The sequence below is a fragment of the Rhinopithecus roxellana genome, chromosome 12 (genome assembly GCF_007565055.1).
Source record: "Rhinopithecus roxellana isolate Shanxi Qingling chromosome 12, ASM756505v1, whole genome shotgun sequence".
NCBI classification, from domain to species: domain Eukaryota; kingdom Metazoa; phylum Chordata; class Mammalia; order Primates; family Cercopithecidae; genus Rhinopithecus; species Rhinopithecus roxellana.
Genome location: NC_044560.1, coordinates 54,808,323 through 54,936,423, shown reverse-complemented (window position 1 = coordinate 54,936,423; position 128,101 = coordinate 54,808,323). Strand labels below are relative to the sequence as shown.

The 128,101-nt window shown below is 44.4% G+C and overlaps 3 protein-coding genes and 2 pseudogenes across 10 annotated transcripts; 3 read left to right on the top strand and 2 right to left on the bottom strand.

Annotated features, from left to right (window-relative positions):
* Positions 1-6,482: 6,482 nt before the first annotated feature.
* On the bottom strand, positions 6,483-17,364 carry LDLRAD1 (low density lipoprotein receptor class A domain containing 1). 4 transcript variants are annotated; one of them, XM_010372406.2, is made up of 6 exons: positions 17,278-17,364; positions 16,559-16,610; positions 13,410-13,538; positions 11,314-11,451; positions 9,470-9,598; positions 8,020-8,317 (listed from the first exon to the last, which is right to left on the bottom strand). In XM_010372406.2, exons 1-6 carry the CDS (start codon positions 17,347-17,349, stop codon positions 8,169-8,171), a joined length of 669 nt encoding a protein of 222 aa, XP_010370708.1. In that variant the 5' UTR covers positions 17,350-17,364; the 3' UTR covers positions 8,020-8,168. The 4 variants fall into 4 exon arrangements, with proteins under 4 accessions (XP_010370713.1, XP_010370720.1, XP_010370708.1 ...); XM_010372411.2 differs by lacking the exon at positions 13,410-13,538 and having other exon boundaries at positions 6,483-8,317; XM_010372427.2 differs by lacking the exon at positions 13,410-13,538 and having other exon boundaries at positions 11,314-11,420.
* A 13,728-nt stretch (positions 17,365-31,092) lies between these two features.
* Positions 31,093-56,100, bottom strand: TMEM59 (transmembrane protein 59). 2 transcript variants are annotated; one of them, XM_010372440.2, is made up of 8 exons: positions 55,639-56,100; positions 49,210-49,315; positions 47,311-47,405; positions 44,982-45,134; positions 43,359-43,440; positions 42,063-42,147; positions 36,553-36,661; positions 31,093-31,726 (listed from the first exon to the last, which is right to left on the bottom strand). In XM_010372440.2, the coding sequence occupies exons 1-8, from the start codon at positions 55,825-55,827 to the stop codon at positions 31,571-31,573; spliced, it is 975 nt and encodes a 324-aa protein (XP_010370742.1). In that variant the 5' UTR covers positions 55,828-56,100; the 3' UTR covers positions 31,093-31,570. The 2 variants fall into 2 exon arrangements, with proteins under 2 accessions (XP_010370742.1, XP_010370751.1); XM_010372449.2 differs by having other exon boundaries at positions 42,063-42,144; positions 55,639-56,074.
* Positions 56,101-56,210: 110 nt separating this feature from the next.
* Positions 56,211-117,232, top strand: TCEANC2 (transcription elongation factor A N-terminal and central domain containing 2). Of its 3 annotated transcripts, none has more exons than XR_004052267.1 (6): positions 56,211-56,391; positions 56,991-57,134; positions 71,687-71,828; positions 92,890-93,083; positions 101,230-101,711; positions 116,080-117,232. XR_004052267.1 is itself a non-coding variant. In XM_010372472.2 (5 exons), the coding sequence occupies exons 2-5, from the start codon at positions 57,033-57,035 to the stop codon at positions 101,416-101,418; spliced, it is 627 nt and encodes a 208-aa protein (XP_010370774.1). In that variant the 5' UTR covers positions 56,211-56,391; positions 56,991-57,032; the 3' UTR covers positions 101,419-102,236. The 3 variants fall into 3 exon arrangements, 1 of the variants encoding a protein (XP_010370774.1); XR_004052268.1 differs by lacking the exon at positions 116,080-117,232 and adding an exon at positions 104,373-104,636; XM_010372472.2 differs by lacking the exon at positions 116,080-117,232 and having other exon boundaries at positions 101,230-102,236.
* On the top strand, positions 90,692-91,388 carry LOC104669475 (annotated as a pseudogene). Its single transcript, XR_748992.2, has one exon. The product of XR_748992.2 is annotated as a mitochondrial pyruvate carrier 2 pseudogene (transcript).
* Positions 94,143-94,377, top strand: LOC115892383 (annotated as a pseudogene).
* Positions 117,233-128,101: the final 10,869 nt, after the last annotated feature.

Genomic DNA, 128,101 nt, shown 5'->3' with positions numbered 1-128,101 from the left:
TTTGGGAGGCCAAGACAAGAGGATCACTTGAGGCCAGGAGTTTGAGACCAGCCTGGCCTAACTATGAGGCCCTGTCTCCACACATACAAAAAAATTATCCAGGTGTGGTGGCACGCTCCTGTAGTCCCAGTTACTCAGAAGGCTGAGGAGAGAGGATTGCTTGAGCCCGGGAGTTTGAGACTACAGTGAGCTAAGTAGGTGCCACTGCGCTCCAGCCTGGGCAACAGAGACCCTGTCTCTTAAAAAATAAATAGGCTGGTTGTGGTGACTCACTCCTGCAATCCCAGCACTTTGGGAGGACAAGGCAGGCAGATCACTTGAGGTCAGGAGTTCGAGACCAGCCTGGGTGAAACCCCATCTCTACTAAAAGTACAAAAATTAGCTAGGTGGGGTGGCACACGCCTGTAATCCCAGCTACTTGAGAGACTGAGGCAGGAGAATTGCTTGAACCTGGAAGGCGGGGTTTGCAGTGAGCCAAGATTGCTCCACTGCACTGCGGCCTGGGCGATAGAGCGAGACTCAGTCTCTAAATAAATAAATAAATAAATAAATAAATAAATAAATAAAATTTAATGTAAAGGCAGGGCGTGGTGGCTCATGCCTGTAATCTCAGCACTTTGGGAGGTAAAGGTGGGTGGATCACCTGAGGTCAGGACTTCAAGACCAGCCTGGTCAACATGGTGAAACCCCACCTCTACTAAAAATACAAAAATTAGCTGGGCACAGTGGCAGGTGCCTGTAATCCCAGGTGCTTGGGAGGCTGAGACAGGAGAATCGCTTGACTCCAGGAGGCAAAGGTTGCAGTGAGCTGAGATTGCACCACTACACTCCAGCCTGGGCAATAAGAGTGAAACTCAGTCTCAAAAAAAAAAAAAAAGAAAGAAAGAAAAGAAAATATTAAAAAATGTTTAAAGAGTTGTACATAAATGTTCATAGTAGTCTTATTTGTAATAGCCAAAACTGGGAATAAACCAAAATTCATCAATAAGTGAGTCAATAGGTGAAGCATAAGTGAAGAATGCACCTCTTCAGCCTGGAATGCATAAACACATAGTGGGTTATACGATGGACTTTTATTCGACAATAAAAAAAATACTGGACATGCTACAACATGGATGAGTTTCAATAGTTATTTTCAGTGAAAGGTGCCAGACAAAAACTGGTATATGCTGTATGATCCCATTTATATGACATTATAGAAAGATGCAAATGAGTCTATACTGACAGAAAGTAAATCAGTGGTTGCCTGAGTATGGGGGTGAGGATCAAGGATAGGTAAGAGGGAGGGGTTACAAAGGGACACGAGGAAACTTTTAAGGGTGATGAGTTTGTTCTCTTGTATTAACTGTGACAGTTCATGGGTGTGTATATATGTCAACACTTTCATAAATATTGTTTCATAAATGTTTATTTTTTTGAGACAGGGTCTTGCTCCATCACCCAGGCTGGAGTATAATGGTGCGGTCACAGCTCACTACAGCCTCGACTTTGAGGGCTCACACAATCCTCCCATCTCAGCCTCCCTGGTAGCTGGGACTATAGGCACGCAACACCACACCTGGCTAATATTTTGTATTTTTTGTAGAGATGGGGTTTCGCCATGTTGCCCAGTCTTGTCTTGAACTCCTGAGCTCAAATGATCCTCCTGCTTTGACCTCCTAAAGTGCTGGGGTTACAGGCGTGAGCCACCATGCTCAGTGAAAATGTACACTTTAAATAGGTGCAGCGTGCCGGGCGCGGTGGCTCACACCTGTAATCCCAGCACTTTGAGAGGCTGAGGCGGATGGATCACCTGAGATCAGGAGTTCAAGACAAGCCTGGGTAACACAGTGAGACCTTGTCTCTAATTCAAAAATAAGACTGGGCGCAGTGGCTCATGCCTGTAATCCCAGTACTTTGGGAGGCCAAGGTGGGTGGATCCCTTGAGGTCAGGAGTTCGAGACTAGCCTGGCCAATATAGTGAAATCCTGTCTCTACTAAAAATACAAAAATTAGTTGGGCATGGTGGCGGGTGCCTGTAATCCCAGCTACTATGGAGGCCGAGGCAGGAGAATCACTTGAACCTGGGAAGTAGAGGTTGTAGTGAGCCAAAATCGAGCCACTGCACTCTAGCCTGGGTGACAGAGTGAGACTCCGTCCAAAAAAAAAAAATTAAAAAAAAATACGCATAACTTACTATATTTCAATGCATAACTTACTATATTGTATATATACATATATTATAGATATACATATATTGTATATATGTATATATACAATATACATATGTACAAATATATATACATACTATATATGTGTATGTATACATACACACATACTTTTATATATATATTCTTTCAAGGATTCAGAGAAATCACTTCTACTTTGACCTCAAGTGGCCCTCAGAATCCCAGTGATAACCACCTGGCAGTGCATCTTTGGGCTGGTCCCTTTCTTCTCTGGGAAGTAGTGTCCTCTTTTGTCAAAAGCCTGGCTGTGCTTGAGGTCCTCGCCAGCTCTAACGTCTGTGGTTCTGTGAACCTAAGCATGAAAAAGAGTCCCCTGCAAACAGTGACAGCAGATAGTTAAACCAGACCAGATTTCCAGTCCAAACCCTGGGGCCCAGCCTGAGCCAGTTCAAATTCCATTAATCTATCCCTGCATGTTTGCACAGCAAAAAATCTGTTGTTCTTAAAGTACTGACCTTGGAGCTGGAGCCAGGGAGGCTGGGAGATGGCAAATATTGACGCTGGCTACCTGGGTTCTCACTCCAGGTTGCTCTGCTGACGTGAGCCAAAGGAGGGGCCTGCCTGGCTTCCATGGGTCCTGTGTCTTTCTGGAACCACCTTATTGAGTGCTGTTTGAGTGGTTGCTGAGGCACCGGCTCCTTTCTGAAAGGAAGACCCAATTAACAGGAAAAAAACAAACGCTAGTTCTTCTGCCCAAGCCAGCCACGTCCTGTTTACAGGCTGTGGCCCTTTGGCCAGAGCCCCAGCTCTGCCCTCTAGGGAGAGCTGGCTGAAAACGAGTGAGACATGACCAGGGATATGGCGGCCTATCAAAGTATGGATCCTGGGCCTGCATCTTAAAAACTGTGATCTTAGGCAAGCAGTTTCATCTCTCCATGCCTCTGAGGAGTGTGAATAACCAAACCAGGTACGTAGAGTGGTTGTGAGGATTACAGAAAATGAGATGCCAGAGATACAACATACAGAGCTTCTCAGTGGCGCCTGGCATGGACTGAGCACTCCCTAAACCTTGACTATCAATATTCATTAAAGTCCCTGGCATGGCGCCTGGCACCCTTTTCTTCTGCATGAAGCTTTACTGCTTCCAACTGACATTTGCATTCCGGAGCTCACTTTTCCTCTCAGTAAACATTTGAGAGGGTTTGGCACTGTGTCCTTATTCCTGATGTTCAGAGGACAGCTTTCTTTGCAGCCCCTCCTCAGAAGGAGAAATCAAATATATGTGTTCCTCCTGCTGAAAACCTCTGCTGGCAGCCTGCAGCCTTCATAGTCAAGTTCCCTCTCTGCTGCCAGGGTCCAAGACTCTCCTGACATCCAGGCACTCCCTCAGCTGTCACGTGCCCTCCCCACATTGCACCCAACTTGCCTTCCTGCCTGGTGGCTGAACATCTCTTCAACCTCGACTACTCTTTCCACGCCCCCTGCCTGGCTCGTTCCTAATCACCCTTCAAGGTCCTGCTTAGGTGTCACCTCTGCTAGGAAGCTTTCCCAGACATCCTGAGACAGCACAAAACTGAACTACCATGGTGTATTAGTCTGTTCTCACACTGCTAATAAAGACATACCGAGATTGGGTAATTTACACAGGGAAAGAGGCTTAATGGACTCACAGTTCCACATGGCTGCAGAAGCCTCACAATCATGGTGGAAGGCAAAGGAGGAGCAAAGGCATGTCTTACAGGGCACCAGGCAAAAGGGCTTGTGCAGGGGAACTGCCCTTGATAAAACCATCAACTCTCCTTGGACATATTCACTACCATGAAAACAGTATGTGGGAAACCACGCCCATGATTCAATTATCCCCACCTGGCCCTGCCCTTGACACGTGGAGATGATTACAATTCAAGGTGAGATCTGGGTGGGGACACAGCCAAACCATATCACATGGCAAGGGCCCGGACTTCAGAGTTGGCAATCCTGGCTCTGTCGCCTGCCAGTCACACACTCTCAATAAGCTGCCTTGCCTCTCTAAGTGAAAGGTTTTAGGTCCTCTAAGAATAATACCTACCTCATAGTGTTGTTGTGTGGATGAAAGGTAAAGCCCTTACTTACCATAGTGCCGGTTCATTGTAAGTGCTTATCAGACGCTAGCTGTGTGCACCTAAGTACCTGGCTTTTAGTCCTTGCCCAGCTATTGACATGCTGAGTGGACGCAGACAAGTCTGTCTTAGACTTGGTTTCCCTATTCTGTTAATGAAGCATCTTAAGCCTCAGAGGCCTGTGGATGGTTTGATAGGGAGTAAATTAATATGCTGCCCACAGTGCTGGGGCCTCTGGTTGTTTTTTCAGAGAAGTGCTCCAGGCTGCCCACTAAAGAAGCCCAACTGCCACACCAACAGACCCTGCGGGGAGCTGGACGCTTTCCAGCCGCCTGAACCGCCACTGCTGACTTGGTATGAGCAAACATAGGCTCAGGCTCTGATCTTGCCTGGCTTCCTGTGGCCAGTGCTCAGGACATGTTGTCATTTGGGTGCTGAGATGAACCTCTGGACCTTTCTTGTTCTTCAAGGACAAATTCAACCCCCTCTTTCCCTTGAGACTGGCATCCTGTTGGAGAAGGCATGGCCCAAGGCAGGAGGCCAAGAACACACTCCTTCTGAGGCATCCTGGACTCGTTATCTTTCTCATCCCCCCACCTTACTGTCCCCCGTCCCCCACCCATAGGAAGGCTGAAGACCCGTGAGTTCTACCAGTAAATAGCCCTTGACCACCCCTTTTCTCTGCCCACTTGGTCCCAGCCCTTGGCATCCTTTTATTGGGCTGTTGTAGTGAAAGGTCATGCTAGGTGAGATACTGTGGCTCATGCCTATAATTCCAGAGCTTTGGGAAGCCAAGGCAGGAGCATCTCTTGAGGCCAAGAGTTCAAGACCAGCCTGGGCAACACAGTGAGACCCTCATCTCTAAAACAAACAAACAAACAAAAAAAAACCTCAGCGTGGTGGGGCACACCTGTAATCCCAACTTCTTGGGAGGCTGAGGGAGGAGGATCATTTGATCCCAGGAGTTTGAGGTTGCAGTGAGCTATGATCATGCCAGTGCACTCAGTCTGAGTGACAGAATAAGACTCTGTCTCTAAAAATATACATACGTAGATACAGATTGTGGTAGATCCAGTTTCCAGGCTAAATTGCCCTTGATGATAGCCCACTGCCATGCTAAGCTCTCCATAATCCATCCCCTGCTCATCCCTCTTACCTCTTCTCCTAGCTCTTCACCCACCCTCTACTGTGGCCTCTCTGGCCTGTTGGACATTTCCTGGCTGAGCTCTACAGTTCACTTCCATGACTTTGTTCACATGACCCCTCATCCTGGAATGTCCATTTTGTCCCCTCCTACCTCTGGAAATTCTTCTAGCTTCCAGAGCCGGCCCAAAGTCCTCCTCCTCTGGGAAGGAAGGCTCCTCTGGTTCAGGGTCAGAATTAAGGATGCCTGAGGGCTCTCTCAGCTCCTGCTTGCGCTGCAGTTGGAGAGAAAATCAGCGGAACGTGCCAGAGCTAACAGTTCCTTGGGCAAGATCCCTGAGGAACACTGTTCCAGGAGCTCCTCAGTTGGTCCAGGTCAGAAATGTGATTGTCTTTGCTCTGGGAGGCCCTCCTCGGAGCCCTCGGCCCAGCATTTCCTGCAGTCCCAGCCCTCCCTCCATGGTGTGAGGTGCCTCCTCCAGGTGACCCTGAGCTCCTCGTGTACTAGGATCCAGGTCTCTTCTCTGGGGGCTTAGCATCTGGCTCACAGCTTGGTCCAAAGCAGGTTTGCAGAGGCTGATGAGTGAACGATTATATGAGGCAATAAATAAATGAGAGCTCACCAGTCCCTTCGATGCCCATTTTCAGTTTTCTTTTTTTCTTTAAATTTTTTTTTTTTTTTACTTTAAGTCTTACTTTTTTTTTACTTACTAAAAAAATTTTTTTACTTTAAGTACCGGGATACATGTGCAGGTTTCTTACATAGGTATACATATGCCACGGTGGTTTGCTGCATCCATCAACCTGTCATCTAGGTTTTAAGCCCCTATTTGTCCTGATGCTCTCCCTCCCCATACCCCCACCACCAACAGGCCCCAGTGTGTGATGTTCCCCTCCATGTGTTCTCACTGTTCAGCTCGCACTGATGAGTGAGAACGTGCAGTGTTTGGTTTTCTGTTCCTGTGTTAGTTTGCTGAGGATGATGGCTTCTAGCTTCATCCACGTCTCTGCAAAGGACATGATCTCATTCCTTCTTATGGCTGCAATTTTCAGTTTTCAAAACTCAGAAAACTGATATGTAAAACCAATTTTATTAATTTTCAGTGGGGACATGTCTGTCTCCCTCGACAAGAGCCCTCCCATCAGGCAGATCCCAAGTCTCTCTTTCAGAATATGGGTTGCACACTTTCTGATTCTCAACCTCATGTTTTATTTTTATTAAAAAGAAATTTTTCGAGACAGGATCTTTGTTGCCCAGGCTGGACTGCAGTGGCATGATCATGCCTCATTGCAGCCTCAACCTCCCAGGCGCAAACGATCCTCCCACCTTAGCCTTCTGAGTAGCTGGGACTACAAGCATGCGCCACCATGCCCGGCTATTTTTTTTCCCCTATTTTTTGTAGAGACAGGTTCTTCCTATGTTGCCCAGGCTGGTCTCAAACTCCTGGGCTCAAGTGGGACACTTCCACCTCAGTGTCCCAAAGTGCTGGGATTGTAGGCGTCAGCCACTGCACCTGACAAGCTCACTTTTAAAATACCCCACAGAGACTCTGCCCTGGCCAAGATATAATTACACCAGTAGCTGGAAAGGCTTCCGGGCTCGGGTACCATAGACTGTGTTTGGGTCCCAGTTCCAGCACTGACTTTGCTGTATGATTCTGGACAAGTCATTGCCCTCTCTGGGCCTCAGTTTTCTCAACCATCTAATGGAAATATTCATCCTTGCCTGCCTGGGCAGTGTGAAGCTGGAAAGATAAGCAGAGAAGCAGCTCATTCAGGCTCCAGGACCAAAATATAGTCCCTACTTCCAGAAAACTGAGCTGTTTAGGTGGGCAGCTGGGCATAGAGTGGAGGGTGGGGAGTGGTGGGGTGGAGAGCAGGGTGGACAGACAGAAGATTGGTGAGGAGCCCTTCAAGCTGCTCTTTCTCCAGATCTTCTATTCTACAGCTTGGAGTTTCCTGTGGTGGCTTCCCACCGGTAGGATGCCAGATATCCTGTTTCATGTGTTGTGTCACGTGGTTAAACCAGTAGAGCCTGCGGGGTTAACTGAACTGGAGGAGATGCTAAGGTTGCATCCAAGCCCAGTATATCTGCCTTAGGTACCAGAGGGGTAGGAAGTGGCATATGTTTCATGTATGTGCCATCCATGAAGGCTAAACTCAGCTTGTCATTTAGTTCCCAGACATATCATCACTCCAAGGGGTGACGAGATTAGGATCCACAAGTATGCCTTGGAGCAGTTAGCAGATTTCCTATGAGTCGCCCCAGAGACAGGCATGAAATCATGGAAGTAGATTCCTTTTCTCTTTGTTTATGTTTTTGTTTTGTTTTATTTTTTTGAGACAAGGTCTTACTCTGTCACTCAGGCTGGATGGAGTGCAGTGGTATGGTCACAGCTCACTGCAGCCTTGACCTCCTGGGTTCACACAGTCCTCCCACCTCAGCCTCCCTAGTAGCTGGGACTATAGGTGTGCGCCACCATGCCTGGCTAATTTTTGTATTTTTGGTAGAGACAGGGTTTCATCACCTCATCTGTGTTAGAAGCCACCTAACATGGTAATGAGCTCCTGGTCATTGGAGTCATTCAAGCAGAGACTGAACAACTTGAAAGCAGGAGAGAAAATTCCTGTTCAGAAATGATGTGTAGATCCCATTTCAAAGGCTCCTTCCTGCCCTTGTGAACTAGGATTCAATTTTCATGTGCAGGGTTATCAGTGCCATTCCAGCTAGCCTTCCATGCTGGCCTGAGTAGCCCACTCAGGGTCCGGGACAGGCATACTCATCGGACCAGTCGGAGCAGTGCTGTACGTGGTCGCGGCAGAGACGCCTCGGAATACAGTCGCAGTACTTGAAGAAGGTTGAAGGACAATGCCACCACCCAGGGCCACAGGGTGGGCACACAGTCACTGGGGAGACAAGAGCCAGCAGGAGAGCAGTAGCTGTGTCCTGGAATGCTCTGTGCACCAGGGCACTCCCTAGTTCTGAAACCTGCTGTAGCTCCCCATGGCCCCAACCCATCTAACATGGGTTGAGTGTGTTCCTAGTTTTCCTGCAGCAGAGAGAATCTAGACTCCACAGCTCACAGGCTATGTGACCTTGCTCACCCTGTCTGAACCTGTTTCCTAGTGTGCTCAAGCTTGTGATTAAGCAAAGGATGTCAGGCAAAGTCCCAGGCACATGGTAAAGACTGCAATATGAATGGGTGCCCTTCCTTACCCTAAGTCTAGCCACATTTATCTGCCATGACTCCCTGAGAGTGCTCCTAGCCTTCTCTCCTCTGCTCAGGCCTCCGGCATTCCTCCCCACACACCCAGCCTCTGCCTACTGAAACCTGTCTATTCTTGGTCTTCTTGAATGCTACGTCTTCTGAGAAGTCTCCCTTGATTCCTCCAGGTCCCCAGAATCTCCTTTTGGCATCAGCATGATGTAAGTCCTGGGGGTAGGACACATGCTTGATTCCTGATGTCCCCCACCTGAATCTGATACCAGGTGTGTTCTGAGCACCCCACCAGTGCTCAGAAAATGTTTGTTGATTGGCCACTGGGGAAGAGATTGAGAGGAAACTCTAGGGCAGCTATAGGACTTGGGACTTGGATCAGGAGGCCTGGGTTCACACCTGAGCTCCCGTCCTGTCATGCACTGTACTAATTTTCTCTGCTCAAAGCCTCAGTTTACTTACAAACAAATTGAGGCCAGTGATTCCTGCCCTGCTTTCCTCACAGGGTTATTGGGAGGTGCAGAGATGAGGGAACCCCAGGTTCAAATCCCAGCAGGGTCACGTATGTACTCTTTGCATGACCACCTTCTGGGACCCAGTTTTCTCATCTGTGCCCTGGAAGGCGACTTCCCCACTGCAGAAGAATGAGCCTCCAGAAAAAGTCACTTGGAGTGGTAGTGAGTACCCCACCACCGGATGTATTCAAGCAGGGGTAGAAAACTCCTTCCTAGGATGCAGAGAAGGCATGCAAAGGGGAGCTCTAGAGATTCCCTGGTCACCCTTTGCCCTCTGGCTGCTGCCCAGCCACCAGCTCCAGCCCAGCCTGTGCCCAGACCCCTACCTGGGCTCAGTTCATCCGAGCAGTCCCCACAGTTGTTAGTGCCGTCACATTTTTGGTCTGAGTAGATCCAGGAGGCCGGGTCTCCACAGTGGGCCACGAGGAAGCGGGGGAGGCTCTGGGGCACATCTCCTGGGACAGAGGAGGCAGGAAGAAGTTCACATCTGGTCACAGCTGTCTGAGGGTTATCTGGAGAAGGATTGGCCGCCCTGGCAGTTGCCAAACTCAGGATCAGTGCCCATCCAGCCCATAAGGGTACAAGCAGAAGGTTTCCTGGGGAGGCGGCGGAGTCAGAGGGAGAGGAGAGCTCCGTTGCTGGACAGAGGCCCAGAGAGCTGCCCCTCCCTTCCTCAGTTCCTCTCCAGCCATGGTGTGTTCCTGCCCCACACCACTGCTGATACTATGCCCCTCCACAAAGAGCCTCCTTAATACTATCCAAAACCATTCCACTTTCAAGTTCTTCAAGTTCCATCACCTCCAGGAAGCCTCCTCCAACTGGAACATCACAGGAATAAATGTGGAAGTCTTATAGTTGGGCCCTGGAGCTCAGGGGATGTAGGGTTCACACACCTTGTAAGGCAGAGTCTGAGGACCCTTCTTGAAAGTACATTCTGTTAGGCAGCAGTATGATAGGGCTACCAAAAATTCACACAAACTCAGGCCACACCACTAGAGGTAGAAAACCTCGGGCAGGGAGGAAGCAAGATTCTGTTCCTTAGACTGCCCAGACCCAGCCAGAAGGGCCGAGGATGTTTCTGAGGCCTGTCCAGGGAGGGGCACATGGGCAGCTGGTATTTATTCTGTGGAGCATTGATGGAGTGGGGAGGGCCAGGAACTCGGTCACAAGGGGGCTGACTGTGATCTAGAGAAGGGGATGTGGCCTAGACAAGAGAACCCTCATGGGGGGCAAGGGAGTAATCTTCAAATCCATGCAGCACCACCATGATGGGAGGGATTAAAGCATGGTCTATTGGGGCAGGGTTGACAGAAGGACAGAGTTGGAACCAATCAGGGAGGAACCACTCTGGGAGGCAGCTCTAAGTTTGGGACAAGGAAGACCTTCCCATGGAAAAACCTTCCAATCCTTGCATCTCAGGGGGTGCAAACGGAAGCTGGGTGGCCTCGGTTGGGCTTGCTAGAGAGGGGACTGGGGATGAACTGGGGCAAGGACTAGATGTTTTTGAAATTGCTTCTCGTCTTGAGGGTCTTTGATGCAATGACTCTCCCTCCATGAGCTCCCCTGCCCCATCCACTGCACCTCTCCAGGCTCTCTCTCCCCTGTGGGGTCAGGCTTCTCTCTCCTGAGAACGTTCCGGTGTCTGAGGTCTGGGGTCAGGTCTTCCCATTCATTCATTTGCTCATTCATTCAGCAAGCCATTCTGAATACCCTTCTGTGCTAGGCACTGGGGCCCCGATATCAAGCGGACTGGGCCTGCAGTCTGATGGGGGCAGCAGATGTGCCAATCGAGTGACAACCAGTGTGATGAGGGCTGTGACACAGGGAACCACAGGGACTGTGGAAGCCCAAGGAGACAATTTAACCTCGTGTGGGAGTCAGGGAAAGCTTCCTGGAGGAAGCTTTGAACTCTGCCTTGAGGGATGTATACGGGTTCCCTGGGAGTGGAGATGCACAGGGTGAAGGCATTCCTTCGTGGGGGCATGTATGTGTGTCCCTGACTGGGACCAGGTCGGGGCAGGCGTTCCTGGCTGAAGGCACTGGAGCATCAAAACCATGGGGACGTGAAGGTGCCTGGTGTGTTCAGGGATGACTGAGCTTCAGTATGGCTGCAGAGAGAATTAGGGTGTGGGGGAACCCCTGGGAGGGGCAGCACCGAGCGGGTACTCACGGCACAAGCTCTCATCCTCATCCTCGCCTTGGGTACAGGTGCGAATGCCATCACAGACCCCTCTGGCTGGAATGCAGCTCCTCTGGTCATGGCACAAGAAGCCTGTCCTGTTTGTCAGTGTTATACAAGCTTGGACTCCTGAATGGGTAGGGGAAGGCCCTGGAGGGTCAAGGGTGGTGCTCACAAGGACAAACCTTCCTCACCTGAACTCCACCTAGAGCTGGCCTGAGGGGCTGGGGGCAGTGGGGAGGATGAACCCAGCGCCATCAATGGGGTTCAAGCCCGAGCTCTACCCACTGCCGGCTGCCTGATCTTGGGCAGATGACCTGACCACCTTGGGTCTCAGGTTGTCTGCAACATGGGGATCATAGCACACACCCTGTGGGACTGTTGTGGGGATTAAATAAAAGCATCTCTGTGAAGAAACATAGAACAGAAAATGTGAAGAACAAGTAATGGTTCTCTCCTATATTGAAAACTTATTTACAGTGTCACGGGAAGCTTCTGAGGACAGTGTTCAATTCAGTGAAGTGGTTGTAACGGTGGAGCTCCTGGTATGAGGTTAGAGTGTCAGAAGCAATATACCTGGGCTGGTTGGAGGGCCATGTGTCATAATTCCTTCTATCTGGGCACAACTGCAAAGCACTTTCATATCTTTAATTCTATAGTTCCCCAAACACCCCTGAGACACGTCATCATTGGCCCCCCATATGGGAGGAGAAAAGGAATACCCACTCCTAGGACTGCCGCAAAGAATTAAAAGACGGAAACCTGCGGACAAGGTAGGGGGAACCCCTTGGCCCCACGTGTGTATACGTGTGCATAATTGGGGATGGGAGCCGGTTTGTGCATTTGTGTTTGTACATGCATGAACCACCTCTCAGTCCCTGGGCAGCCTCAGCTAGTGTGGGTGGGGGGACGGGGGAGCAACTCTCAGAGACACTCATGTTGACACAGACACACACACAGATGCACACACACATGAACACATGTTCACACACAGACAGCTGCACCTACATGCACACTCACAGATACACAGACAACAGATGTGCACACATGCACTGACACACACATGCTCTCACACAGACATGAACATGCATACCCAGCTGCATACACTCATAGACACGCAAAACACACAGGTGCGTACACGGACTGACTACTCATGACTGCAGCTGCTCATGTATTCGCATCCACCTCAGGGCCTGTGTTCCCGCACAGGCAGCGGGAGCACTGCGAATCTCAGCCCCTGACCTTGCCTCAGCCCTCTACACACACCCTGCCTGGCTGCAGAGCCATCCTTCAGAAACATCCACCTGGTGACACCTGCCCCCAACTTAATCTCCTTTCTGTGGCTCCTGGACTATGACCTCCCTTCTCGGTGCAGCCTGTGAGGCCCTTGGCCCCACTTGTCACTCTAGCCCTTCCTGCACACTGGCCTCTTGCAGTGTCTTCTTCTCTTCCTGCTTCCTCCCACCCCTCAGGACTCCACACACGCTGTTCCCTGTTCCTGGGATGCTTTTCCTGGCATCCCCCCACTACTAATACCCATTGTGCCTACCCTGACTCCTCAACGGGGCTAGACTCTCAGGGATCCCAGGGACCCTGCTGTAATATGTACTCATGTCCAGACTGCTCTCAGAACAATTATTAGCTCCACGAGGGCAGGCATTGTCTTGGGGTTGTTCACCCCTGAAGCTGGGGCTGCAGGCATGTACGGGATGCGACCCTGTCCCGCGTGGTGGAGACGGACACACAGATGGATAGCACCACCCCAGGGTGGCCAGGCCAGGGGAAGAGGAAGTGTAGGGACTGTGGGGCTGAGAAGAGGCTTGTAACCCAGCCTGGGGGTCTAGGAAGGCATCTTGGAGGAGGTGACATCAGAGCTGGGTCCTCTCAGTAACCATGTCACAGATGTGCAAATGGAGGCTCAGAGACTGGTACGGTCAGTGTGCACAGGTGTCTGTGCGTGCACCTTAAGGAATTTGTCCAAAGTCACCTGGTAGAGAAGCCAGGCAGGTCGGGGCTCCTTCATTTCTCTGTGCCCCCCCCATGCCCTTCCCACCGGGTCTGACCCACCCTTTCTTGGCCGCCCTGACCTGGGGTGCGTGATGGGAGTCCAAGGATGGTGACCAAGGCAATGAGGGTGGCCAGAGTTGCCAGGAGGAACAGCAGAGAGGCAGAGAGGCAGGCCCTGCGACACGAGCAGCAGAGGGGGCCGCAGCCTGCTGTGTGTGGGGGAAACAAGCCCGGGGGTGGTGGTGATGGGGGGCCAGCACTGGGAACAGGGAACCCCCTTCCCGCCATGCCCGCTGCAAGCAGCCCCTTCCCCTACCAGGGTGAGCAGAGCAGGGATGGCTTCCCTGGAGGGGCAGCTCCCAAGCCCTCCGTGATGCTCTTTCTTTTGCCTGTGGGCCCACCCCACTAGATGCCACCCTGGCCGGGGGCCCACAGATGACTGAATGGCAGAGGCGGACAGCCTCCTCTCCCACCCGCCATCAGGTGACCTCTTCAGGACACAGGGAGAGATGGATGCCTGGCCTGTGTGTCCAGCCCCCACCTTGGGGCAGAAGCTCCATTAGGCCCTTCATAACTATGGTCTTTATTTTTCAAAACAAACTTTTATTTTATCAATGAGGAAACTAGGGCTCAAGAAGAAAAGATTCAGGTCACCCTGGGTAGAGCTGGTGTGTGAATCTACACCTGTTCGATGCCAAAACCCATGCCCTTTTCACTATCCCAATTGACTGTCCATTCTGGAGTCCGCCGGGATGCAGGTTGGAATCCCAGCTCTACCACATCCTCTCTGGGCCACACTGAGTAAGCCACTTCACTTCCCTGTGCCTCAGATTCCTCATGTGGAAAATGGGGACCACAGTAGCTACCTTCGAGTTTGTTGAGAGGATTAGAATTTGTTGAGTTAATGTGTTAGAACAGTGCTCAGCACATAGTAAGTGGTGAGTATGAGCTATTATTATTGTTTTTTAAAAAATTATTATTTTTTATATTTTAGAGATAGGGTCTGGCTCTGTTGCCCACGCTGCAGTGCAGTGGTGTGATCGTAGTTCACTGCACCCTGTAAGTCCTAGGCTCAAGCAGTCCTCCTGCCTCAGCCTCCCAAAGTGCTGGGACAACAGGCGCATACCACCGTGTCTGGTCTGTTATTGCTTGTTGAGGACTTACCATGTGCCGCGCCTTATTCTAAGCGCTATGGAGATAGCAGTGACAGGGGACCTCCCTACTCTTGTAGAACTGTACTTTAATTCTCCTTTAATTCTCTCCCACTTACAAAATAATAAAAGAAGGCTTTACTGAGGACCTCCTGGGTGCCCTGCCGTGCAGCTTGCCCTGGTCCTTGTCCTCTGCAGCTTGTTATTGCACTTGGAAGGCAAGGCATGGACATGTCTGAAGGAGCGTGGGAGCTACTGACCTGCCCAGGCCACAGGTACCTCAGAGAAAGGGGCAGGAGCAGGTGTGATTCATCCCTGTGACCCCAGAACCCAGCCCAGAGCCAGGCATGTGGTGGGGGCTTTTGTTTTTTGCGTTTTTTTGAGACAGAGTCTCGCTCTATTGCCCAGGCTGAAGTGCAGTTGCATGATCTCGACTCACTGCAACCTCTGCCTCCCGGGTTCAAGCGATTCTCCTGCCTCAGCCTCCTGAGTAACTGGGATGACAGGTGCCCACCACCATGCCTACCTAATTTTTGTATTTTTAGTAGAGACGGGGTTTCACCATGTTGTCCAGGCTGGTCTTGAACTCCTGACCTCAGGTGATCCGCCTGCCTTGGCCTCCCAAAGTGCTGGGATTATAGGTGTGAGCCACCGCACCGGGCCTGGGGCTTTGTGAACACTGTGAATACGCTGACCCAGGGGCCCAGGAGACAAGGGAAGGCCCCCAGTATGGGTCAGTCCAGGTTATTTCCAATCCATTCACATTTCCAATGCAGCGTCCTCAGAAGCAGAGTGGGATTTCCACAGGCAGGTAAGGGGAGGGTGCAAAGAGAGGGCATTCCAGGCAGAGGGCGTGGCAGGAATAAAGGCCTGGTGGTTGCAGGTGGGGGAGCACAAGTGGCCTGGGGTGGTGGGACTCCAGGATGGATGTGCATTGGGAGGGGAGACAATAGCAGGAGAGGCAGCATAAATCTAAAACTTGTCATCCCTACAGCCCTAGCTGGTGGCTCTTTGGATATCAGCAAACTGGGTAAACTCAGGTAACCAGGGAGGCAGTGTGACTCCGGGCAGGGAGAGGTGTCCTGATCAGCCAAGCAGCTCCTCAAATATTTGTGCAGCACAGACCATGCGCAAGGTGGGGCAACAGGAGAACCCGCGGAACCAAGGCTCCTGCCCAGGTGAAGCTGTTGCACTTCAAAGCCAGAAAGCCCTTAGGTGCCAGTCCCCTTCCTGGACCGATGAGGAAAAGGAGGCGATTCTTTCCACAACCGCGCCCATCATGAGTCAGGACTTGGAAATAAACAAACACCAGCTTGGAGCAACAAAAGCCCTGTGGCTTTGTAACCAGAGACACCTCAGTTCACATTTGAACCCTGGCCTCTGACCTCCCGGTTGTGTGACCTTGTCCTGGTTACCCAACTTCTCTTCGTTTCAGCTGCCTCATCTGTTATTGCCCCATAACAGGGTCCCTGTCTCAGAGCTGTCCTGAGGATTAAAGGGATCATGCGGCACCAGGCACATAACTGGGGTTGGATTCTGTACAGCTGGCATTTTAATCCGCCTCTCTGAGTGTGTTTCCTCATTGATCAAATGTGGGCCAAGCCAAGGCATATACAAAGCTCAGTACGTGCGTGTTTCTTCCTGCTTCTGTTTTCAGAAGGGTAAAGAGAACTGTCCTGGTCACACCGTGGGCCAGTGACACATAGTAGGGCTAAATAAAATATGTCACTTTATCCCTCAGAGGTAAAGAGAATTGCCCAGGTCACCCACTGAGTCAGGAATTTGGTGCTGGTTCTTTTCCCTGTGTTAGAGGAGAGCACTGTATGCAGTTTGATGCCTGTGAGGTAGGCAGCACACAGTAGGTGCTTAATACATGCATGTGCGTGGAGAGAATGAATAACCCTATTTAGCAAGTGACTGTCAGCATGGCTGGCCAGGAAGCTGGGAGCAGACATTAACCTGGAGGCAGAGGTCTGAGGGAAAGCGGGAGCCTTGAACCCTCCTCATGCCTCTATAGCCAACTGCCAGCTTCAGAGGAGCCCCACAGGGCACTGGTCCCGGGCCCTCTAGTTCTTTACCTTCCCCTCCAGGGTGGGCTTTGGGTCCAGCAGCAGTGTAGTCATTCTCTCCCTGCCCAAGAGAACAGAGTGAGGGGTGGGCTTAGGTGAGGTGAGCTCCAGCCTCAGGGAGGCAGAAAACAGGGTTTTCAGAGGGCTCACTGAGAGAGTCTTAGGTGGAACCACGGGTCCCTCACACCCCAGCATGCTTACACCCCAGATGCTTCCTGCCCGCTTCCTAGCTCCACACCTTTGCCTGCACTGTGCCCTCTGCCTGGAATGCCTTTTTCTCTGCTGTCCCCCCGACAAATATTCATCCTTCAAACGAGCTTGGGCAGCAACTCCTGGGTGAGGCTTTTTCCCTGATACCCTCCTCCCCAGTAAAGCTGGCCACTCTCCCCTCCCATCCACCCAGCTCCTCTGTTTCCACACCAGCACTTGCCACCTGGACTGTATAGCTGTGTCACTGGTAGGGTCCCCTACACCCTGGGAGTGAGCCCCGGGGCAGGCCGGGGGCTGATTTTCCTCCGTGTCTCCCATGTATGCCCACTCTCTACTGCCCACTCCTCATCCCAAGCTTTGCTCTCCCAAGACCAGGAGCCTGGTCAGGGCAACTCTTACCTGGGGACAGCTCTCATCTGGGGACAGCTTTCACCTGGGGACAACTCTTACCTGGGGACAGCTCTCACCTGGGGATAGCTCTCACCTGGGGACAGCTCTCACCTGGGGACAGCTCTCACCTGGGGGAAGACCTTGTTCATGTCTTCAGCTTCCAGCTCCCTGGCCAGGGCTGTGTGCAGAGAGCTCAGCATGAGTTCCCTGCCTTGTCCCCAGGGCCAATCTGGAGGAGGGACAGGCGGGAGGCCTTGCCCAGGCCACACCCTCCCTGTGGGCAGTCCCCTGCCAGCTGCCTTCCAAGCAGAGGCAAGGAAAGGAGGGCCCCGCTCCGGCCAGGCTATTCCCTCATCTGCCATCTGACAGCAACATTGCGAGGCTGGAATCCTCATCCCCATTCCACAGATGAAGAGTCAGAGGTTCAGAAACTGCCCCAAGTCTCACAGTACATGGGAGGAGTGAAACCCAGCAACTTTTCAGGAAGTGCATTGTCCTCCACATCAGTGATGGAACCGGAGGAGCTCAGGTTCCAGGGGTATGAAGATGCAGGCAGAAACTCCCAGAATTAACGTTTCTGTGGCTAGAAAGTAGGGGTCATTTTCTCATTGATGTTCTTCTGTTCAACTACATGGGTAACCTAGATTGAAAGAATATGCATTTTCCACTAAAATTATAAAGCAAATGTAATTTTAAATTATTTCACTTAGAAACGTGGCAATGTGAATTTTTACTGTCCCTGAGGGGGTGCCCGAGGTAGGGAAGAGGTGGGAGGCTGGTTGCTTGCCTGAACAACCCCTTCTACACCCCCAGTGAGTGGGTTTCCCTAGCAGCCTGTCCCACTGCTGAGCAAACCAAGGCCCTGGAATCTTGAGGGACAGGTCCAAGGACCCAGTCCAAGGGAGGAAAGGTGTCTACCTCCAGAAATGAGCTCAGGAGTTCTTGCGCCTGCCTCTGATGCCCATAGATTTTCCAACCTGCAATCAGCCTTTTCTTTTGCATTGGAAAATAAAATGATGAATCCACGTGGGGCCAAGTGGGAGGCGCAGACACAGGGGCAGCCCTTGGGAGGCAGCAAGTAACACTCTGAAGAGCTGAGCCCTAGGCCAGGAGAACGGGGCTCTCATTAGGGCCCTACCACTGGCTCTGACGGGCTACTCACTCCCCTTCCCTGTGCCTCAGTTCCTTCATCCAGAAAATAAAGATGTAAACTAGATGAAGAGGGTGTTTTAGTTTAAGGTTACCCAGAATCAGACTCTAAGACAAGATGTGAGGGCAAGTAGATTTAATTGGGAGTGATCCCAGGAAACGCTGGTCGTGGGATGAGGGAAATGAGACAGGGAAGAGAAGGATCCAATAACAGACGTGTTATGAAGCAAGTTCCCGCTGTGGGCAAGTGGAATTTAGCCCTGTTGGGGCACTTGGGGAAGCCAGGGGAGAAGATGCACCTCAGAGTTATCCCACTCAAGGTCAGGGGAACTGGGGTATTAATCTGCCAGCTTCTGCCAGTCCTGGTTGAGAATGGCCAGAGGAGGCCAGGCATGATGGCTCATCCCAGCACTTTGGGAGGCAGAGGCCGGTGGATCACCTGAGGTCAGGAGTTCAAGACCAGCCTGGTCAACATGGTAAAACCCTGTCTCTACTAAAAATATAAAAAATTAGCTGGGCACGGTGATGGGCACCTGTCATCCCAGCTACTTGGGAGGCTGAGGGAGGAGAATCGCTTGAACTCGGGAGGCGGAGGTTGCAGTAAGCCAAGATTGAGCCATTGCACTCCAGCCTGGGCAACAAGAGCGAAACTTCATCTCAAAAAAAAAAAAAAAAAAAAGAGACTAGCCAGAGGGTGTTAATTCCTTGCACCTCTGGGCTGCCTTAGGCAAGGAGATGCCAGTGTTGGCAACTTGGCAACTGCATGCTAGGCTAATATGTCCTGAAATGGAAAGGGTTAATAGCATGGGCAGGGCATCCATGGTCCCTGCTAAAGACACTAACTAGATTTTATATGGCAGGCCAACTGCAACTGATGGGAAAAGGCTCTCTGGAACGTGGGTTCAGGACTGTGATTGACCAGTGATGCCTGCCGTGGGTGTAAGAGTGGAGAGGGGTATCAGACATGATGACCATTTGCCATTCCTGAACCTATTAATGCCCTTCAGCCTCTGGCCTTCCTTGACTCTGTGATTCTTAAGTGTTCCTCTTAAAAAAAGACTCCTCGGGGCTTTGAAATGCCCTTTTGTCTGCTGAGTCCGGATACAGCCACATATGATTTTGCTGAAAGCACTGTGTCTCTCCAGGGCTCAGGCTGTCACCAAGAACCCTTGGGGAAAAGGCAGCAAGGGGCCTGGTGACATGAAGGAGAGGCCCTGGAGCCTCAATTCTTGAACTTCCTGGAATCATATCCCCTCCAATTCACAGTCTCACTCTCAAGGGGAGGACACGGATGGAATGGAGGCAGATATTATTTACTGAGCAGCTACTATGCTCCAGGCACTACACCAGCCACCTTACACACGCCCTCTCCCTTGATCTTCACAACAACTCTGTAAGATAGGTAATATTATTACACCCATTTGACAGATGTGGAAACTGGGTTCAGAGAGGTTAAGTAACTTGCCAAAGCCACACAGTGAGTAAACAGCAGAGCAGAGATTTTAAGCCAGGTCAGTTTTGACTCTAAGCCTGTGGACCTGTGGAGTTGATTCGCACTCCCTCCCTTGTGGATGAGAATTTCTGATGATCACATGTCCGTCAACACTTAGTACCATCAGACTTTTTGACTTCCACCAGCCTGACAACTGTGAAATACCATCAGTGGCTCACCACTGTCAGGATTTGCAGTCCTCTTTTGCTTAACCTCAGACGTGTCTCATTCTAAAGCAGGGAGAGCCTGGGCGCTGTGGCTCGTACCTGTAATCCCAGCACTTTGGGAGGCCAAAGTGGGCAGATCACTTGAGATCAGGAGTTTGAGACCAGCCTGGCCAACATGGTGAAACCCCATCTCTACTAAAAATACAAAAATTAGCTGGGCATGGTGGCGCATGCCTGTAATCCCAGCTACTTGGGAGGCTGAGATGGGAGAATTGCTTGAATGAACGGAAGGCAGAGGTTGCAGTGAGCCGAGATCGTGCCACTGCACTCCAGCCTGGGTGACAGAGTGAGACTATGTCTCAAAATAAATAAATAAATAAATAAATAAATAAATAAATAAATAAATAAAGCAGGGAGAATGGTGAGCAGCAGCTTAAGGTGGTGCCCATATGGGGGTTAGAGGAGGAAATTGAAAAGAGTGGAAACAGGGCTGCCAAAGTCCCTCAGGGAAACTCAGAACTTTGATCAGCAGAGTCAAAGGGACCTCAGGCTCAAAAAGCACAACGGCCTCATTTTACAGAAGGGGGATCTAAAGTCTGGAAAGAAGAGGGAACTTGCGCAAGGCCATACCATGGTCAGTGCCCTAGCACAGCGAGCACTCCTTCCACAGCAGCAGATGGCCTCAGGAATGTTGGCATGTGCAGCCTCAATTTGAGACGGAGTCTCACTCTGTCGCCCAGGCTGGAGTGCAGTGGCGCGATCTTGGCTCACTGCAAACTCTTCCTCCCAGGTTCATGCCATTCTCCTGCCTCAGCTTCCGAGTAGCTGGGACTACAGGCGCCTGCCACCACGCCTGGCTAATTTTTTGTATTTTTAGTAAAGACAGGGTTTCACTGTGTTAGGATGGTCTTGATCTCCTGACCTCGTGATTTGCCCACCTCGGCCTCCCAAAGTTCTGGGATTACAGGTGTGAGCCACCATGCCCTGTCCAGCCTCAATTATTTTTAGCCTCACTGTCTCTCTTGCCTAGGGTAGAGGCCCCAGGCTGCCAACCTTGTGTGTCCCAGCAGTTGCTCCTGAAGGGCACGGTTCAGATGCTGGGCCCACGTTGTCCCCTCCTTCAGCTCTCTTTCTGGTTAGTTAGAACTGATGGCAGGGGCTTTCACTGCCTGTTCTTGTCCTAGTGGGAGGCAGTTGTTGAGATAGTTATATCATGAAGATTAATGGCTTGGGCTGTAGTAAACGACCTCCACTTCCATCCTGCTGGGCCCTTGGCCTTGACTGGGACCTCTGGGCCAGGGCTGGGTAAACTTCTAGCAAGAGCATATGTTTTGGAGCTGATAGTCCAAATGGTCTCACCACTAGCTGAGTGATCTTGGCTGGGTCACTTAACCTCTCTGAGCTTCAACTTTCCCATCTCCCACTCTAGACTTCTTTCCCCTTATTCCTGAAGAAAGAGGAGGACAGGAGATCCTACCCCACTGGGTGGACCTCTCTGTCCTCCCTCCTCACCCAACACCATGCTAAGCCCACTCTCTTCACCTGCTCCAAAATCCTTCTCCCTGCCAGGCCCCCAGAAAAATGTTTCAAAACCTTAAGAAAAATATGGAAAGGTGGCCGGGTGTGGTGGCTCACGCCTGTAATCCCAGCACTTTGGGAGGCCAAGGCGGGTGGATCACAAGGTCAGGAGATCGAGACCATCCTAGCTAACACAGTGAAACCCTGTCTGTACTAAAAAAAATACAAAAAATTAGGCAAGCATGATGGCGGGCGCCTGTAGTCCCAGCTACTCGGGAGGCTGAGGCAGGAGAATGGCGTAAACCCAGGAGGCGGAGCTTGCAGTGAGCCGACATTGCACCACTGCACTCCAGCCTGGGCGACAGAGGGAGACTCTGTCTCAAAAAAAAAAAAAAAAAGAAAAGAAAAAGAAAAAAAAAATATATATGGAAAGGTAGGAAGAACAATGTAAATAATGTAACAAATAATCATGAATCCAATGAGTTAACGAATGTTAACATGTAGTCAGTTTTGCTCCAGATTTTTTTCAGCACAATTCAGGGCCTCTGTTGTTTTCCCCAGTTGTATTTCTTCTCCTTCCTCTCCAGAGTTGATCAGTTTCCTGAGTATGGCATGTATTCTTCGCTAACTGGTTTGTATATTTTTAACATATGGGTATATATACATGAAAAATGTGTAGTGCTGCCTTTATGGCTTTTTAAAAACATTGACATAAATATCATCTTAGTGTACATATCTCTATTGCTCTTTACACACACACACACGCACAGACACATCTAGTTAGTGTGCATATCTCTCCTGCTCTTTACACACAAACACAAACACATGCACACACACACACACACACACCCCTAGAATCACAGTGTAGCAAACTGCTCCTCAAAGGGAGTGACCTTGCATTCCCATCAGTAGTATGTGAGAGCTCTTGTCTCCCCAGTCTCACCAGCTCTTGAAATTGCCAGACTTCCTGACACCTGCCAGTCTGGTAGGTGTGGAATGGGATAGTCCTACTGCTACCACCAATTGCTAACATTTATGGAGTTCTTTACTTTTGTCACATACTGTACTACATGCTTTATGTATATTCACTGATTTTGTCCTCCACAGGAGATGGAGACTATTATTATTTCCATTTTACACATGAGAAAACTGAGGCACAGAGACATGAAGTTACTTGCCCACGGTTTGCAGCCACAAAGTGGCAGAGCCAGAATTCAGACCTGGCTGGCTGAATTCACTCTTATCCTTACCTACGAATTCACTCTTATCCTCACCACTCGAAAGTGTGGCCAGTGGATCAGCAGCACCCACATCACCTGGGAGCCGGTTAGAGATGCAGATTCCCAGGGCTCCCCAGACCTACCACACCAGAATCTGCATATTGACAAAATGCCCAGGAGATTCAAAAGCACATTACTTTGGAAAAGCACCGCCCTACCCTGTGTCGTCATGCAGCTCCTTTTAAAATATACAAGTGGATTTCCTCGCTCACGAATTGCCTTTTCATATCTATTGCCCATTTTTCTATGGGTGGTTGGTCTTTTCCTTGTTGATGTATGAATTTCTTTATGATGGATTTGAATCATTTGTTACATGGGTTGTGAATCTCTCTCCCAGTCTGTGGTTTGTCACTTCGTAGGATGACTTCTGCTGGCTCCTTCTACCTTTCTAAATCCATCGTTCTCGCCAGGAGCCTTTTTTGCCTTTGCCAATACCTATATTCTTTATGCTCTGTGTCTGCCTTTTAGCCTGGCTGTGGCTAAGGGAGAGTCACTGGACACCAGGTCAGCAAACCTCAGCTTGAGTCAGACAGACCTGGGTTTTCATCCTGACTGCCAAATTGAGACCTATCTAATTTAAGGTGGGGAGCCGCAGACTCTCTCAGTCTGTTTCCTCATTTGAAAAATGGGGATAAGAGGCCGGGCCAGTTGGCTCACGCCTGTAATCCCAGCACTTTTGGGAGGCCGAGGCAGGCGGATCACGACGTCAGGAGATTGAGACCATTCTGGCTAATATGGTGAAACCCCATCTCTACTAAAAATACAAAAAATGAGCCGGGCGTGGTGGCGGCGCCTGGTGGCGGCGCCTGTAGTCCCAGCTACTCGGGAGGCTGAGGCAGGAGAATGGCGGGAACCCAGGAGGCGGAGCTTGCAATGAGCTGAGATTGCGCCACTGCACTCCAGCCTGGGCGATAGAGTGAGACTACGTCTCAAAAAAAAAAAGAAAAAGAAAAAGAAAAAGAAAAAAGAAAAATGGAGATAAGAATCCTTAATTCGGCCGGGCGCGGTGGCTCAAGCCTGTAATCCCAGCACTTTGGGAGGCCGAGACGGGCGGATCACGAGGTCAGGAGATCGAGACCATCCTGGCTAATACGGTGAAACCCCGTCTCTACTAAAAAATACAAAAAACTAGCCGGGCGACGAGGCGGGCGCCTGTAGTCCCAGCTACTCGGGAGGCTGAGACAGGAGAATGGCGTGAACCCGGGAGGCGGAGCTTGCAGTGAGCTGAGAGCCGGCCACTGCACTCCAGCCTGGGCGGCAGAGCAAGACTCCGTCTCAAAAAAAAAAAAAAAAAAAAAAAAAAAAAAAAAAAAAAAAAAAAGAATCCTTAATTCAAAGAGTGGTGGCTGGAATGAAGTGAGTGCACATATGTGACACTGTCCTGCACCCTCTAAGGGTGGAATATTGTTTCTGAATGCCTTGGTCTGTTTCCAGTTTCAGAGATTGACCCAGGGACCTCAGAGATCTGCTTCTAGACCTGCCTATTGGTGAGGCCCAGCCTCTGCTTCAGCCTAGATCATTCCTTCTCTATCCCTCCCACAACTCTGGGATACTGGCTGGCTGCCTCTCCTCTCTGTTTACTCAACTGTATAATATACAAGTTAAACCTCATCCTGCTTTCCTAGATGGATGTGCACGTTTGTTACACAGGTAAACGTGTGTCATGGGGGTTTGTTGTACCGATTATTAAGCCGAGTATCCATTAGTTATTTTTTCTGATCCTCTCCCTCCTCCCACCCTCTACCTACAATTGGCCCAGGTGTGTGTTGTTCCCCTCTATGTGTCCATGTGTTCATCATTCAGCTCCCACTTATAAGTGAGAACATGTGGTGTTTGGTTTTCTGTTTCTGTTAGTTTGCTAAGGATAATGGCCTCCAGCTCCATCCATGTCCCTGCAAAGGATATAATCTTGTTCTTTTTATGGCTGCATAGTATTCCATGGTGCATATGTACCACCTTTTCTTTATCCAGTCTATCACTGATGGGTATTTGGATTGATTCCATGTCTTTGCTATTCTGGATAGTGCTGCAATGAACATATGCATGCATGTGTCTTTATAATAGAACGATTTCTATTCCTTTGGGTATATACCCAGTAATGTGATTGCTGGATTGAATGGTATCTCTGACTTTAGCATTTTAGGTCTCCAAGGAAGACACTGTCTTCCACAATGGTTGAACTAATTTACACTCCCACCAACAGTGCTTAAGTGTTCCTTTTTCTCCACAACCTCACCAGCATCTGTTATTTTTTTGACCTTTTAATAATAGTCATTCTGACTGGTGTGAGATGGTAGCTCCGTGTGTGTGTGTGTGTGTGATGTTTTTGAGACAGAGTCTCGCTCTCTCACCAGGTTGGAGTGCAGTGGCACGATCTTGGCTCACTGCAACCTCTGCCTTCCTGGTTCAAGCGATTTCCCTGCCTTAGCATCCTGAGTAGCTGGGACTACAGGTGTGTACCACCACACCCAGCTAATTTTTCTTTTTCTTTCTTTTTTTTTTTTTTTTTGTATTTTAGTAGAGACAGGAGTACCATGTTGGCCAGGATGGTCTTGATCTCCCGACCTTGTGATCCGCCCACCTCGGTCTCCCAAAGTGCTGGGATTACAGGCGTGAGCCACTGTGCCTGGCCTGTGGTTTTGATTTGCATTTCTCTAATGATCAGCGATGTTGAGCTTTTTTTTTTTTTTTTTTTGGAGACGGAGTCTCGCTCTGTCGCCCAGGCTGGAGTAGTGCAGTGGCCAGATCTCAGCTCACTGCAAGCTCCGCCTCCCGGGTTCACGCCATTCTCCTGCCTCAGCCTCCGGAGTAGCTGGGACTACAGGCGCCCGCCACCTCGCCCGGCTAGTTTTTTGTATTTTTTAGTAGAGACGGGGGTTTCACCGTGTTAGCCAGGATGGTCTCGATCTCCTGACCTCGTGATCCGCCCGTCTCGGCCTCCCAAAGTGCTGGGATTACAGGCTTGAGCCACCGCGCCCGGCCGATGTTGAGCTTTTATTCATATGCTTGTTGGCGGCATGTATATATTCTTTTGAGAAGTGTCTGTTCAAGTCCATTGCCCACTTTTTAATGGGGTTTTTTCTTGTAAATTTGTTTAAGTTCCTTTAGATGCTAGATATTAGACCTTTGTCAGATGCATAGTTTGCAAATATTTTCTCCCATTCTGAATGTTGTCTGTTTACTCTGTTGACAGTTTCTTTTGCTGTGCAGAATCTCTGGTTTAATTAGATCCCATTGATCAATTTTTGCTTTTGTTGCAATTGCTTTTGGTGTTGTCATCATGAAATCTTTGCCTGTGCCTATGTCCTGAATGGCGTTGCTTAAGCTGTCTTCCGGGTTTTTGTAGTTTTGGGTTTTATATTTAAGTCTTTAATCCACTAGATGGATGTTATAAGAATCCATTTAAGGCGACAGGTGCGAGTGCTACAAAGGGCTTTGCAAATGTCACGGGGAATCAACAAACAAACCCCATCTTGTGAATTACCTATTTAGACACTTTTACAAGATAGCATTATTTTTTAATGCAGATGATCCAAGTTTTATTAAAGTTTACATACTGAAGCATAAATAAATGAACAGATTTGTAGCTCCAATAATGATGGCATGATATACACCTGGAGGTAACATTAGCAACAGCTTTTGTTGAAACCTTTCATTTTCAATCAGGTGCTGATTTTTCTTCCACCCAAGTCTTCAATTATTGCTGTTCTAACACTGCAAAAACAATTCAAGCATAAAAAAGCACACAAGAGGCAGTAAAATAAGCCGAAATAATTTAAAATTGAACAAGAAAACAAAATAATTTACTCTTAAAATGAAAAAAGTAAAATTAACCTCTAAACCAGGGGTCTGGTGAACTTGGATGGGAAAAATTTTAAATCTTCCTTTTCACCAACTGCTAACTGAAATATAACATCTCCTTCAATTACGAATATAGGAAACAGTCCACAGTAGGATCAGAGTACCTGTGACTTTGTCACCAGTAGAAATGAGACATTTATATATATTACAGTTGTTAGACATTTCAAAATATGAATTTGAATTTATAGTAATTTTAGAACCACCATGCAATCTTATTTTGTGTTAATAAAGTATGTATGTTGCTGGATCATAAAACTTTGAAAACATCTTAACATGATCAGTTTCCTTTATATTTAGTTTTATGCATTTGAAAACATTACTATGAGAGGGGGTCCACAGGCTTCACTGGATCACCAGAAAGCTCAATGGCACAAAAAAGTTTGAAACAAAGGTCATTAATATCACAGGAAGAGAGTACTTAATAGTGAAATAGGGTGGGCATGGTAGCTCACGTCTGCAATCCCAACACTTTGGGAGGCTGAGGCAAGTGGATCACCTGAAGACAGGAGTTCGAGACCAGCCTGGGCAACACGGCGAAACCCCATCTTTACTAAAAATACAAAAATTAGGCGAGCATTGTGGCGCACACCTGTAGTACCAGCTACTTGGGAGGCTGAGGCACAAGAATTGCTTGAACCTGGGAGCTGTGGAAGTTGCAGTGAGTCAAGATTGTACCAGTGTACTCCAGCCTGGGTAATAGTGTGAGACTCCATCTCAAAAAAAAAAAAAAAAAAAGTGAAATATATGAAGCTGACTTCAACAGTAACAGATTTCAGAAAAGGTCTGAGAACTGTGCTCCAGAATTTAATTACCACAAGGAGTTAGAAAATCCACACCACAATCCAGCTTCCCAAACAGAAGACTAAATTTCCCACTATCCCTGTCTTTACCACTGTACATACCCCCACCCTAGACTCCAGTGTAGAACAAGTAGTCAAGGAAAGAGAGATTAAAACGGTCATGCATGCAGATGATACTCAAATGCAAACAGGACAGGCTTCGCAACTAGAAACCTGGTGGGAGGGGTGCAAGAGCACGCTGGGTTCCTAGAGACTGGTTGGCAAATGTAGAATTAGAGGACGGTGATAAGAAACCAGGGATCCATGGGCAGCCTTCCCAGTTTGCTTGGCAACATTCTGTTGCCAGGCTGTGACCAGGACTCAGAGCCGAGTCCTAGGTTTACCATCCAGACAGCAATGTGGGGGAGCAGAGAGAGCGTTATAGAGAAAAGTTTAAAAATATAAGTAAAATGAAAGGAAATAGTATTCTTGGATGTTCAAAAAAGTACTCTGAGGCTAAGATGATTGTTGGCCTCTGGACTTGCCCTCTCTGGTCTATCTTCCACATTGCTATCCGAGTGAATCATTCCAACACTGTATGGAACCCTCTTGCTTAAAATCTTTCAGTGGCTCTCTACTGTGTTCAGGATCGAGTGCAGGTTTAAAGTGCAGGTTTATTATCTGGTCTGCCTAGCCCCATCTTTTGTCATGCTTTTGTATGCTTTATCTCGGCCTACTCAACAATCTGCAGTGCCCCACCCTCTGGCCTCTAGGTCTTTGAGCACAGTGTCCCCACTGTCTGGTACACTGCTCACTGTATTAATAGTGTTTGGCTTCCCCTTTCTCTTCAGGTTTAAGCTTGGCTATCACTTTCTCCCAGAAGTCGTCCTGTGTGCTCCCATAATGCACAGAGCCCCTCCTATGTGCTCTGTGCTTATCTGGTCATAGCACTTAACCACAATAATAGTCTCCTTTAGAGTCTGAGCGACCGGAGTCAGGCACTAGGTCTTATTGCGGTCCTAGCATTTAGCATAGGGCCCGCCATTCAGGATCTCAGGTGGTTGTTGAATGGTTAAATTGTGGACCTATAAAGGCAGAGCTGAGCAAAATTACTGCCTTGGTGTGGTGGTGACAGTAACTGGAAATCTCTGTCAGTGATTGCCTACATGTGCACTTGATATTTGAGTCCACAAAAATTATAATGGAACTACTTTATATCTTTAAAAAATTCATAACAATAACGGCTCATTTATCTAAGATAAATCCAGACAAATAACAAAGGGAAAATTGTTTGCTTCTGGCTGGAAGATAAGCTCAGACAGCGCAGGGTTTTGTGCTGAGCAGCAGCTCAGATTGCCTAATGATGCACCACAGGGATTTCTGAGATAAGACTGACCAGATCATCTAGTAATTTCTGATTTACTACAAAACATATCATAAATGAAAGGTGCCCGTGAAGTTTTGTGAAAAAACTAGGAATCTAGGCCTAGCTCATTCATTATGGTGATTAGTACTGCTTTAATGTAATTGCCTGAATTAACATGTCTCTTAGATGAGGGACCTGAGCCAAGAAGGACCTTAGAAGTCTGGGAGGTTTGAACCAGAGACCCAAGGGTCTGGAGAATTTGCCTAGGACCAAGACCAGATTCTCAAGATGCTTTCTGTGTGGAAGGAAATAAGACTATGACTGTTTTATGGAAACAAGGAGCTAAGTAAACTCAGGCACATCCAAGAAGGGCAAAACCGTTACTTTAGGAGAAGGGGCTTGGAAGCTCAGTTTTGTTGCTTTGGTTGGGATTTTCAAGATCGGAAACATTTTTATGCTGTACATATTTTGGGGATTTTTTTTCAAAAGTAAGATCTTTCTTCTCAAAAGCAGATTCTGTGCTTCAGAATTTAATTATCACAAGGAGTCAGAAAATCAACACTACAATCCAGCTTCCCAAACAGAAGACTAAATTTCCCATTATCTCAATCTTTATCACAGTACGTACCCCCACCCTAGACGCTAGTATACAACAAGTAGTTAAGGAAAGATTAAAATGGTTACTTGTGCTGATGGTACTCCAATACAAACATCAGTCTGGCTTAATTATGCTAAAAAAGAGGAGACAAATATTTGAGTGCCTACTAAATATCAAGAATGTCTTGGTATTTTCACATATAAGGAATTCTCTCAACAAGAGGGGCGATATTTGTCTAAACTTGGATCAATACTTTGAAGAGAAATGAAGGTATCTCAGGCACTTCTCAGTCAGGAAGCAAAGAGAAATGAAATCAAGGGAAGGTGGAAGAATATAGGACAACTGTACAATTGCTCCTTCTTTTTTTTTTTTTAAAAGAGATGGAAGTCTCATCATATTGCCCAGGATGGTCTTGAACTCCTGGCCCCAAGTGATCTAGATAATTCTTTGTTTTGTTTTTATAAGGGAGGGTCTTTTCTAACAGTGGGCTCTCTGATTCCTGCGAGACAGCAGCATTTTATATGTTTCTCCCTGTTTGCTTAACTGGATGCATTACAATTAAACCTGTGCCTGATCAATTAAACCTGTGCCTGATTAAGGAAACTATGCACTCATGATGGGAGACAAAACAACAGGGCTTTTTATTTTTTTAAAGGTAACTCCTATCCACTCCCCATGTTTTATACATAGTCCCTATATTTATTTGTATTTTTTTTGTACAGAGAGGGACTTGCTATGTTGCCCAGGTTGGTCTCGAACTCCTGACCTCAAGTGATCCTCCCACCTTGGCCTCCCAAAGTACTGGGATTACAGGCGTGAGCCACTGTGCCTGGCTGAGTCCCCATGTTTTCTAACAAAAATAAGAAAGAAACAATGACTGCTTGACAATGACCGCTAATTCCTCCTTTCTTCCCCATCTGGATGTGTTCACAACTTTCTATCATCCAAATCTAGACAAACCTAAAAATAAAACCCTACACTTTGTGACCAAAGTCTTCCTTGATTAGCTGTTAACTGCTTTTTATTTGGACTCAGGAAGGCTAAAGACTAGGCCATAGGAGGAGTGACTAACTTATTCTTTAGTCAAACAGCACTGATGTAGTTGTCAATAATGCCACTGTGAATGAGGAAAGTATTGGTTTACAAAGTTTTTAATATTTTATGGTATAATAACAGTGAATCATATCAAAATTCTGGTGTAGGCTGGGTGCGGTGGCTCATGCCTGTAATCCCAGCACTTTGGAAGGCCTAGGTGGGTGGATCACCTGAGGTCAGGAGTTCGAGACCAGCCTGGCCAACCTGGTGAAAACCACTCTCTACTAAAAATACAAAATTAGCTAGGTGTGTTGGCACATGCCTGTAATCCCCGCTACTCGGGAGGCTGAGGCAGGAGAATCACTTGAACCTCAGAGGTGGAGGTTGTGGTGAGCTGAGATCATGCCATTGCACTCCAGCCTCAGTAACAAGAGCAAAAAAATACGTTTACCTTATACTTGATACACTGTCTAACAGAGAAAAATAGTTCTTTAGAAAGACTCATCAAACAAAAACCTATAGCCTGTGCAAAATAACATCAAATGTACTGCTGAAAGATCACTTTTGCATCAAAATGGTCCCTGACCACCACATTATATAGCAATAGCAACAGACACAGAACATGTCATAATTCTTATCTAGGTTGGGCAGGGGTAGGAGGGAAGGTCTAGAAAATCAGATACTCAAATTTCAGCACATAATTATTCAAATAAAATTTTAATGATTTCAGTTCCTGAAAATGTAGTGTCATTAAAGGTCATTTCCTGCTAAATTTCAAATTACAGATTTGTGGGCCATACCTGAGCAGAAGCATCATATTCTACTAAATATTCAGCTTATTAACTAAGGTAACTGACAGTATCATGGCAGGAGGTGAGGAGGAACAATGATCAGCACATAGCTAAGAAAAGGGAAAAAAACAATAACCAAAGCAAAAAACAAAATAGCTACAGATATTAGTAAAATAATAATACAATCCCAAACATCCACCTCTTAAATTACTAGAAAAACAATACCAATAAAGTTATAGCAAATACAGTCTTCACAGATTTGAGTAACTTTATTTGCATTTTATAGTGATTTCTTAAGGCCTATATCCAATGAAACCATTTTAAAAGCTCTATGAGGAGTGGAATTTTAGATGTCTATTACACTTTTCTTTCAAAAGAAAAATGCTTAAATTTCAGAATGAGCAAGATTCACTTTTGTAGGTAGAGGCCCTGCTTCTTCATGATCTTCAGTTTTAGATCTAACAACCACAAGAGAAGAAGCTGGATATTTGTTCAGCTTTTGTTCATTCATAAACTCCAAGTCACCATAGATACTCAGCTTCTGAAAAAGAAAACCAATGTACATTAGTAGTCTGGATAATTAGGAACCTCTCCAAGTAAGTCTTCAAATAACAATTTAATTTATAAATGGTTGGTAAAAAAAAAATTCTATAAACAACTTTAAGAAAGAAGAATGCTTTTTCTCAAAGTGTTGTAGATACGTGATTCAGCTCCCAGTGGATGGCCAAAGAAAGCTGTTCCACGTCTCAAGTTAAAATCCTCAGGAGTATAACAACTGAGTATCAATAAAAATAGCTATGGATGCCTTAAGTGATCAAGTCCTTCAACATCTTAGCTCTCCTACCAAGTGGTAAAATAATTTGGTGCAAGTCTTTCTGCTCCTAAATGTTTTAGCTTAACATGTATGGAAAATGATAGATGCTATTTGAAAAGGCTGTGAGAAAAAAGAATATGCATGAAATGCTCTAACACTGATAGAAGGGTCTTCATAAATATATAAAGTTCCTTAATTGTTACTACCACATCCAAGAAGATACTAAAAGAATGAAAGCATAAAACAGAATCACTGCAAATGTCATAAAACTCATTAGAGAATAATGTTCATATCTAACATCTTTTGAGAGTAGGTAGACTTAGATATACGTATGAATGTCTCTGTGTTTTTTTTTTTTTTTTTTTAAGAGATGGGGTGTTGCTCTGTTACCCAGGCTGGAGTGCAGTGGTGTGATCATAGCTCACTACAAGGCCTTGAACTCCTGGGCTCAAGTGATTCTCCTGCCTCAGCCTCCTGAGCACCTAGGACTATAGGCATGCACCACTATGCCCAGCTAATTTTTCTTTCTTTTTTTTTTTTTAATGATGGGGTCTTGCTATGTTGCCTAGGCTGGTCTCAGACTCCTGGCCTCAAGTGATCCTCCTACCTTGGCCTCCCAAAGTGTTGGGATACATGTGTGAGCCACCACGCCTGGCCGTATGTATCTCTTAAAGGCAGAAAAGCAAAGTGAAAAGTCTTCACTAATAAGCATAGGCTGGGTGCAGTGGCTCACGCCGGTAATCCCAGCACTTTGGGAGGCTGAGGCGGGCAGATCACTCGAGGTCAGGAGCTCAAGACTAGCCTGGCCAACATGGTGAAACCCTGTCTCTACTAAAAACACAAAAAATTAGCCAGGCATGGTGGTAAGTGCCTGTAATTCCAGCTACTCAGGAGGTTGGGGCACAATAATCACTTGAGCCTGGGAGGCAGAGGTTGCAGTGGGCTGAGATCATGCCACTGCCCTCCAGCCTGGGGGACAAAGTGAGACTCTGTCTCAAAAAAAAAAAAGAAATGGTATAGATTCTATTGTTAATCTACTCATACAGCAACAAATCCCTGTATCCAAAAGTTAGAAACTGAAGTGCTGATATCACTGGCAGGGCAACTCACTAGATTATAAAGCAAGAACTACACAGAAGTACCTACTACTGGAAAGGTGTTTTTAAAAGATGCTGAATAAAGAGCACCTTCAAGAATTTATCAAAAGTGATACATGCTATCCTGGCTGGGCATGGTGGCTCAAGCCTGTAATCCCAGCACTTTGGGAGGCTGAGGAAGGCGGATCACCTGAGGTCAGGAGTTCCAGACCAGTCTGGCCAATATAGTGAAACTCCATCTCTACTAAAAATATAAAAATTAGCTGGTTGTGGTGGTGTGTGTCTGTAGTCCCAGCCACTAGGGAGGCTGAGGCAGGAGAATCGCTTGAACCCGAGAGGCGGAGGTTTGCAGTGAGCCGGGGTTGCACCACTGTACTCTAGCCTGGGCGATAGAGAGACTCCATCTCAAAAAAAAAAGATGATAAAGTGATACATGCTATAACATGATGAACCTTGAAAATATGCTTAGTGAAAGAGGCCACTCACAAGAGACTACATATTGGCTATCTAGGACTGGAGGGTGAGATGGGGGTGGGGGTGGTGGAGCTGCTGCTGCTTGGGAGAAAATGGTGAGCAATTACTAAGAGTACAGATTTTCTTTCTGGGCTGATGAAAATGTTCTAAAAGTGACTGTCACGATAGTTGCTTATTCATACATGTTTCAGATGTGTTCTACTGGACTGCTGCCTCAGGGGAACAACTATCCCGCAAGGAGTTGCCCCAGTACCTTAAGCTTTTCCAGTAAGAGTGTAGCTTTAAGACAAGTTCAGGCCAGGCGCAGTGGCTCACGCCCGTAATCCCAGCACTTTGAGAGGCCGAGGTAGGTGAATCACTTGAGGTCAGGAGTTCGAGACCAACCTGGCCAACATAGTGAAACTCAATCTCTACTAAAAATACAAAAATAAGCCAGGTGTGGTGGTGTGCACCTGTAGTAGTCCCAGCTCTTCAGCAGGCTGAGACACGAGAATCACTTGAACCCGGGAGGTGGAGATTGCAGTGAGCTGAGATCGTGCCATTGCACTCCAGCCTCAGTGACAGAGTGAGACCCTGTCTGGAAAAAAAAAAAAAAAAAAGTTCAGTGGTTGATAGGTTGGACATGGATCTGATATAGTAGGCCTCCTTAAAACTCAGAATTCACATGTGACCACTGGCTCTGGGGCACTGTGAAAGAAAAATGTTCACAACTCTACCTAACAGCATTTAAAGATCTTGAAGCAGCAACCAGGAACTGTTTGATTTTATACATCAACATGAAAGAAGCCACTGAAGGGAGGAAGGAGACTGAGGAGATGCTGGTTAAAGGACACAAAATTTTAGTTAGATGAGAAGAATATGAAGGTATATGAAAATACTTTGTAAATTTTAAAGACTATACAAGTGTTAGTTATCAACATTATCCTGTCCCAGTTTCTAGGTACCTACATCAATTATATCACCTTAATAAAAATATTAAGTATAATATCTTAATCATTTCTCATGTGCAAATCATATATTTAAACATCTTTATAGTCTATTAGGATAAAAGAGTTGTTCAAGCACCATATTAGGCACATGCCAGTGGCTTATTAGTACATTCTAATTTCTGTCTCTTCTTCTTTTCTCTCTTTTTTTTTTTTTTTTGAGACGGAGTCTCGCTCTGTCGCCCAGGCTGGAGTGCAGTGGCCGGATCTCAGCTCACTGCAAGCTCCACCTCCCGGGTTTACGCCATTCTCCTGCCTCAGCCTCCCGAGTAGCTGGGACTACAGGCGCCCGCCACCACGCCCGGCTAGTTTTTTTTTGTATTTTTTAGTAGAGACGGGGTTTCACCATGTTAGCCAGGATGGTCTCGATCTCTCTTTTTCTATGGCACTTTGGAGGTATAAGAAAACTAAAATTTATTTCAGCGGGATTAGATGTTGACAGCCATTATTATTCTATATTTAGTTATATAAATACTTTTCTGTTCTTGAAAGCTAAGCTGAATAATCAAATTATAGCCTTTCCCCCAAACAAAAATCCTTTACCTTAACAGTTATATTTTTGGGGCCAGTTAAATTTTAATTACCAAGGAAGTCACAATGTCTTCTATCTCTTATGGGGTTAGATACCAGAATATAACAACTCAAAATCAAACACTCCAGCATTTCTCCTCTCCCTCTCCCTCTCCCTCCCTCTCTTCTCTCTCCTCTTTTCTTTTCTTTTTTCTTTTGAGACTCAGGGTCTTGTTCTGTCACCAGGCTGGAATACAGTGGCACAATCCTGGTTCATTGCAGCCTCAACCTTCTGGGCTCAAGTGATCCTCCCACCTCAGCCTCCTGAGTAGCTGGGATCATGGGCACACACCACCACACCCAGATAATTTTTATAATTTTTCGCAGAGACAGGATCTCATCATGTTGCACACGTTCTTCTCAAACTCTTGAGCTCAAGTGATCCACCTGCCTAGCCTTCCCAAAGTGCTGGGATTAGATGCATGAGCACCACACCTGGCCCAGCCTTGCTGCTTCTAAAGCAGCACTGCTCCTTAATATTGTGGTAATTAATTTAAACTATTAAATGGTTCTACAAATCTTCTCTCCGGCTGGGTATGGTGGCTCATGCCTGTAATCCCAACACTTTGGGAGGCAGAGGTGGGCAGGTCACTTGAGATCAGGAGTTCAGGACCAGTCTGGTCAATATGGTGAAACCCCATCTCTACTGAAAATACAAAAATTGGCTGGGCATGGTGGCGCGTGCCTGTAATCCCAGCTACTTAGGAGGCTGAGGCAGAAGAATCACTTGAACCCAGGAGGCGGAGGCTGCAGTGAGCCAAGATCCTGGCCACTGCACTCTAGCCTGGGTGACAGAGTGAGACTGTGCCTAAAAAAAAAAAAAAGGCGGGGCACAGTGGCTCACGCCTGTAATCCCAGCACTTTGGGAGGCTGAGGCAGGTGGATCATGAGCTCAGGAGATCGAGACCACAGTCTCTACTAAAAAATACAAAAAAATTAGCCAGATGCGGTGGTGGGCGCCTGTAGTCCCAGCTACTCAGGAGGCTGAGTCAAGAGAGTGGCATGAATCCGGGAGGCGGAGCTTGCAGTGAGCCGAGATCGCGCCACCGCACTCTAGCCTGGGTGACAGTGCAAGACTCCGTCTCAAAAAAAAAAAAAAAGTTTTCTTTCCCATATATCCCCTTAGAAACTGATGTCAACAGGTCTTTTCAGTCTTAAGAGAGTCAGAAAGACACACTTTTCTCAAGTCAGTCAACATACATGTCACCACGGTAGTTAGCATCACAGAAAGCTGGGAACAACAATTCTTGTGTTGCAAACCTGTAATTTTTATGTGTGCCAACCTCTACCACATGAAAACCACCACATCTTCTCTCTTTCTATTAGTAGAGAGGCCTTGTTTTTCCAGCTAAACAAATAAGGTGTTTAAAATGATATCTCACAGGGCTCAGTCTTCAAATGGTCTAAGGGTTAGAATTAAATTTACCTCAGAGGGAACATACTGCTCCACAGCTGTAGCAACAGTGGCACAACAAATCCAAAGCAATACCATCACCGAGAGGACAAGAGTTGTAGTTAAAATCCACCCAGAGTTACTGGAAAAAAAATCAACAATTAGTTATATTAAAATTTTATAAGAAACAGGAGATTCTTAGTCAATCAACCTTATGTACTTAGCTCAACAGTACAATTAAAACTTTGTTGATTATCTTTGAAACTATTAAAAAACATACTTACAGAAGGAAATATTATACTAATAGCTATTACATTAGGTTGGCATAAAGTCTTTTTCCTCTACTTCTAATGTTTCTGTAACATGGCTATATCACTTTTGTAATAATAATAAAATCAGATATACTTGACTTTCTGCTAAATATATAAGGCAAGTGAAAGTGTCCTGTAAATTGTACACTGTTGTACAAATGTCATATATTATTTTACAAATTATTATACTTGCTTTAAGAAAACCAATATACCACAAAGTTAAGGAATAGTCTAGGTAAATTTAAAATGATCATTTGTTTTATAAAAGAAATCACAACAGGCTTCCAGAGGTCAGTTTCCCTAGAATACTTCACATATTTAATTTGCCATAATTTACTTATACTTCAATTTAAAAGAGCACATCTATTGTAAGGCATTCTGTAACCATTACAGTATATCTCAGTAAAGAGATAGTTATATTTTCCTTATCATTAAAATATCTTAAGATAGAAGGCCAGTTATGAGAATCAGCAATTAGAGGTTTTTTATTTATTTTTAATTTTTATAGAGACAAGCTCTCACTATATTGCCCAGGCTGGCCTTGCACTCATGGGCACAAGCCATTCTCCCACCTGAAGTTTTTTTCATAATTGACCTATTAAGATTCAAAGAATAGGAAAAAGTCAAGCCATTTTTAAATAATTAAAAGTCTAACTCTGACAAACTGTGTAACACAGATAGTCCCTAATTTTCACATCTCTGCTCATCCAACACTGCCTAATAAGAGATCTATACTTACCACCCTAACCACTCACTTGATAGTTTGGCAAGACTTGAACACGCCGTAAGCACAGTCATTGTCTGCCAGCAAAAGAGGTGGACTTTGGAGAATGTATTGTTTATCTAAAAGTAGGGAACTCCCATATGATCCTTTAAGTATACCAATTTAGAAAGATGAGTAAAACACATTTTTAATGAAAAAAATACCCACTTTCCTCTCCATGTTCCAGCCCGAACTGAGTTAAGGAATTTACCACAAAATGAGGATATATTTGATATCTGGATTCCAGTAGCAACTACCTAAGCCAGAAAACTGGGGTTCATCCCTTCAATCTCCAGAACAAAACAATGACTAGATCCTATAGATTTTCAACTATCTGCATTATCTCCTGTTCTTGTCTACTGCCCTAATTCAGCCTTCATAATCTCTTCCCTGATTTACCAAAGTTCTCCAACCTATCCTTCACATAGAAGCCTCTTCTTGACACTAATGTTATGTTCCTGCTTCTAATCTATCCTTCACATAAAAGCCTCTTCTTGACACTTATGTTATGTTCCTGCTTCTCTCTATTCCTGTTTTCCCAGTTCAGTCAAATTTCTGACTCTCCTTATCCTCCATATATAGTAATGTACCCTATACACATTGAGCAGGAGGCCGGTATATCTGAAAAAAAAACATTTAAGTAAATCTTTTGCTACAACTAGCAAAAATTTCTACTCATTACTCAAGATATTTCTATCTCACCTGTCAATCCTCCCCTTGAAACCTCCAGTAGACTTAAATACAGTCTTTATATGCTGTGTATGAGACATGTGTAGGAGTGTGTATATGTATAGCAATCATTATTGTCTATGTCTGTCTAGACCTGAGAACTCCTGACATCTTTTCTAGGTCTCAACTCCCTAGCACAGTGCCTGGCTCTTCAAAAAGAAATACAAGTGAAGAAAAAGTGACCTCAATTTCCTTTCTGGAGATAATGGTGTCTCTTTAACAGCTACGATCAGATTCCAATAACTGGCTGAGTGATTCTGTATGTAATCATGGAAAAATCATGACACTTTAGGAAGTAAATAGTTACAGCAGAATAGGATGAGCAGAAGATGTATAATTAGAAAAATTAGGTTTGAATTCTAACATAGTGACTGTGTAACCTTGGGAGTAGTCAATTCACCTCTCTAAATTACCACCTACTTATCACAGGGTATTGTTCTAAAAGTCAAATGGGATCACTGAAGGGGAAAAAGCATTTTAAAAAAGAACACTTAAAAAAAATTTTTGAGACAGTCTCGCTCTATCACTCAGGCAGTGCAGTGGCATGATCATAGCTCACTGCAGCCTTGACTTCCCGGGCTCAAGTGATTCTCCCACGTCTGTGGGGAAAAGAACGAGAGATCAGCTTGTTACCATGTCTATATAGAAGGAAGTAGACATAAAAGACTCCATTTAGTTCTGTATTTGAGATGCTGTTAATCTGTGACCTTACCTTCAACTTTGTCCTTGCAAGAGACATGTGCGAAGGTGATTTAAGGTTAAAAGGATTTTGGGCTGTGCAGAATGTGCTTTGTTAAACAAGTGCCTAAAGGCTGCTTGTGGTTAAAAGTCATCACCATTCTCTTAAATTTCAAGAAAGAGAAAAACATTTGTCTCCTGCCCCTCTCTGGGCAATGGAACATCTCTGGGTAATACCCATTGTGTGCCTTGTTTACTGAGTGAGGAGAAACCGCCTTTAGGAATAAGGTGGGACTTGCTGGAGCAATACTGCTAAAAGGTTTGTGGAGATGTCGCATATACATCTCAAGGCACAGCATTTTCCTTTAAACTTATTCATATTACAAGGATTTTTTCATATGTCTTACTGCCGATTTCCTCCCTACAATAATCCTATTGTCCAGCCACTCCCTTATCCTTTTAATGACTAGGATAATTCTCAATAAATACTAAGGGAACTCAGAGGCCGGTGCCAGCGTGGGTCCTCTGTAAGCTGAGCGCCGGTCCCCTGGGCCCCGCTTTTCTTTCTCTACACTTTGTCTCTGTGTTTTATTCCTTTTCTCAAGTCTTTCGTTTCCACCTAACGAGAAACACCCACAAGTGTAGAGGGGCAGGCCACCCCTTCACACGTCAGCCTCTTGATAGCTGGGACTACAGGCGTGTGCCACCATGCCCAGCTAATTTTTTTAATTTTTTGTAGAGATGGATGGGGTCTCACTATGTTACCCAAACTGATTTTGAACCTCTGGGCTCAAGTGATCCTCCCGACTTGGCCTTCCAAAGTGCTGGGATTACACGCATGAGCCACCGCACTAGGCCAAAATCATAATTTTTATTCAAATATAGGATCCTATTATAATCTACATTTGGGCACAAAAACTTCTTTTTTTTTTTTTTGAGACAGAGTCTCATTCTGTCGCCCAGGCTGGAGTGCAGTGGCGCGATCTCGGTTCACTGCAACCTCCACCCTCCGAGTTCAAGCGATTCTCCTCCTGCCTTGGCCTCCCGAGTAGCTGGGATTACAGGCGCCTGCTACCGCACCTGGCTAATTTTTTTTTTGTATTTTTAGTAGAGACGGGGTTTCACCATCTTGGGCAGGCTGCTCTTGAACTCCTGACCTCATGATCAAAGTGCTGGGATTACAGGCATGAGCCACCGCGCCTGGCCAAAAACTTCTAGGAAATACATTTCTAGTTACAAAGTTAGTTGTTTCACAAAATCACTTTTAAAGTGTTAGATTAAAAAAAAAAAAAAAAGAATATAATGACAAAATGTTAAAGGTCAATAAATCACCAATAATATGCCAGGTAGTACAGTACTGAGAACTGTAATTTAAGATTAATTATTTAGGTTTCACAGAACTATCAAACTGCAAAAAACATCCTAAATACTGGAAAGAGAACAACTGGCCTTTGTTGGACAAGCTCAAAACCAGGTTTAGAAATGAAAGAAGGATAAAATTTAAAGTTTAATCCTTGTTTTCTCATACAGTCTTTTAAACATTTTGCCTAGTAAAAGGTATTAATTTGTAAGGTCCACCTAACTCTAATGATACATGATAACACCTCTCAAGAAACTGTTTCTATAAGAAATTACAGGGAGCATGTGGTTTGGACTACTGAAGTTTTCTACTTGAGACAGAACAGTCCACTCCAATGAACACACTATAACGCAATACCACTCACTGAAATGCTTGGCCTGGTATCTGACACAGAGTAAGTAATAGTCAATAAGTGACATGGCCCACTAGCTTTCTCTTTTTCCTTTTTTGGTGGGGGGTGGGGAGGGGTAAAACGTGGGGGAGGGATCATATCCAAATTCCTTGGAGAAGAGGAAACATGCACACTTTGATAAAACCTGCCTCTCACCCTCATAAGGCTTGATATTTTTTCCTAGGAGGGCATATGGTACCCACTGCTCTAACTTGCCCACTTTACCATTACCCTTAAAAACTCTTGGCACAGAGCTGATACTCCTTAGTATAGAATACAAAGCCCTTCTTAATCTAGAGTCCTTATCCAGCTCTTCTAGCCTCAAATCTGGCCATGCAGATAAAAACAAAAACAAAAATCTGATCCTTAAACCACTCAAACTTTTTTATTTTATTTTGTTTTATTTTTTGAGACAGAGTCTCACTCTGTCACCTAGGCTAGAGTGCAGTGGTGTAATCTCAGCTCACTGAAACCTCTGCCTCCCAGGTTCAAGCCATTCTCCTGCTTCATCCTCCTGAGTAGCTGGGATGACAGGCATGCGCCACCACGCCCAGCTAATTTTTGGATTTTCAGTCGAGACGGGGTTTCGCCATGTTGGCCAGGCTGGTCTTGAACTCCTGATCTCAGGTGATCCACCTGCGTTGGCCTTCCAAACTGCTGGGATTACAGGCGTGAGCCACCGTGCCTGGCCTCAGACATATGTGAAATTAAAGCTTAATTTAAATGTGTGGAGAAGCACATTCAACATAAATCAAGAGATTCTTTTTTTTTTTTTTTTTGAGACGAAGTCTCGCTCTATCACCCAGGCTGGAGTGCAGTGGCCAGATCTCAGCTCACTGCAAGCTCCGCCTCCCGGGTTCACGCCATTCTCCTGCCTCAGCTTCCCGAGTAGCTAGGACTACAGGCGCCTGCCACCTCGTCCGGCTAGCTTTTTGTATTTTTTTTTAGTAGAGACGGGGTTTCACCGTGTTAGCCAGGATGGTCTCGATCTCCTGACCTCGTGATCCGCCTGTCTCGGCCTCCCAAAGTGCTGGGATTACAGGCTTGAGCCACAGCGCCCGGCCAAATCAAGAGATTCTAACAAGAAGAATGCTCCTGTACTGTGAGAAAAAACTACCTGCCTGGGTTTTATTCAAGTAGTATGCCTATAACCTTTTAAACACACTAAAGTATCTAACGTACAACCTTGGAAGGGAAAAAGTAAACAGGTTTACTTTTGAGGTGCTAATTTTAAAATAATAAAAAGTAATGTATCTCTCTGATACAAGCCAGATTTTATCTGTTATACACACAATAAAGAGGAATACATACAGAGAGAGGCATCTTAAAAAGCCATCACTTTCTCCATCTTCAAGAAAATTCTTGTGTGCTTGTGAATTTCTCATTTGCAGATCTGCTGAAATAGTAAGGTATGAGTTTATTATACCCTACATCCCAAAACCTAGTCTCGCATGACTACTTCTAGACATATACACTTTACAGATATCCAATTGTTTTTGTTTGTGTCATCTGATACATTTTATAATATGTATCAGTTTCTCTAAGCACATCAAAACCAAATGAATATTCTACCGCATTATGAGTTTCCTGTTTTATTTTCAAATTCTTATTGGCATTGATGCTTTCTGCTTAATTACGTGTGAGCTTGGATTTGGTTTATTCTAATCTAATTAAAGTTACAGATGGTCTTATGTTATGTGCTATCATTATCTACCCACTCTCACCTACCAAAATAATTAGAAGGCTAATTAAATAGTATCTAAAATAAGGTATGAGTAAATTTTACAAGGTAAGCTCTGCTTTAGCTTGATGTTTTACGTTCTTATGAGTCAAAATTCACTTCTAACATGGAAATAAAAATAGAATGGGGACTCATACTTTTGGTATTTTTCTTTTTTTTTTTTTTTTTTTTTGAGACGGAGTCTCGCTCTGTCGCCCGGGCTGGAGTGCAGTGGCCGGATCTCCGCTCACTGCAAACTCCGCCTCCCGGGTTCACGCCATTCTCCTGCCTCAGCCTCCCGAGTAGCTGGGACTACAGGCGCCCGCCACCTCGCCCGGCTAGTTTTTTGTATTTTTTTAGTAGAGACGGGGTTTCACCGTGTTAGCCAGGATGGTCTCGATCTCCTGGCCTCGTGATCCGCCCGTCTCGGCCTCCCAAAGTGCTGGGATTACAGGCTTGAGCCACCGCGCCCGGCCGGTATTTTTCATTATTTGGTCAATTTATTGGGAAATACCAGAATAGTTGATTAGTTCATGCTCAAAACATCCTTTGAAGCAAACTAAATGTTTTTAGAATAGTGATTCTCAAAGTGTGGCCCCCAGGCCAGCAGCATCAGCAAAATCTGGAACTTGTGAGAAAAAGAAATTCTCAGATCTTCTCCTAGACCTAGTAAATTAGAAACTCTGAAGGTGGGGCCCAGCAATCTGTGTTTGAACAAGCTCTCCAAACTCTAACACACATGAAAGTTTGAGAACCACTGTTTTAGAAATTATCTGTTTATGTTCCATCAGTGAAAAAAAAACAAAAAACAAAAAACACAACCAACTCTACTACAACCAGATTTGACTGCTAATGTTTTTATCTAAGCTACTTAAAATAAAACTTACAGGACATTTTGCTTAGAGATGATTCTCTCAAATTTGTAGACTCCTGCTCCAAATGTGGTGCATACTGGATTTCTGGCTTAGACTAAAATAATAATGAAAGCAATTAAGTCATTTGTACTTCTTTAGCTTTTTTTCAGTAACAAGTTCTAAAACACATCATCTCTTTAAACATTTAAATTGAGAAAGAGTAACAGAAATACTATATAAAAAATAAAACACGTTAACCACAATATATTTTAATTGCACTTTCTAAACATCAGAACCAGTGCCTTGCAAAGAAACAGATTTCTGGCGGATTTATGTTAGTTTAACTTCCTGACAGTATTTTTTTTTTTTTAAGGGAGAGAGGGACAAATCATGACATACTACATTAAATACTATACCTTGCAGAAATGAGTTCTAATTCTAGTTGATCAGGAATAATTTATCAGACTGCCAAAACTTTTGGCTAAACACATATTATCTCTATTTCTTCTCACATGAAACATTCCATTATTCCCTAGGTATGAGGAATCGATAAATTACAGCCAAACACTCCATACTTTACATTTTCTGTATAGTTCTGATCCTCTAGAATGGGGGTTTCTCCATCCCAGTTATGCTCAAATTCACACAGACTTTAGAGAGACACAGAGCTAATCTATCTAATGAGAAATGAATGAGAGCTTCACTCTGAGAGTCAACTTATGCTTTGATGTAAGTAGCTTTAGGACATAGAACTTGTTCATGAATTTAAAGAGAAAATTCCTGCATTTTACTTATTACCAAATTAAGCAGAGGGGACCCAAGGTTCAGGGTAGTGCTAAAAATCACATACCAGCCATACATTAAGTCACTTACTTAGCTACAGTACTTAAAAGGTTGATTTTATTACCCGAGAGGAAGACACAACATAAACTCTGTTGACTGGTAAATTTGAGGAATTCAACTACTGAATTAAAAGCATGGTAGGGTAGTATATGGGCCTTGGTGCTAAAGTGTCCTGGGTTTTAAGCTTAATTCTGTTACTTATCGGCACTGCAACTGCAACAAGTTACTCTCACCTTCCTCATCAATAAAATAGGAATAATACAACCTCATTAAGTTCTTTGAAAATCTGAGATAATACATCTAGTACAATATAACCTCCAGGGAATAACAGTTATTATCCCATGGTAAATGATGAGATAGGAGACATTACCTCTCTAGGCAAAATACTTCTTCAAGAAGTTCTCTTATAAGAGTTATGAGTAAAAGCACTATAAAAAACTAAAAATTATGTCATATTGTTTTTATTTGATATCCATATGTAATCATATATGGCCACTGTTTACATTAAAAGTGTATTAATTCTTATCTCTCATATTTAAAGATTTCATTTTATCAATTTAAGCACCATAAAATTTAAAAGACTCAGAGTTCTGGTTAGATAAAAACTAATGGGCTTTAGATAAGGCTTTTAATGGGCAAAGGGAAGGGTAATCAAACTGATGTCCAATATTTTAATGTGGGGCCAAATAAGTAATTCTTACTTGATAAGTATTTGTAAGTGACTGAGTATGGTTCTATGCTGAAACACTCATTTAAAACATATACATTTACTGTTGTTGGTATTTAGATGAATCCATGAAGCACTGTTGTCACCTGGAATATGACTATTTTTCCATCATCAGCTTGAAGATAAAAAGTCCATGAAGAGGTTATGAAGCTCTGTGCAGAGTCCATCATGTCACTCCAGAATGACCTCACCAGAGTTAGAGGAAAGAGTAGGTGCATTTTCGGCATCAGGGACATAAGCTAAAAATAAAATAAATAATGAGAAATGCATTATTTTTTATATATGTATATTCAAGAGAACAACATAATCAAGATTACTCAAATCCTTAATGGGACAGATACAAACAATTAAATACATCTACCATAATCTAATCGCATTAAACTCTTAGTTATCTGTGCAAATTATGGTAAAGCTTAAAAACCAAGGCTACTTTAATTTGCCACCAAACACACTTACTAGCTACCTGTCACCTCTATCACAATAACAGGCTTTTGAATTAAGTCCAAAAATAAGAAGACTCTTAAGATGTAATTAAATAAACAAGGACCAGCAAGGCCTCAAGGGTAGAACAGGAAGGGACAAATCATATCATTCTCATCTTTAATGTTTTCATCGAGAATAAATCATGCTATAATGAACATCAATGGAAAAGGGGAAGGAAAAAATCAATCAGAAGAATATATACATAAAATGGTAGACATCTGACAACAGGGCAGGGTGAAGGGAGTATTTATGGGCTGAGTATACGTGGTAAGCTACTGATAAGATTTTAATGGCCCGGCATGGTGGCTCACGCCTGTAATCCTAGCACTTTGGGAGGCTGCGGCAGGTGGATCACGATGTCAAGAGATTGAGACCATTTGGGCAACATGGTCAAACCCGACCTCTACTAAAAATACAAAAATTAGCTAGGCGTGGTGGCGCACGTCTGTAGTCCCACTGTAGTCCCAGCTACTCAGGAGGCTGAGGCAGGAGAATCCCTTAAACCAGGGAGGTGGAGGTTGCTGTGAGCCAAGATCACGCCACTGCACTCCAGCCTGGTGACAGAGAGAGACTCCGTCTCAAAAAACAAACAAACAAAAAAAGGATTTTGACAAATGATGTCATCTTTCCTCCTCCAATTCTGACTTCTTGACTTCTTTAGCAGCACTGGGCCCCTCTAAAGCACAAGCGTGGGATGCCATTTACTAAACTCTAGGGATAGCTTTGGTTCTACTTTGTTTCTTTATATGCTTTTTTTTTTTTTTTTTTTTTTTTTTTTTTGAGACAGTGTCTTGCTCTGTCACCCAGTCTGGAGTGCAGTGGTATCTATGGTAGCACTTGAGCCCAGAAGCGTGAGGCCAGACCGGGTAATATAGTGAGATCCCCATCTCTAAAACACATAAAAATAAAAAATGCACATACCTCTTAACTCAGCAATTCTAGCCCTACGATTTTATTCTACAGGTATACTCACAAATGTGCAAAATAGATATTATTTACAAAATGAAAAGATTAGGAACTTACATGTTCACAAATAAGGAACTGCCTAAATAAATTATAATATATCTACACAGAATATTATGTAGTAGAAAAAATTAGAAGTTCTTTATGTATACTTATATTTATAAAATACATGTGCACATCCTTGTATATGCATAACATATCTGTGTACTAGTAACCTTGGCTACATGTATGAGGGAAAACTGAGTGGCTAAGAGACAGGGGTGGGAGACTTTTCACTATATGTATACTCTTTTTATCTTTTGAGTTTGTATATGTGACTATTTCCTGTGCAAAAATTAAGAAACTTTTCCCAGTATGTCTGGAGAATCGAGTATGAAATTCCCTTGTCAGGAATTTTAAGCAATGGCATTGGAGAAGTAATCAGGCGCTAGGTTGTGATAAACAGTTTGGACTTAAATCTACATGTAATTGGGAGCTACTGATTATATAAGACAGGAGAATAGCATGATGAAATTTAGAAAAAAAAATCTGGACACAGTAAAGGATGGAGTTAGAAAGGGTTAAATTAGAAAAACAGTTTGGAAGTTAACTTAAAAATACAGATAAGAAATGATAATCTGAGTTAAGGCAATGGCAACTGTGCAATGGAAGTTGGGATGGAGAAAAATAACTCTGAAATAATTCCTCTGAGCCTTGGTTTTTTCATATGTAAAAATGAGGATAATATCTTCACTGGAATGTGGGAAGAAACAAAATAAAATTATGAATGTAGGCATAACTTTTAATAGTAAAGCATTATACAAATGCAATTATTCAACTGACTTTTTTATTTGCAAACTAATTTTGTTTGCTGAAAGTCAAATATAAAATATAACACTAAAATAGGATTGAGTGGGTGATAAACACTTCAAGCAACACAAGTCAGTGCCATCTAAGCAGGCTAGTTTGAAAGGCAGTATTGTTTCGTACTTGTTCTTGTCTCAGTTCAGCGAATGGCAGCTGATTCTGGCAACCAAGATGGCAAGCGTATTGCTCATCAGATTGGGAATATGCTTCTGTACATGCTGTAAGAGAAAAATAGTCAAATTACAAGAAACAAAAGGGAAAGGGAAAGAGGAAAGAAAAGGATTTGATATTTTATTTAAAAAATTCTTATACTTAAAAAAGATTTCATCAATGTCAATTTCCAAATTTGGTAATATAGTAGTAGGAAATGTATCTTTAACAGAACTCCATATTGTCTCCGTCCTACAAGTCAAATGTTTTAGATACAAATCTATTAATTATACACCCAAGCTCTGGCCACATGATGACATTCATATAAGAGGACCCTTGCAGCTAAGGCTTGTGTAGTAGAAAATGCACTGGATTGGCATCCTGAAGATACCACTCAAAAAGTTTTAGTTCCATCATTTGTTGGTGTGTGTGACCTGGGCTGAGCAGTCTAACCTCTGGCTATTGATTTCTATATATCTAAAACAGAAATAACACAACCCACTGCATAGGGTTGAATGAAATAATATATTTTAATGATTTATACAAATATACGGTATTACTATTAAGAACTAGATCACTCAGTTAAGAAGTAACGGTATACACGTGGCAAGAGAAAAATAAAACAATCAGCCTAACATCTGAAAGTCTAAGAAAATTGAACTAGGCTGGGTGTGGTGGCTCACGCCTGTAATCCCAACACTTTGGGAGGCTGAGACGGGCGAATCACGAGGTCAGGAGATCGAGACCATCCTAGCTAACACGGTGAAACCCCGTCTCCACTAAAAATACAAAAAAAAATTAGCTGGGTGTGGTGGCGGGCGCCTGTAGTCCCAGCTACATGGGAGGCTGAGGCAGGAGAATGGCGTGAATCCAGGGGGGCGGAGCTTGAAGTGAGCTGAGATCACGCCACTGCACTCCAGCCTGGGGACAGACCGAGACTCTGCCTCAAAAAAAAAAAAAGAAAATTGAACTAGAAAATGTTCTATAGCAGATGATTCTAATGTTGAAATAGGTCTCTACCAGATATACTGTCATCTAGTTCATTAAATCTATTTCCTTCTTGTGATACAACATTTTACCACTATACCAATTCCATTTTTTCCCAACTCAGTAATGCATTTGTAATACACTTCTCAGAAGTGCTAGATAATAAACTGGACAGCATTATGCATATATAAAGATGATCAGTTATGAGACTGAGCCGCAAAAATACGGTTACGATATCAAAGAAGACTGTATGTGAGTTATGGCATAGTGATGGGGAAAAGGTGCCTCCTTCTACACTAAAAACAGTGTAATGAATGGAGAACACTCCATTATAGTTATTTGAAAAGTTAAACGTCAATTGTGTCCTGACTGCAGGTTTCTTTTATTAAACAGACTGCTTTTAGCAAAAAGAAAGAAAAGTGGTTTAACAGATGACAAAGCCTCTGGCTACTTATTTTAATGGCCTGACCAATGAAGAATACGCTATTAAATACTGAGTCAAAGGCCTGATTCAGTAAAAAACTTGGAGATAAGTCAATGAACTTATGATTGAAAGGTTTAGGAAAATTATACTATTTGTGAAAAGGTAGTAATGAATTGTGAGTAGGGTAATTATACTGCGTTTGTCTGACAGAAAGTTGGTTAAACAAAGGTGTCCTATTCACAGCAGAAAATAAACACTGTCTCAACAAACAGATGAAATTTAAAGCCCATGAAATTTCTAGCAGCAGCTACGAAAACTCTTAAATCCATAATAATTACCGTATGTTAGATGACTAGTTTCAACAGTGTGTTTGCCATTTCCTAAGGAAAATACTTTAAAAGGTTATCACAAAGAAAACAACAGTGTTACATACAGCTGATGTCGTTAGCATAGCATCTTACCAGATTCACATTCCAATTTAGTTCGATTTAAGTCAATTCCATCATCCACAAACTGACAAATTGAAAACAGCCTGCAACCTCTCTGACATGCGTACAACTCCTCTTCCTAGGGAGTTCAAGAACAGGAAGGGTTACCAAAAAATAGTATTTTTTTTCCTCAGGGGAAAATGGGTTAGGAAGAAAGCAGTTAGTAACGTTTATTACAAATCATCCTATAAGTTTCATAACTGAAAGAAAAAAATGATAGGAGCCAGTTGATACTCAAGACCTTCGCCATACAGAGGTTTTAGTTCCTTATTTTAAAAGTGATACCAAGAAAAAAGCCTAGTAGGTAAAACCACCACCCTTTTTCCATTTTCTTTGGTTACAATCTGTGAGGGAGAAATTAAAAATAAAAATAATAGTGACATGCCAGGTGCAGTGGCTCACACCTGTAATCCCAGGGCTTTGGGAAGCTGAGGCAGGAGGACTGCTTGAGGCCAACAGTTTGAGGCCAGCCTGGACAATACAGCGAGACCCCGTCTGTACCAAAACAAACACACACACACAAATAACTGGGTATGGTGGTGCACACTTGTAGTCCTAGTACTCAGTAGGCTGAGGTATGAGGATTGTTTGAGGCCAGGAGTTTGAGGGTACAGTGAGCTATAATCACACCACTGCACTCCAGCTTGGGGTACAAAGTGAGACCCTGTTGCTTAAAAAACAACAACAAAACAACAACAAAAAATACAACGGTGATATAACTAGAACTTCAACAGCGATAGAAAGGAGTAAGCAAGTACCCTAGGACCAATGGCATACTTCTGTCACATCCATGTTTATATGAATTACCAGGCTTATCAGGAAAAGTATCAGACTAGCTTCACATGGCAAATGGTGACACAAGGGCCTGATAAAGTAAGGCATACATCTATAAAAATGTTTATATGAAAGGACTTTTAAAAACTGGGCTTAGGTCGGGCGCGGTGGCTCACGCCTGTAATCCCAGCATTTTGGGAGGCCGAGGCGGGTGGATCACAAGGTCAGGAGATCGAGACCATCCTGGCTAACACGGTGAAACCCTGTCTCTACTAAAAATACAAAAAATTAGCCGGGCATGGTGGCGGGTGCCTGTAGTCCCAGCTACTCGGGAGGCTGAGGAAGGAGAATGGCGTGAACCCAGGAGGCAGAGCTTGCAGTGAGCTGAGATTGCGCCACTGCACTCCAGTCTGGGAGACACAGCGAGATTCCGTCTCAAAAAAAAAAAAAAAAAAATTGGGCTTACATTAAATGAAAACACTGGAGCAACAGTGTGTGTATGGGAAAGGACACTGCAATCAGCCAGACCTAGATCAAACCTTTTGGGTGAGTGCATAAGTTATTTTACCTAAGAATCTCAGGTTTCTCATCAAAAAAGGAGAGAACAGCCATTATCTCCAAATTCCTCAATAATTTGGAAGCTATTTCCAGCACAGTGCCTGGGATGTAGAAGGTTCTTAATAAATGGTAATAGTGTTAATAGATTTTTAAAATAGAAAACAATTACAGGCATCAATGTATATGTGTGAAAGTTCAAGATAGGATGGACATCTAGTTCTTCATTACTGTAAAATATTAACTGCTTAATATGACTAATGTCTTCAGCGGGTTTTTCTTTGATAAAATAAAAGTATTTTAAAAAAGCTATTGCATATGGGGGAGCCCTTCAACTTACTGTGTGATATACTGTGTACAAACTGGCAGACACCTAATAAGGAAACAGCACGTGCATATGCCAGTTAGCAACCAATGGAATACAAGGTATGTACTTCTTTCCAGCAAAAGGATTAGTAAAATTTATGCAGCAGCAACAATCCATCAAGAAGAGATGGCTGCAGTCTAATATTAAATATACTTTATCATACAGCTTTGAAGGTAGCACACTTTTGGACCTCAGTTCCAGCTGCATTTATTGTTAAGATGAAATTGAAAGAATTTTAAAAATTAAGATAAATTTCATATCTGAGTAGCTTTTGCAGGCTCTGTAAAACAATTAAAGAATTATTTTATGTCTTTGGAGCACTACATATTTCCTTATACTGCACAGAGGAACCATAAGCTCATTAGTATGAGCTATATCACATGCCATTTCATTCTTAGATATGCTTTCCTTTGTTAAAGAAACCTAGTAAGTCATCCAGTACCAATTTCAGAAAACCATATGGCATGGGGAAAAGAGACTAGGTTTCAGGAATCAGCCCTGGTTTGAAGTTCAGACTTGCCACTTATTCTGTACAACCTTTGGCAAGTTACTTAATCTAATTCCTCAGTTGTAAAATAAGGACAATACTCTTACATCAATCCTAACTACTATTTATTCCTTTATTTTCTTTTTTTTTTTTTTTTTTTTTTTTTTTTTTTTTTTTTTTTTTGAGACGGAGTCTTGCTCTGCCGCCCAGGCTGGAGTGCAGTGGCCGGCTCTCAGCTCACTGCAAGCTCCGCCTCCCGGGTTCACGCCATTCTCCTGTCTCAGCCTCCCGAGTAGCTGGGACTACAGGCGCCCGCCTCGTCGCCCGGCTAGTTTTTTGTATTTTTTAGTAGAGACGGGGTTTCACCGTATTAGCCAGGATGGTCTCGATCTCCTGACCTCGTGATCCGCCCGTCTCGGCCTCCCAAAGTGCTGGGATTACAGGCTTGAGCCACCGCGCCCGGCCTATTCCTTTATTTTCTACTGCCTGTATAATTGTAGAGTGTCAATCTTCACTATTAGGATAATTATATATCTATATCTACAATAGCATTACTATTATGTAGTACTATCTAATAGACAGACACATTTAATGAGCATCTACAATGTGCCAGGCACTATGTTAAGACTTAACAAATTATGCAACATCTGGTATGGAGCAGGCACTCAACTGGTAGCTATTAAGAATCATTATCTTTATTCTAAGTATTCCATGTTATATATACAAAAAATAATGATTTCAAGTAAATATTTCATGCCCTATTTATCCCAAATGACTGGCAAGCTTATATAACATATATCTCCTCTGATTTAGGACACAACAAATGGTGCTTCCACCATAGGAAATACCAGCTAAATTCCTAATTAGAAGGTCCCTCAATGGTACTATTTAGGCCAGGCACCGTGGCTCATGCATGTAATCCCAACACTTTGGGAGGCCGAGACATAAAGATCCATTCAGTCCAAGAGTTTGAGACCAGCCTAGGCAACAGAGCAAGACTCTGTTTCAATTATTTTAAATTAAAAAATAAATAAACAGAAGTTAAGTCATCAGCAAGGACAAACAGTAATCAAGGAGCTGGGAATAAAACCAGGTTTGTATGGTTCTAGAGACCACACTCCATTAATAAATGTCCAGGCTGGCTCTAATTAGTTTTTTTATTAACATGATTTATGTCTCTTGTTTTTTCATCCGAGATAAATTATGCAATTGCATTTCTGTAGATAAAAGATAGAACAATTTAAAAATAACTACTTACAAACAGGTATTCTACTTTCTTGCAACAAATAATTAGTTCTCAAAAAGTGTCATTAAAATGAGATTTCTTTTTTTTTTTTTTGAGATGCAGTCTTGCTCTGTCCCCCACGCTGAAGTGAAGTGGTGCAATCTTGGCTCACTGCAACCTCTACCGCCCAGGTTCCAGCGGTTCTCCTGCCTCAGCCTCCTGAGTAGCTGGAATTACAAGCATGTGCCATGCCCAGTTAATTTTTGTATTTTTCGTAGAGACGGGGTTTCACCATGTTGGTCAGGCTGATCTTGAACTCCTGACCACCCATGATCCACCCGCCTTGGCCTCCCAAACTGCTGGGATTACAGGCATGAGCCACCGCACCCAGCCTAAAACGAGATTTCTATCTTGTTTTTCAAATTCTATGTGAGTTTGAAAATTCATCTAATTTCTTACAACACACGAAGCTTTTTCCTGGAGCACAAAGCACAGAGGAGAGCCAATAGAAATCAGTGACATAGTTAAATATGTGTTTTTTTTTGTTTGTCTTTTTTTTTTGAGGCAGAGTTTCCCTCTTGTTGCCCAGGCTGGAGTGCAGTGGCGCAGGCTCACTGCAACCTCTGCCTCCCGGGTTCAGCAGCTTCTCCTGCCTCAGCCTCCTGAGTAGCTGGGATTACAGGTGCCCGCCACCATGCCCGGCTAATTTTTTTTTGGTATTTTCAGTAGAGATGGGGTTTCACCATCTTGGCCAGGCTGGTCTTGAACTCCTGACCTCAGGTGATCCACCTGCCTTGGCCTCCCAAAGTGCTGGGATTACAGGAGTGAGCCACCGCGCCCGGCCTTTTTTTTTTTTTTTTTTTTTTGAGACAGGGTCTCACTGTCAGACTGGAGTGCACTGGCAACATTTTGGCTCACTGTAACCTCCGCCTCCCAGGCTCAAGCAAGCCCCCCACCTCAGCTTCCCAAGTAGCTGGGACTACAGGTGCTCGTCTCCACGCCTGGATAGTTTTTTCTTTTTCTTTTTCTTTTTTTTCTTCAGAGACGGGGTCTTGCCATGTTGTCCAGGCTGGTCACAATCTCCTGAGCTGAGGTGATCCACCCACCTTGGCCTCCCAAAGTGCTGGGATTACAGGTGTGAGCCATCGCACCCGGCCGAATATGTTTAATGCAAGTTTATTAATAGGAGGCAGCATAGTGTAGCCAGTTTTAAGCTGAATTCCTACTCCACGATTTCTTGAGTATGTGACCTTAGGCAAGACACTTAACCTTTCAGAGCCTCAATCTCCTTAATTTTAAAACCCTACTTTACAGGGTTGTTGTGAGAATTAGGAATAATAGTACGATAAATCTCCCATCACTCTGGCTAACAGTGGAGTCTATACAAATTTCAAGTCCAGGACCTATAGGGAGCCAGATGATTTGGAGTTCTTTGTGAGAAAAGCTTTAATAAATAAGTAAAAATGATTTACAGATATCACACCAATTGTTAGAAAATAGTGGACATTATTAAAGTACCTACAAGTTCCAGGGAGGTATCCTTTCAAATTATTTGATTATTCTCCCAACATTCTGGTTTATACTACAAAATTGCCAGGAAAATCTCAAAAAAAGGAAACAAACCCTAGAACAAGGTCAATATTAAACCCAAATCAATATTAATGAGCTTCCTCATTCAATCCTCTTAATGATGAGAAGTTTACAAGAAGTGAAGAAAAATAACGTGGTTAGAAGCAGTATTCATCGATTTAAGCCTGAAGGTAAAACTTCTCACTTCTTTCTCGATTGTTACATAAATCTCTGGAAAAATTCAGCCCAGTCCCCTCTCCCACACTTTTTTTGAAAATTGATAATCTCCATGCAGTTTAAAATCCAGCCGTAAACAAAATCTGAGAAGTGCCAGCACTTACAACTTTTCATTTCAAAGACCTGAAAGCACTCGCCAATATGGAACATCCTAAGCTTCACTGGAACTGTCTCCGTAGCCACTCCAGTTTTAGAAAGCAAGGAGGTCTAGCCACAATGGTTAAGCAAATAGCATACAGGAGATGAAGGAAAAACGAAGAGGAAACCACCAGCAACATCAACAAAAGCTCTCATAAAACAACGTGGGGGAGGGCATATACTCAAATCATACATGGGAAAGGTGTGGTGGGAATCATCAAACAATTTAGAATGTTGAGTAAACAAGAGTTCTTACGCTGAAAAACCAACGTGAAGAGGGTTAGGTATGTACTTAAAAGAAAGGGGGGAAGCATAGAGAGGAGGGCCATTCCTCTCCGTAAGCTGCGAATCCTCTCCTGTCTACAGTCTCGTTTCTTTCCCCACTCCACGAATCCCCCGTTTTCTGCACTGAGTGGTCAGTTCCTGGTAGGCAGACACCTAACTGCCTCTTCTCTAACCCAGTCCCTCTTGGCAGCGTCTTGGACACAGTAACTCAACATAGGCAGACAGCATTCCTGGGCGTCTCGCTACTCCTTGAGCCGCCTTCGTGACGCTTTTTATACCTCAGTGGAATCGTCTACTTGTCTGACTCCCTGAAGACTACGCTCCCGACCCCGAGAGGTGCTTAGTAAACAAAGGTTATGAATCAATCATTTGTGGATTCGCTTATCTGCGCCTCCCTTTCTACAAACCCCCATTAGGCTCCCTAAGGCGAGGACCCTGCATTAATCATCCATATCCTCCTCTATCCTCCTCCCTCTGAGTGCTCGACTCCCCTGCTGCCCGGCTAGCTCCCAGAGGAAAGGGATCGCGTCTTTCTCATCTTTGTGTCCCTCAGCCTATCACAGGGTAGTGCAGGACAAACTTCCGGTAATGACAGCAGGAATTGGGGTGCAGGCAGGATTAGCGAGGAAAACAGGAGCTACACAGATGGGAGACAGCGGTTGAAAGGCGGATTGAACAGCCAGGTTGCCAGAGCCGACATAAGTGTGGGGAGCCGAGAGATGGGCGGCCAGGGAAGGGTCGCAGCCCGCTCCGGACGGGCCCTACCTTAGGGTAGGTGTGCAAGGGGTAGGTCAACTGACAGGCCCGGTGGCAAGATGCTGTATCACCCAAGACCGAGTCAAATGCTTCAGCCGAAGCGGTCCCCGAACCTCCGGCCAAGGCCATGGTCAGCAGCAGCAGCGGCGGCAGCCCCAGTTGGGTCCTGACCCAGAGGCTCGCCTTCGGCGCCGCCATCTTGTTCCCCTCTGTCACAGCAGCTCAGCTTGTTGCTGTTTTCTTTGAAGGGTTTCCTCCTCCTCCAGGGGCCAGCCCCCTTCGCCGCCCCACCGACCGTTGCTTCCGCCTCCGCCGTCGCTTCAGCTCCGCCCTAACCCGCCTGAAACTGCCGCCTCCTGCCCCACCTCTGGGACTACCAACTTCTCCTAGGCAGGCGTGAGGCGGGGAATTCAACCATCGCGAGCATTAGCGCGAAGCGGGTCCTCCTGTCTTCCCTTCGCGGGGCAGGCTGGGGCATGTAGTTCTCCGTAGGCGGGAGGCGCACGGTGCTGTCGGGAAAGTTGGTCTCGGAAAACTACAGCCGCCCTCGGCGCGCCTTCCGCCCGCATTTCTTCGCAGTGCATTCTGGGGAATGTGGTTCGCTGTGGCCCAGAGGCGCGAGGGCCGGCGGAGTTTCTTCAGAGGAACTACAGCCCTGGGAGGAATCGTCTATTTAGTTTCAACACAGACGACTGGGCTTGGGAGCCTACGGGGTTGCAGTCTGGAGGGCGCCAACAGCAGCTGCCAGGGCTGCTTTTCCTGGTGGGTCTCACGCCAGACCGTTGTTAGGTGCCCCTACCCGGGCTCCTGAGTGCTGAGAACGAGGAGGATGGGGTTTCTCCTTGTTCGGGGATCCAGAGATTACAGCCGTGGGTAGGGTCCTCTGACCACCGAGCAGTTTGTTCCAGGGGATGGCTGCGTATTGTGAGACTCCCTGGTGTGTTCTGGAGGTGGTTGTCAGTTGCTGATTACCAGGGCAACCCTTGGGATTGTGGCTGTGGTGAGGTAATTGTTAAGAGGGCGGCATTGAGCCTAGTGTAATTCTAACCCTTCCACAGCCCAGTCTTAATTGGAAGAGGGCTTACGTGCACGCTCTAGGGGGGATTGGCCCAATATTGGAATCCCCCCTAGAGCGTGCACTTCTGGAATCTAGGAACCTCCTAACCCAGGACGTAGGCTGATGATGGTTGTTTACAGTTTCAATTCTTAGGAAGATCCTCAGGAGGAAATCTTCCTGTCAATTCCACTCGAGTCCCCATAATTCATGAATTCTTCCAGAGAACTCAATTGTGTTACTTTGGGGAGCAAATATCACAGCAGTCTTTAGTGAGGTTTTAGAATCTACCGTCTTTCTTGACCAGAACACGCTGCAAGCACGTCAAGGTAGTCGGAGACCCCTAACAATGGATAAATTCGTCATTCGAACGCCTAGAATCCAGAATAGCCCTCAGAAGAAAGATTCTGGAGGAAAGGTTTACAAGCAGGCCACGATTGAATCTCTGAAGGTGAGAGGGGATCTGGGGCTAGAGGAAATGTGCAAAGGACTGATAGCAAGGTGGTGCCAGAGGTTCTCTTGTGAAAAGACCCATGAATTATTTCTTGTTATGCCTCCTCCCCCAAAGTGTACCTGACCACTCCTCCTTTGTTTCCCCCATAGCTGTACAGACTTACATTTATCAATTTCCGCACACCTCTGCTACACCCTTGTAATTACTCTGGTTTACAGCATGTATGGTAGCTGGTAGGACAAGTCCCCTTTGTTGTTATTCTTTTGCAAAATGTAGTCTGTTAGGAATGTTAAAGTACCAGATATGATTCTATATACCTACCCTGTACAAACTCATTTAGGGGTGGGTTTTGATGCTGTTCTCTCACATCTTACTGCCCAGAACTGTATCAAATGGCTTTACAGCTTCAGCTGAGACCGGGAAAGAGGCTGTTTTTTGTTGTCGTTGTTGTTGTTTTTGTTTTTCAGAAAGGGTCTCACTCTGTCACCCAGACTGGAGTACAGTGGCACGATCTTGGCTCACTGCAACCTCCACCTCCCAGGTTCAAATGATCTTCCTGCCTCAGCCTCCCAAGTAGCTGGGATTACAGATACCCGGCTAATTTTTGTTTTTGGTAGAGATGGGGTTTCACCATGTTGGCCAGGCTGGTTTCGAACTCCTGACCTCAAATGATCCACCCGCCTCTGTTTCCCCAAGTGCTGAGATTACAGGCGTGAGCCACTGCGCCCAGCTGGAAAGAGGTTGTTTTAATGAACTCTTTGCTGCCTTGAACTCAGTCTGATGTCTGCAAGCAAGATGCAAAGAGTAGATACAATGAATCAATCAACATAGTCACCCAATAAATGCTAAAGTAATTATTATTTTACTAAAATGAAACAAAACAACTTGTACTTGGTCCCCTTTGTCATCCTGAACCTTGCCTCTTAAATTTGACTTTTTCATTTTGTTTTATCAGTTCTTCTTCCTGCACTAGGTTCCTAGTGTTTGTGCTCCTCAGAGTTCTGTCACATTTTATGTATTTGGCCAGGATGACATCCATTCTTTAGGCTTTCTATGCTAAAACTGCCAGAACTGCACCTCCAGCCTAGGTTTCAGAAGGTAGGAGGATCTGGGGCTAGAGAAAATGTGCAAAGGACTGTAAGAGCAAGGCAGCATTCTGAGTACTTGACATATACGCAGTTGGACTCTTTTTCTGGATGTCCCACAGACTTACCAGACCTATATTGGAAAGCAGTGAAGGAGAGTATAAACAGGCCCTACTGGTAACTAGGTGATCTTGAGTAGCAAGTCAGTCCCTTCTCTAAGACCTCAGTTTCCTCATCTATAAAATGTAGAGATTGAACTATATCAGTGTTTCTTCAAGGGGATGCTATTGTTGTATGGGGCAAGATAATTTGTCATTATTTGGAGCTGCTGGTGAGTTACAGGATACTTAGCATCCCTGGCTCTCAGGTACTTCATGCCAACGGCACCTCCCATTCTGATAACTGCAAATGCCGTCACATATTTCCAGACAGCACTTGATTGAGCCCTACTGAACTCTAAATGATCTTTAAAGTCTGTCCTAGTCTTGCAGTTCTGTGACTCCTTAGAACACATTCAAGGTTTTCAACTGTCTCTACCTTGTCAGAATATTCATGGATAATTATACATAGCAGCGATTCTCAATGAGGGATCATGTCAGACTCTCTCCAGGAAAAAGGTGGGAAGGAATAGTTGAACTACACATACACTCACCTACACCTACAAACACCCATATTCTTTTTTTTTTTTTTTTTGAGATGGAGTTTCGCACTGTCGCCTGGGGTTAAGGGCAATGGTGGGATCTTGGCTCACTGCAACCTCTGCCTCCCCAGTTCATGCGAGTCTCCTGCCTTAACCTCCCTAGTAGTGGGGAATTACAGGTGCCCACCACTACACCCTGCTAATTTTTTGTATTTTTAGTAGAGACAGGGTTTCACCATGTTGGCCAGGCTGGTCTTGAACTCCTGACCTCGTGATTCACCCGCCTTGGCCTCCCAAAGTGCTGGGATTATAGACGTGAGCCACGGCATGCGGCCCAAACACCCATATTCTAATATACCTCCTCCTACCCCTCTCCCTTCTGGGTTCCTTCTTGTGCCCCAGTTGAAAATCACTATGTGTGATGATGAAAATAAATGATGTGAAAAGTATGGAATAAAAATAAAACAACAGGCTGGGCTCAGTGGCTCATGCCTGTAATCCTAGCACATTGGGAGGCCGAGGCGGGTCGATCACCTGAGCCCAGGAGTTCGAGACCAGCCTGGGCAACTTGGCAAAATCCCATCTCTACAAAAAAATACAAAAATTAGCTGGGTATGGTGGGGCGCGCCTGTAGTCCCAGCTACTCGGGAGGCTGAGATGGGAGGATTGCTTGAGCCTGGGAGGCGGAGGTTGCAGTGAGCCAGGATGGCACCATTGCACTGCAACCTGGGTGACAAAGTGAGATACCATTTAAAAAAAAAAAAAAAACAGCAGGCATATGTAATAACATTCCCCTTAAATGCATTGGCTTTTCTTCCAAACCTGTTCCTGGTTCTCCTGTATTGATGTATATCCATATACCAACTAACTGGGACTAGAAATCCAGGAACCATCCTTAACTCTTTTTTCTCTTATATACAATTTTCTTTTTTCTTTTCTTTTCTTCTTCTTCTTCTTTTTTTTTTTTTTTTTGACAGAGACTCGCTTTGTCACACAGGCTGGAGTGCAGTGATGTGATCATGAGACTATGATCACATCATAGCTGGGACTATAGGCACATGCCACGATACCTGGCTAATTTTTTTTTTTTTTTTTGTAGAGACAGGATTTCATCATGTTGCCCAGGCTGGTCTCGAACTTCTGGGCTCAAGCCATCTGCCCTCCTTGGTCTCCCAAAGTGCTGGAATTACAGGCATGAGCCACTACGCCTGGCCTCAATTTTTAGTTTTACTTTCTAAAAGTCCTTGCCCATACTAACTTAATTGTCTTCCACTTTAAGTTCAGAATCATACTTCTCATCTAGAGCAGTGCTATGGTCTGTTGACTTGTCTCCCTGCCTTTGACATCCCCCATTCACCTCCATTCCACTCTTATACCACAGAAATGTCTAAAACAGAAAAGAAAATCTACTCAGGTCACTTTTCTGCCTAATCCTTCCATAATTTCTCATTACCCATCAATAAAGATCATAGTTTTTTACATGGCATCCAAGGCCTTCCATGACCTGGCACCTGCCTGCCTCATCCCCTGCTAGTCTTTTTATTTATGCCTCATCCCGTGTCAACCATTCACAATTCCCCAAAGATGTTGTGCTCTTTCCTTCCTCTGTGCCTTTGCACATACCGTCCTGTTTGCCTGGAATTCCCTTACTATCTTGTCTTGGAGGCAATGTAATGCAATAATTAAGAACACAGACTTAGGAGCCAGACTGCCTTACTAAAATCCCAGCTCTGCCACTTACTACCTTTGTGACCTTGGTCAAGTTATTTAGCCTCTCTGTGTTCGTCTTACTCTATAAAATGGGGATCAATAATACCTGTTTTATGAGGTATTACAAAATTTGAGTGAGTCAACATATGTAAAGTGTTTGGTACAGAGTCTGGCCTATACTAAGTACTATGTAAATGTTTGCTATTATTGTTGTCATCATTACTTTATAAAATCCTGTTCATCTCTCATGACCTAGTTCAAATCCTCTACTATGGGGCCCTTCCTGACCACCCTTTTGTCCCTGAGACACAGAGCCAATCTAATCACTCCCATCTTTGAGCCATCCCTGTATATTAAACATGTCTGTATCATTGTACTTATTTGTGCTGTATCATGGTTGTTTCTTTACATGCCTGTGCCTCGCTATGCTCTGAGCTTCTTGAAAGACTATGTCTCATTGATTTTGTGTCACTGGTTCCTGGCACAGGACTTGCCTATAGTAGGCTGCAATACATTTTTCTGAATGACCAAATGAAGTAAAATAAAAGGCTTGGCTTGGCACATGAGACCTGTTCTACCCCAGTGTGCTTATCATCTCATGCCTTGTAGCCCCTCCTTTATATGTATGCATTCCAGCCACACCTTATTTCTTGCTATTCTTTGTATAAGCTCTTCCCTTCCATGTCTTCAGGGCTTCCTTGAACTTGATGCTGGTCTCTTTTCCTTGAAACCCCTTCTGTTTCTTTTTACAGAGTCAATTTCTACCCATTTGTCAACCCACTCAAGAACCACTTTGCCTATAAATCCTATATTATAAGCTCCATGAGTACAGGACCTTGAGTTTTTTTGTTGTTGTTGTTTTCTTTTTTGTTTGTTTGTTTTTCCAAGACAGTCTCGCTCTATCGCCCAGGCTGGAGTGCAGTGGCATGATCTCAGCTTACTGCAGCCTCTGCCTCCTGGGTTCAAGCGATTTTCCTGCCTCAGCCTCCCAAGTAGCTGGGATTACAGGCGCCCACCACCACGCCCGACCAATTTTTGCATTTTTAGTAGAGATGGGGTTTCACCATGTTGGCCATCCTGGCCTTGAACTCTTGACCTCAAGCAATCCATTTGCCTTGTCCTCCCAAAGTGCTGGGATTACAGGCATAAGCCACCACACTCAGCCAGGACCTTGAGTATTTTATTTACCTCTCTACCCTTGGGCGTAGCACAGTGCCTGACACATATTAAGTGGTCAATAAATATTTGTCAAATAAATGAACGTTGAAATACTTTCTGGGTTCTATAAGGGAGTTAATTATTCCCTCATTAGTACTCTCAACATTTGGTTCAAGTATCTGTCGTAGCACTTACCTTACTGTATTGTAATTGTCTGATTACCTGTAGTTTTCTCCAATCCACTGTGAATTCCTGAGACCCAGGACTGTAATATCTTATTATGTTCTGATTGTGCTCCAAGACCTAACACAGTGTGTGCTACACTGTCGGTAAAAAATATTGAATAAACAGTAATCATCTGTATTCTGGAATGCCGTTGTAGGGTTTTGATAGTAAAGTATTCTACAAATATTGTGAAACAGCTTATGCACAGCACAATGCTAAGTACTATAGAGAACATAAGAGAAATTTAAGATCAAAATACGAACCCTCATGAAACTTGCTGAAAAGTGATCAAATTATAAAAAGTTAATAAATGATGAAGCCAGGTGTGGTGGCTCATGCCTATAATCCCAGCACTTGGAAGGCTAAGACAGGAGGACCACTTGAGCCCAGGAGTTTGAGACCAAACTACATGGTGAGGCTACGTGGTGAGGCCTCATCTTTACCAAAAAAAAAAAAAAAAAAATTAGCAGCCGGGCACGGTGGCTCACACCTATTATCCCAGCACTTTGGGAGGCTGAGGCAGGTGGATCATGAGATTAGGAGTTTGAGACCAGCCTGGCCGATATGGTGAAACCCCATCTCTACTAAAAGTACAAAAATTAACTGGGCATGATCGCGCGTGCCTATAGTCCCGGCTGCTTGGGAGGCTGAAGCAGAAGAATTGCTTGAACCTGGGAGGCGGAGGTTGCAGTGAGCCGAGATTGCACCACTGTGCTCCAGCCTGGGTGACAGAGCGAGACTCCGTCTCAAAACAAAAAAAAAAGAAAGAAAAAATTAGCCAGGCGTGGTGGCATGCATCTGTGGTCCTAGCTACTTGGGAGGCTGAAGTGGGAGGACTGCTCGAGCCCAGGAGGTTGAGGCTGTAGTGAGCTATGACCATACCACTGCACTCCAGCCTGGGCAACAGAGCAAGACCCTGTCTCAAAAAATAAAATAAATGCTACAAAATTATATGTGATCCGTTACAGAATTGTCATATAGACAATAAGAGTTAAGAGAAGAGACCTGGCGCGGTGGCTCACACCTGTAATCTCAGCATTTTGGGAGGCTGAGATGGGCAGATCACCTGAGGTCAGGAGTTTGAGATCAGCCTGGCCAACATGGTGAAACCTCGACTCTACTAAAAATACAAAAATTTGCCGGGCGTGGTGGTGGGCGCCTGTAATCCCAGCTACTTGGGATTACAGGAGGCTGGGGAAGGAGAATCACTTGGACCTGGGAGGCAGAGGTTGTAGTGAGCTGAGATCACGCCACTCCACTCCAGCCTGGGTGACAGAGCGAGACTCAGTCTCAAAAAAAAAAAAAAAAAAAAGGTAAGAGAAGAGAGAGCTTAGTACCTGTTTTTGTACCCAAAGAAGGCTATGTGGCAGGGCACCATAAAGGGACGGGAGGATTTGGCTAGGTCTGATATACTCTAGGGAAGTAGTGACATATAACCATTCAATGAGTGGTATGCGCTCTTCTGTTTCCTCTATTATGCGTGATGCTTGGTGTGTTCACAATGGCAAATTAAAAAGAAATTGAGTTAAATGTGAATGTTGGAATCAGCTTGGTCCACTTTCTGCCAAGTGACTTCCAAACATCAGCATTATGTTTTAATGCCAATAACCTACTAAATGTTCAAGACTCAGTTTCCTCATTAGTAACATCAGAAATAACAGTACCCCATCTGCATGATTATTATGAGAGCGAAATAAATAAATTCATGTTGAAAGGGCTAACCATTGGGCCTGGCATGTAGTAAAAACCGATAGTTTCCTCTTTTCATGTATGGAAAAGGAGGGGCTTGTATAGTAAAACCAAAGCTGAGGAGGAGGAGGATGATAGTAGTAATAAGGATAGTAATAAGGAACTAGTAAAACTAGTCAATTTTTATGGGCCAGGCATTGTGCTAACTAATGCTTTACAAATGTTAACTCTTTAAATCTTAATAATAGCTTTGTGAAATGTCTGCTTTTATCATTTATATTTTACAGATGAAAAACTAAGGCACAGAGACATTAAGTACCTTGCTTGAAGTCACGTAGCCATTAGTGGCAAAGTTGAGATTTGAACTAGACAATCTGGGTCCTGCAGATAGGGTGAGCCAAAAAAAAAAAAAAAAAAGGCGGAAGTTTCTGAATGCCAAACTGAAGAGGTATAAAAATCTTGGAATATTAGGACCATTGTACTTCTGTTATCACTATATATTACAAGTAATTTTGCCATAGGCTTATCACATTCTATAAAAGTGATTCTCAATAGAGCTCATGTAATGTCCATTTAAGTGGTAAAGGTTAATTTGGTTAATCTCTTTTTACTCCCTTAAGAGGAAGTGATTTCTTCTGTTGGTTGCAGTAAGAGATTTTTTAAAATTAAAAGGTCCTAGAGTATACCCATTCTTTTAGGTTAATCGCTTCAGAATGTTCTATAAACCTTTCCTTCCTTTGTAGGATCAACTAGCCAATATGTTGCCTTCTGCCCCCACCAGTGGAATGGTACCCACATAACTGCTTATGAATGAATCATTTTCCCTAATTGGTTTTGTCAAACCTGACATTTCAGCAATCCACAACTGTAAAACCAGATGGTATATTGGAAAGCACATCTTCTTTCTGGCAATAACTGTTCTACTGCTCATTGTAGCATACTTATTGATATTTTGTGTCCATTTCTTTTGTTCCTCCAAGTAATTAGAGTGATCTATTTTCTGGCCAATGCTTAGAGATTGAGACATTTCTTGATATATATGGAATTCTTTTGCTCTTGAATAGACTGTTTTTCCTATTCCTGACCTAAAATTTCATATCTGAAAACTGTACTATACTTAGTCCTTGAAGGTAGAAATAGTTTTGTTCAGTTATACCTGCTGTGCACTGGGGATAGTGAGATAAATGAGAAATGGTTCCAGCCCTCAAGGGAAAGACAGCCTTGTTGATGGTAAGTATTTGCAGGAAGCATAGATGCAATAATAGGAGTCTATACAAGTTGCAGAGGGATGCAAAGTGGAGTATGGTAAAATGTGGTATAAGAGAGGCAAGAAAGGCTTCATAGAAGACGTGATGCTTGAAGAGTCTTAAAAAAAATAAATATTTATCAGGTAAATGAGGCAAAGAAAGAACTTCCCAGGCAAAGAGTATGAAATTCAAAAGGAAGCTGTAAATAGTTTGGTGTATCTGGAGCAAATGATGAGACTGAAAAGAATGTCAGGAGCCAAGTCATGGAAGGCCTTTTATGCCATGCTAGGGTTTGGACTTCTTTAGTTCCATATGTTGAAATTATCTGATGTGGAACCCTTAACCTGATTCCAGCCATGTAGAAATGCTGGAATAGGGGCGGGCGCGGTGGCTCAAGCCTGTAATCCCAGCACTTTGGGAGGCCGAGACGGGCGGATCACGAGGTCAGGAGATCGAGACCATCCTGGCTAACACGGTGAAACCCCGTCACTACCAAAAATACAAAAAATTAGCCAGCCATGATGGCGGGCACCTGTAGTCCCAGCTACTCGGGAGGCTGAGGCAGGAGAATGGCGTAAACCCGGGAGGCGGAGCTTGCAGTGAGCTGAGATCCAGCCACTGCACTTCAGCCCGGGCGACAGAGCGAGACTCCGTCTCAAAAAAAAAAAAAAAAAAAGAAATGCTGGATTAGAAGTCTCCAATACGGCCGGGTGCGGTGGCTCACACCTGTAATCCCAGCACTTTGGGAGGCCGAGGTGGGCAGATCACGAGGTCAGGAGATCGAGACCATCCTGGCTAACACGGTGAAACCCTGTCTCTACCAAAAATACAAAAAATTAGCCAGCCATGATGGCGGGCGCCTGTAGTCCCAGCTACTCGGGAGGCTGAGGTGGGAGAATGGCGTGAACGTGGGAGGCGGAGCTTGCAGTGAGCCGAGATTGCGCCACTGCATTCCAGCCTGGGCAACACAGAGACTCCATCTCAAAAAAAAAAAAAAAAAAAAGTCCAATACAGAGCTGAGCTTGAACGCAAGAAAGGGAAATCCTTAGGTGCCAGGAAGAGAGAGGAATGCCAAAATCAGAGCTGTAAGTGGGAGCTGAAGCTGAATAGTTCCAGGGAACATTGAATTCAGGTATAATGCTTAGGGGCTGGATTTTAAGGCCAGTATGGTTGGGAGATAAGACCTCGGGCTAATGTGATGTGGGAAGCTAGAACTGATCTCCCATGTGAAGCTGGAAGCCAAAACAGAACTACCATATGTTTGTGACAAATGAGCTCGAAAAATTCCATCCACTGGTCCAGGGAAGCAGATTGTTACCTTCTCAGGGTCTTAGATGGAAAAAGAGTTGACAATAATAATAAATTGGAGCCACATTCTTATTACCATGCATGAATGTGTACAATCGTCTCTCAGTATCTGTGGGGGATTGGTTCCTCCACCCCCAACAGGTGCCAAAATCCACGAATGCTCATGTCTGTTATATAGAATGGTGTGCTATTTGCCTATACTCTATATAGATCCTCTTATATAATCTAAATCATTTCTAGATTACTATACAGGTTGAACATACTAATCTGAAATCCAGAATGTCGCAAAATCCAACACTTTTGAGTGCCAACATGGTACCCAAAGGAAATGCTCATGAGAACATTTTGGACTTTGAATTTTTGGATTAGGGATGCTCAACCAGTAAGTATAATGCAAATATTCAAAACTCCCAAATCCCAAACATTTCTGGCCCCAAGCGTTTTGGATAAGGGATACTCAATCTGTAATACCTAATACAATGTGAATGCTATGTAAGTAGTTTTTATACTGTATTGTTAATGGAATGGTGACAAGGAAAAAAGGCTCTGTGTGTTCAATACAGATGCAGCCATCTATTTTTAAGAAAATACTTTTGACCTATGGTTGGTTGAATCCACGGATGTGAAACCTGCCAACCCAGAAAGCTAGCTGTAGTTAAATTCAGTCTATTTGCAAAACTGAAAAAAATTAATATTAGAACTGAGAAAATTCAAATCTTGGCAAAGGCCAATGTGAGATTTCTCTGTTAAGACACTTCATATCCTAGAATGCAGAGGACTTTCATAGAACACAATCCCCTGCAAGGATAAACTAATGGTCAGAAATTACAAAGTCTATAAGGAAATAAATTACCAAGAGAGAGAATGAGCAGACAGATGTAAGTAATAGAATTTCTACCCCAAGAAGTAAAGATAAGAAAACAATCTCAAAGAGACCTTAAATATGTTTAAAATGTTTGTTATTGGTGGAGGGTGTCCAGATTCCTGGCGTTTTGAACAAAGAATTGGACAGAATGCACACAGCAACAAATGAAGCAATGAAAGAAAGCATAGATTTATTGAAGTAAGTACACTCCACAGAGTGGGAGTGGGCTCAAGCAGGCTCAAGAGTGCAGGTTACAGAATTTTCTCGGGTTTGAATAGTGTGAATACCCTCTAGAGGCTTCCCATTGGTTACTTGGCCTACACCCTGTGTAAATGAAGTAGTGGCCTGCAACCAGTATGATTGGTTGTAGAAGGTGACCAATCAGAGGCTGAAGTGAAGTTACAAAGTTACACCCTATGCAAATGTCTGATTGGTTCCAGGAGAGGACCAATCAGAGGCTGAAATGAAGTTACAAAATTATACCCCTATGCAAATAAAGACTAGACATGTGACCAGTTTGGTTGGTTGTGCATTTTTCCTTTTTTTTTTTTTGGAGACAGAGTATTGCTGTGTCACCCAGGCTGGAGTGCAGTGGTGCTATCTCGGCTCACTGCACCCTCCACCTCCCAGGTTCAAATGATTCTTGTGCCTCAGCCTCCTGAGTAACTGGGATGACAGGCATGTGCTACCATGCCCAGGTAATTTTTGTATTTTTAGTGGAGATGGGGTTTTGCCATGTTGGCCAAGCTGGTTCAAACTCCTGACCTCAGGTGATCCGCCTACTTTGGCCTCCCAAAGTGCTGGGATTACAGGTGTGAGCCACAGTGCCCGGCCGAGTTTTCCTTTTGATTTAGTTCTAGGAAGTCAGCGCGAATCAGCTTTAGGTTCCCTGCCTCCAGACCTCATGATCACAGACATAAAGGAATAGAAACCAAAAGATAAGAACAGAATAGTATGAAAAGAGAATAGGTAAGTTTGGAGAGGAAGAAAAACAGAACTTGTCCAATGAAAAAATATCCTTATTGAAGCAGAAACATATCAAACAGGTTAAACATAGGCAGGCCATAGCTAAAGAGAGAAATACTTAGGATTTCTGAAGAAGTCACTTAGGATGTATCATAGAGAAATGAAGAGACAGAAATATGAAAGAAAAAAGTACATAAGGGATAGAGAAGCCATGGAATTGGGGTTTCTGAGGTAGAGGCTTGTGAGGAGAATACTGGTATCAATTTCTGTTAGTATACATCTTAAACATTGTAAGGATAGGTTGAGCATGCTGGCTCACCTCTAATCCCAGCACTTGGGGAAGCCAAGGCAGAAGGATCACTTGAGCCCAGGAGTTTGAGACCAGCCTGGGCAACATAGTGAGGCCCCATCTCTACAAAAAAATTTAAAAATCAGCAGGTTGTGATGGCCCACCTGTGGTCCCAGCTACTTGGGAGACTGAGGTGGGAGGACCATTTGAGCCCAGGAGGTCGAGGCTGCAGTGTGATCTCACCACTGCACTCCAACCTGGGCAACAGAGCATGACTCTGTCTCAAAAAAAAAAAAAAAAAAAAAAAATTGTAAGGGTAAACACTCAAATGATAGAAATATAATACATAACTTCCAAACCATAGAGGGGGAAAAAAAGGGGGGCTGGGCACAGTGGCTCACACCTGTGATCTCTGTACTTTCAGAGACTGAGGTGAGGGGATCAGTTGAGGCCAGGAGTTTGAGACCAGCCTGGGCACTGGGCAACAGAGTGAGACCCCATGTCTACAAAAAATACAAAAATTAGCCAAGCGTGGTGGTGCATGCCTGCAATCCCAGCTACTTGGGAGGCTGAAGCAGAAGAATTACTTGAACAGGTTGGGGGAGGAGGGGCAGAGGTTGCAGTGAGCCAAGGTTGTGCCATTGCACTCCAGCCTGGGTGACAGAACAAGACTTTGTCTCAAAAACAGCAACAACAACAACAACAATTAGCCAGGCATGGTGGCACGTACCTGTACTCCCAGCTACTTGGAAAGCTGGCAGGAGGATTGCTTGAGCCCAGGAGTCGAAGGCTACAGTGAGCTATGATTGTTACCACTGCACCCAGCCTGCGCAACAGAGCGAGACCCCATCTATAAAAAACAAAAAAAGGAAAAAGGAAAAAAATAGATTAAAGAAAACTGTTAAATAGAAGATATGAAAGAAGAAAAAAGAAGAGAAAATATGTTCAAATATATCAATAATCATAATAAATACAAATGGATTAAACATGCCTATTAAAAGATAAGAGTTTCTCAGATTGGAATAGGAGGCAGGGAACAAAATAAAGCAGCCACAGGTTATGTAAAGTGTAATGACCCAGAAAAGTTGAAAGTAAAGAGATGAAGACAATATACAAAAAACTGTCATAGACAGGATTTCATTGAAACAAAGTTTATAACATGTAAAATATGGGGAAAGAAACTAAATACTTAATAGGGGAATAGTTTTAAACTTCTAAGACATTTGTATATAAAAATAATGGAATACTATTCAATACTAGTAAAATGGATCAACCGGGATTACATGTTTCAGTATGGATAAATCAATAAAATACATTGGTGAAAAAGACATGATATTTGCACTTTCTTCCTATTCAAAATTTCCCCTTACTTGCCTTTATTGATTTATTTTTCATACAGTTTAACACTAATACCATTTTATATTGTAACAGATCCTAGAAAAAGACTGTCTCAATTTTAACTAATGCCCCTGAAGACCGAGAACAAAGCAGTAGGTATCAAATGATATTTCCCAATGAGATTCTAGATCATCTATATAGAAAGCAATACCTGAAGACCAGTTTTGGGATCCTGAACCCATCACCCACCATAAGCTATAAAGTAGGTTGAAGTTAAAGGAAGAGGGGAGAGAGAATTCCTTTGGATGAAGCAAGAGTGCCATGGTATTTTTTCACTTGAAGGACTTGACTTTAGTTCCTGGGGTTGGTGGACAGAGATCAGACTATGCCTGGGAAAGTCTAAAGACAGAGAGTGGCTGACTGATGTCAAAAGGAGAAGTGGGTACATTGGGAGGACTGTTACCCGCCAAATTCTTTAGGACAAAGATGTGGGCAAGTGTGGGAGAAAATGCTGGCTGGCCTGGAATTGAATGAAAATGGATGGGTCCACAGAGATACTTGGAAGGACAGTGGGATCCCTACAGGGAGAGCCTGTGGGAGGTGGGTTGCCAAAAACTAGGGAATCGAGAGGACTTGTGGGTGGCTGGCAGAAGGAGACAGTGCCCACAGTATGGGAACTGCAGGTGAGAGCTCAATAGTGGGAGCTTTCCAAGGAACTGCAAAAGTAACCTATACGAGAAAAAGAAAGTCAGCTTTCAACGTCTGCCAAGTCCAGGTAGTACTAAAACCTGATTAGCATAGTATCACTATGTTAAAGGAAGGCTTTTCCTTCCCCTTTCCTCTTTTCCTTTTCCTGGCTTTGAACCTGGAAGGGTCAGAAACCAAAGCAAACAAGCGGATTGGAGAGGAAGAGAAGCAAAGTTGGGGTGAGAGGGAAATCAAACATACCCTCCTCCCACCGTAGGCTTCTAGGCTAGAAGCAGACACCAGCCAAGGGAGAGAGATAAGACTTTTTTTTTATTGCTTTTATCAAACTATCATATAGAAAATCCATATAGAAAAGTGCACAAATTATAAGTGTACATGAGGAATTTTCACAATAAACACACCAGCATCCAGATCAAGAAAGTATTACCAGAATCCCAGAATCCCCTTCAGTTCCCTCACTGTGCCCACCTCCCTCAGATAACAATCCAAGATGAGATTTTTTTGTGTGTGTAGTTATAAAAGCAAATTAAAAGTCTTCCACTTTACTTTTTGAAAAATTCTTAATGGAATAATTTCAACACTATAGAAAAGTTTGCAACACAGTATGAAGAACTTTCCCATCTCCTTCACCCAGATTCTTTAACTGTTAATTTTTTATACTTAATGGAAAGATGCATATCAGCTTTAAGATGGTACATAGTTTCTTCTAGGAAGGGAAGGAGGGGAATGAGTTGATGCAGTGTACAAAGAAACTTTATAATGTTTTATTATTTTATGTGAAATGGCAAAGTGTTCATTTTTTCCATTATAAATAGTGGGTTACTTGCTGTACCTTTCTATGTGTTTAAAGATTTAAACAATTACTGGAACAAGAGAGAGTTTTGAGTTTTATCCTCTAGGAAGTGGGGAACTACTGAAGTGTGCTTTTGATTGTTGAAATAAACATGTCTGACTTCTCTGCTCATTGTTCTTGCCTATGAATTAAGACACTCTTAAGTGAGCTACAGAGTTGATTCACCTCAGCATTGTTTTTCTCTTCTCATCCTTATTGCCTCTCACTGCTAAGTGCCCAGTGGTGTCTGAGATGGTAAGATTAAAACTTGCACTTTTCCTAATAGATGCACCTCTCTTCCTGATTTGCAGTAAGCCGTACCTGCTTTTAAGCAATTACCCATCATTTGGGGCCATCAGATGCACTGTACTTTGGTTTAGGTCATAATCAATAATTCATATGTCAATAGGAGCCCCATTAGCTCAGGTGAAGGCAGATGTCTTTCTAACGCAAATTTTCCATTTTCCAAATGACTTTTCTTTTTCCCAGAGAGTTGTGGTTGTAGAAGACATAAAAAGATGGAAAACTATGCTGGAACTTCCTGATCAAACCAAAGAGAATCTCACTGAAGCCTTACAAGAATTAAAGAAGAAAATACCCTCCAGGGAAGTGCTAAAATCAACAAAGATAGGTATATTCCTTCTTAATTTTATTTTTTAAGAAAGCTTATATTGTGTCTCCCTTCTTTCCATCCTCTCTCCTTCAAACATGAAGTTATCTCCCTTATCAATGCTTTCAATTCTCTGATAAAGGATTGTTGTTTAAAAAATTATCTGTTGGTTGCAGACCAGTACCTTGGTAATATATTTAAAAAAAAAAAATTAGAAAAATGAAATGGAATATACAAAATACAAGCCCCAGTTTTTAAAATTAGTTTCAACAGATATAGAATTACCCTTGTCAAATTACCATGAAAGTTTCTAAGTGCTTACATTTAATTTATGTACTTACTGGCATAACTGGCAATAACACATGGATAACATTTTGAGTGTGCTAGATGCTGGGTATGCAGAAATGGATAAGACATGATTTGTGACCTCAAGAAACTTAGGGTTTGAGCTGGGTGTGGTGGCTCATGCCTGTAATCCCAACACTTGGGGAGACCGAGGTGAGCAGATCACTTGAGGTCAGGAGTTTGAGACCAGCCTGGACAACATGGCAAAACCCTGTCTCTACTGAAAATACAAAAATTAGCCAGACGTGGTAGTCCATGCCTGTAATCTTAAGCTACTCAGGAGGCTGAGGCATGAGAATTGCTTGAACCTGGGAGGCAGAGGTTGCAGTGAGCTGAGATCATGCCACTGCACTCCAGCCTGGGTGACTCAGACTCTGTCTCCAAAAAAAAAAGAAAGTTAGGGTTTGGTAGCGGAGACAAGCATATAGACAAATGGGAACAGTGAAATATTGTAGGTTATAAATAAAAACATGTAAATAGTGTTCTGGGTACTATTCTAATCTAAACAAGGTATATACTGGGGACTTCAGAAAAGGCTTCATAGAGGAGGTGACATTTCAGTTACATCTTGATATTATAGCATTGGAGATACTTAAAAGGTAAGTCAGGGACCATGTTGAATTGCCATTTTAGTACAGTACACAACTGTGAATAATATGCAAGGGAGTGCCAACATGTGTTACTCAAGCTGCTCCCAGCTCCCTAGGGAGTCCAGGACAGTCATTCACAGCTGCTGTTCTTGCCCTCACTAGGGCAGCCATTGCCTTGTCTGCCTCCCCTTGACCTCTTGTTCATGAGAAGCAGGAGAGAGAGCAGCTTCAAAACTGGCACTAGCAGCTGGGAAGAGCTGTGCAAAATCCCCAGAGGGCCCCCCAAGAGTCTTAGAGTTGTACCCCTGTAATATAAACCAGAATCTGAGAAAATCAGATGCTTTAAGAATATAAAACCCTACTATGGTAGCCAAGGAGATTCTCCCATCTGCTGCTGGATTTTGTCTTTATAGGTTATAATCACTAGGGGGCAATAAGACCATTCATATGAGCAGATAAAGTATTTCCACCAGTAGAGGGTACTAGTGATTAATATTTTATGACATGTATATGTGTACATATGTATATGTATATAGTTAAGCACATTCCACAAATACTGTATATGATCATAACTTAAATAGGCTGGATTTGAAGACTATAATTAAAAAAATAATTTCTATTTGGTGTTTGAGTATAATTGTGAGTATGCTTTCAAGAATGGGTATTTCTGATGTTTGGAGATTTCAATTCAAGGATCATAATGAAACCACAACAGGGCTTGACTTAAGAAGACCTGGAAACCATCCAACTTTGAGTTTTGACTCTATCCCAAGCCTCCCCTAAACCTGAGGTTGTATGGAATATAGGAGTTTCTTGGTTTCTTTATAGTTACATCAGTTGCTATGCTGAAGATGTCATTTGGATCACTGCCTGAGAGTGTTTACATTTCTTCAACCTTTAGTCTTCCTGCCTGTTCCTATCCTGTGGGTTATAAGGGACAAATATTTACTGAGTACCTTTTCCGTGTTGGGAACTATATAGGCATAATAATGAAGGAGACAGACATTGTCCTGCCTTTTTGGAGCCTGAAGTCTAATAGAAACACAGTTTAACAAGACTTTATCATACAATGTGATGAGTGCTCTGATGATGGGGAGAGGTTAGCAAAATGACTATATGTGTTAGGAGTAGGGCAGAAGGTGTTGAAGAAATGTGTCAGGCCAGGGTACATCACGTGAGCTGTATAGAAGGTGGAGGTGGGAGAGAACATGGTGCATTCCAGAAACTAAAAGTAGTTTGGTGTGTTAGAAATGTAATGTGCTTTAGAGAGCGTGGCAAGAAATGAGACTGGAGAGACATTCTGGACCAGATGGAGAAGGTTCTTTGTAAGCCATTCAGAACTGTTTGGTTTTGGCATATGTATTAGTTATCTATCACTGTGTAAAAATTACTCTAAAATTTAGCTGCTGAAGACAATATTTATTATTTCACACAATTTTTTTAAGTTGAGAATCCAGGAGTAGCTTATCTGGTTGGTTCTGGCACAGGGTCTCTTATGAGGTTACAGTCAAGTTGCTGGCTGGGGTTGCAGTCATCTGAAGGCTTGACCAGGGCTTAAGGATCTGCTTCCAAAATGGCTCACAGGATTGCTGGCAGGAGGCCTCAGTTTCTCATCATGTGGGCCTCTCCTTGGAGCTGCTCGTGACATGGCAGCTGGCTTTCCCCAGAGCAAGTGATCCAGGAAAGAACAAGAAAGCAAGAGAACAACCAAGATGGAAGCCACAGTGTCTTTTATAACCTGATCTCAGAAGTGATATGTCATCAGTTTTGTCATATGCTATTGGTCACACAGACCAACCCTGATACAGTTTGGAAGGTGACATAAGGGTATGAATACCAGGAGGTGATAATCATTGAAACCTAACTTGTAGACTGGCTACCATAGCCTGTATTTCTTTTCATTTATCTTAGATACATTATACTTCCTGGACCTGCAGATTCATGTTCATTGTTGAAAATTTACAGCCATTATCTTTTTTTTTTTTTTAAGACAGGGTCTTTCTGTGTCACCCAGGCTGGAGTGCAGTGGCACAATCACAGCTCACTGCAGCCTTGAACTCCCAGGCTCAAGTGATCCCCCCGCCTCAGCCCCCCAACTAGCTAGGACTGCAGGTATGCACCACCACATGCAGCTAATGTTTGTAGTTTTTGTAGAGATAGGGTCTCGCTAAGTTGCCCAGGGTGGTCTCAAACTCCTGGGCTCAAGCAGTCTTCTCACCTCAGCCTCCCAAAGTGCTGGGATTACATGTGTAAGCCACTATGCCTGGCAACAACCATTATTTCTTCAAAAGTTACTCTCTTTCATTATTTCTGTTCCCTCCTTCTGAGATTATATAATTAGAAGCATGTTAGGTCTTCTATTCTTCATACCCTTTAGTTTATCAATTTTTTATCTCTTTGTCTGACTCAGCATTCTGGGGTAATGTCTTCAGATACATGTCTTCCAAGTCACTTCTTCTCTCTTCAACTGACTCTAATCTGCTATTTAGCCCATTTATTAAGGTCTTTATTTCAAAAACTGGTTTTTATTTTTACAAATTTGTTTTATCCCCATTTTTTTTTTTTTTTTTTTTTTTTGAGACAGAATCTTGCTCTGTTGCCAGGCTAGTGCAGTGGCGTGATCTCGGCTCACTGCAACCTCTGCCTCCCGGGTTCAAGTGATTCTCCTGCCTCAGCCTCCCTAGTAGCTGGGACTACAGACATGCGCCACCATACCCAGCTAATTTTTGTATTTTTAATAGAGAAGGGGTTTCACCATGTTGGCCAGGATGATCTCGATCTCTTGATCTCATGATCTGCCCGCCTCAGTCTCCCAAAGTGCTGGGATTACAGGCATGAGCCACTGGCCTTGGCTTCCCAAAGTGCTGGGATTACAGGTGTGAGCCACTGCACCCAGCCCCAAAATGTTTTCTATAAATTTTTTTTGGTGCATTCTTGTGATTGTGCCTTTTATTTCTTAAACATTTAATATCTAGCTCTTCTGTATTCATCTGACTATTCTAATGTTTATGGTTCTTGGGAATTTAAATCTGTTGTTTATTGTTTTTGCTGACTGATGGTACTTGCCTTCCCATGTGCTTGTTGATTTTTAATTGCAAACTCATTGTTGTATTTCTATTTTTCTTTTAACTTTATTTTTTTTTTTTTTGAGACAGGGTCTTACTCTGTCTCCCAAGCTGGAGTGCAGTGGTGCAATCATGGCTCACTGCAGCCTTGAACTCCTGGGTTCAAGGGATCCTCCTGCCTCAACCTTCCGAGTAGCTGGGACTACAGGTAGATGCCACCATGCCTGGATCATTTTTTAAATGTTTTATAGAGAAGGGGTCTCGCCCAGGCTAGTCTTGAACTCCTGTACCCAAGTGATCCTCCTGCCTTGGCCTCCCACCCAGAATGCTGGGATGACTGGCATGAGCCACTGTGCCCAGCCTGTATTTCTATCTGTAGGAATTCTATGGGTCTAAATTGAGAAGCTTCCCTCCAAAGGGGATTAACTTCTTTGTTTCTGCCAACAGTCAGAGGCCATCTCTGACCTGGAATACTTTAGCACACCTCTTAAGGATCTCACCTCACTATAAGAGTGCCGAGGATTAGCTCCCCTCATCACTGCTGGCCCAAAGCTAAGTATTTCAGCAGCATTGCTACTGATATCAGCCCTTAGGATAACCCCACCCCTCCCTGAGTGCACCTGCACCCTTCTAGCCTCTGCTAACTTTTTTGTTGGGGTTAGGTGGCTTTTATCCAGGATCTAGTAATACTGCAGCGAAAGAGTAGCTTTAGTCTGCCATAAAACTTGAGAGTTTGGTCTTTATCTTAAAGATAGTAGGATTATTACTGAAGAGTTTTGAATGGAGGAGTGACATATTCAGTTTAGAAAAATCTATCTGGTTGCCATGTGGGAAAAGTGTTGGACACAAGCAAACTTAGAGGCAGGAAGCTCAGTTAGGAAGCTCCTAAAACATCTGCATAAGAAATGAGAGTGGCCTGGATGGAGTGGTAATCATGGAGATGAAGAAATTGTAGTTGGAGTCAAGAGACATACATGTAATAAATCCAAAGGACTTGTAGATTGATTGGATCTTGGGAATGAAGATGAAGCAGTGAAGGCTGAGGGCTAGGTTTCTGATATGGACAAGTAGGTGGATGGCAGTACCACTCATTAAGATAGGAAACAGCAGGTTTGGAGGTGGAGGGAATAATAAGTTCCATTTTAGACTTATTCTGTGGAACATCCCAAAAGAAATGTCCAACATAATGCTAGAAATACAAGAGTGAAGCTAAGGAATGATTGTAACTATATACTGGGGAGTCATTATCAGCATAGAGCTGGGAAATGGTGTGATAATAGTAGATAAGCTGCTGGACGCAGTGGCTCATGCCTGTAATCCCAGCACTTTGGGAAGCTGACGCAGGTGGATCACGAGGTCAGGAGATGGAGACCATCCTGGCTAACATGGTGAAACCCCGTCTCTACTAAAAACATAAAAAATTAGCTGGGCATGGTGGCGGGCGCCTGTAGTTCCAGCTACTCGGGAGGCTGAGGCAGGAGAATGGTGTGAACCCGGGAGACGGAGCTTGCAGTGAGCCGAGATCACTCTACTGCACTCCAACCTGGGTGACAGAGCGAGACTCTGTCTCAAAAAAAGAAACAAAAAACAAAATAGTAGATAAGCTTGCCTAGGATGAGTATATGAATTAAGAAGACCCAAGAGCTGTGTTTAAAATCCAGAAGCACACCAGAATTGAAGGACTTACAGAAGAAACTGAGAAGGTACGAGCAGAGAAACAGAAAGAAAACAAAAGAATGCTGTCATAGAATGCAAAGGAAAGAGTGTTTCTAGGAGGGGATTGTTTAGCTTTGTCCATTCTTGTCAAAGGGCCGAATAAGCTACATCTGAAAATTGCACATTAGATTTTACAAAATGAAGTCATTAATGATCTTGTTTAGGACCATTTCAGAAGTAAGGTTAGGGGCAGAAGCTTGAGGAGTGAAGAAGATGTATGAAAATGAAACAAAGTAGACAGTTCTTTCAAGAAGTTTGGTATTAAAAGAAAAGAGAAGTGACAATATCAGAAAGGGAATGTGGGATTGAAGAAAGTTCTGTTTTTTAAGATGGAAAAGGATCCTAACATGTTGAATGCTAATGGCAAAGATTCTGTAGAGTGAGAGAAGTTAATGTAGGAGAATAATAACAGGGTGAGCCCCTTAAATTGTTAAGATTGATAACCAAGATGAGGATTAGCAAGAGCCTTGGATCATCATTTGATCTGTGTTTTATAGAATCTGTATTCATTCATTCATTCAACACATACTGAGCACCTTCCTTGTCCTATGCCTTATGTTGGGTGCTACAGAATAATGCATGGTTCATGTTTGTAAGGCGCCCACATTCTCTGGAAAAATAGGCATTCAGGTGTATAATAATGATTGACATGAAAATGCTAAAATCAAGGGATGTACAACGGTCTGTGGGAATACAGGGGAGACAGTGAATACTTCTGCCTAGGCAAGTGGAGAAGGATTTTTATAGAAGCGATGGGATTTTGCTAGGTCAAAATGAGATCTGGCTCATTGCAGGCAGAGACGTGAGTAAAGGAATGGAAGCTTGAAAATCCTGAAAACAACATGCTACAATGTAATGGCTAGAATGGGCAAGGGTGGATAGCACTTGGGCCTGATTATAAAGAAACTTAAAAGCTAGCCATTAGGGTATGGGCTTTTCCCAGATGCCATTGTTTTCAAGTGTGGATTTCTTAGAACTCTGGTCCAGTGAGATGTTATTTGAAGAAAGTGTCCTGGGTTCAAATAAAGCTTGGAAAATGCTGCATTACTGTTTCCTCTCCCTTAGAGGTTTTCAGTATACTTTCTCATTTAATAGGCTAGATGAAATCCTACAATAAAGAAACCTGTTTGACCGGGCACGGTGGCTCACGCCTCTAATCCCAGCACTTTGGGAGACCGAGGCAAGTGGATCACTTGAGGTCAGGAGTTCGGGACCAGCCTGGCCAACATGGTGAAACTTCGTCTCTACTAAAAATATAAAAATTAGCTGAGTGTGGTGGTGCGTGCCTGTAGTCCTAGCTACTCGAGACGCTGAGGCAGGAGAACCCTGGAAGCTGAGGCAGGAGAACCCGAGAGGCAGAGGCAGGAGAACCCGGGAGGCAGAGGTTGCAGTGAGCTGAGATCATGCCACCGCACTCAAGCTTGGGCGACAGAGCTAGACCTTGTCTCAAAACAAAAACAAAAACAACAACAACAAAAACCATTTTATTTTATGAGTATTTTTTTGTTTGTTTGTTTTTTTAACTTTCATTTTAGGTTTGGGGGTACATGTGAAGGTTTGTTATGTAGGTAAACTCTCGTGTCATGGGGGCTTGTTGTATATATTATTTTGTTACCCAGGTATTAAACCTAGTACCCAATAGTTATGTTTTCTGCTCATTACCCTTCTCCCACACTTCACCCTCAAGTAGACCTCAGTGCCTCAGTGTCTGTTCCTTTTTTTGTGTTCATGAGTTATCATTTAGCTCCCACTCATAAGTGAAACAGGCAGTATTTGGTTTTCTGTTCCTGCGTTTAGTTTGTTAAGGATAATGGTCTTTAGCTCCATCCATGTTCCCATAAAGGATATGATCTTGTGCTTTTTTATGCCTACATAGTATTCCATGGTGTATCTGTACCACATTTTCTTTATCCAGTCTGTCATTGATGGGCATTTCAATTCATTCCATGTCTTTGCTATTGTGAATAGCACTGCAGTGAAGGTGGGTATCTTCTTAGCAGTCTATGAGCTTTAGAAACAGCTGTTACTGGAACCATTTAATATTAACTATAGGATGACATGATGAGCGTTTTCTGGTGACCAAGGGAAAAATGCATAGGAAAAGGGTGTCAATAGAGAAAGATCAGGTAGAAATCAGGATATCAGATAGGGGATCATTCAGGTATTCATTCATGTGCCAGGCAGTGTTCTGGATACATGCGATCAAAACAAGACGAAAGTCTCTACCCTTGTGAAGCTTAGTGAGGAGACATGCAATAAAGAAGAAACATAATAAACGAATTGTGTAGTTATGTTAGAAGATGAAAAGTGCTGTGCAAGAGAAAAAGTCAACAAGTTAGGGGGGGATGGGGAATGTGGATGGTGTGGGTGGGAGTAGGCCTCATTGAGAGATGACATTTGAGCAGAAACTTGAAGGAGGAGAGGAAGTGAGCCATGAGGATGAGGTATGGCTGTAAACGTTGAGGTGAGACACGATGAAGGCTTGGAGGACTGAGAGAATGGAGAAATGAAATAGCTCCTTAGAGAAACCTTATCAGGGAGAACGGGCTGGATTTAGCAGGAATTGACCATGGAGGTGAGGGAAAATGGGAATGCCCCGATGATGCCTTTTGCTATGTTGCCACCCTTATCCTCTCCACTGGCTCGCTCTTGCTGCTTTCAGACAAGCACAAACCTTCCCCTTTAATTGTCTTTGCCACCTTTTCCAAACACCTTATTTCCCTTCTTTTTATAACCAGATTCTTTCGAAAATGTTCGCTACTCGCAACTCCCATTTCTGGCCTGCCCAATCCTTTGGGAAAAGCATTCCAAGCTGGCTTCTCGCACAACCACTATTCTCTCAGGACACAAGTAATTTCCTTCTATCCAAATCCAATGGTCTTGTCTGAGTTCTCATCTTCCCATACTGTGAATTTGAGACCATTGATACTCCCTTTTTGTTGACATAAATGACACTGAACTGGTTGCCAGTTCTGTATCTATTTTTAAACTGTTTGTTACCTTCATAGCTCTTATCTCAGTTTGTAATCGCCTATTTAATTATTTACTTCTTTATTTTTTTATTTGCTAGACAGTAACTCTGTGCCAGCAGAAGTTACATTTTATTTACCAGTGTATTTCAAGCATTAGTGGCATACAGCAGGAGCTCAGGATATAGCTCAAATGAGTGAAAATGACAAAGTTGAACAAGTTTTCTCTATAGCTCTTCTTGCCTTCTGTGTCCTTGTTTCTTTCCTTTCTGTGTTTCTTCAGTCCTTGTTCTCTCTCCCCTAACAGGGTGCTTTTCCATAAAGCTCAGCCCTTAGTCTTTTGCTGCTTTTTTAGAGCATTTAGCCAGAGAGCTTGTCCATGTCTCCAGCTTAATTGAGGCCTTAATTCAGATACCTCTTGGATATGCATCTCCTATTCTGATCCATTTTTGAATCTTAGATTTTTAGAAAGGTTTTTCCAATTTACATTCCTACCATTTTCTTAAATCTTACAAATTTAAGAGGTAAAAATAGCATCTTGTTTTCATGTGCCGCATAGAATGAATTGTTTTCCATACATTTTTTTGGCGCTTTTTCTTTTTTTTGTAAACTGTTCGTGTTCTTTGTACATTTACTGCTGAGATCTTGTAATTTTTCTTATATATTTCCATGAGCTTTGTAAATGTCAGTGTCATAACTGTTTAAATCCATTTACCTACTTCAGTTTATAAACAGGGAAACTGAGACCCAGAGAGATGAAGTGACTTATCCAGGGCCACCTTATGAGTTAGCACCAGAGAGGTAATGAGACCCCAGGTCTCCTGGGGCAGTGTTCCTTCCTGGTTAGCAGACTGCCATTGTGCCCTGGACCCCAGCCATATGTCCCTTTATTTTATTGGACTGTCTCTATGGATTCTGCCATCTGCTTGAATTTAACTCTTTTAAATCAGAATTTAGTGCCTTTTCTTGTATACCTCAAATGGGAGTTTTCTCTCAGTATTTTCATTTGAGTCAGTGTCCCTAGAGTTTTGTTCTCACATAAACCCATTAAGTGGAAATGTCCACCAGGCGGTTGGAGATGTGGGATTCAAGCTCAGATGCAAAATTTAGACTGGAAATACTTATTTGGAAGTCATCTGCCAGGAAGTGTTTGCTTACAATCACCTTAGTAGATGAATTCTCTAAGTAAAGGGCAAGATGAAGGGGCTGAAGGACTGAACCTGGGAGAAAATCTATGCTGGGGAAGTGGGAGGAAGAAGAGGAGCCAGATAAAGAGACTAAGGAAGTGTGGTTAGACAGGAAGAGAGCCAGGGCAGTACATGGATATGGAGACCAAAGACTGTTCTTAGAGGCAGGGGAAATGAGTGGCCTCGGTGTCCTCAAGTGGTCTGGGAAGTTGAGGGCCAACTAGCAAAAAGCCTTTGGAGCTGGCAGTGATAAGGCCTCTGTGAGTGGATACCTTTATTATCAAGGAAACCAAAGAGCATGGGGTATTGAGTAAATAGCTGATCAGGCAGTGGAGTTAGGCCTTGTACTCTTAAGCTGGTGAGCAGGCATGCTCCATTTTTGCAATACTGTATATATGAATATTCTGGGAAAAGTTGTGTCAATCATATCTGATTTCAGAGATGCTGTATTTTTGTTTATGATTGTTTAACAACAACAACAAAACCCCTCTTCTTACAAAGTACTTTCACATCTATGACCTTGTTTGATCTATATAACAGCTCTGGAAAGTAAGTGTAATTTTTTTCCATTTTATAAATGGAAAAACTGAGGCTTGGAGAGTTTAAAGTAACTTTCTCCAGGTTAGACAACCAAATAATAAATGACAAAGCTAAAATATTCTTATACCATGTTATGCCATCTCCTGAAACCTAAAAGTGAATAAAAGGCTAAAATCAAAATGATGGTAGGACTGCATTCCTTTCTGGAGGCTCTAGGGGACAATCCATTTCCTAGACTAGTTGCCTTTTCTAGTTTCTAGAGGCCGCCTGCATTCCTTGGCTTGTGATCTCCTTCCTCCATCTTCAAAACTTGCAATGGTAGGTTGAATTCTTCTCACATCTCATCTCTGACCCATCTTTCTGCCTTTTCTTCACTTTTAAGGACTCATGTGACTAGATTGGGCCCACCTGGAAAAGCCAGGCTAATCGCTCCATCTCAGGGTACTTAACCTTAATCACATCTATAGAGTCTCTTTTGCCATGTAAGGTAACATAGTCACAGGTTCTGAGGATTAGGGCATAGTCATTATTGGGGACCATTGTTGTGTCTACTATACTCCTCAAATTATGCTATGCGTTTCAGGCTTCTGTGCTCTTGTTCACTCTGCTTCTTGTGTTATTCCTGTCCCTTGAGTTATCATCATTATTATTATTTTTTGTTTTGCAAAAGCCCTTCAAAAAATCTGACATCAGTGCCAGCACATCCAGCCCTTGTTGCCTTTGAACTGGGAGTTTAGTCACCAGCTAAATTAGCATTGTCTGAGTGTGATGCTTTTCATTCTCAGGGCTCTGCAAGAAGGTTCCTGAGTGAGGTGATGCAGAGACCATGGAGAGATGCTCATTACCAGGGGTCTCCAGTTTTCTTTCTTTCTTTTTTTTTTTTTTTTTTTTTGAGACAGTCTCACTCTGTCAGACAGGCTGGAGTATGGTGGTGCGATCTTGGCACACTGAAACCTCTGACTCCTGGGTTCAGACGATTCCCATGCCTCAACCTCCCAAGTAGCTGGGATTACAGGCGTGCACCACCATGCCTGGCTAATTTTTGTATTTTTTTTTTTTTGAGACAGAGTCTCCCTGTCACTGGGGCTGGAGTGCAGTGGCCGGATCTCAGCTCACTGCAAGCTCCGCCTCCCGGGTTGATGCCATTCTCCTGCCTCAGCCTCCCGAGTAGCTGGGACTACAGGCGCCTGCCGCGTCGTCCTGTTTTTTTTGTATTTTTTAGTAGAGACGGGGTTTCACCGTGTTAGCCAGGATGGTCTCGATCTCCTGACCTCGTAATCCGCCCGTCTCGGCCTCCGAAAGTGCTGGGATTACAGGCTTGAGCCACCGCGCCCGGCCAATTTTTGTATTTTTAATAGAGATGGGGTGTCACCGTGTTGGCCAGGCTGTTCTCGAACTCCTGGCCTCATGTGATCTCCCCACCTCAGCCTCCTAGTAAGTGCTGGGATTACAGGAGTGAGCTACTGCGCCTGGCTGAGTTATTATTAAGACCAGGATAAGCATTGCCTCTTTCATGGTGTTCCCTGACCCCTTTACCAGCTGAATTGACTCATCTGCCCTTTTGGCCCTCCTTGGGGTTCCCCCTTCAATACTATCTTAGGGCCCGTGTAACACCTTTTTGTGTGCATTTGTTTGTTTAGGTGTTGTCCCCTGACTTTCCTAGAGCTCCTGGAATACAGGTTAGTCTGGATTTTCTGGGTCTTGTCTTGCTCAACATTCTATTCCAATGTCTGTGAGTATTTGGTAATAGTTGGTAAATGAGCAAAAGACTGCTTCCTGCAGGGAATTTGTCTTAACAGTGTGCTGGGATGCAGAAATCCCCTAACCTTAAACCCCGGGAACTTGACCTGGGTCATAAGACCAGCCAGTGGCACTGCTTACTTTAAAACATAAACTTCATGGAGCAAATAATGACTTTTTGCAGATCATTAACTTCCTTGATGTAGTTACTGGCCGACTTGTGACCTTGGGGAAAGGTCATGGAGCCTCATCTTTTTCATCTGAATCAGAGGATGTAGGACTATCTGATCACCAGAGGGAATAGTAGAGGGTTAAAGCGTGGGCTCTGGAGCCAGACTCCTTATATATGAAACCTGGTCTGGCTTCTTGTTGTTTTTCGCAAGTTACCTCACCTCTCAATACCTCAGGTATCTTTACCTATAAAATGGGGAACTACAGCACCTACTTCATAGGGTTGTTCTGAGGATTAAATGAATTAATATATGTAAAGTGGTTAGCACAATAGCTGTCATTGCTGTCATTATGCTTATTTTATAATTGTATTAGAGACAGGGCTCACTCTATCACCCAGGCTGAGTACAATGGTATGATCATAGCTCACTGCAGCCTCGAACTCCTGGGCACACACGATCCTCTTGCCTCAGCTTCTCAGGTAGCTGGGACTGCAGGCATGTGCCACCACACCCAGTCAATTCTTTTATTTATTTATTTTTTAAAGTTTTTTGTAGAGATAGGGTCTCACTATGATGCCCAGGCTGATCTCAAACTCCTGCACTCAAGCAATCCTCCTGCCTTGGCCCCCACAAAGTGCTGGGATTACAGGCATGCCACCATGCCCAGCCTGTCATTATTAATGTTATCATGAAATTCCCTTTGTGATCTGAAATTTATGATTCTGCTCTGTTTTTGTCTAGTAGAGGGTTTCCCAGACTCCTTCTCTTTCTTGCCCCAGACTGAATTGCCTTTTTGCTGTTAGTCTTCTTTGGAAATTCTTCCCTCTTGCTGGCAAGTCTTGCATCCCCCACTGGGCTCCTTTACAGCCCTACCTACCCTTCCTGGGCTGGTTCAGCTGTTGTTGGCAAAAGACTCCTGACCAGTCCCAGTTTGGGCATGGCTCTTGTGGGAGTATCTGAGGGATGTACTGCCCCCTGCAGGCCAAAAGCAGTGACTCCACTGTCCGGACCTGTGAGTTGAAGCTTTCTGTCCTTTGGCCACCTCTCAGGGCCTGTGCTCTTCTGATTTTGGAATACCAAGAATGTGAATAACAGTATCTCAATAGAGCCTTGTTGAAGACTTCCTGTGTGTCAGTCCCTAATAACAGAGAAGTATAGTGTATTAGGGGTTAAGTGTGCAGGCTCTGGAGGTGGAGTCAGGCTGCTTGTGTTCTAATCCTAGCTTCTACACTTATTAGCTGTGAGACCTTGGCAAGGTGTCTTACTGAGTTTAGGTTTCTCATTTGTAAAAAGAGATATAATAACGGTATTTAAGTCATTGTTATAAAAATTAAATGAGATACTTCATACAAAGCCTGTAGTGATAAGCAGGAAAAATTCTCAGCGGTGGATAAGAATTAGAAACTTTTCCTTTTCTCAGCACCTTTGGGTTCATTTCTTTACGGTGTAGTTTCATTATTTTGTTTGCAGTTGTGTGATTTTCCTAATCACCTCTATCCATATTCAAATGTTAGTACAAAACCAATTTGAAAGTCAAATGTAAATGTTTTTTATTTAACTGATTCAATTCAGCAAACATTTATAGATCGTCTCTTCTGTGCTAGGCACTATGCTGAGGGCTGGGAATAGAACTTGAAGTAAGGTAGAGGTTCTGCCCTCAACACATTTACAGTTTTGAGGATAAGATGGACATTTAAATATTCTAGGCAGAGGGAATGGTATGAGCTAAGGCACAGAAGTAGGAGCAGGCCAGCCAGCATGACCCCAAACAGGGACATGCAAGCTGCTCTCTATGGCTAGAAGGTAGTGCACAGAGGCAAAAGGGTGGGGGGTTGAAAGTGAGGGAGGGAGGAAGGAGGGCGACATGGTGACAGGTGAGGCCAAAGAGATTCCAGGTCATCCAGAGCTTTAATGCTATGTTAGAAATTAATTTGAGGGCAATGGAGAGCCATCGGAGGATTTTTATTAAGGGTATGATATGATCAAATTGTGTTTGAAAAAGGTCATTTTGCCTTCAGTAGAGAGGATGAATTGGAGAGGACCAGACTGGAGACAGAGTTTGGTTAGTAAAGTAATGCAGTACTTTACTAACTGCAGAAGTGTTGTGAATCTGAATCAGGGCAGTAAGAGTGGAGAGTAGGTGAGGAGGAAGAGTAAAAGATAGAGGGAGAATTAAGGAAGTAGATCTATATGACTTGGAATGGCTGAATGAACATAAGGTTGAAAGAGACAGTGGATCCTAAAATGGTGGGTGGGTGATGGTGCCATTCTGTGACAAAAAATGTTGAGTTAGAGGTGTTTGCAGAATAAGCAGGTGGAGATGTCCAGTAGGGGACTGGATATTTGGTCTCATGCTCAGTGGGAATCTTTGGCTAGGGACACATAGTTGGGAGTCATCTGCCTGTAGGTAGCTGGACCACAGGAGTGGGCAAGGTTACTCAGGGAAGGCGAGTAGAGAAAGAAAAGAGGCCAAGGACAATGCCCTAACTGGGGTTCACAGATAATGAAGGATTGGACAAAGGAGCAGCAGCAGCAGAGGAGATAGAGAACGAAGAAGAGACCTAGTAACAGGTGGTATCTCCAAAAGCAGTGCAAGAGAATATTTCAGGAAGAAAGCCAGTGTCAGATGCCACAGAGAGGCCAAGTAATGTCAGGATGGAGAAGGACCGCTGGATTTGACCAAGTCAAAGGACTCTCTGTGTGAGGGACTTCTGCATTGGTTCTCATATATAAAGCTGGGTCAGCAGTGCCCTTCTTGGAGAGAGAAAAGGTTAAGGTGAGACTCTTATGAAGGGAAGGATCTGTATTCTGAAGAAACCTGAATATTGCCCTACTATAACACAGCCAAGGCTGTTAGGTTTGTTGACATGTTGAGCCAGCCCACTAGATTGTGAGCTGAACTGCATGGATACACACAGTCCCACTACTCAGAAGAGACCACCATTAATAATTTTATTGTAAATTCTTTAAGACTTTTTTCTTTGCATATAAACAAAAATGTTGTTTATATGTATACACATATGTAGTTTTAAAAATAAACATTGGCTCACATTGTGTGTGCTCTGAGACCTGCTTTTTTCACTTGACTAAAAAAACTGATCATTTTTCCAGTCACTCCACGTAGAACTATTTTAGTTTAGTGTTTTGTTGGGTTTTTTGTTTTCTTTTTTTGAGACAATCTTGCTCTGTCACCCAGGCTGGAGTGCAGTGGTACGATCTTGGCTCACTGCAACCTCTGCCTCCAAGGTTCAAGCGATTTTCATGCCTCAGCCTCCTGAGTAGCTGGAATTACAGGCATTCACCACCTCGCCCAGCTAATTTTTGTATTTTTAGTAGAGACAGGGTTTCGCCATGTTGGCCATGCTGGTCTCAAATTCCTGGCCTCCAGGGTTCCACCCACCTCAGCCTCCTAAAGTGCTGGGATTACAGACACGAGCTGCTTCGCCCAGCCTATTTTAGTTTTTAATGGCTGCAAAGTAGTTATTGTTTAAATGGACTATAATTTATTTAACAAACAGGACCCTTAATGATGAGCCTGTAGGTTGTTCCTAGCTTTTCGCTATCACAGGCAAGGCTGGAAGGAATATTTCTGGGCATGTGTCTTCTTTGTACACTTTGGCAGGTAAAATGTAGGCTAAATTCCTGGGGCTGTGTCCTCCTCATCTCTGTATCCTCAGCACCAGACATAAGGTAAGTGCCTGGTAAAAGTGTTTAAATGGGCCGGGCTCAGTGGCTCATGCCTGTAATCCCAGTACTTTGGGAGGCCAAGGTGGGTGGATCACCTGAGGTCAGGAGTTCGAGACCAGCCTGACCAACATGGCAAAACCCTGTCTCTACTAAAAATACAAAAATTAGCCAGGCGTAGTGGCCACTGCACTCCGGCCTGGGTGACAGAGCAAAACTCCGTCTAAAAAAAAAAAAGTGTTTAAATGCTCTGGATCTAGGTCTGACAGCCTGTACTGTCTTATTTATCATTTTATTTTTAGCATCTACTACAGTGACCAAGAGCATAAAATCTTGCTTGCTGAATGAATAATCTCAGGGATAAGGAGAACTCCACCCAGAAGAGGAAAGTATCCAGGGGTGCTTTGTGCTTTCAAGTGATATGTATTGGAATGCACTTTCCTAAGCATCACTAGCTAGGAAGCACCTTTAAACATTTCTAATGAGTGCTCTGCATTCCTCTTCCTCTTCCTCCTTGTGATGAGTATTGATGTACTCCTTTCCCAGGTCCATAGAAAGGCTAGGCACAAATTTTTTTTTTTTTTTTTTTTTTTTTTTTTTTTTGAGACAGAGTCTTGCTCTGTCGCCCGGGCTGGAGTGCAGTGGCTGGATCTTAGCTCACTGCAAGCTCCGCCTCCCGGGTTCACGCCATTCTCCTGCCTCAGCCTCCCGAGTAGCTGGGACTACAGGCGCCCGCCACCTCGCCCGGCTAGTTTTTTTTTTTTGTATTTTTAGTAGAGACGGGGTTTCACCATGTTAGCCAGGATGGTCTCGATCTCCTGACCTCGTGATCCGCCCGTCTCGGCCTCCCAAAGTGCTGGGATTACAGGCTTGAGCCACCGCGCCCGGCCCAAATTTTTGATAAATAATTGGTTAGAGGGAGAAGTTAAAGACTCAATATTATTTTACCCTGTCTTCCTTTCAAAGTTTTATTTTTCAACTTCAGGATTCTCTTCATAGAACCTTTAAAGCAGGGACAATTTCTTGTTTAAGCCCTACATGACTAGTGCCTATCATAGTATCTAGAGCAAACAGGCCTTCAATAAACGTGTGGAGAATAAAGGAATCAAACAATATTGGGCTATGCAGTTGGCATAATTGGAGAAATTTTCTAAATGTTTTGACCATTTTCTCAAATAAAATTTTTTTTCTGCTTCCCTTTGTTCAATGATGCCTCTTTCATTATGTATTAAATTCTTATGTACTATAGTCTGTTTCCGGCCTTCATTTTTTTTATTCCCTATCCATTTTCTTTTTTGGTGTTGGTCCATATCATTTTCAATATTGTTACTTTATAATATGTTCTAATATCTTAGATCTTAGATATGAGGCTAATTGTGCCTCGTAACTCCTGTTTTTCAAAATAGCATTTTATACACTTGCTGAGTTATATTTGTGTAGAAGTATTTGGTTGTAGTCTAATAAAAATAGCCTACTGAGATTTTTGGTTGAGATTACATAAAATCTATAAACTAATTTCTTTTTTGTTTCTTTTCTTTTCTTTTTTCAGGCAGGGTCTTGCTCTGTTGCCCAGGCTAGAGTGCAGTGGCATGATCACAGCTCACTATAGCCTTGAACTTTTGGGTTCAAGCCATCCTCCCATCTCAGCCTCCCAAGTAGCTGAGAGTACAGGCATATGCCACCTCACCTGGCTAATTTTTTTTATTTTTTGTAGAAACAGAGTCTCACTATGTTGCCCAGGCTGGTCTTGAACTCCTGTGAGTTCAAGTGATCCTCCCACCTTGACATCCCGAAGTGTTGAGATTATAGGCATGAGCCACTGCACCTGGCCGACTAATTTCTATATTGGCATTTTTGTGCTGATTTTTCCATCTCGTAACAAGGTATATTTTCCCTTTATTCAAATCTTCTGTTATGTATTGTAGTAGGAATGTATGTTATTCTTTATATGAGTCTCTCATTCAACCAGCCTGCTCTCCTGATTCCCATCTCCTGCCACTATGCTCACTGCTGGAGATACAAAGATGAGCATCCCCTAAGGTTAGCTATTTCTGCAAGAAGCTCAATTTGGTGAACGAAAGAGATAACCCATCAAATAATTACAACTAACTCTAGTAATTATCATGATAAACAGAACACAAGGTGCTAAGGAAGCAGAGAGCCCAGGGTACTGACCAAAACTAGAGATATTAAGGAAGAATTCCTGGAGGAAGGGACCCTTAAATGAGTCTTAAAGGCCAAATGGAAGTTGGCCAGATAAAAAGAGAAGTAAGAATATTTCAGGCAGACAGAATGTTCATTGGGGTGTGTGCTCAAAAATAAAGAGATAAAAAATAAAATGTTTTAGGAGCTGCAAGTAGCTGGAGTATTGGATGACAGTGGATAGTAGCTGGAAATGAAGATAGAAAGTAGGTAGGAGGATGGCAGATTGTGAAGGGACTTTTATGAAGAGGTAAGAGTGGATATAGCACCAAAGAATTTAAGTGGAGGAGTGAAATGGTCAAATTTATGCTTTAGGAAAAAAGTCCCTAAAAAAGAAAACACTAAAAATAAATAAAGGCTATCCTAGCTGCAGTGTGGAAGATGGCATTAAGGGGTACCAAACTTAGCCAGAGGTCAACCAGGGTACCTTCATAGTCATCTGGAGGCAACATGCCCTAAGGCATGTTGGGGCAGTGGGGCTAGGGATGGAGGAAAAGGAGGAATCCCAGAGCATTAAGGAAGTGGGCACAGACAGACAGCACACATGCATGCTCACACACCCATTCTTGTCCATGCTTTCCAAAGTGCTGTATAGTTTTTACTAGTTTAAACAGGATCTGTTCCCCTGTTGTGTTCTGACTGGCTGTTGCTGACTTAAGAAAGCTACTGGTACTGCGGGGCAGCGAGAGCCGCGGGAAGGGCTCTCCAGGCGATATACGGACGGCAGGCGTCGTGGCAAGGAAAAGTGACTAGCTCCCCTTCGTTGTCAGCCAGGGACGAGAACAGAGCCACGCTCCCACCCGGCTGCTCACGATCCCTCGGGGGCGATGTCGGTCGCCGGTGCCCGAGGCCTGCGGGCCACCTACCACCGGCTTCACGATAAAGTGGAGCTGATGCTGCCCGAGAAATTGAGGCCGTTGTACAACCATCCAGCAGGTCCCAGAACAGTTTTTTTCTGGGCTCCAATTATGAAATGGGGGTTGGTGTGTGCTGGATTGGCTGATATGGCCAGACCTGCAGAAAAACTTAGCACAGCTCAATCTGCTGTTTTGATGGCTACAGGGTTTATTTGGTCAAGGTACTCACTTGTAATTATTCCAAAAAATTGGAGTCTGTTTGCTGTTAATTTCTTTGTGGGGACAGCAGGAGCCTCTCAGCTTTTTCGTATTTGGAGATATAACCAAGAACTAAAAGCTAAAGCACACAAATAAAAGAGTTCCTGATCACCTGAACAATCTAGATGTGGACATGACCATTGGGACCTAGTTTATTATTTGGTTATTGATAAAGCAGAGCTAACCGTGCATTTGGAAGGCACAACAAAACTAACCGCAACTGGTAAAAAAAAAAAAAAAAAAAAAAAAAAAAAAGAAAGCTACTGGTTTTTAAAAATATATCTATCTTATATTCAACCCGTGGATCAGGATTAAAAAATTCATTAAAATTAAAAATTAAAAAATATATATGTATCTTGTATTCTTCCGTTTTTTAAACTTTTAGTTTAAGTGCTCAGTCGACTTCTTTAGCCTTTCTAGGTATTTATTTTTATCTAAGTACTTTTGCGTATTGGTATTTTTGACCCGTCACCTTTTTTCCATTTTTATTATGAAATTCTCAAACGTACACAAAAATAAAGAGAATATTATAACTCCTATATGCCCTTCATCTAGATTCAGTAACTATTAAGATTTTGCCCTACTTCTTCTTTCTGTTTTTGCTTTTATGTTGTTGCTGAGGTATTTTAAAGCAGAATCTCAGACCTTTTGTCATTTGAACTCTATGCATCTCTAAAAAATATGGGTATTTTCTCATGTAACCACAGTGCCATTGTTATTGTGCTTAACAAAGTTTACAATTATTCCTTGGTATAATTTAGTATCTAGTACATATTCATATTCCTTGTTTATCTCAAAATATCTTTTAACAGTTGGTTTGTTCCAATTGGGATTTGAATCACGCGTCGCATTTGTTAGTTTGTACTCAAGAGACTTTTAATCTACTTCAGTCCCTAACCCTAGCCCCTTTTCAGAAAAACAAACGAAAAACAACAACAAAAAGAAGAACCACTGACTGTGGAAGAAACCATGTCTGTTGTCCTGTAGAATGTCCCACATTCAGAATTTGTCTTGTTTCTTCATACTATAATTTACTCCTCTATCTCTCCTATTTCCTATGAATTGGAAGTTAGCTTTGAATGACTAACTGGATTATGGTTCTTTTTCTTTTGGGGAAGAGGATAAGGCTACTTCATAGGTTAAGGGTGTGAAGTACTTCTGTTTCTTCTGTCTGATAGTCCCACTCTTAGGGATGCTAACATTGAACAGTGGGTTTAGATGATGACAGCTCATCCCTCCATTATAAATTTCCCCATCAGACTCATTGAATTAGTTCATCCGCTGATGATTGTCTCTGAATGAATTATTTCATCAGGGCTACAAAAAAATGTTCTCATTCTATCAGTCTTTTCACATTTATTAGCTAAATAATATTCCCATAATAACTAGGGCTATTTTATTGTCTTGAAATATAGTATGTACCTCCTTCCCCCAAAAAACTAGATAAATGCTTAATTCATTTTCTTTTATAGTAATTTCTGGTTAAAGAAGTTACCTTTGTTGTTCTTTTTAAGAATCTATTGATTTCGCTTCTAGTTTATGACTTAATTCATTGGCTAGGCTGCTGGTTCTCCCCCAGTGATTATCTTATTATCTCAGTCCTTTTGAAACAGGTTTCTTTTGCACAAGAGTCTTTACATCCTTGGGTGTGTGAATGACTTTCTCAGTGCCACATGTCAGTCAGTCCATCTAGTCCCTGCACTTTTCAGAAGAAGATGTAACAACCTTTCCTTTGGTTTTTCTCTTCCTGTTCCAGGTCACACTGTGAACAAGATGCGTAAACACTCAGATTCAGAAGTGGCTTCTCTTGCCAGAGAAGTTTACACTGAGTGGAAAACTTTCATTGAAAAACATTCAAATAGACCTTCTATTGAAGTTAGAAGTGATCCCAAAACCGAATCGTTTAGGAAAAATGCCCAGAAATTACTCTCAGAAGCCTTGGAATTAAAGGTAATGCCCTAAGCATATACAACTGTTATGTACCCATAATAATTAATTTTTAAAATAGAAGAAAAATAAAGTAAATGTCCTGGTTAGATGTGATTAGTAGGTGCTCTTGGTTAAATGCCTCATGATTTCATAATTAAGATTTCATAGTCTTAATGCTGTGGCTTTATTTTAACCAGTTATTCTTTAAGGATTCTGGATTTATAAGCATTCCAGGAGACAGTGTTGTAGGAGGCAGGCTTTTAAACTAGCAAGATCTGGGGTTGAAACCCTGACATTCTAGTTGTGATACCTTAGGCAGATACCTTAATGTTTTCTGAGACTTGATTTCTTAATCTGTAAAATGAGGATTGTAAGTCCTACCACCTAAGGTATTAAAAAGGTTAAATGAACCATATATGCAAAAGAATAGTAGTGCCTGCTGATTAGAAGTTATTTAATGAATGTTGGTTACTTCCCATTTAAAATTCCTTCCCTTCTCGCTGAAGTAAAAATTCTGTGATGGACTGAATATCAATAGTAAAATAAATAGCTGTCTAGTGAAAAGACTCAGATCCCCCAGTTTTCATCAACAGCCATAGCTTTAGTTTTAAGTCATAAAATCAATTGGATAGACATGCTCCCTATCTTCATGACTTACAATTCAGATGATGTTCATGGTTTGAGGTATACATGCTGGAAGAAGGATTTGTGCTCATTAATAATAATATTCATTATCATCATCAAACAACAAATCTTATAAGCTGATTAATACTCTGGAAAATAACACATATAATAGTCATGTTTCTTCCTTATCCCAGGATATCCCAGAGCAACTCCGCTAAAGTATCCTTAGAGAACAATTTAATATTAATAAAAGAAGCAATTCCGAAGTCTGATTTAAACACTAGATCTGTTACTACAGTCTCTAAAAAAAATTTTTGCCATTCTATCTCAATTATTATCCACAAAAGAAAGACTTGTGATATAGTACTTACTTTTTTTAAAATAAAGTTTTGGATCTGAAGTGAATTTGCACCAAAGCAGCAGCTGCTTTGCCACAGTTCTGTCTTCACCTTCACCATGTTCCTCTTGGTCACAAACGCACTAAGTTGTCTCCAAGTTCAAAGCATTCAGCAAACAATGGCAAGGCAGAGCCACCACAAACGTACACCTGATTTTCATGATAAATACGGTAGTGCTGTATTAGCTAGTGGAGCCACTTTCTGTATGGAGATATGTAGCAACACAAATCGGAATAGAATGGAACCTGTCCCCTGTTGGCAGAGTCACCCCAAAAGAAGGGAGAGATCGGTAATCATCTCAGCTGATGTAATAATGAATTGTTTAAAAAACAACTCATAATTGATGCCAAGTTAAAGCACTGTGTACCCATTAAGATATGGCATTATTGAAGAAATAAAGTACATTCGAAACCTTAAAAATAAATAAATAAAGTTTTGGGTTTTTAAATACAAACTTCTAATAGAAAATGAGAAAAATGTATAAAAGGGAAAAAAATGTAACCCAGACATAATCTTGTTAACACATTGGCACATTTCCTTTTTTGGTAAATTGTTATGGTTTTTTAAATGAATGTTGGGCAAGTTATGATTAACTGAGATTTATATAGAGTGAATTATATGCCGAATGTTCCATAAGATATTTTTATTGATTATTTAAGTAACATTGCAGAAAATTGATGTAATTATTTACATTTGTGTTCTCTTTAATCTTGATCAATTTTAGTGTCATTTTATATATCCTTTTCTATATATCTTTATTTTTTCACGTTTGTAATTTTTTTATTTTTTTGAGACAGAGTCTCGCTCTGTCACCCAGGCTGGAGTACAGTGGCATGATCTCGGCTCACTGCAAGCTCCGTCTCCCGGGTTCACGCCATTCTTCTGCCTCAGCCTCCCGAGTAGCTGGGACTACAGGCGCCCACCACCACGCCCGGCTAATTTTTTGTATTTTTAGTAGAGACGGGGTTTCACCATGTTACAGGATGGTCTCGATCTCCTGACCTCATGATCCATCCGCCTCAGCCTCCCAAAGTGCTGGGATTACAGGCATGAGCCACCACGCCCGGCCCATGTTTATAATTTTTAATGACTATCTGATAGTTCAGTGAATTGCTATGCTGAAAGTTCACTTAATTTTTCCTAAAGGAAGCTTTTTTTTTTTTTTTAATTTTAATTTTTATTTTTTTTTTGAGGCGGAGTCTCGCCCTGTCGCCCAGGCTGGAGTGCAGTGGCCGCATCTCGGCTCACTGCAAACTCCGCCTTCCGGGTTCACGCCATTCTCCTGCCTCAGCCTCCCGAGTAGCTGGGACTACAGGCGCCCGCCACCTCGTCCGGCTAGTTTTTTGTATTTTTTAGTAGAGACGGGGTTTCACTGTGTTAGCCAGGATGGTTTTGATCTCCTGACCTCGTGATCCGCCCGTCTCGGCCTCCCAAAGTGCTGAGATTACAGGCTTGAGCCACCGCGCCCGGCCAGGAAGCTTTAATATGAGTATTAAACCTTGGAAGAGAAAACAAAATATGAAAGTTATAAGTCTGATTTTCCAGAGTATCAATTAGCCAACAAGATTTATTTTAAATAAAGTTTAGTTTTGAAATAAGTCAAAATTATTGCAGAAACATACAGTGTGGGTATATAATATACAGTTAATGTGGTGGTAAATACCAGTTCCCTGTGGTATCTTTTTAAGTAAATGATAATAAAAAAGCTATGCTTGTAAGGATTAATGAGCAGTTTGCCTACTATATTAAACTCCATGATAATTATCCTTTTAGTTTATCCATTAATTATCCTTTAAATGGCACATCAAGTGGTAAGCACTCAAGTGTCATAAAGCAAAGTTAAAAAAGTGATACATTTGTTAGTGCTTTCCAACATAATTGGAAAAAACATCAGATTAAGCATAGCTGAATGGTTTTGTTCTCAAAGAGTAAATTTAAAAAATTAAAAGTATGCATCTTACTGTCTTCCTTAGCCAAAAGTAAAAATAAAAAAAAAATAATAACTCTGCTTTCCTTGCATAAACAGCATTTGATAGCATGTTTATCAGTTTGTTATGTCAGAGAATATAAATACAAGCCCTTTTATATAAGGTTAATTCTTAGCACCTATCATCATCTGAGATATTTCCATATTAGAGTAAATCAATGAACCATCTAATTCAGTATCTGGTCTTTGACAGTAACCAATGTTGAGTGCATTCAAATCAGACATCAGATCTCCATAAATGTACTTAATCAGGCAGCAGTAAAGCATTGGGTTTAAGTTATTGGCCCAGTGACTTAAAAGCCTCTACAATTTGATCCTAGCATGTGTTATTGCAAATACCAAATCTTCGCATTACATTTTTGTAGAAAAATAAATGTTTCCATGTTGTTTCACTCATATCCTTTAATAGTGAAAGCCATAGATGAAGAATAATACGCACAGCCTAAAGGTGCATCTCTTTATTACCCTACAGATCTTGCTTTCTAGATTCATGGATTATTTCCTTGTTCTTGGAATAGTGGAATAGATGAATAAAAACTCCATCGTTGAAACCCAGGCTCCATTCCCCTTTACTTTCTCCCTTCGAGATCTTCTTTGTTCTTCCCCGTCTTTTAGATCTTTCCTCATATGAACATCCCCTGTGGTGTCATTCTCTTACTTCCCCTTCCTCATTATCCACTCTCCTTTCCTACCTCACGGCCTGTGATCATTTTCCTATTATGTCATTTAAAAAAATGAACCTGATTCTCAAAGTGAGCCTGTATCATTAAGAGTTATGAAACACTGGCTGGTTGGCTCAGTTGGTTGTCAGATGGTGCTAATGAGATCCAGGTCAGGGGTACGTCCCCATATGGGACTGTTAGTTTTTCTTTGTTTAATGGCCTCAGACTGCACCCCTGGCTTTGACCAGCTCTCTCATGAATGTATTCAAGTGGTCAAAAAGCAGTGTGGGTAGATAAGTACAAATTCAATCATGCTATTGGAAAACCCACACAAAGTTTGCTTCCAGTGGCTATTCAATTCAACAGATGTTTAGTAAGGATCTACTCGGTGCTGGGGGAGAAGACAAACATGGATGAGTCACATTCCCTCTCCTAAGAAAACTTTACCGTCTCCTGACTGAGAACCTATAAATCATTAATTAAAATATGAGGCAGTCTGAAATAATGGTACTAGCAAGTATCAACACACAAAGTACAGAGCAGTTAAATCTGATGGGGGAATCTGGGAATGTTTTGTAAAAGAGATGGCAGTGGAGCCCACCTTTATCAGAGGCGTAGGATTTTGCTAATTAGAAAATACACATAAAATGGAAACATATTTTATCTGCTATGTATATGATGTTATTAGAAGAGCAAGAAAGAAGAGTTATACATGGGAAGGAAGGGCATTCATTTAATAAATATTGGTTGAACATTTACTATGTGCCACTAACCTATGCTAACTAGGCATGCGCAGTTTAGACATGGATACAACATGGTTTCAACTCTAGCAGTCCTTATAGTCTTCTGAGGAAGATAGACAAATAAATAGTTACAAAACAGTGTGGGAAGTTCCACACTTAAGGTAAACACATGAAGAAGACCCTGTTCCCATGCCCTGAGAAAGCTTACACATGTGACAGACATCACTAATTGGTTATGGCACCAATTCCCACTGATGAAGGAGCTCAAGGTGGTCATGTTTTATATCTTCCTCCAGCTCTAGCCAGTTCATCCAGAATTAGAAAGCTGTATAACACACTTAACTCACAGGCACAAACAAATAAGGATTCTAACTCTCTGTCTCTGGGAAATGTGAACTAGGAGATACCAATAAAACAACAGTACAAGTGTTAAACAAAGGATGTTGGAGGAGTTGTGAGGAAGCAGAGTTGTGAGTAGAGAAAAGATGTGTAGCATAGGAAGAGAGGATAAGGCAGTTAGAATTGGTAGTGAGTAAGGCCCATGGAGAAGAGCAACAACATGTGAGAAAGAGACCAGGCAGCTCATGAGAGATACAGAGAAAGGATCGATTTCTAAATAAATCCCTAGGTTTCTCCCAGTGTTCCTATCCTTATTCCCATTCATACAAATTATCTCATAGCAAAAGCCCTTTTCTCAAGGACTCAGTGAAACTCTGGTCCTTCCACCCAGAAGGGTTCACCTAAAGCACTAGATTAGGACCCACTGGAAAGGACTCACCAACTTGGGTGGGTTTGGATTACCCAAAGGCACTTACAAGACAGGTATTCTTCACTTTGCAACAAACTTGTTGTACACACGGTACATGATGAATCATTTTCTATCACGATTTTAATGTCACATATTTTTCTCCATTTCTTAATTCTGATTGGTGTTCATTTAACAAGAGGCATGCATGAGAATTGTTAGATGCTTGCCTTCTATTACCACCACACTGATGGCATAGCACTTGTCGTGCTGCCTACCCCTGGGTTCCCACCCACTTCTGGGATGTGAGTTTGTGATGGGCAGGATTCACATCCTTTCTGTTCTATCTCTCTAAGATCAGGCCAGACCCAGAGTAGCAATTCAGTTAACTATTTGCTGAATGAAGTATGTGAATTCCAAGACACACTCAGAGTTTGTTTGTTTTTTTTTAATTTAATACGGGTACTATAATTTGCTGGAGTGCTCATGACTTGTTTTACAAACACATATACGCTTCTTCTTTGATAACCACTCCCCTCAAAAAAAAAAAAAAGACTTTCTTGCTAAGTGTATCTCTAACCACCAGTGGAGACTAACCAGCCTCACACCAGGATAAGGAACTTTCTTTCTAGCAAATGCTGCAGGACAAATGCTGGATAGCCAGCTAGCCACCTTTCCAGCTTCCTAAAGTAGTCTGGTGCCAGGCCTGCCTCAGGGGCTAGTTCGGTGCCCACCCAGGAAGCCTTGAAAAACTTGGAGTCTGGGTTCTGAGAACCACAGCGCCAAGTCCACTCACTCCAACACAAGCCGTGGAAATAATCTGTCTGTCATTAGGACCACAAACTTTTGTGAGCACCTTTTGTCAGCTAGACTAAGGCAGATGTCTGGGCCTGGATATTCACTCTCTCTCTCTTTCTCTGTGTCTCTTTCAGTCCTGTTCTGCTCTTTGCTTGGTCCTTATGTCTGACAAGTTTGTTTTTTCTACTTACTTTGGTCCATCTGTCTCATGTTAGGACATTTTATTAAACGTCAGGTGACCCCTTTTTATTTGGGGTATGTTTTTTCTTTTTTTGAACTTTGCATTTTGCACAGAAGAACAAACGTATATGTACAGCTCGGTGAATTTATCACAAAGCAAACACCTGTTTCACTTAGCCAGATCCTACTCATGCTCCAAGTCTCAGATTAAACTTCATTTCCTCTTGAAGCCAGGCACTGCCCTCCTGGGTTGGGTTGCTTTGCCATGGCTGTGTTCTCCCCTGTGCTGGTTCCTCTCCTTTCTCCTGGTGCACAGGATCCTTACAATCCCTGTTCATGGTCCATCTGTCCTACTGGACTAGGCTGCCCAAGGGCCCAAGCACTGAGCCTTCCTTAGTCACTGCTTATTGCTCAGCCCAAGCACAGAGCATGGCATATAGTGCTGAATAAATGTTTGAATGAATGGCTAAGGGAGGAAGAGAAAGGTTAAAGGTAAAAAAGCAAGTGAGAGAGATAAATTTGTCTCCTATTTTCAAGGAATTTTCTACTAGGAGAGACAAACTTAAAATATAGATCATTGGCTGGGTGCGGTAGCTCATGCCTGTAATGCCTCAGCACTTTGGGAGGCCTCAGCACTTTGGGAGGCCAAGGTAAAAGGATTGCTTGAGGCCAGGAGTTCAAGACCAGTCTGGGCAACTTAGCAAGACCCCATCTCTAAATTTCTTTCTTTAATTTTAATTAGCTGGGCATGGTGGTGCATGCCTGTAATAATCCTAGCTCTTGGGAGGCTGAGGCCAGAAGATCACTTGAGCCCATGAGTTTGAGCCTGCAGTAAGCTTTGATCACACCACTGCACTCCAGCCTGGGTGACAGAGTGAGACAGTATCTGTAAAATAAAAGTATACACTTCATTTATAATATATCATGATAGTGACTAGGGGAAGCTCAGGGCATGGTGGCAGCCTGAAGAACTTTCAGTCCTTTGCACTGGGGTCTTTTTGTTTGGTTGTTCTTGCCTCGGCTTTGACATACAAAGAGGAGTGTTTTCCGTAGGGAAAGGTATGCCTTGCTAAGGGAACATGTGCTGGTGCAGAGGCATAGAGGTGTATGAAAGTGGCCAAGAGTGGAGTGCTCAGGGCCGGCTGTGGTCAGGATTGGGGAGGGGAATAGCTGAAGATGGGCCTGGAAAGGAGGGTAGTGCTGGGGGTGGTCTTGGACCAGCATCCAACCTACCCTGGATTCAGACCGTGTAGACAAAGTCCCAGATCTCTCCTGCTTTGATTAGGTCTGGGACCTCAAGATGGCTTGGGCCTGAGCCAGACCACCCCAGAATTGCTACAGGTCCCTCCCCTAGGCCTGCTGTGCTTAATGGAAACTGCAGCGTCTCTCCAATCTCAACCATTCTCTCGGAATGTTGAAGCGGCCATTAGTATGGTGAAAGGGAAAAAACATGAACTTTGGAGTTGAGGGATCCAGGTCAGAGTCCCAGCTCTGTCTCTTAGTAATTGTAAGACCTTAAACCTTTGCCTTTGAACCTGTTTCCTTATCTGTAAAATGTGATAATAGGAGTTATGAGCATTAAATGTGAAAAGTGATTTTTGAACTGTTCTGTACACATATTAGGATCCAGACCCCATGTTTCTAAAATGCCATAAGGAGTTAAAAGGCAGTCTAAAAACAAAAAAAAAAATATGAACCGTTATACTGATTTATTATTCTTGGTCTTCGTTTCCTGGTTGGTAAAGTACAGGGCCCAGTACCCGTTGCTTAGTTCAGGCCAGTTTCCTGTTATAATGGCAAATATTACCACCCGGCAGGGGTTGTGAATGAGGTCCCTGTCACAAAGCACATGGCCTTGTTCCTTAATTGCCAGGGTGGAATTAATTTGCTCTTCCTGTTTCTCTTGTGAAGTAGATGTCCTTGAATTTCAGTTGATTAATGGAGGCCTCTGAGCAGAGTGCTCCAGCCTCTCTTGCTTTTAATCCTTATGCAATGTAAGGCTCTAATTTGATAATTTTGCTGTTTTTTAGATGGATCACCTACTGGTTGAAAATATTGAGCGGGAAACGTTTCATCTCTGCTCCCGCCTCATTAATGGGCCGTACCGGCGGACGGTGAGAGCCCTGGTCTTCACATTAAAGCACCGAGCTGAAATCCGGGCTCAGGTGAAGAACGGCTCGCTGCCAGTCGGCACGTTTGTACAGACCCACAAAAAGTGACCTGAGGACGGTTCCAGCCCTGGGCCAGGCAGAGAAGAAAATGGGCCTCTCTCTGCCGTTCAAAGACGCTTTTGAGTTTGGGTGATGGCTGATGCTGGCTGTGCTGGATTTTCCCATGGTGCCATTCCTTTGCAGACAGAGGATTCGGAGAGCCCTAGGAGACAGGCCTGCAGGAATGTGCTTCATTAACTGGAGTGCGCTGGTGCTGCCTAACAGAACGCACACTGGCTGTCACTAGGAAGCGCCATACGGTTGCTATCACCCAACATGGTGAAAGGGTGATGGATTTCACTGTGAGTATGCCAAGGACACCTCTAAACTTCCCCCTGTCAGGCAGATGAAGTTACTACTTTATTTCACCACCCTGCAGGTAACTGAAACTCAATTACCGCTGCTGCTCACTCGGTTCCATCCCCCTGAGTTTAGATAGCTCTGGTGCCTCTCAGAACTCCCCTGTCTGTTCTCTTTGCTCTACCCCAGGGGTGAGCCTGCCAGAGCCAGCCGACTACCCCTTCTTCCCAGAGCTCACTTATCTGAACGTTTCAGCTCTCCCTGGAAGACCTTCTGCGTTGGTCTCCAGAGCCCCCATGCTGAGGCTACTAATGAGGAACTGGCCCGAAGCCTCCCACACCTCCGGGTTTATTTGAATACGCTGGCGCTCTCAGTTTAGGGCTCTGTAGAAGATACATAATGAAATTTCTCTTGAAATGAATTACTGCAGTAGAAAAAAGCACATACATATATATGTTAAAGTGAAATATCTCTACACAGGCCTGTTTTAACAATTATGTAAATAATACTTGTTTTTTTAAAAGTAATAATAAGCTGGGACTTTTTTTTTCTCAAACAAAAGGTGGAGTTTGTTCACTGAAGAGTGTTTGGGGTTGAGAAAGGGTACAGTTGGTGAAATTAAAAAATGATGGAACAAGGATTTGAGGAAGGTAGAAGACTCAAGGAAGTGGGGATTAGATTAGGGGATACTGGAGCACGTTTGTAATCTGAAAGGAAGGAGCTGGTAGAAAGGGAGAGATTTAAAATCCAAAAAAAAAAAATAAAGAGTTGAAAAACAAGGGGAGAAGGGACGGGACTAACATTATTGCCTAACTTCTAAGTGCTAGGCACTTCTCCTAAGACAATTTATTAACATTTACATGGATCAAAAACAAGGGGAGAAGGGACGACACTAACATTATTGCCTACCTTCTAAATGCTAGGTACTTTTCCTAAGACAGTTTATTAACATTTACCTGGATCTTTATATAGTTTTGTAAAAATCTTGCTGACTTCTCTTACCCATTGTATTAAGTAGGTATTGTTGTTTTCATTTTTTAGATTTGTTTGTTTATTTAGCAACCATTTCCCGAGCATCTATTCTGTGGGGTAGGTGTATACTGAGCACTAGTTACAAATGGGAGCCTGAGGCTCACTGAGCAGAAACATCACCTTCAATTTCCCACTGCTAGTAACTATTGGAGCTAGAATAATAATAATCGAGCATTTACCCTGGGCCCAGCACTGTGGTAACCATTTTACAAAAAGAGAATACCCAGTTAAAGATGAGAAAAGTAAGGCTCAGAAAGGTATAGTAACTTACTCAAGGTCACACAGATAGTGAATGACAGATCTAAGATTCAAAATCCCGGTCTATTTGACTGTATATGGTTCCCTTGGATGATTTCATCCACTCTCATGTTTTCAAGCATCGTTTACATGCTGATGACATTCCAGTTTGTATCTTCAGCCCAGACCAGTCCCCTGACTTTCAGATGATATTTCCTAGATGCCCCATAGACATCTCAAATATAACATGTCTTCTCTCCATTGGCAGTACCAGCAAGCCAGACGGTCCAGCTAGGAACTCAAGGGGTCAGCCTAGACCTCCCATCTCCTACTCTGAGCCAACCAAGTCCTAGTGGTTTGATTAGGTTGGTGCAAAAGTAATTGTGGTTTTTGCCATTACTTCTAATGTATTACTTCTTTGCATTTGCTGTTCCAGTTGCAATGCTCTTTCCCCAGACATCTGCATGTTCTTGTCCTCATTTGATTTAGGTCTCTCTTTCCCTTATCAAAAAGGCCTTTGCTGACTACCCTAAATACAATAGCACTCCCCCCTAACTATTCTTTAATGCTGTACCTGGCTTTATTTTTCTTCAGAATATTTATTACTCTTTAACATAGTTATTTATTTCTTTATTGTCTATCTCCCCACTCCCAGAATGTAAGCTTCATGAAAGCAGAGTCTTTGTTCTGTTCCCTGCTATATCTCCAGCATCTGGAACAGAGCCTGGGACAAGCTAGGTCTCCATAACTATTTACTGGACAGTTGAGTAACTGATTGTTGGTGTACAGGATAAGCATCTAATTCTATCAGGGAGTGCTTCCTGGAGGAGCTGATACCTGTGTTCAGTCTTAAAGGGCAGGAGTTTGGATAGGGGAATGTTAGTTAATAGAATGAAAATTTCAAAATTAAAGGGCAGGAGTAATTAATTGGGTGGTTGAGATGTATGCCTGGCAGAGCAAGCAGAGTATGGGAAAACCCAGAGGTGGAGATATCTGGAAAGTGATTGGTATGGCTGGAGTAGAGGACACTGGCAGGAGAGTAGCCTGAGATGAGGCAGGAGAGGAAGGCAAGGACCAGGGCCAGGTCTGAAGGGTCTTGAGCATCAGGAGAAGGTGTTAGACTGATTCAAAGCAGGAACTGCTCAGTTTTGTGTTAATAGGCTATGTGGAAGAGAAGCCGGGATAGGGAGACTGGAAGTAGCAAGCCTCATGTTTAAAGAACCAAAGAGTTCTGCTAACTTAGGAACCCAGAGTAAGTTGAAAACAAATTGCTCTCTGGCTGAAAGCCTTCAGTGGTGATAGTTGGAAAGCAGAATGATTGCAGAGATGTGCTTTGGAGATTTGGAAAGCAGGCTGTGTTATTTGTGGCTGTTTTCTCCTTGATGCATGTGCAGAATTTCCATGAACGCTAATGGAGCTATTCTGAGCATTTGCTGAAGGGAAGGAAGCTTGCAGACATCCCTCCCAATCTTGCCCACACACCGAGAAGTACCTCGGAGCTACAGTCTGTTAAAAATGAGAAGGTTGAGGCCGGGCACATTGATTCATGCCTATAATCCCAGCACTTTGGGAGGTCGAGGCAGGCAGATCACCTGAGATCAGAAGTTTGAAAACAGCCTGGCCAACATGGTGAAAACCCGGCTCTACTAAAAATACAAAAATTAGCCAGATGTGGTAGCAGGCGCCTGTAATCCCAGCTACTTGGGAGGCTGAGGCAGAAGAATCGCTTGAACCTGGGAGACGGAGGCTGCAGTGAACCAAGATTGTACCACTGCACTCCAGCCTGAGCAACAGAGTGAGACTCTATCTCAAAAAAGAAAAGAAAAGAAAAGAAAAGGTTGCCCCTGAAATGGGGTGAGAATAGTTCCTGAGACCTCTCAGGAGGTGTGAATATGTCTTATAAGCATGTTCAGTTGCTGGGGGAAATGTGGGAAAGTAAATACCATTTGTGTCTGCTCTAACAGCTTATTGATGCTTTTCTTGTAGTGGTTAATTTGGAGGTCCTGGTCGGGCGTGGTAGCTCACACCTGTAATCCCAGCACTTTGGGAGGCTGAGGCAGGTGGATCACTTGAGATCAGGAGTTTGAAACCAGCCTGGCCAACATGGTGAAACCTTGCCTATACTAAAAATACAAAAGTTAGCCAGATGTGGTGGCAGGCACCTGTAATCCCAGCACTTGAGAGGCTGAGGCAGGAGAATTGCTTGAACCCGGGAGGCAGAGGTTGCAGTGAGCTGAGATGGCGCCACTACACTCCAGCCTGGGTGACGGAGCGAGACTCAGTCTTAAAAATAAAATAAAAATAAATAAATAAAATTGGAGGTCTTGGTCCTTCGTGTAGGGACTCAGTCTCTGTATTTTCATTCATTCATTCAACAAACAAATGTTGCCCATCTTCTGTGTGCCAAGGACTAGACTGGCACTGGGGACACAACAATAAAGGAGAGATAATTTCCTCTTAGTCTGGTGAGGCAGATAGACACATAACTAAATAAATAGAGTATGGCATATTGGGTGGTAACTATAGACATAAAAATATTGAGAAAATGGGGAAAGAAATGAATAACACCACTCAGAGGAAGAATCTTCACAGAGGAGTTCATATTTGAACCAAAGCCAGAAGGACGGGTAGGAGTTCTTAGCAGAAGGCTCAGTCTATGTGAAAGCACAGAAGCGTAAGGTGTATGGCTAGTTTCAGTAAAGGAAAATAATATGAGGTGGCTGAAGCATAAGGTTCTTAGGAATGGTAGTGAGAAATTGGGCAAAAAAAGTAACCAAGGCCTTGGAGGCCTTATCAACGAGTTTGGACTTTGGCCTTCAGATAATGGGAGACCATGAGAAGTTTTTGAGGAGATGAGGGACCTAATCAGGTGTGTGTTTTAGAAAGATTTAAAAAAAAAAAAAAAAAACCCAACAGATATTTTAAGAAAATTTTAAACATTCAAAAGAAACCCAACAATTTAAGGCAAAGGAAAGAAACACTTGAGATTCAGTAAATTAGAGGGTTTTTTTTTTTTTTTTTTTTTTTAACAAATGAAGTTTAAAGTTGCCCAAACAGATATCATTAGAGAATCTCAGGTTTGAAAAGTGGCAGGAGGCCCAGATAATGCATTTACTGTGTTCTGTGGTGAAGGAACAGGCAGCTGGCCTTATCATTTATAGAATATCAGGTTCTTAAACTTGTGCCTGTCAACCTTGGTTTTCTTTTGCTGTAGCCTCAGGCCTCAGAGCCTTACTCTGAGATCGGTAATGTGTTTTGAATGTGTTTATCACAGCCAGATGGGGCAAGGGCTCAGTTTGTTACTGCCCATTATTGCAAGGGAAGGGAGTCCATCCAGAAAACAAAGCTTTGGGAGTTCAGTTAGTTGGGTGACACTGCCCTGGTATCAAAGGAAAGATGGTTTGATTGGATACATTGTATTTTCTTTGAATCAACCAAAATGATACAATTACTGTCAGGATGGACTTACTCATAACCTGGGGAGGTTGGTTTCAAGATCCAGGAAGATCAAAACATCCAATCAAATGCTGTTTTTTAATGTTGATAAAATCATTCTTTCAACATGCATTTGTTGAGTTCTTACGTGTCAGGTATTAGGGTCCCAGGGATAGAGAAGACATAATCTTTGGCCTCAAGAAGCTTACAGTCTAGTGAAGGAGAAGACAATAAACAGACTATTTTTACTATTTATTTTTATTTTGGGAGGGAGTCAGGGTCTCACTCTGTGTCACCCAAGATGCAGTACAGTGGTGCAATTACAGCTCACTGCAGCTTTGACCTCCCAGGTTCAAGCAAGCCTCTTACCTCAAGCCTCCCAAGTGGCTGGGACTGTAGGTGTGTGCCACCATACCTGGCTAATTTTTTATTAGCCAGGTTGACACCATGTTGACCAGGCTTCTCTTGAACTCCTGGTCTTGAGTGAGCCTCCTGCCTTGGCCTCCCAAGGTGTTGGCATTACAGGCATGAGTCACTGTGCCTTGCCCAGACCATTTTTGAAAACATAAATGGGCAGGGTGCAGTGAGATTTTTAGGGGCCAATGGTCTGGGATGTGGCAGGGACATTCTCTTGAAAGTGAAAGACAATTATTGCATCTCACTCCAACCATTAAGAAGAAAACATAATGCCTGGGAACCCTCTTTAGGTTTTGGAGACAGCATATCCCACACCTAGGAATACTGCTCCATCCATGTACTGGAGACACAGAAAGTTGTCAGTTTTGATTGGGCCCAGAGCAGGAAAGGGCTCAGCAGAAGCTCCAGGCTATAGCACAAGTGGCCATACTTTGTGGGACGGATGAGCTGGCAGAGCCCAAAGTACCTGAGGTGTCTGTGGTGGGAACAGATGCCTGCCAAGTTTATGACAAGACCCTACAGGAGAATCACAATGTAGACACCTGGGGTTCTGGAGCAGGGCCATGCCATCTGTAGCCAAGAATTGTATACTTCTTAAGAAACAACTCTTGATACTACAGGGTTCTGGTAGAGACAGACCATCAGACCATGGATCATTAAGTTGACCATGTGACCAAAGCTGTTCATCATGAGCTGGATTTTGCCATATCCACTGAGTCATAAGGTCAGGCAAAGCCAGCAGCAATTCCTAAGATAGAAATAGTATGACTGGGGTTGGGCATAGCAGGGCCAGAGGGCAGAAGATAGTTACATGACCAGGTGACCCAGACATCAATGTCATCCACTCCCTTTGCACCAGTACCTGCCTGTCCCTCATTTCACACCTTTGGCTGCCTGGGAGCTCTTTATATCCAGCTGATGGAAGAGAAAAGAAGCCAAGCCTTGTCCTTAGATAGGTCAGTTCAGTGTGTGTGAGCAAGACAAAAAGAGACCGTGGCTGCACTGCAACCCCACACAGGGGCATCCTTGAAAGACAGCAGAGTGGGGAGTCCTTCTAGTGGGCATAGCTTGTGGATCATGCACCTAGCCATCCACTGTATGTGGAAAGAGAAGGAGCCTGAGCTTAGACTATACATGGATCTCATGGGCAGTGGTGAATGGCTTGGCTGGTTGGTAAGGGGTCTGAAAGGAATAAGATTGGAAAATTGGAAACAAGGAGCCTGTGGTGGAGGCTTGGACATATGGGAGCGGGCACCAAGTGTGAAGATCATTGTATTCCATGTAAACACCGGCCAGAGAGGACATACAATGGAGAAGCACTAAACAACCATGTACACACAGTTGACATCAACCAGTCTTTATCTGAGGCCACCCCAGAGCTGACACAATGGGTGTATAAACAGCATCCATGGTGGTATAGTAGTCCGTTTTCACACTGCTATAAAGATACTACCTGAGACTGGGTAATTTAAAAAGGAAAGAGGTTTCATTGACTCACATTTCTACATGACTAGGGAGGCATCAGGAAGCTTACAATGATGGCAGAAGGCAAAGGGGAAGCAGGCATTTTCACAAGATAGCAAGAGAGAGAGAGAGAGAAAGAGTGCAAAGGGGGAACTGCCAAACACTTTTAAAACATCGGATCTCTTGAGAAGTCACTCACTATCATGACAACAGCATGGGGGAAACTGCCCCCATGATCCAGTCACTTCCCACCATGTCCCTCCCTCAACACATGGGGATTATAATTCAAGTTGAGATTTGGGTGGAGACACAGCGCCAAACCATATCAGATGGTATAGCATGGCTCCCACTCACCAAGATTGATCTAGCTATTGCTGCTGCTGAGTGTTCGGCCTGCCAGTAACAGAGACCGACTCTGAACCTAGATATAGCTCTATCCCTTGAGAACAACCAGCAGCCACTTGGGAAGTTGACTGTATTAAACCCTGTCCACCCTGGAAAGAGCTGTGATGCATTTTCCCTGGAATACACGTATATTCCAGATACGAGTTCGTCTTCACTGCTTGTAGAGCTTCATCCAGCACAACTCTCAAAGATCTCATAGAATGTTTAATCTACTGGGTTAGATTATGGGATCTACAGATTATGGGATAGTCATACAGGATCCCATATGATAAGGAGGTGCAGCAGTGGGTCCATGGTGACAGGGTCCACTTGTCATTTCATCTACTGCACTATTCTGAAGCTGCCAGCTTGGAACTGTCTGTCGAAGGCACAGCTGGGGAACCAGCTCAGAAACCCTGAGACAATAGCTACCATCCTCCAGGATGCAGCACATGTTTGAAATCAAAGACCGTTACATGATGCTTTGTCTCCAATGGGTAGAATACATGGGTCTGGGAACGAAGAAATGAAAGCAGGAGTACTCTCTCTTACCATCACTTCTAGTGACCCACTTGGACATTTGTGCCTCCTGTTCTCACAGTTCTGGGCTCTGCAGGTTTAGAGGTTTTGAGTCACAAAGGAGGAACACTTCCACTAAAAGAAACATCAAGATTACTATGAACTATTAGCTGTGACTGCACCCAGGCACTTGAGCTCCTCGTGTCAAGAGACTGCTAGGCAAGAACAGTCACCATTTGAGGGATAATTAACCCTGATCATCACGAGGAGGTACAGCTGCTGTTAAGCAATGGAGGGTAGGGAGGTATATCTTTGGTACTCAGTTGATTCACGTGGAGACTTCTTGGTATTTCTTTGCCCAATATTGTTTTTTTCTTTTTTGGGGATGGAGTCTCAGTCACCCAGGCTGGAGTGCAGTGGCACCATCTCGGCTCACCGCAATGTCTCCCTCCTAGGTTCAAGCTATTCTCCTGCCTCAGCCTCCCGAGTAACTGGGATTACAGGCGTGCGCCACCATGCCAAGCTGATTTTTGTATTTTTAGTAGAGAAGGAATTTCGCCATGTTGGCCAGACTAGTTTCGAGCTTCTGGCCTCAAGCGATCCACCTGCCTCAGCTCCCCAGAGTGCTGGGATTACAGGCGTGAGCCACTGTGCCTGGCCCCTTGCCCAGTATTTATAAAATAATTATACAAGCGCCCAGGCCGTGACCTGAGCAGGATATGCTGACTTCAGGCTCAGCCCCCTCAGGTCTGAGGGTCTAAATCATGCCTCCGTGGAAGTGACGGAGACCAGAACACGTGCTGGCTGAGGGTAAGGGGGATCTAGAATGGATAGTAGAAGAGGGAGATGATGAGTATCAGTTGTGGCCTCAAGACCAGTCAGTGATGGGGTTTGTAGTTTGTCCAACTTCCTTTCCTAAGTTTCCCCCAGGAAAGGAGGCCCACTAGAACTTAAACCAAGAGGTATTGCTGAGCAGCACAAGTGTGGGCTGTAGTGGATGCCATCCTGTGCTGCCCAGATCCCCCACCATCATGCTTGCTGGGCCTCTTCCCGCAGCTATTGGGAGTGCTCTCAGCCAGCAGCCCTCAGCTGTCAGCCCCCTGGGAATTTTCCTCAATGGAAGAGCTACCTCACTGATATACCCCTTTCCCAGGCAGGTTAGTTCAAGGTTATGAAGACCTGGCCCCACTGCCTCAACTTGACAACTCTAAAGAGCCATCCCAGCTTCAAGAGCCTCCCATGGGACTGGCTGAGGTCTTCATACAGCATCGGAGCCCAATTTATCTCTCTGCCCAATCCTGCTTCCTTTCCTGCCCCCTTCCCAAGAGCAATCCCGGATAAACTTCCTGCATGCTAATCTCCATATCAGAGTCTACTTTCCAAGGAAGTGGGCCTATAACATAGCTCTTCTAGTTTTCGGTGACAACTCTAGAACAGGGGTCAGCAAACTTTTTTTATTTGTTTTGAAACGGAGTCTCACTCTGTCACCAGGCTGGAGTGCAGTGGCACGATCTTGGCTCACTGCAACCTCCGCCTCCCAGGTTCAAGCGATTCTCCTGCTTCAGCCTCCCAAGTAGCTGGGACTACCACGCCACCACGCCCAGCTAATTTTTGTATTTTTCGTAGAGACGGGGTTTCACCATATCGGCCAGGATGGTCTCGATCTCTTGACCTCGTGATCCGCCCTCCTCGGCCTCCCAAAGTACTGGGATTACAGACGTGAGCCACTGCACCCAGCCAGCAAACTTTTTTAAAGGAACAGATAGTAAATATTTTATGAGCCATACGGTCTCTGTCACAACTATTCAATCTGTTATTGTAGTACAAAAGCAGCTGTGGACAGTATGTAAATAAATGAATGTGGCTGTATTCCAATAAAACTTTATTTACAAAAACAGGTTGTGGCCTGCATTTGGTTCATGGGCCTTAGCATGCCAAAGCATGCTCTAGAGAAATACTTTTACATGTGTCCAAAAGAGGCATGTACAAAGATTTTAATTGCAGCGTGGTTTGTAACAGCAAAATTTTAGAAACGGTCTAAATGCACATTTAAAAAAGAATGGTTAAATTGTACATCTAGAATGGTTAAATTGTATATCCAGATTTTGGAATACTGTGCAGTGGATAAAAAGAATGAGTTTAGGTCTGTATAACAGCACTGTCTAATAGAAATATAATGCAAACCACATACATATTTTTTAATTTTCCAGTAGCCACATAAAAAATGTAAAAGGAAACAAATGAAATTAATTTTAATAATATATTTTGAGTCCAATATGCCACAAATATTACTTTGACATGTAATCAATATAAAAAATTACTGAGACATTTTATGTTTTTTGTACTAAGCCTCTGAAATGTGGTGCGTATTTTACTCTTACAGTGCATCTCAGTTTGGGCTAATTACATTTTCAAGTGCTTGTAGCCTCATGTGGCTAGTGGCTACTGTGTTGGACCATGCAAATCTGTGAGTACTGACATGGGAACATCACTGAGACATACTGTTAAGTGAAAAAAGGAAGTTGCAGTACCATATGTACACTATGAACTATTTATGTAAGGGAAAAAAACTATTTCCGTAGAAACATATTGAGAAAAAGAAAAAAAAAGAGATGTGTACAGATGTATACCCAATTTAGAGAGACGTTTTGGATGGGGTGAGGGGTTTTTGGTCAGGAGGGACTCACTCTCCTTGCCTGATTTTTTTTTAAATAAATTTTTTATTTTGGAGTGATTTTAGATACACAAAAAGTGACAAAAATACAGAGTTCCTGTATGTCCCTCACCCAGTTTCCACCATTGTTAACTTCTTATACTAGTATGATACATCTGTCAAAATTAAAAGTCCACTGTTGGTATACCACTATTACCAAACTCCAGACTTCACTCAGACTTTGCCAGTCTTCCCACCCATGTCCTCTTTCTGTTTCAGGATTCAGTCCAGGATCCCAGGCTGCACTCAGTCATCCTGTCTATCCTGTCTCCTCTGCTCTGTGACAGTTTCTCCGGCTTCCCTTGTTTCCCATGACCTTGACAGTCTTGAGCAGTACCGGTCAGGTATTTCGTAGACTGTCCCTCAGTCTGGGTTTGTCTGAGGATTTCTCTATGACCAAGTGGGAGTTCAGGGTTTTGGGGAAGAATACCACTGAGAGGAAGCGCCCATCTCATCACATCACACCAGGGGGCACATGGCTTCCACAGGACTGGTGACTGGTGCTACTAGCCTTGAGTGCTTGATTACATTCGCGTTTGCCAGATCTTCCCACTATGAAGTTGTCATTTTTCCCTTTCCATATTTTATTTTTTGGAGGCAAGTCACCAAATCTAGACCTCACTCAAAGGTTAGGGGCTGGGGGCGAATTAAACTCCACCTCCCGGAGAGCGGAGCACCTACCTATATAATTTGGAAGTTTTTTTTAAGGAAGATTTGTCCCTTCTTTGTCATTTAATTTTTTTTTTTTTTTTTTTGAGACGGAGTCTCGCTCTGTCGCCCAGGCTGGAGTGAGTGCAGTGGCCGGATCTCAGCTCACTGCAAGCTCCGCCTCCCAGGTTCCCGCCATTCTCCCGCCTCAGCCTCCCGAGTAGCTGGGACTACAGGCGCCCGCCACCTCGCCCGGCTAGTTTTTTGTATTTTTTAGTAGAGACGGGGTTTCACCGTGTTAGCCAGGATGGTCTCGATCTCCTGACCTCGTGATCCGCCCGTCTCGGCCTCCCAAAGTGCTGGGATTACAGGCTTGAGCCATCGCGCCCGGCCTTTTTTTTGATTATTTATTAATATATCAACATGGACTCATATTTATTTTATGCATCGGTTTGTAATCAGATTTTTTTCATAGTGAACATAAATTCATATATTTTTAATGCAGAAAACATACAAAAACCACACTGTGTGAGAAACAAGCTCTTATGATTGGCAAGTATTTTTCCCCCACCGCTTTTCATGTCTGCCTTTGAGTAGGATAATCATTAGCTTATTGCTGTTCAACCGTAGACATGCTATTTCAACTCTCCAGACCTCAATTTCCCCATCTAAGTAAGAGAATGTTTCGTGATATGGTCTCGGAGGTGAAGAAGGGGATGGTGTTTGTATGTTTGTAAGTGTCTACATATTTTGTTGCCTATGAATAGACCCTTAGTCCTTAATGGTTATCTTCTTTTATTTATGTGGAAAATGAACTCAGAGCTAATAGCCCTTGAGAACATCCTGTAAACATAATCAATATTTATATCACCCATTACAACCCCAAAGGGTTCGCCTTCCTTGCTCTTTCACCCCTTTAAGTGGGATTAAGTTTTCCTTTTATTCCTCAGCTTTTTCTCCAGCAGCTGAAGGCTAACATGAGGCCTAGCATTCCCAGTCCTGCTGACTTATTTGGCCTCATTCTTGTGCCTCTCATCTAGCTATGCACAGCCACACGGATGTCCTTATCACCCTGCATCATCCCCAAATTCATATGTTGAAGTCCTAACCCCCAGTACCCCAGAATGTGACTGTGTTTGGAGATAGGGCCTTTACAGAGGTAGTTAAGGTAACATGAGATCATATGGGTGAGCCCTAATCCAGTATGACTGGTGTCCTTATAAGAAGAGATTAGGATGCAGACAACACACAGACTATGTGAGGACACAGCAAGAATGTGGTCATCTACAAGCCAAGGAGAGAGGCCTCAGAAGAAACCAAACCCACTGACACCTTGATCTTGGACATCTAGTCTCTAGAATTGTGACAAAATCTGTTGTTTAAGCCATCCAGTCTGTGGTACTTTGTTATGACAGCCCTAGTAGAAGCTAATACACATGACCATGAATGAAAATGCTTCCTGAATACCTCCCTCCTCTATGCCAGGCCCGGTGACAGGTCCCAGGCCACAGAGATGAACCAGACAGGGGCTCACAGTCCAATAAGGAGCCAAGTCATCCATCTATTGCAATCTGACATACCAGGGGCTGAGTGGGAGATGGTGGGAGCACAGTGGAGGGACCACTGAACCATGCCTGTAGAGGGGCCTTGCCCGGAGGGTATCAGGAAAGGTTTAGCATAAATGCTGACTTATGAGCTGGGTTTGAGAGGTTTAAAGGAGTTTCCCAGGTAGTGAATGGCATTCCAGGTACAAGGAAAGGTATGTGCAAACATGGAAGCTAGAAGGACGTCAAAGAACAAGAGTAAGTGTGATGTGGATGGAGCCAAAGTGCAGCAGGAGGAAGAATTGCCTGAAGTGAGCCTGGAGAAGGAGGTAGGGGCCAGTATATGGGTGGCCTGAGTGCTGGGCTGGGAATTTTTACCTGGAGAACTTAAAAGGTTTTGAGGTGAGGAAACTCCTAAGTAAAATTATGGTTACATGTATCAGGGGCTTACCGCGTAGGTAACTATTTGTTAACCAGCAAATATGGAGCACCTATAGCACATCAGGCGTTTGTTATCTGTTTCCCTCTCCACCTGAATGTGAACTTCTCCAGGGAAGGGACTGTGTCTGATTTATTTCTGTGTTCCCAGAAGAGTCTGGTACAGATCAGGGGCTCTATACACATGCACTGAATGAGTACATAACAGCCCAGGCAGGAGGCCAAACCCTCCCTCAGCATGTCTTCATGGTTCTGAAGTTGGTGCTGGGTCAGTACATCTCTATATGTGCAAGAGCCCTGTTCCCTCCCGCCTGATGTAGAGAGCAAAGTTCCCAAAGAAGCACTAAAGGTTGAATTACTTCAGAGCCAGAAAAACACATAGCCTGTGGCAGGTTTACCTCTGAGATAAGCAGCCCACATGGCATGGAAATGACTTGAGGCCAGCTCACAAAAGAGAAGCATCCAGCATTGCCACAGGGGCCTCCAGGCCAGGACTTCACCAGACCACATAGGGGAGGCTGTGTCAGAGGGAAATCAAAATCATCAAAGCCTCAACCACCAGGTAGTGAACTCCTGTACAGGCTAGAGACTGTGCTGGGTACTCTGTGCAGTTTGCCTTAGTCTCCCAAATGTGACCCCACCCCTTAATCTTCTCTCCATCCCCTTATGCCTGACCCTCTTACCCAGTCTTCTTGGGAGCCCCTTGTCCCTCCTCTAATCAATTCTACACTCAGCAGCCAGAGTGAATGTCTAGAATATACTGCAGGTCATGTCACTCCCCTGCTCAAAACCCTTCAATGGGTCTGGGTGTGGTGGCTCATGCCTATTATCCCAGCACTTTAGGAAGCCGAGGTGGGAGGATCGCTTGAGCCCAGGAGTTTGAGACCAGCCTGGGCAACATAGTGAGATCTCTTTATCTCTTCACAAAAGAAGAAAAATAGCCAGATGTGGTGGCATACACCTGTGGTCCCAGCTACTTGGGAGGCTGAAGTGGGAGGATTGCCTGAGCCTGGGAAGTTGAGGCTACAGTGAGCCATAATTGCACCACTGCACTCCAGCCTGGGCAACAGAGCATAACCTTGTCTCAAAAAACAAACAAAAAAAAGCAAAACAAACAAACAAACGAAAAACCTTCCAATGGCTCCGATCACCCTAAGAATAAAACAAAAGTCCTTACAGTGGCCTACAAGATCCTCCATGTTCTGGCCTCTGGCACCATCTCCATCTTTGTCCTACCTCTGGCTCTAGCCTCTTTGGTCTTCTGTCCCTCAAACTCCCCAACTATACCCCTTCCTTGGGGCATCTGCATACACTCTTCCCTCTGCCCAGCATACTCTGATTACCCTGAGGTGACTTCTTGTCCTTCAGTTCTTACCTCCTGAGAGAGGCCTACCCTGGACACCCTCTCTAATTAGGCCCAAACCCCCAAGTCACTCTTTGACACATCAGTGCTTTTTTTCTTCATAGGACTTAAAACCATCAGAAGTTACCATATGTACTTCTTTATTCCCTTGCTAATTTTTTTGCTTCTCCCACCAGAACTCTTCCTGGGAGCAGCGACCTTGTCCGTCTCTCCTTCACTGGACCTCCCCAGTGCCTGGCACAGGGCTTGGCCCCGAGCAGGGCTCCATGCATATGTGCTCATGAACGGATGGCACCGTCCCCCCCATGCCTCCAGGCTGGCCTCTGATAGTCCACGCAGCCGAGCAGACAGTCTGGGCTCCATGGGAAAAGCTAATCCCAAGCGTGTGGACCGACAGATGGTGTGGAGCCCAGAGCTGAGGTGCAGCTTTTATTAGTCTGAGTTGCTTTTGCTTGGAATAGGATTAGCATAAGTACCATCCCAGGCAAGTGGATAAGGTAAGGCTCTGTTAGTTACATTCAGATTTTGTTTCTCGGCCACAATCCTGGGCCAGACTTCTGCTGGGTCAGTCCAATTCATGCCTAAGGGTGCTACTCAATAAGGTCAACTGGAGTGGCCAGTCCCCTCTCCACATTGACCTCTACAGTGGCCTGTCCACCTCCTAAGTCCAACCTTCCCACACCAGGCAGAAAGCTTTTTACTGGCTCCATTGCCCCCGGGTGAGGCCTGAACACTTTGTGATGATGAAGATGAAGATATGATGATGGTAGCTATCACACAGCTCTCCCATGTAACCCTCACGACAACCCTGCAAGGCAGACAGCATCACCATCCTCATTTGGCAAATGAAAAGCTGATGGCTCAGAGAGGTTAAATGACTTGCCCAAGGTGACTCAGCCAGTAGGCCACAGACAGGCTCCAAATCCCAGTCTGGACCGATTGGACGGGCATTCCCGGGTGGGCCAGCCTCCCTCTCTGGCAAGGCTGTCATGCTCCCCCAGTGCTCTGGCTTCAGTTTTGGCTGGATCAGTGAGGAGCCAAGTCAAAGATCAAGTCAGAGAAACTCATGTTGTCTGGCTAAGAAGTATCACTTCCCATAGTCACTTTCTCTTCAGCTCCATTAAGGAGGTATCACTTTCTCTTCAGCTCCATTAAGGAGTATTTAACTTTTGGAAGGAGTCATTTTCCACAAAGAAACAGTTCTTCAAAATCACTGAGGGTCGGGCTCAGTGGCTCACACCTGTATTCCCAGCACTTCAGGAGGCCAAGATGGGCAGATCACTTGAGCTTAAGAGTTCAAGACCAGCCTGGGCAACATGGCAAAACCCCAATTCTACAAAAAAAAGTAGCCAGGCATGGTGGCATGCACCTGTAGTCCCAGCTACTAGGGAGGCTGAGGTGGGAGAATTGCTTGAGCCAGGAGGTTGAGGCTGTAGTGAGCTAGTATGGCGCCACTACACTCCAGGCTGGGCGACAGGGACTCTGTCTCAAACAACAAAATCACTGTGTAATAATGTGGATAATAACAATAAAAGCTAACATTTATGGAGTATTTATTAAGTGCCAAGACTATGCTCAGTGCTTTTCACCCATTATCTCATTGTTTGAAATTTCAATAATTTATGTGAATAAAGGAATTCTGCATATGTGATTTTTTTTAAATAAGAGATTACAAAAAGGCGAAGAGGGAAAAGTAAGTCTTCCTGCCTCGTCTGCACTCCCATGCCCCTCTTCCCCTTCCCACAGACCACACTGTGACCAGTTCTTTTATCCTGCAGAGAGTCCATGAATGACCCTCGACAGCGCTTTGAGGTAGGTATTATTATTCCAGAGTTACACATTAGGAAACTGAGATTCTGAGACATGAAGTCACTTTCCCAGGGTCACACAACTTCAGGGCAAAGCTGGGAGTTCACCCCAGACGGGCTGACTGAAGCCCATGTGTTGAGGGTCACCTTGCCTCCCACAAAGAGGAGAGAACCAGAAAGTTGAGCTAAGAAGTGTGTGCTGGGCAGCCAGCTGGACTCGCTCACAAATAGGCTTTGGCTGCATACACTGGTCTTGAAGAATTCAAATTTGGGCCTCAGCAAACTGGCAAATTATAAGCTGTCGCAGACCATCTAGGTTATTGACAAAGAGTCAAAGCCGCAAATATTACAATCCTGAATCCTACCAGTCATCGTTCTTGCTGTTTCCTGCCTCCTTGCACCTCTATACCCTTGGTTGGTCATTTGCAGGCATCAGCTCAGACAAGCTGCTCAGTATAAAGAAGGTCATGGGAAGCAGAGGAGGCAGTGCACAGTTCTGCAGCTCTAACACCCGGGCTAGGCCTCAGCTCTGCCCTCTGCATGGCTGGGGCAGTCCTGTCCCTCTCCAAGCCTCAATGTCTTCACTTGGGAAATGGGAATCATTCTATCTAATCAAAAGGTTTCGAAACCCAAATGATGGTAATTAGCAAAACTCCATGCAAATGTAATGTAATTTTTTTTTTTTTTTTTGAGACGGAGTCTCATTGTGTCACCCAGGCTGGAGTGCAGTGGCGCGGTCTTGGCTCACTGCAACTTCCGCCTCCCGAGTTCAAGCAATTCTCTGCCTCAGCCTCCCGAGTAGCTGGGATTACAGGCATCTGCCACCATACCCAGCTAATTTTTGTATTTTTAGTAGAGACGGGGTTTCACCATTTTGCCCAGACTGGTCTTGAACTCCTGACCTCCTGATCCACCCGCCTCGACCTCCCAAAGTGCTGGGATTACAGGTGTGAGCCACTGCTCCCAGCTGCAAATGTAAATTTTTAATAACAATAAAGGAAAGTTGGAATAAACCTAGTAACCTCTGTGTGAAATAGGCTGGCTTACCTCACACCTGCTATCTGCTCACTTCCTTCCATTTCACCCACCAACCTGTATTTGTAAAATCGTTTACAGTTTACAAAATCCTTTTCATCCTGTTTCATTAGTCCTTTTCCAAGCCCTATGAGGCAGGAGGTTCCAAAGCTTCCTTATCCTGGTGCTCCACACTGCCTTCTCTCTGGTCATGACTGCCCAGGGGCAACGGGCTGGGGCTGGGCCCCCAAAGAGGGAACCCAGATTCCTTGACTCCTGGTCCTCTCTTCTCTGAACCTGAGCAATATCAACAGTGATATGCAGTTGATAATCACTCCCAGTTGACAGATCAGGAAACGGAGGCTCCAAAAGAAGAAGTGACTTGCCCAAGGTCACAGAGCTGGTGAGAGGTGGTGTGGTCCTCACACCTGGCTGTATCACTGCCCTGCTTAACACCTGCAGTGGCTGTCCTGGCCCCCTGGCTAGAAGTTGTGCCCCCGAGCTTGGCTCTTGAGGCTTGCAGTGATCTGGCCCTCACCTCCCTCCCCAGATTCATCTCTCAGTGCCCTTTCTACACCTCTGCCTTTCCAACTGTCATCATTCCCCAAACACGCAATGACTTCCCAACCCCTTGTCTTTGCACCTGATGTTCCCTCTGCCAGGCTGCCTGTGGTCTCCTGCCCATCCTTGATTAATCCCTCCTGTGCTCCCTTTGACAGGTACCTGACACAATGAGCTTTCCTTGTTGTTGTCATTGTTACTGTACTGATCATGTCGCAGAGTGGACCAGACCCTAGGCTTTGGAGTTAAACTGCTTGGGTTTAAGGCCTGGCTCAGCCACTTATTAGCTGGGTGATCCTGGATAAGTTCGTCAACATCTCTGTGCTGTGGACTTGTTTTCTTAGTTGTGTCATGAAGGTCCCTCCTGGGATTGTTGCAAAGAATAAATAATACATATAGAACAGTGAGCACAGGGCCTGGCACAGCATAAGCACTCAATATATGCTACATCTTATTATTTTCTGTTATTTGTATTTGGTGATGCCTGTCCCTGTGCTGAGCATGCCTAGCTGACCCAGATGCAGTCTCCGGCTTCAGTCCCCAGGGGAGAAGAGAGGCAGCTCAACATCCCACGATAATGCATTCATTCTGACCAAACCACTGTTTTGTTTAAATCATCCCGCACCTGTGTTCATGAGCTCTAAAGAGCAAATACCATACTGCAACCACTTCTTCCTCACCAGACATGGACTGGGTCCTTGTGCCCCCACCCCACTGCGTGTCTCATCCACGGGGAATGGTTTTGTGAGCTGCCCTTCTCTCCATGTTAACCCCAGAGACAGGCTGTTCCCAGAGTGCAAGGGAAGACTCAGCTGCAGCACAGTTTATCTCCCTGGGCTGCTCCCTCAGCTGAGACTTATGGGCTGTGCCTGTCACAGTGACCCTGCAGGCTCAATTATAGATCTGCTAGGCTAGACCGGGGCAGGAAACTGCCTAGATTTGCCAAGTGGCCCTGAGGGAGAGCCACAGGCCCTGTCAAACCTGGGACCTCCGAGGGCACGGGGACCATTTAGCTGCCTCACTTATCACACACGAGGAAACTGAGGCTAGACACAGGAAGACACATTCAAAGCTCCCACCAGTGAAAATGGGCCCTAGCGTGAAGTCTAACGTGGGCCCCTGGGTGCCATTAAGGGAGCTTATTTTACCATACATGAGTTTATGACTTCATTATTACTCGAATAGTTTTCCTTTTATATAACAAAAATATTTACTATGGAAACATGCTTTGAAACTTAAAACAAAAGCAAAATGTTGCACTTCCATAAACAAAGACCCTATTCTGTCCCCACAAGCACATTAGAAATGTATTAGACGAAACCTAAACATTGCCTGGCTTCACTGGTTTGTGGTTACAAAATGAAGTTCCATTTTTGCCAAAAGAGACAATGACCCTGAGCTCCAATTCTACATAAGCAGAAACTTATCCTTCTCAGAAGCTCCCCCAGTTATTCCTGGGAGTCCCCAAGAGTAGCCACAAGCTAGCCTATCAGTTGCGGTCACCATATTTGCTGGTTCTTCCTCTCCAACTCTGGCTCCTTCATCAATATCCTCAGTTAGTGAGGCCTTTGGAAGGAGTCCCATTGCTGCTGCTGTTAATGGTGCCTGCAATGAGGACAGTGTCAGGGGCAAAGGTTCCTTATACTGGTGCCCCACACTGCCTTCTCTCTGGTCATGACTGCCCAGGGGCAGCAAGGGCTAGGCCTGAGCCCCAAAGAGGGAACCCAGGCACCTTAACTCACAGTCCTACAAAGTACAGAGTGGAGTCTGACTTACCTGTGCACTGCCCCCTTGTGGATTACAACTTATCATTTGAGAGTTCTTGGTCAGGCCACCTCTCCTCTCGGAGCCCAAACAATCTCAACAGTGACACGCAGGTGGTAATACCCACTTGGAACAGTCGTCATGAAGATCGAATGAGGTCATAGGTAAACAACGCCTGGCATATAGTAGGTGTTCAATGAATGAATGGCTGTTACCATTATTATTATTCTGTCTGAGGCTGAGTTTCTCCAGAAATAGACTCTAAAACATCGATTTGAGACAAGTGGTTTATTTGAGAGGTGAGTGAGAGGAGGTGTTGGAACACCTACAGAGGTGTTGGAAGGTGAAACAGGGAGGAAAAGAAGCCAACAAAGAGTGTGTTATCACGCCGATTTTTGCTGTACCCAGCCAGGGCTCAATTCCACTGAGGATTCCTGGATGATAGGGTACAACAAGCCTTACAGTTGTCCCTATCAAGGGGTGAGGGAGCTGGGGTATCTATCCATCAGGAATTGTCTGGGATTTGCTGCAGGAGAATGGATACTAGCTTGCTGACAACTTTCCTGCATGCATGCAGGCCAGGCCTGGTGGGCTCCAAGGCCAGAGAAAGTCCTCAAACAAGAGTCACAAGGGCTGGCACTTAGACGCTGTCAGGTCAGCATGCACAGAAATGGTGAACATCAAGGAACACAGGAAGACACTTTCAGCATCTGCTACAAATGCCACGTAGGGTCACTTCCTCTGAAAGACAAGACACTTAAATCTCTTTTAGGCTGAGGGAGCACAGGAGGAGGGCTACTTGGGGCCTAGTTCCAGCTGCCATCTTCTAATTGGACTGTGACCTTATTCTGTGCCATGTCTGGTCCTCAGTTTCCTCTCTTGTCAAAGCAGATGGATCTTGAGGTCCCAACCAACTCTCAGAAGTTCCTGAATTCATCTGGCTTTTTGGTTTGAGCCTCACAGCACCCCTTGGAGAGAGGTAGGAGGATCCAGTGTGATTCTCCCTGTTGAGAAGGGAACTTCCTTTCAGACTCAGAAGGAAAGTGACTAGGCCAGTGATTCTCAACGTGGGGTCCGTCCACCTGCAGCCTTCCATCACCTGGGTACTTGTTAGAAAATGAAAATTCTTGGGCCCCACTTTAGACCTGTTAAGTGAGAAACTCTGGGGCTGGGACCGACAATTGACAACCCACCTTTAACAAAGTCTGACCAGGTTTGAGGCCAAGGTCAGACAGTGAGCTAAAGGCAAAGCTGGAGCTGGAACCTAAGTCTTCTTTCTCCCAGGCGTCCTTTGAACCATCTGCACACAGGGCCCAGCCTGGGCTTTGGTGCTCCTAGTGTCTCTCAGCTCTTCCCAGATGCCTTCCTTCCCCTCCCATCTGATGTGCCTGGGGCTTATTACAAATCTCAGCTTGGGGAGAGGAAAAGAAAACTAATTTTGAAGTCCTAGAAACTCTGGCAGAGTGGCTGGAAGCTTCTAGTTATCCCTTCTGCATACACCTACTTCCCAGGGCCACTGAAAAACAGGGGTGTCTAGCAGTGTTTCCCAAGGTCAAACAAAACTCTTTCTTCTGCAGAGAGCCTTGGCCACAGCATCAAGTAAGAGCAGGGTTGAGTGGGGCTGGGGTGAGGTCTGGGGGTGGAGAGTGGAATGCAGCTAGTGACGGGTGCAGTAGAGTCCCTACAAATCCTCCAAGAGTGGCAGCTTGAAATGCCTGAGAGGGGAGAGGACTTAGCAAAGGTCACTCAGCCAGATCTGGGCCTCCTGACGGCCCAGCTGCCCAGAGGAGGCCTTTTGGCTCACTCTCTCCTCTCCAAGCTCTCCTGCAAGGGCTCTTAGGATTACCATGTCTTTGCACCATTCTGCAAATCTGACTCCATGCCCACTGGGCATCATGCTTCCTGGTCTGTGCCAGGTCTAGGCTGGGCACTGGGGATGCAGAAGTGTGACTCAGCCATGGTGACTCAAGGAATCACCGAGACACCCGCAGAAATACTCCTTGGGCAGTGGGTTGGTACCATCACATACTCCTAGCCTCCAACCGCACTTATTTCTTCCACTGACTCTGGTTGGCTCATCCATTCCTGGGCCCCTCAGGAGCAGTTAGGGGACTCTCCCCTTCCCTAAGCCCTCCAACTGCATGCTCACCTCCTATACTCACAGATGGCCTTGCCTCCCATGCCACAAACAATAAAAGCATCGCATAGCAGCTCCCTCCCCCGCCCCCGCAGGAACATGAGCTGCACTGCCATGTTCTCAGATGCAGTGCTGTCCCGTCACTGCCCGCCCCTCCCCTTGTGCTCCAGCCCCTGCCTCCCGCTCTGTGATAAGCTTCTCTCTACTTCAACATCCACCTCTCACCCCCTTCCTTAGCTTTTCCCTTCAGTGTTTAAATGCACTTAAAGCCTTTCCATCCTCAACAAACAAAACCAAACAGACAGAAACCAGGGTGACCATCCACTAAATTAGCCCGCTCCAACCCTACCGGTGCTCCAGCTCCTCCTCGCCTCTCTCCTGCTTGAGAAAGGCCACACTTCTGCAGGGAGCCACAACTGTCACTGCCTTAACTCCTCAACTCCTCCTCGGCCCCATCTTCACTTGCCCGGGTCACCACTGTTGTCCTCATTCCCAATTATGAATTAAGGCTGTGGGTCCCTTCCCAGACTGGCGGCTGCCACATCGCCACTACCCTCCTAGGTCTCAGGCTTTTGTGGACTCCTCTCCATTCATCCAGCTGTTATTTAAGGAGCTATTTTTCTGTGTCAGTCACTGGGCTTGAGTCTAGTGACTCAGCGACGAGCAAGAGGATCAGGATCTGCCTTCCAGAGTGCAAGGACAAGGGGATCCTTGGAGTTCCTGCTCTAATGCCCCTCTCCTCCCCACAACACACACCCACTCCTGATCATCTCAGCTACACGCTGATGACTGTCAGAGCCTAGCTTCTGCCCCGACTTTCCCCCAAGCTCCACATCCACACCTCTAACTACCTGGGGGACAGTTCTACCTGGATGGTCACAGGCAACTCAGACTTGCAAGGTCCAAACCAAACTGGAGTTCTGCTCCTTAAATTTAACCCCTCCCCTATACCAAGGGCGGAGCCACCATTCATACAACTCACAAGCCATAAACTTGGGAGACATTTTTCACTGCTCCCTCCAGCCCCACCTTCCAACCATCTGCTTTCTCTTGTAAATTTTATTTTATTTTTAGAGACGCTGTCTTGCTCTGTCACCCAGGCTGGTGTGCAGTGGCATGATCATGGCTTACTGCAGCCTTGAACTCTTGGCCTCAAGCTATCCTCCTGCCTCAGCCTCCTGAGTTGCTGAGAATACAGGCTCAAGACATCACACCCATTAGCCCACCTTCCTTCTCAATCAGCGGCATTGTTCTTGCCACGGCCACTGACCTAGGCTCACTTCACTGAGACACTCTCCAGTCCATCTTCCCCAATCCAGTCTTATGTCCTCCAAGCCATTGCATGGACATAGTAGCTAGATAGGTCAAAAGTAAGCCCGGACAGCCCAAATGTCCATCAGTTGGAGGAACGGGTGGACAATTCGTAGTGCTCATCCACACAACGGAATATTATTCATCCAGAAAGAGGAATGAAGTCCTGATACATGCTACAATGCTGATGAACCTCAAAAACACACACCATCACAGCCACCACACACACAATCACAACCACCACACACACCATCACAGCCACCAAACACACAATCACCACATATACCATCACACCCACCACACACGCACACCATCACAACCACCACACACTATCACAACCACCACATACACAATCACCACACACACCATCACAGCCACCACACACACACCATCACAACCACCACACACGCCATCACAACCACCACACACACACCATCACAACCACCACAAACCATCACAACCACCACACACACAATTACCACACACACCATCACAGCCACCACACACACAATCACAACCACCACACACACGATCACAACCACCACACACCATCACAACCACCACACACACAATTACCACACACACCATCACGGCCACCACACACACAATCACAACCACCACACACACCATCACAACCACCACACACAATTACCACACACACCATCACAGCCACCACACACAATCACAACCACCACACACACCATCTCAACCATCACACACATCATCACAACCACCACACACCATCACAAGCACCACACATACCATCACAACCACCACACACACCATCACCACCACCACACACAGTCATGACCATCACACACACCATCACAACCAACCACCGCATACACACAATCACCACACACCATCACAGCCACCACACACACAATCACAACCACCACACACACACAACCACACATACCATCACAACCACCACACACACAATCACGACCACCACACACAATCACATACACCAGCATAGCCGCCATACATACACCATCATGACCACCACACACAATCACCATCACAACCACCACACACACACAGTCACCACACGCATCATCACAACCACCACACACAGTCACCACATGCATCATCACGGTCACCACACGCACACACACACACACACAATCACCACACACCATCACACATCATCATCATTCTCCACAGAGCACAGCAGCAGGGCAGGTGCAGGCAGAGCAGTGGCTGGAGGCCTCACTGCAAGAGTGAAGGGGCCGGGCCACGCAGGGCCCGTGAGCCAGGCTGGGGCACTTCACCCTGCAGGCAATGGGGGGCTGTGGCTGGCCTGAGCAGAAAGGTCCCTCTGCTGGGATGTGAGAGTGGAGTAGAGAGGCTGGAGTGGCCATGGCCAACCTGTTCAGAAAAAGCCCCTGCGGGAGGCAGTCGACACCTTCACAGTTTCTCCAATGCAGGGTAGGTGGAGAGGGTGTGCTCAGGTGCCATAGCAAGAATTCTTGAACCTAGAACCTGGAAGCACGTGCAAGCTGACATCCCCTCTCACCCTTAGTGCACCATACTCCATGGCTTGGCCATGGTCTGGAAGAAATTGGGGCATGGCGGGAGGCGGTGAGCTGGGTGGGCTGGTGGTGGCAGTGGGGCGAGAGAGAAAGGAGTGGACTGAAGAGATGGTGGTATGTGGGCTGACAAGGCTGGATGTGAGACCTGGGGGGAGAGGGAGAAATCCAAGGCCAGCCCAGAAGTCTGGATGTGGAGAGGCCGCTCATCTAGACAACAGGATTACGGGAGAGGCTCAGGGAGTGCCATGATTCCGTGTGAAGCACAGGGCCTGGCTGCAGTTGGGTGGGGGGACTGTAGCATGGGAGATTTCAGTGGAGAACCAGATCAGGAGTCACCAAATACCATGGAGATGGTAACAAAACCCACAGGGCGACAGGGATTGTGCAGGGAGTCTGCAGCATCAAGACCCCTACTGGGATGAGGGGCCAGGCCCTCTCTGACCCCAGACAAGGGAAGGCTCCCGTTGTCCCCATGTTGCCACACTTGCTCATCTAGGGGAACTGATCAGCCCCTGTTCGCCCAGGACTTTTCTCATTTAAAACCGAGAGTCCTACGTCCCGGGAATCCCTGAGTCCCAGGCAAACTGGGGTAAACTGGAGCAACAGATTATCTCAGCCTTAAGGTTTGTTTGCTGTCTGTCTCCCCTAGTCAACGGTCACAGGAGGGACTAGGCGCTGCTTTGGGATGGGGGAGGAAAACCGCAGGGAAGCACCTTGGATCTTTTCCCAGTCTGGAAACCGGCGCCACTCGGCTGTGGCCTCTGTGGGTGTGTGGGTGGTTTGGTCTCCCAGGTCTCCCAGGCCTCTTCCTCATCATTCTTTCTCTCCAGGGTGGCTGGCAGCTCCCGGTGGTGCCACGGAACCCTCCTTGCGGTCCCACAAGATGGCGCTGTGTCCAACGCTAGCCCCGGCCTCTGCCAGAGGGGCAGGGGGATCCGGAGCGGAGCCGCCTCTGAGCCTTTCCCAGACTAGGGGGCTCAGGGACGCGCCAGCAGCACGCACAGGCCGCCTCTTTCTCCAGGCATAGTCGTACTCACACGCACTCTCCCGCCCACACAGACCTCAGATCCCCCAACGCTCACAGCCCGGCAGGAGCATAGGTAGAGCCAGGAGCAACCTGAGGAAGCGTCAGTTCCATTCCCCTCTAGACGCAGTGCACGCGCGTCCACACACACGGGCATACACGCACATGAACACACACAGGAACATCCCACACACAACCACACACGCGCACTCCCACCTTGGGCTGTCAGGCGCCCTGCTTTCCTGAGGCTCCACCTTCCCCTTGAACCCTGCTTTCCCACTATGCCTGCCGTGACCCTCACGGCTCTGAGGTGGGCATCAAATGAGGTCCTAGGGGAGACAGGCTCGCGTGAGGGGTAACATTAGACCCACAGGCACGTATGCAAACACACCCAGGCACAGCCGCCCCCTCACACCTGTGCTCCAGCCGAGGGAACACCTGGGAATGCCAGCAGGGGACACACGGACACACGGCTCACAAACTTGAGCTCTGGCTGCTCTGAGCTGTAGGTCTGGTCTGGACATCTGACACCAGCGGGGTCCCCTGCTGCCAGCATCTCTTTCTGCCTTGAAACTGAACTGGGGAGGAGGGCCAAAGCCCAGGCAGGGTTTCCCCAAGTTCAGTTCTGACTGGGAATATGCTCTTGCACCCCAGTGGCAACCCCAGCCCTGGTTCCAGCTCCCTCTATCCTGGCTGTGGGACCACAGGCAAGATCCTCTCCTCTCTAAACCCTCCCCTGCTCCCTGGGGCTGAATTTTCTGCTATCAGACCTTAAAGAGGGCTTGGGGGATCCTGGCGAGAGACTTGGGCAGTGAGGGATGCACTGGGCTGGAGGGTCCAGCACACCTAAGTCAGAAATCCCTCTCCTCCGCAGACCCTCTGGGTGACGTGAGGCACCCCGATGAACCTCGCTGAGGGACTTCTGTCTCTAAGGAGCCCCATGATGGCCCCGGTATGCCAGTGGCAGATGGGAGCTCTTTGCTCCTCTAGGGCACAGGGAATTACTTGTGGCAGGGGAGTGTATGCAGGGGAAACCTTGGGAAA

Bases quoted from the DNA above. Each gene is read 5' to 3' on its own strand.
- LDLRAD1 (XM_010372406.2), bottom strand. From the start codon at position 17,349: ATGCTGAGCTCTCTGCACACAGCCCTGGCCAGGGAGCTGGAAGCTGAA. The intron at 16,611-17,277 runs GTGAGAGCTGTC...TCTCTTGGGCAG, and splicing joins TGAACAAGGTCTTCCCCCAG to GGAGAGAATGACTACACTGC. The intron at 9,599-11,313 runs GTGAGTACCCGC...CCTCTGTCCCAG, and splicing joins TGAGGATGAGAGCTTGTGCC to GAGATGTGCCCCAGAGCCTC.
- TMEM59 (XM_010372440.2), bottom strand. From the start codon at position 55,827: ATGGCGGCGCCGAAGGCGAGCCTCTGGGTCAGGACCCAACTGGGGCTG. The intron at 42,148-43,358 runs GTAAGTTTTATT...TTACTATTTCAG, and splicing joins ATCTCTAAGCAAAATGTCCT to CAGATCTGCAAATGAGAAAT. The intron at 31,727-36,552 runs GTAAATTTAATT...TTTCTTTTTCAG, and splicing joins AGCAGTATGTTCCCTCTGAG to AAGCTGAGTATCTATGGTGA.
- TCEANC2 (XM_010372472.2), top strand. From the start codon at position 57,033: ATGGATAAATTCGTCATTCGAACGCCTAGAATCCAGAATAGCCCTCAG. The intron at 71,829-92,889 runs GTATATTCCTTC...TTCCTGTTCCAG, and splicing joins GCTAAAATCAACAAAGATAG to GTCACACTGTGAACAAGATG. The intron at 93,084-101,229 runs GTAATGCCCTAA...GCTGTTTTTTAG, and splicing joins CAGAAGCCTTGGAATTAAAG to ATGGATCACCTACTGGTTGA.